Here is a 144,179-nt window from a genome sequence, read left to right as displayed (position 1 = left end):
ATTTTAATATATACCTAATACTAATTATATTTGATTTGACTGATATGAACTACTTTGATACTATATAGGTAATAAGTATTCAAACTTTATTTTTTACGATTATTTTCATTTAATGCATTTATACTTTAAAATCAAATTTTGATTTTATATAGTTAAAATCAATATTGATTGTATGATAAATCTTAATCGCCTGCACGTGTAGCATAAACGGTTTCGACGTATTTAATTGCACGAGATGGTTTTTATGTTGATACATTTGATGATTATTTTAAAAACATATATTATATCTTCGTAAAAATATAAACTTTTAAACAAAGGACAGAATAAAATGTATAAATGCTATGCTCACATTTTATATAATATTATATATTCTAGCAAAAAAAAAAACAGCTATTTAACAATATAAAATACAAAATTGATTATTTATTTTTAAAAAAATGTCGTATTAATTTACAAGTTGTTATAAACTTATAAGCTTATAACTAATAAATGTTTTATTTTAATATCGAACTCGATTTTGTATGGTTAAATTTCGACGTTGCTAAATATTGGTGTATACTGCTTTCCCTCTCCCCTCTCATTCATTAAAAAATTTAATTGTGTTTATGCTTTTAAAATATTCAGAACTATTAATATTCAAATTATTCAAATACTTTTGGAGTAATGAGAATTCGAAAAAGAAGTCCTATTATTACATTATTTAAAGAAAATGATGCCTATTATATTTTTTTAAATTATACACGTTTGAAGTTTTTTAACATTCAATTTTCTCTTTTATTGGCTAACATCACATTACACAGCCCTTCAATGCTATGCATACTAAAATGAACGCATTCAATATTCTAAGAACAATTAATGTCTGTAATATTATTTTTATGAAGAGTTAGACTTTAAGTATTTTAAAAATTATTCGCATTACTATTTGAGATTATATATATTTTAACATATTATTATATATTACTATACCAAATAAACGACTCGATATATTTGGCCCAAAACAGATATAAGGTATAGCAGGTTTACCCGATGGCATACGATTGCTGATTTTGACTACCATAACTTAGAAAATAATGACTCGTTCCATCGCAAGGTTTCACACTTTTAGAATATTTTACAATGCTCGACGATATATATATTAAGTAGGTCAAGAAATGGCATTTTTCATCGACTTGAATACGTGGGCCTTTAAGCCACTCGCGCAATAAAAGAGTAAAACGGAAAACATATTATATTGTACTTATGCGCAGAAATAAAAGCCCGGACAGACATACAGTAATAATTCACAAAACGTATTATAGGCACTAAATGGGTTTCGTGAAACCCACCTTTAATATGTACCTAACTACAATAATTTCTTGGTTAATTAACAGTTTGTTAAATCGATACGAATTGTACTATTGGTTTATTTTCACACGTTCGCGATGAGCTGTATTGCTGACTAACATGCATTTAAAGACTATATAAACTAACTCAAATAAAAAATAATACTATAATTTTATTCATACAGTATTTTTCAGAATATGATACAATACTATCCACAAAGGGAGGGTGATAATACTTGTCATTAAAATTATTCAATGCAAATCAAATTTTTTACTTTATTTTATTATTATAGTTTTTAAGCGGTTTTACTTGAATGACATTTTTATTTTATATTTAAATATTGAGCTAAAAGTGACTAAAAACGATTATAAAATCAACATTCAATGATAATTTTTTTTTTAAATTAAATTCCGTGTGTAGAAAATACCATTAGTATTTACGACGCCATAATATGTTACCATAATAATTGACTATACTCCAATTTAACTGAAGTCAAAGTATTCACTAGAATTAGTATATAAAGCTTATTCCATATTTTACAATAATACTAGATCCATTTTATAAATTACAAAAAAAAAAAAAAAACAAAAACAAAAAAGCGCTGAATTTTAATAAATAACTTAATTTCAAACATTATTTATAAAAACTAAAATAACCAACGTTAGCAGTTTAATTGGCTTGTCACACAGTTTTATTGTTCATAAATATTAATAAAACGATAATTAAGTTGCTAATTAGCTTTCAAAATTACCATATAAAGGTAAAGAACAATCAAAAGTAATACAGAAGAGTTGGATTCTATTGGTTTTGTATAAAATACTATTCCAATAAATTAAAAGGTAATAAGATAAAAACTAAGGAAGATAAAAAGCTCAGTATGAGTTATGATATGTTAGACGCCCAGAGGAAGTTCAAAAGGAATTGAAACTTTAGTCAATTAGAAAAGAAGAGATAAGGGTGTAATTGAAGAAGTTTTAAGAGATAGGATTTATGTGGTAAGGCTGAAAAATGAAATAGCTGTGTGGAAAAGATAAATAGTCTAGTTATTAAAGATAGGTGAAAAAGATGATTTCATAAGTAAATAAAAGCTAATAATTCTAAAAAATAAATGTACTTACATTTTCTGAACAAGAACCGCCCACAACAACAATAACAACATAGAGATATATAGTTATCAGAGAGCTTTTTAAGACAAAGAATAAAATATTTCAAAGAAAACTAGGCTAGATTTGTGAAAATAATAATTTATAGATATTAAATTGTATACATATATATAAATGCAATTATTTATGATTTATACTGAGGGATTATTATGATTATTATAAATCCCTACTCCCTAAGTATTATTAATTATTATGTTTTAACTGTTTTATAATTGTGTTGTTAAGTACCTGTCTAATAAAAATCATTATGTCTTCATTAAAATGATCGTAGTTTTGTATTCTATAGTAGGTACATGATAAATCAAGTTCGTAAGGTTATTACAATAAGAAGAAATAAAGACAAATAAATTATATTCGTACCTACGAAGTATGTTTATAGTTACTATAAATTACTATCAAAAATCAATTGAAAATATTACATGTATTAATTGTATCGCAAAACACTTAGACGTCATAGTAAATTGATAGGGTTAAAAATTGTACAATTAATCCACCACTGATTACTATAATATTTTCAATGGCGTAATTATAAATTGCATTGTTGTGAATGTATGTTTTCCTTGCAGATTTTGGTATATTTAGATAATTTATAATATTAATGTTTGAATAATTATTGATAAATAAAATAAAAAAATTAATATAAGCACCACAATTTGAGTTTCCTAACCTAACTAACAATCACTCTTAAAATTGAATTTTGAAGTACTGCTCTAAAAGGACATGCATAAATAAAAATAAAACCATACACTCTTTGTAAAATGAATAATATAATAATATACTCAACAGAATTTAAAATAATGAAATCTTTTTAAAATCAATAGATATGGAACAATATATGATTTGTATAAAGATAAAACGACATTGAAATACCTAATCTAAACTGTACAATATTCCATACATATTATAATCTATAAACTAGGTATATTATTAAATAATATTTATTTAATATCTATTAATATCTGCCCACTATTATAATTATTATTTGAAAGTTATAATATGTAAATGTATTTTTTAATTTTAAACTGCAGTAATGTACAATGGACCAACGAATTCTAACACTAATACATATTTATTAATTATTATATAATATGTAATAAATAAAAACATTCTTATTTATTTACTTATTATTATTTTTTTTTTTGACGCATTAATTTATCAAACGTATTTTAAACATATGCATTGCTTTCGCTTAGTCAGCATAGATTATAAACACGATACAACGAATAAAATCAAAGTATTTTTTACAAACTAATTCATAATTCATTTCAATAATCAATTAATTTTTCGAACATTCAATTGCATTCCCTCCATGTGTGGGCATCACATAAAGTATCAGTACAATTAATATTACACGTAAAGTTCTCTGACTATCATAATCATTTTTCACGCAATCGAATGAAAAGAAAACGTATTGTCCGACATCAATTTCTCGTATATCATATATTAATATTATACATAATACTATTATAATTGGTCACAATTATATTAATTTTCATTAGTAAATGTGGTTGAAAACGCTAAGCATACCTACCTACATAATAACAACATGATCGTTTTTGTGAACCAATATTTACTTATTTAATAAGTTTGACACCATATACGCATGACGTACAGTATAATACCTGTTTGTATTATACGTACTTTCAAACACACGACGCAAATAACGCATCCGCTTTAAGCTTTTGTCTGTACCAAATATGATTATAATATACTACTCAATGATAATATAATTTAATAGAGCCCATGAGATGCAAACACGTATTTGGGGTGGGAAAAATATTTGAAAATAAATAGTACATCATAAATTCATAACGAATGCTGAACATTTCGAAGGCGTTGAATCCCCCCTCCCATTTAGACAGCCCCGATGAAATGCAATTTATTATAATTGATTACCAGTTTACTGTTTTTATAGCGTTTAATATAATATATATATAATACTTACGAATTTAATGGGTATAAAATCTTCAGTGCAACTCGTTTGTGCACATTTAAAATTTTTCACCCGAAAAATTGCGGCCAATTAAAACACGTATTTATATTTTTAAATGTTTATTTGCTTAAGGTTTATAAATTATTGGTTACAGATTGCAGAGTAAATTATCGAAATTATTATTATATTATATTCGATATTTAAGTTTGACTTATAATAAAAATAATTATTTGTGTATTATTTTATTTAATTATTTATGTTTTATGTACTTGTAACTAAACAAAAATTTGATCGAGTGGGTACCGCTCAACTACATAATAGATGTCATGTGGTTCACTATTATACATAGGAGTATTACATTTGAATCCTATGATAGGTATAATTGTAAACGAAAAATGATTTTGAAGTTTGAACGGAAATGATTTGTCAGCCTAGGACGACTAGTAATTAATACCTATAACAAAAAGAGTTGCACTGAAGATTTTATATTCATTAATTTCGAAAGTATATATTAGGTATATTAAACGCTATAAAAACAGTAAACTGGTAATCAATTATAATAAATTGCATTTCATCGGGGCTGTCTAAAGAGGGAAGGGGAGATTCAATGCCTTCGAAATGTTCAGCGTTCGTTATGAATTTATGATGTACCTACTATTTATTTTCAGCTCTTAGCTACTTTTACAAAAAATTTTATGAATTACACATACAAAATAATTTGCAAATATTCATGATTTTGATAAATTTTTGTCAATACTTTAACTTCAAATGCTAATGAAAAAAATTATGAGTATGTATTCTTGTAAATTTTGAATCACTATAAGAATAACTTATGAGGAACTTTGTATTACATTTTCAAGTATTTTGACTCAGCCAAAAATTTTTTTTGATATTTATAAAAAAATCTAAACAAAAATGAATATTTCAAATACCTATTAATAGCATTAAAATAAACGAAAGATATTGAAAATTAAATCAAGTAAAGAAAATGCCAATCTAAATAACTGGTGAAATTTTTTAGTATCTAACTCTTATACTTTTTGAATAATAACAAATATTTAAAATCGTTTGAGGATAAATCGTTATTGTTACTTACGCAATTTCATAAAAATTTAAAATTCAAATGCTTTTAAAATTTTTCCTATAACGATGCTTCGAGTTTTCTCTATAGCTATTTGAAGGAAAACTTATTGAAAACTTAGTGTTGAATTTTTTAACCTTAAATATAAACACAAACATTTTTATGATTTTTCAACTATAAAATTATTTGTGAATTTTCACGGTTTTGACATATTTCGTTAACATTTGAACTATAAAAGCTTCTAAAAAAAATTGTGAGCAATGATTTAACTACAATAATAACAACTCATAAGGAATCTCACACTATTCAATTATTGTAAAATCAATATTCTCTCTTATAAGAATCTAAATGAAGATATAGTTAATTTTCATAAAAGATTTATAATATTTTAATATGTATGTATAAAGTAAATGTTTCTAAAATGAATAATTTAATTTTGAAAAATGAATACAAATTTAATGATTTTCAAGTTTTTGTAACATAGTTCTTGATGTTGTTATTATAATATATGTATAATATGTATACACGAGCACGACTTGTTTAAAAATAATTATAGAATTTTATTTTCTTGTTTCTAAGTATGAGTGTAAATTATTTATAATATAAAAAAGTTTTACCTGAACAGAAGCATGAAGAACAGGATTTATAAAAGTATTATTAACATTATTAATTTATATAGACATGTCTCGTGACATCAATAACTTGATTAATCAATTTGTATTTTCGTGTTTGTACAGTCAGTAAATTTCCCCCCATATACATTGTTTCCAAATTATCTAAAGTCTCATTTCCTACCGAAACTTTATCTTAAGTCTAAAAACATCATTATATTAATACTAATAAAATATTTTACATCATTAAAACATGAACTAAAGTATTTAACAACTTTTATTTTGATCTTTTTATAAAAATTTAATTGCCTAAGGCAAGATAGGTTAAGACGTTATCCATACCCAGTACCTATCTTATTTTTTTAAATCATTAATTACTGATTTTAAATTATTAATATTAATTATTATATTAAAGGAATATATTATATTATTTATCTCATTTTATACTTATAATGTTATGTCATTTTATTTTTATTTTTCATTATTTATTTATTATGTTATTCTATGTTATCTATACTTACATTTATTTAACTAAAATTATAACCTTTTGACATAAGAGTATAATAAGTATGTTTAACATATTATGTTACTTGTTTCAAAATGTTATACGATAAATAAATAAATATCACTTATCATCAAATATTTGTAACAAAAAATATAAATATAATGTGTTGTTTTAGTGTCACACTAAATATTGATAATTGTTACTCATATTTTGTGTACCTACTTATAAGAGATACATATATTAAATGTAATATATGAAATACATTACCTAAAGTATTCTTTATAATATCTATACTAATATTATTTACGCGTACATTAATTTAATAATTTAATGTGATAGAAATTTAATTTTTAATATCGTATATTTATCTCGAAGTTATTCGTAATGAGAAATCTGTAGCTACAAAACATGGTAAATTATATAAATTCGTAGAAATACAAAAAAGTCAAATCGGGTTCGATAACAAACGTAGGTAAATATGAATCATTTAAAAGGAAATAATTGGATACATAGATAAGTAGAATTCACCAATCCCTTCGTGCACTTTATCGAGGGCTATATTTTAACAAACCGAGTTCTACGACGATGCGGATTTTTGCGTTTGGCCTACTCGGTAAGACGATATTCATTAATTTTCGGGCATTATATAGGTGCGCTCTACTACTATATATTATATTATTATATACAATATGTGGTCTGCAAAATAATAAATTGTTATACTCTTTGTGTATTGTATCAAGTTTTCTGGGTAAACAAAGTTTTTAATTGCCAACTAATGATTTTTCTGCTATTGTATTTTAGTGAATATAAACGTTTCGATGTATCAATATATAATATATATATACAGTAATGCAGTACACTCAACTTTCGTAATGATGAGCGATGACTATACCCGCTGCAGTGCCGTAAATATAATCGATATGCCATTGTGCGACACCAGTAAACAATATTGTGTTTCAGCTTTATCGACTCTTATTAATACATCGAACGACGTTAAAAGCAATTATTTTTGATTAATATTTTAAACAATCCGATGAAACAAAACCGTTGGAAAATGTGCGTGCGTATTTATATATATATATATATACTCGTATATATGTGTGCGAATGCATTGTCGGCAAACTATATATGTATTATCTAAAGTGCAAACTGTAACGTTTTCGCATAATAATATTATAATTGAAAACCGGATTTACATTAATTTATTTGTGGTACAATATGAACACCGGAAGTGAGTACTTACGCAAAGCGATTGATATTAGGTATTATTAATTCGGTCATACTCGCGTTCACGAGCAGTCGGTGATTATATTATTATGTCCCATACTAACGCATATATATTAAAATATATTATTATACGTCAGCGCGCGTGTATAATTTTTAACCGACCCTTGTTTAAAGTGCATTGCCACTATACAGTTAAAATGTTCATCAAACTTCATTCGATTATTTAACACCGTCGTTATAACTACCTATATTTATATATATTATAGTGTCCGGATTTGTATTTTTTTATAAATGTTACGTAATTTTATATTTTTTTATTAAGTGTATGTCGCATTTATTTTATTTTATTTTTTTTTCTTCTAGCTGTTGGACGGCAGTGATCGTAAACCATATTTGTGCAGCACACCGTGTGCACAGAGAAAAAACATTTATTTTTCTCATAAAAGCATGTTGCGTATTCTATAGAGACGTCGACATTCTTACGATTTTGAAGAATTTTGTGTATTTGAGCATGTTTCATAAAAGGAAAGCACGCGATGTGTTGTTTTGAGCTTGCTTTCATCAGAATTCGTTTCATGTCGTTAGTTTTAGTATTAAGAAATTGAGGTAGGTACTCGGATAATCATAGGTAATTAAATAGATAATGTAATAAGAATATCAACTGTATTTTCTCATCAGTTTTTATACATTTCAATTTCAAAAATATCATTATATTTAAGTAGCAGATACGTACAATGGCGCGAATCATTTTTTTTCTTTTGTGCAGGGGTAAACCTAGACGTTTACCATTTACCAGCCGGCACTCACCCACCATCATTAATCATTATGAATTTTATGAGTTAATCATACAATATTAAATTTACAATATAATTACACAAATATAATATATATAACCTCTACAAGTTACATATGGATCCACCATACATACCTATTACCTATCATCAAATAATTATTTATCTTTTTTTTTTTTAAGTTTAAGTCCCTCCCCTTGATCTCGGGTTTTTCCACCTTCTGTATAGGTAATAGTTTTATCTTTAAATTTGATAAAAGGTTGGTTTAATGTAATAGTAAAACTATGTTACAACACAACTAACTTACCTAATGGATTCTGCTGAATATAAATTCTTTCTGTTATCCAATACCATTTGTAACACGGAAACTACACTCATATGGGCATTATATCCTCTAAGTAAGTAATTTTACTTGGTAAAGTAATTTTTTTGTTTTTATTCTGACCGTAGATAATAGACTACATTTTATTGATAGAAAAGTACTAGATGAGCCCACGTGATACGCTGTATCTTATATTCATGACGTTAAGTTTTATGTCTTATTACTTTTTAAACTTGTATCCGTGACTCTTAGTTTTAACTTGAAAAATTACAGCTGATTAAACGAAAGTAGAGTTTGTAGATTTTTAATAATTTTAAAGTTACAAACAATCGCAGCTACAGTGTTTCCAATTTATTAAAAATGATGAAAGAAGAAAGAATGTTTAAACACTTTAAACTTACACAAATATATTTAACTTTGAAAATAACGCACTTTTATATTATTAAATACATTTATGCCTAAGTTAAAATGATAAGGATAACTTACATTTTTTAATTCAAATTGAAAATCAATAACTAGTTTTTAATTTACCAAAGAAATCGTATTCAATGCATGTTATTTTTTTGTTTAATGAATATTAATGTTTTTTTATTGTTAACTAAGTTTAATTTGTTTTTTTTTCATATATATGCATGTTGAATATATTATTTTAAATACTATAGCTACTTATAATTCGTTAGGCTAATAAAGTAATGTCTGTCATAAAAAATTTAATTTATGTTATTGTATTTTTACATAAAATCATTATTCAATTTTTAATTTTCGGCAAAGAAACTGCATGTAATATTTATTTATTTATATATTATTATTTTCTTCTTATACTCTTTAAATCTATAATATACATATATACATACGTATAATTTGATAATACGAATACTGAATAGTTCAAAATCTATATACATAGGTCGATGATTTCAAGAATAGAGCGTTGGCTTTTAAGTATGCTTTTTTTCACATTTTTGAAGTAACATATTAACTCAAGAATTCATCGTTCTGCAGTTGTTTAAAATGATTTGACGGTTAGTACATCGTTATCGAGTAGCCAATTTAAAAATAAAACCATTTGCATGCTGTTTTAAATTCATTGAGTGCATACAAATTGACTGCACCCTAATGTAACACGCTTATAAATTCAGGCACTGCAGATAAGTGTACACTAAATTGCAATTATAGTTTATTGTGGTTATAATATTTGTACAAATAAGGCCAATAGTCTGATGCAACTTCTATAACGTGTATATTGTTTAGTCATAATTTCATTATGTTATTTTAAACTTTTTACCGATTTCTTATCTTTTAAAAATGATAATTTTCGCGTGTATATACATAATATTCGAGAATAATATACAAACATACCATAATACATATTTTATAATTATTTGTTTATCCATTTTCAATATAAATACAATAATAAATATTTATATAAATAAGTTTTTAAATTCAGATGTATTAAAACTTATAAATTATAATGTAACTTTTTATCTAAATTTATACCTACTCCGTAGGCGGGGGACAAGGGCTAAGGTTCTACGCTTCTCGTTCGAAGTATATTCCATATACAATTTAAAATGTTATGTTTCAAATAAAAATAACTAAAAGTTTTCTTGGAAATAAAATAGCAATACATAATAATTTTTAGATTGTGTTATAAGTAAATAATTATTACATTGTGATGAAGCATAATTACCTATTATAACTGGACAAATATATAACCTAACCTAATGGGCTAACGCAAAAGAATACAGCCATACATTCAGAAAACCCTTTAGATTAATATTGACGTTATACAGCAATTACAATGTTTGAAATAATATGAAGGGTTAAACTCGTTTCACTGTAACCAAATTCTAAACATTTCTACCAGGATAATGTGATCAAATAAACAACATAGCTAATTATGAACGACAGTGTGGCACAATATAGACAGTAAACGCTAAACTTTCATACTTTAAACACCTAACCAACAGTAGTGTACTTAATAACCGTTTTACTGCTTTAACCGCACGTCGACAAAGTTAAATATTATTCAACTTAAAGGTGAACTCCTGGTAACATGGAATATTTAAAATATAAACACAGCGTTCAACAAATATTAAAATACTGGGATTTTAATACGACGCGTTAAATTATGAACGACACGATAATATAGTGTAAAGACACCTTAAGTATAATAATTATAGGTTTGATGTTTTGTCAAACAATTCTGCGTAAAAAGTTTTATCATCGTCGAGTAAAAAACGTATACATAGTATACACACATCATAATATTATAATATGTTTATCCCAGTAATGAGACATTATAATAAATAAAAAGGACGTAAAAATGGTTAAAAAGAGAAAATGGATAATTTTTTCCTTTGATATTTTTGGTGGAAATATCTCCCCCCTCGTATTTAATTTTATAAGAAATTGTTATTATTATTTTGTCTAATATACCTAATACATTTTTAATTATAATTCAAAAGTAACGATTATCTAATGTTTAAAATAAACTCGGTGGAAACATAATTTTAAATAAAATTCTTTATAATTTAGTATTAGTAAAGTATTAAGCATAAATACTTTTAAAAAAATAGCATAAATCATCGTCATAACAAAATCAAAAACTTTTGAAAAACCTTAAATTTTCAAAAATAAAAAACAATGTGTCTTAATTTAAATTCAATTTCAAATAATTAAAATAAATTAATACTGTATTTAGTTTTGATAATAGGATAAAAATAGCATATAATATATTATACATTTTATCCAGATATCTTTGGTTTTATTTTAATTTAATCAAAAATATTGATTGATGTATAAATAAACCCAAATTATATTTTTAGACATCTAATTCAAATTGCATAAAGTGTTGGTACATAAGTATTAGAGAAAAAAATGTGTTTTTAGTGACAAAAGTAATATGTCAAACTTAATAATAATTCCTCTCTGTACACTAGGTGCCTGTTAATTTATTCATTTTTATAATGCGATTTACGAAAAAAAAAATTTCAACTTCTATGATTAGCTTATTTCTTTTTGCACACTATATTCGTGGTAATAATATGCGTACCAATTTAAAATTTTTTTTTCAAGTCATTTTACGAAAATTTTAACGTGTTTAAATTAAATATTCATTTAGTACCTATATACTAATAAATGAATAAAGAACCTAAAGTCTACGACAACCTGTAAAAAAATAAATAACATTTGGCTTAAAACAATTTTCCATCTTCCAATTATTATAACGTATATTATATTAATACGGAAGGTATATATGAACAAAAAAAATAATATTATTTTTCGATGTTGGGCAATGGTAAATCACACCACGCAACTGGACGTGAAAACTAAACACAGATACCGATACGAGAAGTGATGTTGAAACGATCCGGGCCAGATTGGCGTGTAGTAAAATATTAAGTGTATCTGTATAAGGTCGGTTGTAATAATATTTACTAAATTGAAACCGTATAGACGCCATCGCCTTGTACGAGAGAAATAATAAAGTGTTCAATATTATATCGACGCACTGAAGTCTTCAGAATAACTCGAACATAAAATGTCCCATTATATTGGATTGGCATGCCATTATAGTCGATCGATCGCGGGAATTCTCAGTTTCGCCTTTCGCTATCTAATGGAAGATTTTCTCGTTTTATGACACAGGCCTAATATACTGCATTATTCTAAAGGATCGTTAAAACATATATACAATAAAACATCCATACAGCGAATTTCCATTTAACGGAGTATTTTTGAAATGCACAAATTAAATTAGATCCAAATTTATGTAATTCTATTTAACGAATTTCTCGATAATACGATTTTTTTTTTTTTGACCATTGAGAATTTGTAATATAGAATTTTCACTGTAGGTACAATAGTCTAGATACAGTCTGTGGATGCCGATAATAAATTTAATTACAACGATAGCGACCTATATAAATTACGTATTATTATTCATTCTGGACCTCATAATATATTTGTTATCCAAAAGTGACAATAATCGGATTTATTATTTTATTTGATTTTTTTATAGGATAAGATAGAATAACATTTTTTTTAATAAGAAAAATACAAGTAGGTACTTACATAAATGCGTGTGTAATTTAAATTAAATTATATTTTTTTCAATAATTATAACACGTTCCATAAGAATTTATTGTAATGACTGTAGGATTAGAATTTTTAGGTTTTTGCACATTATAATTATTAAGCTTAATATGTAGTTTTATAAGAGTAAAAAAATATAGAAGATTCGTTTAACAGAATTTACAGGAATAGATTTTTTCAATACATTTCAGGGGGATTATACTTTAGCATATATTACCTTGGAATTGTGTGTGATGATGTGTTAATTGTGAAAATAAATTATTTATTTATCTACCTTTACAATTTTTTTTTATCTACTATTCACCAATAAATTTAAATAATATTTTTTTATTTTATGCTGCAGTACATTTGTGTTGAACTTTTATAATTTTTATTAGTTTTTAATCTCATGACAATTCATAACTTTTTTAAAAAAAAAGTTATTTAAATAAAAGCGTATCCTTCAGTTTAAATAAAAAAAAATAATAATATATGTAGATTAAAACATAATATTCTGATTTATATTGATTATTTATGCATAATTTTCTCATTTTTAACATAATTTAAAGAAAATATTTTTGTGCTATTTTTCTTAGAATACCTATTATTAGAATCATATTTCAACTTTTTTTAACTTGAAAGTCCATTGTTATGAATTATAAAAGTGTAATGAATAAATTTATAGCTCAACAATTCTGGCGAAAACTTGTATTGAAATTTGTAAAATTATAGGAATCTCCAAATCTATATACAAGTATACTCGCGCTTACCACGAATAATATATGTATATCAAATATGTACGACCAACTCGTCGATTATCAAATAGTTATGTTATTTTTTTGTACACACACTCTAGTCTTAGGAACTTCAACAATAAATTGATAATATAAATATACAGGTGTAGAGTCTAGAATATAATTTAGACTTAGTATTGACTTAACTGGTTAAATTTGTTCTCTGTAATCTAATTGACGGGCTGTTATAGTTTACAGTCTCAGTAAATAAAAGTACTTTTAATCTTCTTTAAAGTGGTTTCTTATGTATTTCAACATGATTCCAACTATAAGTTTGATGTGACGATTCAACTAAGCCGGTTCTCATCGCTAAATTGAACTTTTCACGTTCAGGTCGTGGCATACATCTTGACACCTATTATTTATTAAATTTGTTTCACGTTTTTACTTTTATATATTATATGTATGTAATCAAAATTTAGCATATACATTATATAAATTTATAAAACACTTAAATTGCTGGTTTTAGGATGATAGAAAATATAAAAAACCGTTTTGTGGTTATTCTATTCTGACTTATATATAATTTATTTCTACGTTTTAAGTAGAGCTTAGGACAGGACTAGTACTCGATAGCTAGTATAGCTATATACGAGTTATACAGGTTAAGTGTAACATAATCTTTATACTGCAGTGTTCAAGATTTAAATTAATAAACACAAGCCCATAAGGCATAAATGTACAACGCGCTTGCGGTGATTATGTTGCGTGGGTATTAAAATTTAAAAGAGAAAATTAAGATACAGTAGGGTAGTGTGAGTTACTGTAGCAAGTGTATTTGAACTTTAAAACCTTCACATTATATACGTGAATCTACGAACAACGTGTGTACATATCTTTACCCTGCGAAAAAGTCGAGGTTTTGTTGAAAATTATAACAGTTGTAAAAAATAAGGACTGGAAACTTTATGTCCTAATAAAACTTAGAAAATATTTCATAAAAATACTTTAATGAATTTATATCATAACAATTTGAAATAAAGCACTTAAAAATTGACTTAAAAACTGTAATCAAAACAAAAATATTATAAGTACATTATAAGTTATAATATATAATTTATAACTTATTCATACAATTTTTTTTTTTTTTAATCGAACACACATTTCATATAGAATATATTATTATTTAAATTGCCTATTTATTATGATGATTTGTTGATATATTTATCTATATTTAGTGATAATAATATAAGTAGGTATAGTTAAGTATATAAGTATATTGTTTATTTCCAAGTATCAATTTTATTACTTGTATAGTTGTAATAGATTTTAAATAAAAAATTAGATCAATTTTAATTGTAAACATGGGTATAGCAGAATGTGTATGCAATTTTTTGGAATCTTGAAATACAATTTTTAAATTTAAATCATAATATCAAATTACTTTAAAACCAAAAATAATAAAATATATATAAAACGCAAATTAAAATTAGGTATACTCAAGACTCAACAAGATATAAAATAAATATATACCGAAACGAGGACCAATATATTACTACTAGAAAAAATTAAAAATTACCAAAATGCATTTATTTCCCAACCCATAAATAATTATTGTGTATAATATGTTTCATAATATTTTTTTTGACCAATTTAAGTTTCAATGAAAACTAAAATTCATTTAGAGGTTTTCTTTTTATAAATTTATCTTTAGATGACTATTAAAGTTTGTATTAATAACAAATAATAATAAAAATAATATCAATAAATAATAATTTCTAATATTATATACCTAATTAATAAATATTTCCTTTTAAATACTATATAAAAGAAAAACTAATATTATAATGACTTATAATGATAGGTATATCATTATTAATTGGTTATTACGTCTCACTTATTAACCCTTTACTTACTTTGGCAAGAGACCATAGGAATGGATCAAGGGTATTTATTATGGTGGGTAGGGGAATCTTATATCATTAACATATTATTATATTAAATACGACAGGACAGGACTGACAGGAGTGATGTATAACGATGCACATTATTTTACATTGTAAATAAATAAACATTCAACTTCATATAGTTGTCATCATATTTTTTTGTCACGAAATCTTAGCTTTTTATCTATCATCACAATATTTCATCCAACTATTTTGGTATAATATTATGTTATTTATATTCTCATTAGCAAAAGATGATAATTAATTGATCTAACCCTTGACAGTAGTATAGGATTAATTGACATTACTAAGTCTTAGACTATTATTATTTTAACTTAATGAACTTTTACAAACTTCATTTTTTTTTTTTAAACCATCTATAAAATAAACATTATCAATGTATTTGGGTTCATATATGGTTTATGTTAATGACAATTTTAAACTATATATAAATGCTTAATTAAATCACCCTTCACAAACTTCAAAATATTACAAGTTGATTAGAATATATTGAGATGAAATCGTTGATATGGATTTTTACATTGAATGTGAACAATTTCCACAATATTTAGACAAATTTCAAGTCAACTCTGCGTTCAAAACTCTGAGTTTTGTGTGTAGACTGGAAAATTTTGAAAATGGACTATAGCAAATTATTGCTAATAAAATGCTACCGTTTAACATCGATTTAAATATTTTAGGAAAACGTGTGTGGGCTACGGGAAGTTGGCTGTGAAAGTGGACTCACAACATGTACACTATTCATAATGACACCCATTAATGGTTATTAATGTTATTATCAACTAAATAATGAAAGAGTCATTAATTATATTTTTAAAAAAAAACTAAACTCTTTATAATCAATATACATGATATATTTAAAGATTTAAATTAATAGCATATTACCATCGACTGAGCTATAAATTATGAGCTATATAATAAGCTAAATTCTTATCAAAGGTATATGTTTACATTTTCTGTGATTGCAATAAATAAAATACAAAAAACACGTTTTATCCCATTATTGCTTTAAGTAAATATAGGAATTTAAATATTTGTCGAAAATTTGGACGTTGTTTGGAAAGTAATACAGATGGTCTTCATGTTACATAATGACTGTTCAAATAAATTTAAACTTGCGTCTTTCGAAATTGTACTAAGCAAATAATTATTTAGGTCATTTTTTATTGATTTTCCTTCTACTTTGGTATCCTTATGCACATCAATTACATATTGTGTAAATAAAATATTTCAAGATTAAGTCATTGTATTTTACAACATCATACAAGTGATACCTATCTATGATTTATAAATGTTTAATATATTAAAATAATTATTGCTTATTAGAATCATAATTCTTATCAATTATAAACCAACAAAAATAATTTTCGTGCTACTTTAAATCGGTTAAAGTGAATGCACAAAAATAAATTAATATTTTTTACAAACAAACACATATTAAAGTAAAAATATAATAAGAACACGTCATATTGAAAAAAATCAATTTACTCTAGTTCCGACGTTAAATCGTTATTTTTTGTTTAATAGATAGGTACTGCTTTTAATTTTTCATTAACGAAACTATTATTTACTTTTTTTGTGAGTTATTTTTATAAAATCAAATGTATTGGTTAGAAGATGCAGAGGTTTATAATTTTGTAAAGTGCATTGTAACTTTTAAAATAACCAATATTATTAATATATAAAAATAGAATGGACCAGTTGATGATATTATTGAGTTAAATTAAATCAATAGAAAAACAAATAAGTTAATTGCTCAGAGTTATATAAAAACCAATAATCAACTTACTACCTAACTTTAATTAAACTACTTTTTTTTTAAAAATTAATATTATCTATACGACTATATAGCGAATAAATATAGGTAATTTAAAATAAATGCTAGAATCGTATTCGTGTAGAAATAACAAGACGTTATTTATATTGAACAATTCAGTGTAATACTGTAATGACAAAATAAATTAAATTTATTAACTTGTTTAAACTTGACTTGTATTTGATTGTGAGCATTGTAAGTAACTTGTTATTTTTGAGTCAAATAAATTATAAGTTGAATAAAGAAGTTAAAATTAACTTAAGTAAAATTGTTGAACTCGCTTTATGCTCAGCCTTATTAAAATGTAGAACCATAATAATATTTTGAAATATGCCGATCGAACGTTATACATATTATAATATTTTTGTAATCGATAATTGATATAAAATGTTAATAATGAAATACACACCAATATGACGATATTATGTTAAAACATTTTCATCAGACCTCTATATAGATGTATAATATTATACTGTAATATAATATCAAAATTGTTATTTTGTGAGCTTTTAAAGAAATCGGAAAAAACGAATACATGTGACTTAGTTTAGGGAGCACAAAGGTTACTTTACCCGTGAAATGATTTATTCACATCGATTTTCGTCAATAAATTCTTTTGCGTTTCAACTTTTTCTCTTCGCTATATACGGTTTTGAACAGTTGAAATAGTAACAGTAGAAGTGTATGGTACTTATCGTACCCACTTGATATTGTATTATAATCATCCTGTCATTACTGGCCTAAACATACGAAACTTACAAATAATTATTTGTGTATATACTCAATGGAAATGAATGATTAAACTTTAAACGTATTTGCTGAAATCAACTTTATGAATATATTTATATTTATGAGTAATGAGTGACAATATTTATAAGTTTTTTTTTTTGTTAAAGAACTAAAAATATATTTTAAATGTTAATAATTACGCAGAAACTATAAAGTGTCTATAGTGTAATAATTATTGATAATCATACTTAAAATATACATGATTTTGAATAAAAGATATTGACAAAATAAACTTAAAGAATATTATCTAAATGCTAATTGTAGTACTTGTAGGTACATTACATAATAATGTGTAAACATTTTTGTTTGATAATATTGTAGAGAAAAAGTGCATACACACTGCAGATGCCTACATAATTTATGTACATATGAAAACACGCGATCACACTATAGGTACTTAAGTATTATTATGTCATATTTTTTTAATGCAACTACGCAACGCAATGCAGACAAGAACGAATCTTATAATATGTAAAGCACATTATAAACTAACCACTCGCCCATATTGTATTATTTAATAATATCTATTTAGATTTTTATACCATTTATTTTTTTTATCTACCTGTGGCAATACAATTTTTTTTTCAGATGAATACTTAAAATCTTTTTTTGATTTTTAATTGTTAAGAAAAAGATTTTTTGAAAATATTAATGTATAATTCGAAATTCTAAAGAATTATTTCTGAGTTATTAAACTCTAAGTATACAGTTAACGATATCAGGTTTAAGAGATATAGTATAGCAATTGTGGTATGTAAATTATAGTAAATATAAGGGAATTAGAAATACTCACATTTTTTAATTATTTCTTTTTGGAAAAAGTAAGGTTTTATGGGTGCTTAGTATATGATTATTAGTTTGTGGAGATTATGAGTGTTGATTATGAGTATGACAATGGACAATTTGTCTTGTTCTCGCAATCGCGTGATTTATTTATCTGATGATGACGTATAATAATTCACTGTGTTAATATAATATGTATAAATTAATTTGTACAACAATACATTTTTTTTTACAAATTATAATTCAAATTTTGTCAGTTAAATTACTACTTATTCAAATTTGTTTAAAATTCATATAAACTGTTTAAATAAGACAAAAAAATAAATCCAAACCTTTTTTCAAATTTCATATTACGTAATTTGAACGACCAATGCAATGCAATGAATATAGGTTTAAATAGCATTAAAAACGATCGATTAAATTCCTTTATTATTATAAATTTATTAAAACGTTAAGATTTGTAAACGAAGTTCTTAATGTAATAATTAGTTAACATGTGCCTATATGTAAATTATGTAGTTCAAAATAAATTAGAATTACTGTTAGGTCTCGTTAATCTGAATGAGATTGGAGAAAGAGGTCATTCGGATTACCAACGACTTAAAAAAAATCAATTTTCTTGTAATTTAAATTTTTAAATTTATATTTATTTTTATCTATACATACTATATCAATTCGTGTCAAAACTATAATTATGTATATACAGCCAATTAATATAAGTATTACATATTATCTACTTATTAATTAATTTTTTTTTTTTTGAACAGTAGTATTCTTATATGCTGATAAAATGCTTTGTCCCGCAAACGTCTAAGCGTGTGTGTATTAATATAGCGATGTGACAATTTTCAAGCCCGTTTGGATTACCACCCCTTTCGGATTGGCCTATGTTCGGATCAACGAGACCTTACTGTACCTTTTTTTAAAGTGTAAACTGCATTGAATCGCATAGTATGATTTTATAAATATATATTTTAAATATTAGTCAAAATTGTATGATGAATGATTATTTTCTGATTTATTAAACTATTGTAATATAGAATTATAGAAGATATGGGGTATATTATGATTTCAAAATAATATTAATTAACTTTGGCTTATTAAAATTGTATAATTTTTTAAAAATTATCTGAACATAAAAATAACTAAAACGAAATATGCATACCAACCCAACTATATGTTAACAAAAAATAGCGGTTTTCTTTTAGAAAAAAAAAATTGTTTATTAAATTCTCAGCATACGCGTTAATAATCGCCTGAAAAATACATTAAAACGATTAGGCACTTAAAGATTTAAAAAAAAAATCGAAATTTGATTACATCCATTATTAATGAAAACATTTTGGGGGTGTAGGGGTAAGCATGATCCGTGAATGATCCTCTAACATCACTCGTTAACTTATGCAGCTAGAGTATTAACTATTGTAGCAAGTAAGTAGATTATGACTAGAACTCGCCTCGTATTATATTATGCAAATGTAATAAATCGTGTATTAAATGCGTACCCATATAATATGTATGATGTATACTTATTAAAACAATGGCCCACGGCAAACAGTAATTATCAGAATAGTTTATTAAACAACAACTTGGCTAGTACATGCGATAAAATTATTTATTTTCCATGCCATCTAATCATAAAAAATATGTTTACGCGATAACGTTAATAGAAATATTTTTACTTTGGTAATTTTCTCTTATTTAATTCGTAAATATATATATATTATATATATTGGTGGGCTTATAATATGTACGCATACGCATACGGTGTACCTACATTGCGTTTCGGTTAAGGTTCGAGTCGAAAAAAATTACACACGTAAATTACACCGATCGGTAAAAACGCATTACAAGGTTTTGTTTCTCCTCAACAGTAATTATTATTTTAATCAGAAAAATAAGTGATATTAACTAGGTTAAAATCAGTTGGGTGTATATTTCGAGCGCATACTTACTTGAAGAAATAAATAAACTATTGTGGCCATTACGAGTAGAAATATTATTTTTTCGGCAGTGTTCGGGTTTTAATACCTAACACGGTGGTTAATCCCTTGAATAGAAAAATATATTAAAGAGAAGATAGACTAATAAATTAAAATAATAAATAATTATCTTACCGGTGGACACGTATAGATTGAATACGTATGTAGTTATCTTGTACCAGATGAATATTTAACGTGAATAATTTATATCAATTTATTGTCGATATTCGTTGATTGTCACGCTGTAAGATAAAGCAATGTTGTCGTTAACGCCTTTCATCGAAACTTACCTTAATAATTATTATGCCGAAATTTCGAAACGTACATAATATAATAGTAATAATAATATGGGTAATGGGTAAATACAGTGAAAAACACTTACGGTGACAATTTCGTTTTTAAATTAATGTTGTGTCTCGGTGTCCGTCTGACTCGTAGAACAGGCAATGTATATTATTATAGTTATGAATAATGCAAAAGTGAGAGAAACACTGTGACAATTCTCAATTTATCAACGAAATATGACAAATGATAATAATGGTATAATAATAGTAAACCTATATAATATTCCCCAAATGCGAAAAATAACTTTGCAGAACTGAATATTTAAATAATAAGAATTAAAAATATAAATGTAATATTTTGTGTAATACATTAATTCATACTAGCACTATGATAAAAATTAATAACAACAACTGGGTGTGTTATGTACAATAATTTCGTAATAATTATAGTACAAATTTGAAGCGTAACCATTTAAGTAGATATAGAGTTATTAAATAAATAACCATACAAAAGGTGCTAAATCGATATTTTTAAAAATCCACTTTTTTACACAATATTATAGGTATCTATATAGGTTTGGTTATCTGAAATGATATTCAAACTAATATATAACTACTATGTAGATTTTAGATTCATAATTCAAAAAATTATCCAAAATTAAAACATACTAAATTAATATAATTTATAAATTTGGAATTTAATATGGTGATCACAACTATAGTGTAAAGCAAAAGTGCACAGAAATATATATTCTATACATCTATCAACATAATACAGTACCAATACGTTTAATGTTCAAAAATATAACTATCCAGATTTGTAATTTTAAAAAAAAAAAATTGAAATATAATGCTAATAATAAAAAGACATACAAATATTCTCTTCACATTCTCTTAAAAATGAAAAAAATATGTAAAAATAATCAATAAACGTCAAAATTAAAGCATATTTCAATATAATATAGGTAGTATGCTAATTTTTTGTTTTCATGTTTAACAAAAAGATACACTTGTGTATTTTTAACTTTTTTTTTTTTTTGAAAAAATATGAGTGCCCTTGGTAAATATCCTTACTATTAAATTTTATAATATGTCAATTTACTATAATATTAAAAATAACTTAATAAATGGATTCTTCTGAACATAAAATTGCTATGGTATGCATAATGCATTAATACGACGGAAACAATATACATATGCCCATATGCGGGTACGATGTCCACTCAACATTCAAAATATTCTATACGTAGAAGTTTTTAGTTCTGAATTGAATTTAAAATTGCTCTTCTATAGAAAAATTTAATATTTTGGAAGAGCTGCACATTTTGGTTCTAACCCCAACAAGGTTATACAAAACTTTTTGAATGAAAAAACCCGATTATTTTGCTTATGCTAAAATAATATTATGTCGAAAACTCATCTCGCATCACTCGCATTGTCCCTGAATAGTATTATAGTGTATTGGTGTGTAGTATTATTTTCGAATGCGTGACAATGATAAAATACAATAATATTTAAACAATAAGCATTCTGAACTATAGGCCCATTTCTGCATACTTTATACAGTTTATGTTTCGTTAAGAGAATTAATTTTATGTCGAGGTGATTTTTGAGATGTTTATATAAATACATCCTAGTCAAAACGAGTTGAATTTAACATTAAATTAAAACTTCACGGCTCCTTCAAACGAAATGTTACAAATTTTATCAAAATAAATATAAACAAATGAATGCTAATTAATGCTCAGAATATAGTAAACAAAAATAATGTTCCGAAATTCCTGTGACTTTCGGTAGTTTTTTGTTTTAAAATACTGAAGAGTTTTAATAAATACCATCTTTGTTCGGTTGTACAAAAGTACGAAAATGGCGAAATCACAAAAAAAAAACAAAATAAGATAAGATATTATAAGGATTATACAAATATATAAAATATCAATATAATACATCTCTCATTACGATCAGAATAAAAAAAACTATAAGATTTTTTAATCGAATTAACGGAGATCCATATAATTTCATAAATATTTCTGTCATACAATATTATAACAGTAAAATAGTATTAGTACATAATATATGTATAATTATTATATACCTAATCAGTATAGCGTTATTATAGGTATTTAGTACGTCGCTGAAGAACAATGTTATTTACTAGTGTCATTTGTAGTAGGTATCATATTTTCTTATGATTAATTCATATTCCGAAACAAAATGTAATAAATATTGATTCATAATTTTAAAAAGTATCGTGAGCCTAGTGCACAGATTTTAATGCAACATCGCATATGCCATATTTTATAATAAGTAACAAAAGTCTCAAAACTATGGAAAAAATTGTTTTAACAATAGTCAATAGGTAAGTAGTAGTCAAAATTAAAATGTAAACAATTACATTGATTATTTAAATATTATTATTAACTTATAAGTTAAAAAAAAAATAATAAATCAAAATATATTTGATAACTTAATTAGTTACCTACTATTAATATGCATAATAAAATAGCTACATATTTTAATAAAATTATTTTTTAACAGATTATGGACAAGAAAGTTCAATTACTGTTTAAAGTGATAACATTTATATTCAAAAACATAAAAAAAATAGACAATAATATAATACGATAATATTATCTTATAAAAATCCTCGATGTGTACATGATTAACGTGTGCAGTTCTAAGATCCAATTTGTGAAATATCTATCATACATTAGTATTTAAAAAAATATTATAAATATTACAGAATGATGTATTTTATTATTATTTTTAATGCACTAGTGTGCTCATCTGAAGTTAAAATACTTAAAATAGGTACTGAAAAAAAAACAAACCATTCAGAAATATATTTTATCGTATGAATAAATCATAATTACCTATGTACATAAAAAAAAAAAATTCAACAACTTTTTATATAAATATGTTAAATTTTACAAAGAGGAAATTCTGGAAATCGTTATAATAATATAATATTTGCCAGAATAAAAAATAAAAATATTAACTATCCACATTGGTTTTGATAAAAAAAAATCACGCTATATGTATAATACAAACTTGAATAGGTACTTCGAAAATCTTTAGACACAAATCCACAATAATACTTATAAATCGAATTATTAATGTTCATAAATATTTTAATTTTTAAGTTTGATAATTTATATTTACAGATATTATATTATACTAAGTATATATTTTAATCTATGATATAACCTACAATATTCAATACTACCAAGAGCAGTTAAAATAGAGTAATATATTTATTACGAATTTATTTATTTAAATGATAAATAACGATGTGTTAATTATTTTTTTACAATTTAAAAATATACTTAAACTTAGGTTTTTTAATATTATTATGAATCTAGCTATGCAATAATATATTTGATTTATTTCAAAATATTATTATTTATTTTTATGGGTAATATACATATTATTATATTATTATAATATCATAATAAATGCGATATTTTCATTTTATTAAAATTAAAATAAATTACTGATAGCTATTTAAAAAAGATATTATTACTTGGTGATGTAGGCTGATAGATAGTTTCAGCTCAAAGTCGTTTTTCGTAAATAATGATATATATTATTGAATTTAAATTTGACACACCTATATAGTAGTGACCCACTCGACACCAAGTGTACAGAAGAGTGTGTACCCACTTACCTACCATTTTTTATCCTATTTTATTTTACTGCAGATATAGTAACCATAGAGAGTGCTTTTTTTATACTTGAAACAGTTGAAACTTTGAAGTTTTAAAGGTATTGTATTGCTTAGTAAAATATTGTTCTAAACAAATCCTATTATCTTTTTTTTTTAACATATTAGATTTATCTGTTAAACATTAATAACAATTAACATTAAATAAATTAGATCTATAATATTATTACGAGTATAGTTGTATTGAAATGGGTATATGTGTGCTTGTACATTTTTATTTTAAATATTGTATACGCATCACATGCAGTCTTTTCGATATTTTCTTGAAACTTTATGGGTATATCAAAACATATTAAGTTAATATCCAAATTATCCACGGTCATTAATCATTGCATACAACTTTCAAAGCAGTTTTACTGCTCCAAAAATATTTTTGCCAAAAAAAATAGTATCCCATGCTTATAATCATGTTTATAATAATAATAACAATTATCCCGGTCCTTTCACATCGTTTTATTATTCAGCACGGAGTATTAATAAGTTTATGTATAATATTATTACATCTTTTAATCTTTATCATTATCAAACATTAATTTTATATCTGGTCTCCGAGTGGCTTACGAGCTAAAACGACAACTAACTGTTTATACAAGGGGTTTCACCAAGCTTGCTAATCTCCCTTATCTTATCCTATTTATTATATATTCCAATTATTATAATTTTGAAATGTATACTAAAAGATTTTATTATAAAATAATTTTATTTTTCACTATTGTCTTGTGATGGAACAAATTAATTTTCTTAAATCAGAACCATGGTTTATTTATTTATTTATTTATTTATTTATCTCATGTCAATTCATAGGCTGACAATTTTTTTGAAAATGATAATGATTATTGAATCTATAAATTAAAATTTAAACTAGAAGTTGTTAAGAGTTATTAAGCCGTACGTACCAAATCTTAAATATTTGTTTTATAGGTATCAAATTAGCTAGGCATAATATATAGCAGACATTTGCTGAAACATTAAACATGTTATTTAAAATATAAACACCGACCAATTAGACATTGTCGCTTTACTTCTTGACAGTGATATTTAACAAGCCTTTGGCCATTGAAATTTGATAATTTTGCTACAGTTTCACTTATGGATAGAAGTTTGTCTTTGTGTACTCTGTTAACCTTATAAATATAAATTATTATTTGAAACTACATAGTTAAATTTCTTCTCGGGACACCTGCAATTTTTATTATTCCAACTGATGTACCATTTTGGTAAACTGCGTTCCGAATGTCTAAAATTCCTACAATTCCATTTATATTTTGACTATCGAGAGATCCTTGATTTATTTTTGGAATACATATAATACTATTTGATCAGTGATCAATAACCTCTGAAAGTCTGAAATATTATAATATATTAAATATTATTTATTATATTATAATTCTTTAAATAATCACAACTTTTTGACATTTTTTTCATGTTTTAAATTGTAAGAAGTAAAATTGTAAAAAATACAAATATTAAATAATATACGTTATCGTGAAAATGCTAAATATGATATGCCTGATAATTATTTAAAAAATTTACTTACGATATCCTTAGCAACTTTTCTACTTCAAACCGAAACAAAACTTACAGAAGAACAAAACAAAGTATGTTTAAAAATTATGGAATCTGTAAACATTAAAGTTAGAGGTATTTACTTTATAGATGCCTTTAGTGGAATAAGAAAACATTTGTTCTCAATGTAATAATTGAAAATATAAGAGCAAAAAAAAAAATTGTAATTCCTGTGGCAAGTTCTGGAATATCTGCAACTCTTTTACACAATGCCACAATGGGAAAACAGCACAATCAGCTTTTAAATTACCACTACAGTGATAATTCAGTATGCAATATTAAAAAAGGTACAATGAATTCAAAGTTATTTTTAAAATGCAATGCTATCATCTGGGATGAATGTACATTAGCTCATACAAATATCAATAGAAGTATTAAATCAAATATTAAAAGATATAAGAAACACAACCAAAATTATGTGTGGGATAACTGTAATTTTGTCTGGTATGTTGATTATTTCACTTAAACATTAATTCCAATAAATATATTATTTTTAAAAGTAAATTTTAGATAATAATTTATCCACAAAATATTTAAAAAAAAACATATATTGAGTGTTACATTACTATAATTTTATGTTTTCAGATGATTTCCGTTAAATTTTACCTGAATTCTAAGAGAAACAAGAGCAGATAAAATTAATTCATGTATTAAATCATCCCACTTATGGAAAGATATAAAATGTTGAAACCTTGAAAATACTATGCGAACTCAATTGTACGAAGATATTGCTAATTTTTCAAACTGGCTATTAAAAATGAGAAATGTTACATTTCCTGTGGATAATGATGGATTTATTCAATTGCCAAAAAAAATCTGTCCTATAGACACTATATTGATGAATTTATTTCTATGATATACCCAAATATCATTGATAATGTTACAAAAAATAATCAACAGTGGTGTGCTCGTGCTATTTTAACACGCAAAAATGAAATTGCCAACTATATTAATAGCTACATGAATTAAAAAATTGATTTCTAGAAAAATATGTAGGGGTTATCGGTACACTCTTCGTTTTCACTTCTCTGTTCTGATTGTAAATACTTCTTAGAGAATTTTTTGTGACACGTTTTATTACAATAAACACACTTATAAACTGATTTGAAAAGTTTTATTTTTTTGCAAAACATGTATCTTTTAAATACGAAAAAAAATTAAATTTAAATAAATATATAATATATATATATAATTTAAATAAATACGGAAAAAAAGTATTTGTGCGAACTTTTGTCTTTATGTTATTATAACAATTTTTACAGTTATTTATTATAATGTTGTAAATTCTTGGATTCTTTATTTTGAGAGTGCCTAATTATACTTAGACCAACTATTCTAACTATTCTTTTTCTATACAATATAAAAAACAGTATAATTAATTTATAGGTAACCTAGTTAATACCTTAGATCATAATATGGTTAGTTATATACTATTTTTTACAAGTAACATTTATTATTTTATTTAATATTATTAAGTGTACAAAACACGATGAAAATGTACAATGTCTGTAATAATTTCAAAAAACTTAATATAAAATTTAAATATACAATTAATTAATCAGTTTTCCGAGTCAACTTTTATGATAAACTTAAATAGCTAAATTTCTGAATTGAATATTTACGAGTATACAAAAATATAAAATAGTTAATATCATATATAAATAATGGTAATAATAATAATAATATAAGGAAATAATAGATGATGATTGATCAGATCGGTTAGATATAATTAACTTTCTTTTGTGGAGCTATCAGTTTCATTGCAGTGTAATGTTTTTCTCTCCAGCAAAATTCTATTCACTTCTGTGCACCAGTAGTTAACCAACAAGTGAACAATATTTTGAATAATTTTTATTTCAAAATTATCCCCGTGATTTGAACAAAGTGAAATATTTTTAAAGTCAAAATTATTTTTTATATTATCACAGAGTGACTTTCTAATATTAATGTGATGACAAATAGTTTGTACTTGTTGACCAATGTAAGAGACAATTTTTTGAACTAATGAACGAAAGGAACTTGATGAATACTTTAAAGAGAGTCTCTGAGTATTATAGTCTCTGGCTGAAATAAGGTTGTGCTCATTTGTAACGTTTTTGGCACAGAGTTGTTTAAGACAATGATGACGATTTTTAAAAACAATTTTATTTAATTTTTTTTAAATGTATCCAGCAATATAAGTTTGAACTTGTCCACGTAAATAATGAACATTAATTGGAGGGTCACTAATTTGAACTGGTAGTGAAACAGAAAATTCATAGTTATTAGAATCTTTAACTGAATCATCTTAACTATTCTGGAATAAATTTTTATAAGATGTCAGACTTGTTTCTACAAAATTCTCACAATTTGAATCAGGTGCACATTCGACGATATCAAATTGTTCAATAGCAAAGTCTTATAAGCTGAGCAAAAGTATGGCATGATGAGTAGCTTAAACTTACACTGCGTTCTGCGCCAAAAAACCATTCTAATGAATGAGTCTTGATTCACATGTCACAATAATAGTGAATGAATACCAATTTTTATTAACACTTTAAAAAGTGTTTGGAAACTTAAATAATTGAAAAAAATATTGAATTTTATATACTAAGAAAACAACATTATTATTATTAGGTTCCAACCTTTAATAGTTATCTTCCAATTATTTAGTGTTGGTACAATAATTTTTTTTTCATTTTTATCAAAAAAGTGCATCGTAGACAGAATTTTAAGACTATCAGACCAAAGATTGTGATGAGGTAATTGCCTTTTTATAGCTGTTCGATAGATTTTTCCATCCACCACTCGATCAAAACTTCCATTGAATGAGTCAAATTATAACTTATAAAAAATAAGGCAAATTTTTGCTGTGTCTTAAGCACCGGATTCTATTATATTTTTACCTGCAACCAGAAATTGAAAAGATTATATTATTATATGCCTAGTTAGAATTAATAATATATATTGTAATCAAACGAACTAGACTAAAAATGTATATCCATAGACCTTATACTCTATAAAGGTAATAAGGTAATACTATATAAGGTCTTATACCTTTTACTCTCTTATACTTACTGAATATAAGGTCTATGTTTATATCTATTAAATTCAGAATCATAACAGCAGTTTCTAGCGTTGTCATTTCCATAAATAATAATTCTTTATGATGATTATTATTATTCGCATTGATGATAAAAATCAGTGATATCACAACAAAAACCCTTCGTAAACTACGTGTAAAAATGGCTAAGTAAAAAAAAAATATTAGATCTTTAAGTACTATAAAGATGTGATGTATAATGAATAAATATTAATTATATTGAATTTAAGTAAACTTATTTTGTTTCAATAGTACCTAGGTACGGTACACACTTATACACCCCTAGATTTATTGTAAAATTTAACTATATTTTCTGTATCTTTTTCAGTAATGTCATATACAAGTGTAATCGATTTAATTAATAGGTAAGATTTTAATTTTCCGCAATGTCGAATAAAGATAATAAGTTCTAAGAAATAATTGTCATTACTTAAACCTATGAATGTTATATTTTTATATTGTTGAGTTCTGTATATTTTATTATTTAAGTGACAAATGTTTGTATTAAAAATAAAATTGAAATAAATAATTAATTAGAAAATATTTGTCTGACTTGAAATAGGAATTTAGTAAAATGGCCGATTTAACTATATGGCTACTACATATTATACTATATTACAGTATATATAATACCTAGACACCTACTTATTACACTTGGATAAATGTTAACAAACAACCATATAATTATATAGTTTTAAAATTTTAAAATTGTTTTAAGCCTTACCGTATATTTTAAACTTATAATCGTTGACTTAATTTATCTTTGGTACCTAATTAAAGTTTAATAACTCTAAAATGGCTCATTCAAATTTCGATTTAAGCACACGAACCTTTTGAAAAATATAATCTTTTTAATAATTTAAAATAGTTATAAGTTACGATCTCCTTTAGTAAATATGAAATTTGTATCGCAGTATATGGCACTGCCTCAGGACCGGCTCAAGTATTTAAACACACCTAGGCAAACTTAAGTTTTGCAACCCCTTACATACCATATCAAATATATTTTTTTTATCTATAATATACAAATGTTAAATGCCACCCTAGACGTGGGCGGTGGGCCTATGTCGCCTACCCCTTGAGCCGGACCTACACTACCTAGGTACTTAAAATATATTATATAAAAATGAGTACATATAAACGTTTGAAGATACGGTCCTTCAGTGTTGTTGTGCTTAAAAGCTCCGATAATCAGAAACGTAATAAATTCGTTATTATACAGGGAAAATATAAGGGTGAACATGCTTTTGAATATTATGTACTATATAGGTTAGGTACCTTACACATTATGATAAATTATTCAACTTCGGTAAAATGTCTCGTTTTCAACCCTACATTTTTCCTTAATAATTTTATTCTTTTTAAGAGTGCCATTATTGCCCGACTAAATAGCTGGTACCTATAGACCATTTTTTGTGAACGGATACTAAATATTAATAGTAATATATATTATATAGGTACTTAACATTATTATGTTTTCTCTGTCAATAATGAGATGATACATTATTTAACTACACGTGTATCTACGTATCCGTATATGCCAACATACGTACCTATTTTAATATAACGACAGGCGAGTTGATAAAACTACAAATATGTACATTTGTCAAACAAATAAAGAAACCGATACAAAGCCATAATAGTACAAGAGCATAATATTATATATATATATGTATATATTAAATATTAATATTATATTATTTCATGTATGTATATATAGGGGGACACGAGAGAAGATAAAACAATTTGAAAAACGTATATAGAAATCAAATAGCAACAGAAAAGTAAATAAAAAAAAAAATAAAAATAACCAAAGACGTTTTATTATACTTCATAATATCTGACGAAAGGTGAAAATACCACTTATCACATCAATATAATAGATACCCACCTATATATACATATATACCTACCTACTTTTTTTTCCGTTTAACATTTTAATATTATGTCATAATGATATCATTATTGTTGTATAACGACGACGACGACGACAACAGAAATAATTACACGAACTGCGTTGTACGACTGCGTCCGAAGTAGCGGGCAGTTAGGCGACTTTAACACAATAATATTAATAGGTGCGTACCCAATTATATTATAATATATAAAAGCATGCCGCCGACCGAGGTAAACCGACAACGTATTTTTGAGTTTTTTTTTTCTAAAATTTTTCCTCTTACATTTGGGGATGTTAAAATAAAACGAACAATAACTATAAAACCATTAGAGCTAGGCGCACATACTTATACACGTCATAATATAACTAATAATATATTATGTATATAATACGCTTGACCGTCACGTGTTTGGCAAACAATAAAACATGTAATATTTCATTTGGCAACGTTGCACCCGTTTTTTTTTCGTAGAATCGTGTTCTATTTCATTTAAAAACTGTATTTCCTTTGACGTGCACCGCTCACCAGTATACGAAGAATCATGTTGCCTAAAGGGACAAACCGGCAGAATCAGGTTCTGCCCGAATAAACTAGTTCGATCATCTCGTGCACTGAGCTTGGTGATAACGAAATTAAAAAAAAAAAAATCGCTTATTATATCAACGGATGTTGAGCGTAGGTACCTAGGTACGTAAATTTATTACGGATAGGTTAATAATTATAAACATCGTAAACATAATTTATATTCATATTAATAATTATTATGCCTACCATAAATAATAACGTTTTCTAATATTACAGGTATAGGTACTGCCGGGAAAAAAACTAATTAAACTATATTTCAATACAAATATTATTCCGCGATAACGCGACGAGTGTTTTACAGCCGTTATTAGGTACATGTGTTTTTTATGTGATTGAAATCGGAAAATAATATATTTTGATTGGGTGTTTATTTATTCTGTTATATTCTGTATGAAGGTACGTTTCTGACATGCAACATAATTATTATTAAGGTTGTCGGAGCAGAAAATTTGAAATATTAGCAATTTATTATGTACACATGATGGAATGTCCATGTAAAGGTACGATAATGAACGTTAATATAAGAGAGATAAACTCATCTAAATTCTAAAATATTTCAAATACTCCTAATTAAACTTAGTAATTTACTAGTGGAAATTATTACATGAAGAGATTCTGCTATGTTCTACCAGTGGTCCACAATTAAAATGTTGTCGAAAGAATTAAATTTATTACCCGTTTTTTTGGTTATCTATAGGAATACTATATTTAATGTTTAAAAATGAATGTACTTAGTAAGTATACACAGAATATATTTTTAATATTTTACATTTTTATTCGTATAAAGTGTGGGCGAGTGGATGTTGCACATGACAGTTTTATACCGATAATGATAGATAATGTTTCGTTAATATTAGTATGTGAATTATAAAATAAAGTAGTTATTATTTCCGAAGTAAAAATTTTCCGAAAACTTCAGATTTTTTGTAAGAGTATTATTTTCATTTTTTCCAATTTTTCAATATTATCTGGGGGGCTCTGTGAAAAAAACTGATTTGTCCAAAAGTTTCCAGTATCTCATCGCCTAATTATTATATTGGCATTTTCACGATATTTTATAGTGTTACTACTATACATAAAATTTGAACAATCTTATATAGGTACTTTAAAAACTTGCATAAAAATGAAAGTAACGTAAATAAAAATATCCTAGGTGCAAATGGATGATATATAGGTAATGTACCCATTTATTAAAGTCTGATAACATGTCTATATCACTTAAAACATCAAAGCTAACGACACGAGATTGGTTATATTATAATTTATAATATATGCTAGACGAAAATTTGCTTGTTAGTTGTTACGCTTATGAGATCTGCAGAGAAGAAAAACATTAATTGTGTGCCGACAGATCCTCATAAATATAATATTTTATGTTTGATGTAGTATATCATAGACTCTGCTCTGGAATTTATGTATCTATACATGACGCATATTATTATAAACGTTCAAAGAATTACACTGTATATAATATTATTATACGCACGGTATGGGTATTTACGCTTTTGAATTATATAATAATATGCACGTGTGCAATATGTGCATGTGGCCCTTCGTCGCTGGACGAAACATATTTTTACTGATCCAAAATCAGCATATGCGACGACTTATAAGTACCCTCTACATCATTTCTAAGGTCGGTAATCGGATACCGATGCTATAAGTGACAGGTCCAAATTGCGGATTCTATTAGGTTATCCGAAAAAACTTCACCCGAACAGCTGCTCATTGCTGGCACAGAGAGACATTATGTGTGGCCAATTCATACATCGAACCAATTACTTTTAAGTATACGCACTTATAACGTACACTATATACCAATATACTTATTAGTTGGTGCGTATTTTCGGTTATTTATATTGAATTGATAAATAATAATATTATACAATACACACTCCACTAGATCTCAGAAACATATTAGAAAGGATATATTTTATTGGATGTGGTGCCAATTTTTTTTTTTTTTTTACTCGATAGGTTTCCATAAAAATATAAAAACTGTTTTTATATCTTTCATATTATTGTTTATTCGTTTATACCATAATTTAGGCAAGTATCTTTTAAGTTCATCCCATGAGGTGGTTTTCCGAGCAACCTTGTTTTTTTAAAAATGAATTTATTTTAATCCTGATCCTTGGAATTTTTAAATATACTTAAAAATTATATATTTTTTAATTTGTAATATTCTACTTCATAATGAGTTTCCCGTGGCTATACAAGCTTTTGTTTTTCAAAAAATAATCCCTTTTTACTTTAAATTATTTAGTGGATAATTTTTTGAAAATGTTGATTTACGTAATTTAAAATTTTAACGATGAGTTTTTCAGTTATAAAAATGTTTATGCAACGAATAGTTTATTCCTTAAAAATAGTATTAAATGAAAAATACTACTAAAATCTATTATCTAATATATTCTTATAACAGTTAAAATCAATAAAACCTTTGCAAGGTTATATAACGCAAACACTAGTAAGTAGTAACACTACTATTCGTATTAATTTTAATACATCATGAGAAAAATTGTTCGCTAAATAATTAAAATGTACAGTAATAAGGAAGGGGGTGTTGTCATTTATAATATAAGACATTCTTTAATTAGTACAAGAATTTGAAGAATTTGAAGTATATAATATTTAAAAATAAAAAAACTGCATTACTAAAGAAAAAAGGGGTGAGCGTACTTGGTAAATCACTCAGTACTTATAATACAAATTACGGACTAAGTGCTATTTTTGAGTTAAATATATTGTGCACTATACGTATATAACAAGCACTTCGGGCTTAATATGTATAACGTGCATTATATTATAGCTGTACTTATTAAATTTACTTTATAGTTATAGTCGAAAAACTATGCCGTTTAGACAACTGGTAATAATCACTTGATAGTCAGTCCTGTGTTAATGACATTATTACGTTCCATTGCAGTATAAATGTGAGTTTTAAATGGCGTGGGCCACTTATTAGCTTTGGAAGATATTTTTGTTTACTTTATGAATGGTATTAAACAAATTAATTTATAATTATAAAATGTTTTTATTTTTTTACATGGCGTATTTCATATTGATAAGTGAATATATCGCAGTAATGATGTCACTATTATTAATAAGCAACATAGATATGGAATTTGGAGTCACTATTATACGAATAAAAAAAATCAAAAAAAATCTAAAAGTCATTTTGTTGTGTTGTAAGTGACGAGCAAAGGTCAACGTCGTAACAACATTAAGCTAGGTATAATTTAATAGCTAACAAATCATATATTTAACTATAAAAGTATAAAATTGATACGAAAAAAAATATAAACAACTAATTCAAGAAGAAATGTAACTATTTTGAATTATCATGCGCCTGGGTTACTGGGTCACACATATTAAAGTGATAAACCAATTTGTTTTCTTTATTTTTTAATTAAAAGCTTAATATTTTGTTAAAAATGCATCCTTTACTATTCCTTATTGTTATTGCAAACTAATATAGCTTTAGTGATTTAAGCAATCGCACGTTTATTTTAACTAAATATTATTCAATCATGGAATATTGATTTTTTAATCCGTATTATTTTAAAATCATTAAAAGTAATCAAACATAGAAAAAATTAAAGTTGAATGGCAGCATAACAGGTAAATAAGATTTCAAATTAGTTGTAATAAGGACAAAGTCAAATTTTTACAGAAAATTCTTTAATTAGAAAATCAAATAAGTTACAAAAATACATTTTTAAACTTAGTTTTAACTTAATAACCATAATTAATGTTCACTTTTGGTAACGAGTGTAATTAAATAATTCAAAATATAGGTAAAATACGAGTATCTATACTTGAATAATTTTGAAAGCTATATTAAGTATACTAATATAAATATTTTATGAATATTTGTAGTATATGTATTCTATGGCTATTTTTAATTAAAACAAAAAAAATTCAATATTGCAAACTCTTTATTATGATGTAAATATTTCTACTTTTGGTATCTTTTAAGTGTTTCCGGATAACTTTGAAAAGTATCAATTTGCTACCGGAGTCCCTATAACTCTAAAATTGAAATATTTTTTTTCTCTACCAAGTTGTGTTAGTAGAAACTAAAATAAAGCAAATAAATTGATTGTAAAATCAAATTACATTTATCGCTCTACTAAGAATCTAAAATATTAAATTATATTATTAATTATTGTATATCAAATTTTTTTTAAATATTAAAAATTTGATGTCTATCAGCGTTACTAAAAAATGCTATACCTATGTACCTTTTTATAAATCATTGCAGTAACGGTAGATCACATATTTATATATTGTATTATTTACTATTGATTTATTTACCTATATAAAGTTTCATACAATAATTCGGTATGGGATACAATAGATAAATAGGCACCATGATCATATATTATAAGTATATATATATATAAATCAGCTATCGCATTTCAAAATTTTTAAATGATTATAGTATGGTATAGTATAGTATAAATGTATAATGATCTGTTTGTATAATATGTATGTTATACATTATACATACGCCCTAATCTGTGACAATGTGTATTATCTAATACATTCGGTTTTCGGTAACTGGTATATGTTTGATGAAAAATATTAAATTATATGTAATGTTATATCGTTTGTATGCAATGAAGATTAAATTTATTATTATTATCTTTTTTTTTTTTTTGTCAAAACTATTATTTTTTGTTATTATTTTGAACATGATACAAATAAAATTGAAATTGTTCGATTTTGTTCTCTATTACGTAGTTTCATCCATGTAATAATAATAATGATAAACTATCTGTTAATTATATTCGTACAATTTAAACTACTAGGGAAGTACAGACCCTTATTATAGTAGTCGTGGCCTTTTTCCGCTAAAAACTGATAACTTATAAAAATGTATGCATAGCTCTCTTTTACGAAAAACGATATACGATTTTCGGTTCCACCAAAATACATTTTGTCAAAAAAAAATATGTAACACAAAAGTCAAATAATATAGTTAAATAATAATAATAAAACAACGCATAAATGATCATAGATTTGTCTGATGAATTATTATGATTTCAATTAGATACTATAAAAGTATTTAATAGTTGAATCTCACCTAATATAATTTTCTTAATAATGATTTCTGACAAATATCTTGATGGCTGTGATACAGTTTATTTTAATTTCGACGACCTCTCCAAAAAATGATAATTTTAAAATTTATAGCGAAGCTTAAGCCCCCCCCCCCTTCAATATTATATTGATCGTCCTAAACCTATAAATATAATATATCGGTTACCCATTAGTATTGGTATTTTAATTTGTTAGGTAAATGTTTTTTTATTAATTAGCATTTTATGGATAGTTTTTTTTTAAATAAAGATCACTGAACTGGTGCAACTAAGCTTCTAAGAAATTTAGAGGGTACTTATAACGTTATAATATAGTTACAATAATGATATACCATACAAATAACAAGTGAAAAAAAAATATTATCCATGATAAGTTTATAATGAGATGTAAATGATAATTGAATAACCTAAAGAGGCTAATGACCCTCTAAAGCCTCCACCGCTTTATTATTTATAATATTGCTAATAATTATTTGTTTATAGTACCTACGTACCTAAGTTATAACGAATAATGAATATACGAACAAACATATATAATCATTACTGATTTGTGATAGATTTTACAAACATGCGTACCTATAATATATCTCTCTCTATATATATTATATATATATAGTATATACAGTATACACGCATATATGCCTTTAGCTGATATATATTGATTATAAGTAGGTAATATGTACATAGATAAATACTTAATTATATAATATAGGTTACCAGTGTATAATTATGTATACGTTTATTTTATTATACAGATTGAATTTCATAAACGACGTTAAATATAAGTGACCTCATTAAAAAAATAATTTTTTCGAATTTCTACATGGTTTAATTTAAAAATAAAAAAATAGTATATATCATATCGTAAAAAAAAAAAACCTCGTCGAAAACGTGTCAATCGATATTATTATACACGTACATAATAATTAAGGTTTTTGTTTTGTTATAACAAGCCTCGTTTATATATTACTTGTTTTGGTACCTATATCTATTATATATTATACTTATAGGTAGGTACACACATACATATTATGCGCTCTTGCGTCGTGTTAAATGGAATTGAAGGAGAAAAAAACAAATCAAAAAAAAAAACATAAATAAATAAATAATAATAATAAATACCTATCGTATAGCCGTACATAGGTAATGTGTATAATGTAATAATTATATAGGTACGCAGTACGTCGTTTTCGTATTGTCCGAGGCGATGGAACACGTGTTCACGAGGTGAATCGTCGTGCGTGCTTTTTGTCGAAAATGAGATGAAAAAAAACGCGAGAAATACCGACCGTTTACGAACACAAACACATCAACAGTCGTTTGTGTGCGTATAACGTGTAATTTAAGTAAAACGATTCAGCGGGTTGGGTAAGCATCGCTGTTGATATATTTACCGATCTCTGCAGCGACCGAGAACAAAACGCATTCGAAAATCTTGAACAACAATAATAATACCCAATAATAATAATTGGTATCTACGTCTGTGCAGTGTCTTAGGTACCTGCCTACAAAATATATATATATATATACTTACATGATATTATACTACCGATAAAACAGCCAACAAGAACGTTTGAATTTCGCATTTGAAAATCGGAGGGTCATCGCATGACGCATGACACGATTTTTAATTTAGATTTTTTTTATCCGTATAATTTTTTTTTTTTTTAACGCAACATTTGGATACTCCAACAGATTTAATAAAATGTATTAAATGATGAACTAACTAAACAGTAAGTCGATATCTGTACCGGTACGACTACGTAACTCGTAGTAATTTTTTTCTTATGAGAAAGCAAAGTATAATTTTATATTTGTACCTATTGTACCTAAAAATAAACTTAGGGGAGCCAGGGAGGTAACATTCTTTAAAAAAAAAAAAAAAATACCAATTATAAACCTATACGTGTAAACTGTAAACATTAAAGCATTATAATTTTTTTATCGTGTAATGCATTTTATGAAAAGAGTTTTTTTTTAAAATAATTAAGAGAAATTGTGTGTGAATGATACATTATAATTTAAGGGATCAGAATTATAACGATGGCTTAATTTAAACTTTGATTTTTTTATCATTTACAACAATCGATTTGGAGCAAATTTTTAGAATTCATGATATTTAATAAAGTATACAAGCAATGTAGCGTATAATTTAATGGTATTTATGGACAATGGCTTTTATGCATACTGATCGTATTCAATACAAACTTAATAAAAACGACTAATGACATTGATATAATTAATTAATAAAATGCGTCAAAATAATAATCTAATGCAATAAAATGAATATTATATGCAACTCGAATTAAAGTTGGTATATAAAACTTGATACTTTAAAGAAATTTTTTTATGGAACTTCGTTTTATATAAACTTCAGGTGCATTAACATAATTAAACAGTCCTTAGAGTTTTGAAGAATTGTAAAAATATATGAAATTTGTCATGACAAACAAAATGTTAAGTGTACCCTTTTACACAATATAAATATTTTAACGAGAGATTACTAATTAGGTGTACCTATCTATATAAAACGCACACAAAAAAAAATAATATTTTCAAACATGTAATAATACAATAAATTATAGGACTTAGATCAATGGGTAAACGATATCTTTGCTCCCTTTCCTCAGATCATACCTATGCGTATGCCTGATTTTTTAAATGTATTGTACCTACGTGGAACTACGTACACGGCACCAAACGATATATTTCAATGTATGCATAATAATTTATAAATGAGTACGTACATGTGTAATATAGGTACAAGCACAGCAGTATTTAGATTCTGGAGGGGACAGGAGCGAGGAAACGAACGTGGGTGGCACTGCCTGTTTGTGTGCTGTAGGAGGTAAGATCAGCTTGGTAAGAAGAAAATATATAGGTACCCAATTATTTATTATAATCAAAAGTAAATTACAAAATGTACGAGATATACCAGTGATTGTTCGAATACTGGTTGAACTGTTTACCGCTATATGCCGGAATATATCGAAGTACCGTTGAATAATAATTCAGAAACACCGAAATTCGTACTACGTACTATAATATAATATCATCGAATCAATTAATTTAAAAAATATATTATGTAAATAGAATAATGTTGTATTGCTTTGGTTTCGTCGCAATTAAAAAATATTAAATATTAATTTTTTAATGTATAGTTAAATGGTAGTTTTTAAAAGGTTTGAATATTAATTGATACACATAGTACGCTTTCACATTTTATTATTTTATAGCTTTTAATATTTTCAAGTACTTACACTGACGTGATCAGTATTATTTGCGTGTATTATGGTATACATCGTAATTATTGTTTATTTTGCTTACCGCTAAGTGTGATTGTTGACTCCGCCAAAACAGCGGTTAGATAAAAACGTAATGAGAAGGTCTAATATGAAGTCTCTCGGTTTTGCTTTTTTGTACCTATAATATTTAGCAGTTTTAGGATTTAAATTTAAATTCATACAAAATTTGCATCACATATCGTTAAGTTCGCAGTTGAAAAAAAATATCAATGGACATACAAGACATATAATATACCTACATATTTTATTATTATTGATAGTCTTAAGCAATTAAATGTTTGTATTTATTTTATGTATTGCATAACAATATTAAATTAATTTAAATATTTCATTTGTTCACACGATTTCGTTTTTATTAAACAGACTATGGTTTTATTTATTATTATTTTTTTTTTAATATTAATTAATTTTAAACTAAAATGTTACGTGTATTTATTATATATTTTTAGATATTTGAATAGGTACATTCATAAGGTGTTTAAGTGTATTTTTAAGGGGTTTTTAATGTATTAAATTTACAACCCTAAAAAAATAATATATAATAATTTTAAGTAGTCAACCGATTTTTTTCCTGGTGGAGTTTACACTAAAAATAGCGTGCTTGAGTTTATATGCATCCATGAATGTAGGTAGCACTTTTTATGGTATTCCTGTAGTGCATACAATTATGGTGATAAACTTTCAACTTCGGAACAATATTGGATTTGGCCACTTTTGAATAATTTTTTTTTAATCATGCTATTTGAAGCAAATCGGCAAGATGGCGTTTTAATAACTTATTTATTAAAATATATCACCAAAATGCAGTCTTTTGATTACCTATTTGATTGTAATAAATTATCGAATATCATAGAACAACAGACTACGATAATAGTTACACCCGATGATCCGGATCACCGCACTTCATCGAAATTAGTTTTTATTTTCGGTGTTGTAAGAACGCCTATACGATAATAGTTCACCTGTTCATCCCTTTAAATTAGCTTCAGATCCATCACTGTCCCGCAGCGGTGTTGTGTGTGCACTCTTTTCGCGGACAGACAGACGGAATTTGTCTGTACAATAGTATAATATGTTCCACTGGACCCGCCTAGACGGAAAATTATAATAATATAATAACATATTACACGCAAACACGTTATACAGTATTACATAGTGTTGCCTATATATATTATTATATTATTCATTTTCGGATAATAATAATGGTAATTACGAAAATTATATGGACGCAACGCGCTGGACATCGGCCGCATCTGTATATTATATATTATTATTATTATTATTATATCATATATTGTTGTGTCGTACGTTAAAATAATAATATTATGTAGCCATGTAGGTAGGCTTTACACCTATTCGCGTTCGGTAATAAATTAGTAGCCAAAGTAGTATAATATACGCGGGACGGGCTCTATACTGTTCGAGCAGTACACACGGATCATGTGCTCGACGCGTACTTACAGCCACAGCCGTGTAAGAATAATAATAATAAAAAAAAAAACCCGTAAAAACGAAAGAAGAAAAAAGCTGCACGTGCGTGCGATGTAGGTATATAATAATATAATATTATACTCATAACAGGTACGACTTAACCATCACCCGTCCACCCAATCCACTGCAGGTCGCGCCGGCGTTTATATGATAATACCGAATAATAATAGTAATACGAATGCCGGTTGTCGTTGTGTGGTGATTATGGGGGGGGGGGGGGGGGGCAGAGGTATAAATGTTGAAATCACTTCTGTAATGCATAATTTAAACCAATTCAGGGTTAAACGCGTCATTGTTAGTTCTTTTCTCTTTTTGTTTATTTTTTTTACATTTTCTTCGTGTTGATGTCTATACAGTCGTCGCGCGCGATTCAACGGATCTAATTAAAAAAAAAAAAAAATACTGTAAGGTATCGGACTTAAGGGCTCCCGCGGGCGAGGGTCGTGTTCACATTTACTCTGTCAAATTCACCACCGATTGAGCGATTTTACAATAAACATACCCCTCCAACAACCAACGTATCTATACGATACTATATGTATAGTGCATACCTACCCACCTACGTACGTATTATACAAGTGCGTACACATTGTATACTCGACTAGTCAGCTCGCATTAACTCTGCAGTATCATGTTTATATATATAGTGAGTGCGTACCTACACAGACACCAAATCTGTATAGCCAGTGTAGGGGAACGGAAGTATTTATATCGACTATCGAGTACTATACGCATAAATATTTTATAAAATTCAAATAACATGTAGGTGCCGCCTATAATATTTACACATTATTGTAAACGGATGTAGAGAGCCTGTTTTAATAATTCTAGACATTTATATTTTATGGAAATCCAAAATTTATCACAGGAGGAAGTGCCTTGCGAGATCTATTACCAGTTATTATGCATATAGATTACTCTGAAAGTTCGAAATATCAATTATTCATCGCTTATTTTGAAACTTTTAATTGGATTAATTTTATCAATAATAATCTGAATAATTATCATCCGTATACGACTCTGCGACGGTTTCAATATTGTGAATCCAATACAAAACCAAATACGCGTTCATTACTTGTTTTATTTTTGGCTAGCCCTTACTGAAAATTTCACTACCCCCCCACTCCAGGTTGAGCACCACTGATATAGTGGGTATACATACGTATGGCATGTAATTAATAAGTATATTATACTGCATAGATTTGTAATATTAATATTATTAGGTATGTAGCGAGTGGTTACACAGCGAATACAGATAGGTGCAGGTATAGACTATACTCCGCCACGACACGCCGTAACATAATATCGCATTAATATTTTATAAAATATAAATTATATTAATATTATGTACACATTATAAGGCCGGGGCCGCAGCGGTCGGCCGTGCTGTGCGCGTTGTGTTATTACTTATTATAATGTACATTTACATAATATTATTATAAAAGTGTACGCGCATAGAAAATAACGAGAAAACGAGAAAGAGAGAAAGACGGACGACGTTTGGTGGGAGACGATATAGACCCGGAGCACAATGTTTATAGCTCTGATAATATTATATACCGAACCCGAATTGTTGGCTAATAATAATTCAGCAGTTTAAACTCAAGTAATCGGCCGTCGAGTAATGCTATTTGACATGTCGGGCAGCACCTAACCGGTGTATAATGTGTGTGTGCGCGTCTGCAGAGTGGTATAGAATATTATATTATTATTATTATTACACGCAAACGCACACACGCGCTCGACCGCGCATACCGCGGTAGTGGTCGTCGTATGTACGGAGTGGTCTGCCCCGCGTTTGGGTCATGCACGTGTGTATTACCGTGTCGATGCACAGTGCACACTCTGCAGCTGCTCCTGCTCCTGCGACCATATAGATCGTGTGGTCTTATTATCACGAGACGACCTTACGATATTCTATTATGACGATGAAAATGTTATGGTCCTTCTACTCGCTGTTATTATGTGTTTAAATTATTACACGGCACGAACCCCGAACGACACACAGTCACCGAGACGTAGCCGCCGCGGTCGTTTAGAACGTTTTACAGCAGATAATATTATATTTTAAAATGGTATAATTATCATTATGGCTGCTGTATTACCCGTATTCTGCCGAGTTTTTCCGTTTTGACTCGATTGAAAATCAATTTATGCAAATACATTAAATTATTATACGACGATTGACTATACGATTTTTCATTTTTTAATTCTGGACATATTTTCCTACTATGTAGGTAAATACCAAAAAAACCGGAGAGAGATTCCACGAATGCTTGAAAGTCGACGTAAATTCAATATCGATTTTCGTATTCGTCGTTGTATACCTATATGCTAACATAAAAAATATGTCTAAAATAAGAATTGTACGAAATTGTGCATGCCATATTGCTGATTATTATTGAAGAAATTTTTAATCAGTGACCAATAAAAATCGTTTCGATAAATAAAAACATTTTTCGATTTTTTTCGAATTTCGAAGCTAAACTCGTCATATATGAGCAGTGCGTATAAAAACCTGTAAAATAGTCGAAAAAAAGCTATAAACAATCCCCGGGTCTCGAGAAATCTATTGATATAACTTTTATTGAAAGCGGTCCAGTATTATAGCTGTTGAACTAATAGAAGACAAACAAAGAAACATTCGTTTTTATTTATATAGATCATGGTGTGTGCTGTGTATACTTTTAGTACATTACTACAATAATAAACGCGTATAAAATATGGATAATATAATATTATTTCATATCGATGCTATGCATCGAACATATTTATTTTGATTTATTCAATGAACGATTTAAAATTTAAAAACTTGGGCAGTATTACAATTATTATTATAATTTTATGTGATACATAAACAGTGCTTGGATAGAATAAAATTTAAATACGTGTCTGTTAAATATGGAAAAAAGTTAGCGCGATAGCGTTACTCACGACCGATTGAAATAAAAAATGTTGAACCATAATTATTTTATCGCATACAATATAACTTTAAACAAACCATGTAAATAAAATCATATATATATTTTTTAAATAATATAATATAAATAAATTATAAAGGACGATGTTAAACTCACCCGATTGTATGATAAACTCTCTCGATTTTTCAAATTAGCTCGGTAGTAAACTCTCCTGAATCAACATTGCATTTTCACGAGTAAAAGACGTAAAACCTCCAGAATAAAAATTATGCTTAACTAAAGTACCTACTTATACTAGTTATATACTCAACATTTATCACAGAATTAGAAATTCAAAGTTGTAGTCTATACGGGAAAAGTGCAACTAATAAACTAGACTTTTTATTAATCTATATGTTTATATTATTATAAACATTAAAGTATATGATATACCTACAAAGTTATTACAGATTCGGGAGAATTGACATATTTACCCATCAAATAGTATTGAAGTTACAGTCGACTAAATTATATCCCATGCCGTCTTAATAATAAATTAACACAATAATAATAATTATTATAAATTAATATACATCAGATTGAATATCTTATTGAAATAATATATAGTCAATGCAATTTCGCAAAATAGAAATAAAAAAAATATTTTGTAAAATAACGTAGGTATATATCACTCCCCAGTTAAAACAAAAATAATTACTTAATAGGAATTCTCACAAAATATAAAATATATATAATATTAGAAGAGCTTCGTCCTTCCCCCTTTCTCCTAAATTCAAGCATTGGATATGAAATAATAATAATATGTAATGTGCGTAGGCAGATACACTGTACACACACACACATAGACGCGCACGCATAGAACACTACAGCACTGACGTGTTTACGTAACTCTCTTTAACGATACGTATATTATTATTATCAGGTATGGTAGGTACCTACCTAAGCGGTTACGTCGGAAATGAAATGAAATAAATAACTATATACACATATTATATTCATGCGTAATAACGGGTAAATCAAACCGATTCAAACCGTCAAGCAACTGTTTTTTTTTTATGTCTACACTTTTAAAATATGTACCTAATGGTCCTAATGCGTCTTTTATTATAAAAATATAAAAATTAAATAATGTTATGTAACAAATATAAATTTTTTTTTAAACATATACCTTCTTTATTGTTTATTAATATATAATAAGAAAATAATATGGGTACTTGCCTGGCATGTATTGCACGCGATTGCCACTATGTTATTATGCATTTTCCAAATGAGGGTAAAATAACTGAAAAAATTAACTCGAGTTTGTTAAGTGTAGTCTACGATCTATATTATTATGACCGTAAGTTTAGCTATTGGTTTATAGCAAAATTATAACAAAATAATACGTAATATGCAAGCCTCAAGGTTTAATGTTAATACGGAAAATACACATAAGTATCTGTTATAGCTATACTAGACTCGGTTAAAAAGAAATTCGTTTTTCTAATTATCGCACTGGGTCACACATGGTATTACATTGTAGTTGTGTAACTTTTATTCTTATTTTCAAATAATAATTAAATATATCCTTCGCATTAATCCTTCCTCTTGTGTGCACTTAATGGTCTAGGCAAATTAAAGTTTGAGCGTTTTTAACTTTTTTATTAAATCAAAGAATATTTATCTATTGGTAATTCAACATTCAAATCATAATATATACCAGTATATAGAATACAATACTCAATTAATTAATTTTAACTACAGTTATATACTATATATAATGAGCGTACTCAAATATTAATATTTCAAAGTAACTGGAAAAAACTGTTATTAAAATGGATTCTACTATAATTATTATCGTTATTGAGTAAATCAGAAACCAAATTGGACAATTATTATATTATCAAAATTACATCACACCTGTTCACTCGACGAGTGAGCCTATGTGATTTCTGTGATCCGTTGTTGAATGAATAGTGCTCACCGAGAGAGAGGGTGGTAAGCCGGTAAAGCTTGAACCGAATCTTTATTATTTATTTATTTATTTTTTTTTTTTTTTTGACATACGAATGATTTTCAAGGAGTTTTATATAGGCAAATTTAGTAATTTCTCGAAAATAATAAATATTAATTTATTATACACGCGCGTGCTTTATCACTTTGTTTTACAGATTTCAACCTAGGTGAATGTTTTACATATTATTTTCTAAAATATTGTAAAAGAAAATACATGTATGCTTACACATTTCGTGCTAAAAAAAAATGTTCTTGGTTTTTCTCTTTCGGCAGTGCCACACGTTCTCGTCAATTAATTGAATAAAATGGTAAAAGTTAAGTTTAAGAAACGAAAAAAACTTGTTAATTATAATATAATAGAAGAAAAATAAATAAACAAATAAATAAATTATACAAGTACTCGATGAACCAATTATTGAATTTGAAAATATAATTTAATTGCATCTGATGAATCAACGGGAACTTCCTAAATAAACTCTGTCCATGACAGTACGTCGTGTATATTTTATTGGTTTGAAAATCAATATATTAATATCTAAATAATTTATTCAATATTCTATAGATAATTTAATGATTTTAAATGCAAGTTAACTCGGGTTGACCCATACAATATCGATGTACTTATAATGATAATAATATATTCAAAATTCTTTTACATTTTTTATTTTTATTTATATACAACGTTTATTATTCCTATATTTAAGTTTTTCCAGTAAATGAATTAAATGGTAGACGGATCTTCATATTTATTGGCACATAGCCCGCTGAAATTTAACACTAAGTATATAATATTTAAATAAAACCTCTACCAACATCTCACAGTACCTACACTTGTAATATTTATTCTAAGATTTTATTAGAACACTGGCTTGGAAAAAGAAATAACACAAGACCATACAAACGAATAAAGAAAATCTATTATTTTGATTTAAAACGAGAACACGATTATATTCGTAATCGTCTTCATCAACGCTTCACAACATTATTAAGTGTCGAAAGGAAATAGATAGTAACGACGGTTTATTTTCAGTAATATTTATACTTTATTTAATGGCGGTACCTTAATCTGTAACTGTACAACATGCATTTCATAGTATTTTATAGTTTTCCATTAAATTCGATTTCAAAGTCAAAGTGTTTGTATTATTCATTAATATTATTCAAAATTATTATTTCTAAAATGTTGCAATGCAGAAAAATGTTCATCTTGGGGAAAAAATGAAAATTGTGTAAAATATTGCATGACATTTTGATTATCGGCGGTGAAACCTGCCGCAGTAGTATATTTACGAAAGGTGTGGCTGCAGTATGGAGATTGGCTTTTTCCACTGTATATATCTACCCTTATACCGCACATCATTTTTTAACTATATATTATAACAAAATTATTTCAGCATAATACAATACAATTGATAATAAGGTACAATAAAAAACACTAAAAACGTTTCGTACCATTTTTCTCATTTACCAATTACCACTCAGAAGAATTGTTTATTCCACAACTTAAATTTCCCGAATTTGTATTAATACTTACTTTGTAATATTTTGGAACTTAGCTGATATTCATGATGATCGATGGATTAGTGCCAAATTCCGGTGAAAGGTGAGGTATTAACACTAATTATTTATAAAACAATTATGCTTCTATAAATTAAATATTAGATAATAACACGGGCAAGACTTAAATAGCTCCTAAACTATTTATTTGAGTTACTCGGTCAGCGTATACGACTGTCGAGTAGTTAAGGAAAAACTTAATTTATTGAAAACTATGTAAATAGGTACTTAAATTTTCAATTTATAGAAAGTCATTTGAATGTTATTTCATTTCGTAAAACATTACTGATGGGCAATAGTATGATACTATAACAACGACAAAAACCGTGATTATTATTTCAACATTTAAATTTAGCAATTTTACCATATACGATGAATTATTTAGTTATATGGTTATAAATTAAATTTAAATAATTACATTTAATTATCATTTATTTGACTTTTAACTTAGTCGATGTTTATTGATATTAACTTAATAAATAACGCGTAATTTTTGTTCAATATAAGTTATGTTCATCTATAAATAATTGAATAATTAAATTATAATTGATGCAATGCATAATTGAAAATAAAAAGAATTTACTTTTTTTTAAATGCTATTGGCAAGAATTGTTCAATCAATAAACTTGTTATTGATACCATACAGGTATGATGGGTATAATATTAATAATGTATGCTTATAAAAAAAGTCAAAATATTCTCGAATGAACAAATTTAATTGTACAATATTTTCGTTATATAATGATATAAAATTACATAAGTATAAGTTAAGACATATTATTCTTGTTAAAATAAATTTATAACTTGTACTTTACAGTAATCAATGATATTTGTTATTCTTATACTATTTTAAACTATTCATATTAAATCAATTTCAACTTCGTTTAAAAATAATAATTAAACATTAATTTTAAACATTTTAAAATAATTATTAAATAAAAAATAATACATTTCAAGAAACTTTGTCGAATGAAAAAATGAAGTTACCAATTATCATATTGTTCATAATTATTTTCGCATGGCATGCTTTGGTAATATTTAAAATTAAAAATTGTTGATGCTATGTGCAATAACAATAAGCATACCAGTTTTTCTTGCATTTTATTTTACAATGTCGTTGGATATATTTTTATTGCCTTAAAATACTATTTATAGTAACTATCACCTGAAGTGATAATGACTTTTCTACAGATTCTAAAATAATAGTTAAATCCAATAATTTTGCATTGCAAAAATTAATGTCAAAACTCTTGTATCCATTTTTACCTAACGTACTAATAACGTATAAAATAAATTTAAACGTACTGTAAGAAGAACACAATCCTCGACGGATTAACTGTATTGTCGATGATAACATTTTTAATAAAACTCATAAATATATGTAATGGCTATGCTGAAATTTGTTCTTTACTCGGTCAATAAGGGGTTTTTGTATTTTAAATATAAAATTTTAAATTAAGAGTAAGAAAGCGGTGTATGATAAAATTGACAAGGATAACGATATAATTTCCTAAACTATCAACATTTCTAGCAAAAGTTTATGAAATTCAATTTTTGATTTTTTTTTGTTTAATTTAAATTCAAATATAAATAAAAATTTCTTAAAAAATACAATACAATTAATTTTGAAAAGACTTAGACTTTTTTAAACCATTTACAGGCATATGCATTTTCTGTATAGGTATACCTAAAGTTGATACAATTTTTTCTCAGTCAAAATTTTTGAAAATGTATGTACTTTTTGTCAAATACTTTGATTAATTTTTATAGTAAAATTAAAAACTACTTTCTTTATGAAACACCCTGTATATTATAAAACATGATGTCTTACGACACTCGTTTTCTGAGTGTTTTTTTTAATTATTATTATTATTATTACTATTACGATTACGTATTAATATTGTCACATTCGATTGACTGACTCTATTTCGTAATATCAAAAGTGTTTGCCGAAAAGTAAATATACATATACGAGTACATAATATTATATATATATGTACATGTGCGCGCGAATAATAATCCGTTTTCTAAGAAAACAATTTGTTATTATTTTCATTATTATTTTGTTATTGCTCTCTCGTATATTATGTCGACGTCGGAATATAATATTATTATGTAAGTATATAACACCAGAGGGTCGATACTATTTTTAGTATCCAGGACTTCCGGTGCACGTCTTACGCAATATTACGTTTGCCGATGGCACTGTTCTTCACCCCCTCAGCAACAATCTTTCAGAAAACGTGAGCTTTCTCGCAGTTTTGCACCAACGACAATAATAACAACAACAACAACAACAATAACAACAACAATATTATTATTATCATCATTATTACTCTTCCGAATACAACGAGCCGTCTTCGTTATTATTGCGGGTCGTTGGTCACATATTATTCCACTCCAGTCACTGGTTTTATATTGAAAACTTTGTTTTTATTAGAAAAATACGAAAACACGATATTATTATTATTATTATTATTGTAGGTAGTCGGTCATTTTTTCAAATACAATATAAACGTACGTGTGTACATATTAATGTCGGTACTCGGTTGTTTGCGGATATAGTTCATCTACGCCGCTGTTGCCTTCTCGACATATCAATTATTAGATAATAATTGCTATATAGTAGAGTATATTTTAGACATCTCTCATGCCTTAAGCAAACATTTTATCAGTGTCCTTCCGCGACAACCCCTTGTAAGTCCGGGTTAAACATCCAATTGCGCCCTCAAAATACAAGATTCTAAGAAGACGCTACACGGATAAACAAAACCAAATTTAATGGTCATCAAAGTTCTACGCTCCTCTAAATATGGAATTCGTGTACATTCTAATTGTTTATTTTTGTTTTTTTTTTTTTAACAATAATGGTTTCGCGAAAATAAAAACAAAAGTTTCTTAAAAGTTGAAAGTATTGTAAGATTCCCAATATTTCACCTTCTACAATAGAGAAATTTGTCTGTTTTTACGATAACTCAATCCATTCATTTTTTATGATTTACTGAAAAATACAAAAAGAAAACATTAAATTACCACCCACTTATAAGTATTGACAATATTTTTTTATTCTAATTTCATGATATTATTATTACTACGTCTACACAGTACCTATTCACTTCTGCTAATCCTGTTTTTACACTATTAATGATGACTGGGTAACATCTTCTTAAGGGTGGGCGTTAGTGAGCCCCTCTAAACTTTTGAAATTAAACCTTTTTATCTATACAAAAATAATAATTAAATATTACATTTTTATACTTGTGTATAATTTTATACAATTTATAAATAAGTTTAAAAGTTAAAATAGTTTATGTTTATTATAATAGCTAATATAAACACTGTTTAATTCGACGTCGGTGAATTTATATGAAATTGAACCTATTCGAAACTTATCGTGTAGATATAGAAATTAGAAAGTCTTTAAAATTCTAACCTAACTTTATTCAATATTGACTTAAATGGGCCAAACTTCTTGATATTTTTAAAAATAAAGTTAAAGATTATCATTGTCGTTATTATACTAAAACTACAACCTGCCATATAAATGGGTTGATAATGGCATGATGTATTTATTTTGTAAACAAATGTTTTAATCGTTTTTAGAGTACATCATTAAATATTCAAATGGATAAGTTATGATTAAAACGAATGGTTTATTTACTCAAGTAACAACATATTTTAAATTATACATTATTTTTTACATTTTATTGTGCACCCCCCTATGTATTCGATTTTTTTAAAATACACCACTGAATGAATTGTGTATTATTGTTTATATTCAATCTAATTTGTATTTATTTATTATTATATTTGATTATTGATTAAAATGTTGGCACATTGTCACTTCGTAGTTCGTACCCAATAAATGTGTCATCGAGGAGTAATGGGTACCTGCGAGTACGTGTTATTATTTTTTTTTTTTTTTAGATTTTATCAATGTTTTTATAACATTTACAAGCTCACAACATTCTAGTATAACTCAACGTTCAACGGTTCTATAATTTAACTATTACCAATTATATTTAAATAATTGGATTTGATATAAGTATTAACTATGTTATCGTTTACATATTATAAAACCATGCACGTAGATGTTCGATAAAAAATAATAAATATAGTTGTAAGTATTATTATTATTTTTAATTATTTAGTTGGTATTCGGTAGGTACTGATAGTAATACAGTTATTACTTTCTATCAATCTTAAGTAACTGTTTACAAAAATAATTTACTTGCTTTATAAACTACTAAAATGGAAATACTGATTAGCGAATTCGACACTACATATTCGTTACACTTACTACAAGATTAGTCGATAGCAAACCAAACATAATTTACATAATATTTTTTTAGTATGAAGTCATTAAAAAAAAAATCAACAAACTATAATATGATAAACATCAGAAATATTAAAAGCTTATTTTAATTAACTGCACTAGAAAAGCTTGTGTGTGTGTGTGTGTGTGTGTATTATATATATTAAAAAAATATATAAAGAAAAAATAAACAAAATAATCGACTGCTACATTATTTATGTTTATCTCATCGTCATTGAAATAAAGTAAAATTTGTTTATTTAAACAATACAGAGGTTAGGTATCCATATAGATTAAAAAAAAAATGGTTTTTTATTCCTATAAAATAATTTCGTTAATATAATGTATAAACGTATAACTACTAACAACTGGCTCCTGTTTTAGGTTGAATATCCATATCTGCAGATTCACTCGTTTTACTCTACTCAGCGCAAAACTGTGTTTATTTAATTCATGTTATAAATAATTCAATAAATATAGTTACTAATAATACTAATAAATTAATTTGTTACATGTTTTACACATATTAGAGAAAATAGGAGATGAGAAGGACTAAGATCCTAAATCAAGTACTAAGTAGATGTACTCTTTTTCTACAGTTTTAAAATGAAACAAAGTAAAAATTAGACATTTAAAAATGTATATATTCAAAATTTTGTTTTTGTGAGAAGATTAAATGACTCGATCGTGTATAGTATTTTATTATAAAAATGTGTGGTTGTCAACTATTCGTTTAATAGAAATAATAACATAGATGATGTATTGATGTAAATTATGTAATTGATCTAAATAGTCTTTAGTTGAAGGTTGTAGTAGTGTAGAAACGATGTCTAACACATTTAATTTTATTGACACAAAGAGAGAAACGATTAATGATGTAACAAACGTTTTATTGATACATAATTTAATACATTCAATTTCAATTCAAAATATTTTACCATGATAACAGAATAACAGGATAACGTTTAAAAAATAATATTTAAATCTATAAAGATTTTAAATCATATATTGTATGTTTTTTAAACAACTAAATGAGACAATAGTTTTAAAAATAGTTCAATATAATATGCTAAAAAAAATAAGGACTTTGAGATGTTATGGAATTTTTGGGCTTAATATCGTTCGAACGTATTACAGGTGGCATAATTAGTGGCGTAACTAAGATGGATAAGAGGGTGCAGGCGAACTAAGCCCATTCGCTTAGGGGCTCGAAGTAATATAATGTTTTCTTTTATTAATTTATAATAAACTATTCAACTACTTTTTTTTAATAATTCAAAATTATTACACAATTTTGAATTAATAAAACGTAAAACGATATATTTTTTAAAGAATAAATAAAATGATTTTATTTAGATGAATGCTCCTTAATTCTCCCTTCAGAGATATTAAATAGGGACCTCCCTATATAATGCCTGAACGAGAGAGGATATTGAAATTTAGCTTTTGACCCTAAATTTTCAAGTTGTACATACTGTATTGTTTACTTTAAAAGCGCATATTGATATTTATTAGTTGTCGAGGGCTGTACTAATTCCACATGTTATTGAAAAGAATATATATATTGCCAAGCACAAAAAATGTATGTGTGGAAACCTAAACTAGACGACGCAAATCAAAGGCTATTATATGTGGTTCACATAGCCTTGCGAACCCTCACACGAATAAGTTTATCAAACGCTTTAAACGAGAACCAATATATCCATACAATGGGGGTATTATTTTTATTTGCAGGTCACATCCCAATTCTTAACACCTATAAGAAAATACTTTGAAAAATGAATAGCTCTGATTTCATATTTCCCCTCGTCTTCTTATTGTTGTAAGCAATCAAGACATTTTTATACATTTTACATTGGATACCCCAAGACTATGTTGTGTCTAATAAACTCAATAGTAATATTATATTCTATACGTGTACCTACTCTTCTTATATAAAACTTTATTTTTAATAAGGAATAGTTTTTATACTATTAATAATTCGACAATATTACCTTTAGGATATTTACATTTTAAATTATTATGTCTGAGCGATGAATGTACCTATTTATTTTACAAATTATGTGGTTGATATTTTTTTTTCTGGTAGCGAATTGTAACTACCTAGTTTATTAGTGTTGGTAAGTAAAAAATAGAACATTTTCAGTATTTTTTAAGATTTTAAGTAAAACAAATTCAAAAACTTTGTAATTGTAATACTAAGTATTATTAAAATCATTACTTAATAATTGTAGGTATCAAATAGTTTGACTGTCTTCGCTTTGAGTTGTTCATACTAATTATAATCATGTACAATGATTGTAAACAACTCTACTAGGTACAGTAACACCTGTCAACTATAAATGAATAATATGATAGGTTTACTAAAAACTATACATGATAATTTCGTATAGTATATATATTTAAAAAAATAATAATAAATTAATATTTAATTAATGTGGTATATTTTGTGTTATTATACGATCCTAAAAAGCGCAACCTCTGAGTAGATACCTATGTATTATTTCATTTACATATTGATTTCGTTCGACTAAAATACGAATATAAGGTACATGCAAAAGTGTGAAAGTTGTCGGGAAAAAAGCGAACAAAAACGTACCCATGTGCCGGAAAACTAAATAAAAAATAATTTTAATTCGTGTAACGTTCATACCGGCTTTCCGCCGGCCACGATTCTCCGTCGAGGTCCATATATAGAGGTATAAGCATATAAATATACGAATAAGAGTATATATGTATTGTATATATAGGTATATATATATATATATATCATACTGCAGTCGAGCGTTCCGCATACGAATATCGATATATATATACATGAGGCCTTTGTCCGGCGGCGTGCGTGATGGATCCCCGAGGATTGTGTGCCACCGCGAGTCACGATGACAAACTGCGTTTATACGTATACAGTATAGTATAACAATAATAATAATAATAATATATTATATTATATTGTTACGTTTCAACGATTTTCCGCACGCGCGGCTCGAATTTCCGATAAGTTCGGTAACGTTTTGCCGAGAAATTTCGCATACAAAACCTATACCCGACGTCGATGTATTTTTTTTCTCCCATAAACAATATTCGCAACTATATAGGTAGGTATTATATTATTATTATTCAGAGACCGTATTCAGCGCTCACCTCGCTATTTATTTTTATTTTTTATTCCCACACCCTTTCCTCGTATAATAGGTATTATATATAATGGCAGATGTAAGTTTTTGATTGCAAAAACGAACTCCATACGACGTGTGCCTATAGTCACAATAATGTGTGAAAATCCAATCAGACGAGTAAAAACAAACGCCGATTTGTTATAAACTAATTTTCAACGGGTAATGAACAAACGGGGAGATTCGTGTTTACCTATCATTTTTACATTAGGTATAATAAACACGTTTAAAGTCGGTCGGTACAGCGTATACGACTTTGAATAATTGTATTATAGGTCTCTCGAATATCACGTGTATTCATATTACCGAGGACGCATATCTAAGATTTTAATTAATTTTGAACATATTATTTTTATAATCAAAACTGTCTACTTCTTGTTTACAGTTATGTTTAAAATATGATACGAATCACGAAATAATATGACAAACAGACCATTTTTTTGGATTCAATACACTACCTAAATATTTAAACATTGATGAAAATATTGTTGTTGAATCATTTACAATTTATTATTCTAATGAAAATAAATATGCTACAAAATCCCTAGAAATCTAGAAAAGTATTGTCCTCTCTCAAAACAAGTCACTAATCTTGTTTTAGTCTATTGTGATATTTAGATATTTATATCTATTTTAAACAAATAATGTTCATAAAAATATGTAATAGACTTGACATTTTAAGAAAATGTTTTATGGTTTCATCGCATAATATTTGGTTAATACATTATACTTAATAATAAGTTGTATAATACACATATTCATTATTCACATACTATATTATTTAGGTTTTAGAATCATATTTTTTAATACAATAATTCTTTGAGTATTTCAAAACCCATTTTTCAACATTTAGATTCTGACCGAAGCGAGTTTCGGATATTGCAACCCTCTTAATCGATGAAAAACTGAACACAGATACCGATTGAGCTGCACTTGAAAAATGTCAGTTTTGGAATTTTCAAGTAGTTTTATAGTTTCATAAAACTAGCAAAAGTCAAATAACTGTGTATACAGCCACTACTAAAAAAACTATATGAATAAATTCGTTTTAAATGCAAATTGATTTTGTACATTTATCCGGAAGTCACTATCTCGTCAATTTATAACCAATATGCATGCGTTTGTTTATCGAGTGATTGGGTGTAGGCGCTGCATGTCTTAAAATAGTTTTATAGGTCACTGGCATGAATGCCACGCTGTTGTTGAGTGTTGTGGGTGTAGAGCGAATTTAAATCGTTTAATAAAAAGTCCCAAACTTCACCAAAATTGAAAAAATTCAATAATTATTTTTTTTCCTCTCATACTCTTTCTAAAAATCATAACAGATGGCTATAAATATAGGTTATATAACCTGATATTACTCCAGTCTTGATTAATAAATCTATGATTTTGTAATTTACATAAAAATAAAAATATATAGTTGGTACTACCACAAATGTGGCCAAAAATAAAATTTGCAATTTGTACAAAAATGAGTATCTATGTATTTGATTATTGAGTATAATATAATTGTTATTTTTTTTTTTTTAATTGAATTACTTTGTTATAGAAGAGGACACATAAAAGTAAAAACCCTGAAAACCCTTTAATAATTTATTCTTAGTAACATTTGTCGTGTGCGTCGACACAATCGGCGTACACGAATAAAACGAAACACGCACAAATTAAAATATTAAGTACCTACTTTATTAATACCGCGGAGTCCTTTAATACAGTGACCACATCAAGTGGCCACTAAAGGAGCACCGTTTTCTGTCTTCTCTTATATTTCTTATTTATCATAACTTAACCAAGTTAAACTATTATTTACTGACCAAAAACTTAATTACCTACCTATCTATAAATGTAGTTACATACTACGTAATAGTTTTCCATCAGTGGCCACAACTACACGTCATGATAGGTTTAATAATTTTTGACAGAAATAATGCATTAATTGATATGTATATTATTATTTATTATTATAATATTGTGAAGATATGTTTTTACAATAAATTATTATTATTGGTAAGCTTTATAGTCAATATTGGCGTACCGTAGAATTATTAGCTATAGGTTAGTTATAACTACTCAGCTTCTAAAATTAAATTATAGGTATTCGGTTTTATCAACATTTCAAATTTTAATATTTTATATTATATTATCGAAATGTAAACGAAGGAACATAACCAATTTGAATTTTGATGAAACTTACAGTTCATATTTTTTACTACATATGCAATATGCATAGATTATAGTTTATCTTTTATGTTAGTGAAAATTACAAACGCATAAATATGTTGGTGCAAACCATACTCATGAAACATGCACATTATATTTTTCGTTAATTTTGGTACAATAAGTGACTACAGCCATTAATGTCTAATCTGTTGAGTGTCATTTTTGCAGGATGCATACCACCCATCTTACATTCAGCAACTGTAAACTCTATTTCATCAAATTAATAACTTATTGTACGTATATAGATACTTTTATAGATTGTAATTTCAAATTTGTTTTTAATATAAAAAAATCGCTTTGTTTGTTCATAAGGTTTTTGCGTGTAATATTGCGCGTTATGTTTATACTTAAAATTTAAATTAAATCTGTATATTAATGTGTTTAAATATGTAGTGGGTTTACTCGATATCTAAATCACTTGATTTGTTTTTAACAAATGTTTATATCATTAGAATGCGCTGCGGTTAACGTACTATAATTTTTTGAATGGGTTCAGTTGTGTAATTTACAATGATGAACAGTGTCGTGTTGTGTTTGTATCAAGTACAGTACTTATAGTACATTGCATTGTTTAAAATATACCTACCTACGTAGATTCCGATTTAGTTTACTAATGCATTTTCGTTTTATTATTATTATTTCATACATACTTAGACAAAGTATACACGGTGATTCATTTGAGAGTTTATAAAAATGATTATGAGAAGTGTTAACTCCATTAAAAACATTATTTTTATATATTTTTAACTTCATATTCCGAAACAGAATAGTTTTTGACTATTACAATAGGGACATACAATTGAATTTCAAACGAGTAGTTAATTATTTATAATTTATAGCTTGTAAATATTTAAAGTTTAGACGGTAGCTGTATAAAGTGGTGACATGTTAAATTAGTACGCTTGTTACTATAATTAACTACCTATTCGTAAAAAATTCGATTTTTATTTACCTATTAAAATTCTTTGAAAGATATCCAACTTCAAAATTTAAAATTTAAAACATATGTTCTCATTCAATATAGTACACATATCAACACCTATCTTAAGGTTACCATATCACTTACCCGCTTTTTGCTTTTTTAATAATATATTTATTAAAAAATATAAAGAGGCAGAGTGGTAGACATTAGAATGACTGAAAAGTGTACGCATTAATTAATATTTTACAGATTTATTATTTAAAATAATTAACGATTAAAACGACCAATAAATACAATTTTTATGATTTTATTATCTTCAATTATTTAAATGGTAAATGTTTAAATTTTGCTACAAAATAATATACATTTTTGTGTTTATTTTTAATTTTACACATCTTTAAACACGCTTTGATATGAAGTATTGTCATTTATGTGTATCCTCGCTTTCATCCAATTTTGTTTTAGATGAGCATTTTATAATACATCTACGGGTGCGAGTGTGTGACGTCCTCTTAAAACTAGTAATTTGTTTGCCAAACCACTGCACCAAAATCGATTATCTTTTTTCTTGTTGAATTCATTTAATTTAAAGCAATCTAATGTTGCAAGCTTGTGTTGTTGGATGGGTAATAAAAAAAATAAAAACAATTACTAAGAATTTTCATTTATGTGTATTCCCGCTGGCCGCTTTCATCCGATTTTGTTTTAGTTGAACATTTTATAATATGTCTACAACAGAGACATCACACATGAGAGTGAGACATCCTCTTAAAACTAGTAATTTGTTTGCCAAACCACTGCACCGAAACCGATTATCTTTTTTCTTGTTCAATTCATTTCATTTAAAGCAATCTAATGTTGCAAGCTTGTGTTGTTGGATGGCTATAATAATTATAAAAATCATATTTTTTTTTATTTTTAATATATTAATAATAATAATTGTATACCATACAAAAAATAATTTTTAATATTAAATAAATTGTTTATTTTATAAACAATCTTTTAAACTAGGTAAGCTTTGTTTTTTTTTTTATTCAAACCAGAAAACAAAATAATGATAGCGCTCATAGGTAACATAACTAAATTATATTAAATAAGTTATGATTTTTCGAAATAATTAGTCTATATAAAGTATAGAAACTTATAATACTGCACCTTATATAATATACATTATATTTCCGTTCATAATAATAATAATTATTATTATTAATTTCTATATATATATCCGCTGAACATGTGCATATAGTATTTATAAAATATGCCTACATACTCAACCCACACCTTTACGTATAACCCCATTGTTGGCCAATAGTTCGTTGTACTTAATGAGAAACTAGACAAGTGTTGTAATATATATAACCCTTTCGGGTCACTATTCATTTATATCCATTTATATATATATATAGATTAAATCATATAGGTACTAGCATAATAATATAATATAGTATACTTGAAATATGCAAGCAGATATTAAAAATTAATAAACGGTTTTAATTATACGGTGGGTAGGTAACTCGAGAGCTCATATAAAAAAATATGTATGTCTATATATATATGTACCTATGTGGATATATGAATACACAATTATACGTCATGTGCGAAAGGGGATCGACGGGGGTCGCGGATGTCGTGTGGACATGAAGACCGTCGAAAACGGAATATCTAAATAATAATACCGTGTGTTTATTTGCTAATGATAAACAAGACAAACACGAACGATACTTTATAATATATAGTGCGCTGTTTTAAACTTATACGTAGGTAAAATAATCAATGAACCTCCCCTTCCCCTCGTTACTAGTCTCACGATATATTCTATAGACGAAATACCCGATGAAATATTACTATATAGTATACATATTATGTACCTATTATTTCTCCGACGAAAAGCTCCTTGGATTGCATTTCCACGAACGACACCGTGCGAAATATATTTTAATACTTACCTACCTAAAGAAATCAAGACTGCATAAAATTATATTATCATCATAGTTCGTTGTACATATCGTTATATCGTGTATTTACTGTTTTGTTACATACGAGTAACACCTACAATGTGTTACTACACGGATCTCGCTATATTTATTAGTGTTAAAATATTGTATACTTTTTATGCGTCAATCAGTTGTTTCTTATGCACTCATTATAAAAATATTATTGTTACTAGCCAATGAGTGTATAGTGGAAGTTTCATTATTCTAAAATAGCAAAAAAAAAGAAAACATTCGTTTCATTAAATTTGCATTAGATGAAAACTCGAATTAGTTGTTATTTCGTGCGTAGGTAGGTTAGGTTAGGTCCTACATATACCTAACCTAACCTACCTACGCACGAAATAACAACTAATTCGAGTTTTCATCTAATGCAAATTTAATGAAACGAATGTTTTCTTTTTTTTTGCTATTTTAGAATAATGAAACTTCCACTATACACTCATTGGCTAGTAACAATAATATTTTTATAATGAGTGCATAAGAAACAACTGATTGACGCATAAAAAGTATACAATATTTTAACACTAATAAATATAGCGAGATCCGTGTAGTTAGCTATGAAGTTATGCCACCAAATTTCAAAATATTTATTCAAGTTTTCTTACTAACTAGTTAGTCATTTGTAAGTATTTGACATTTGTAAACATAAATTTAAACTTAAAAAATCATCTATTTTATAATTATTCCAAAATAGAAGTTGGCTGTGCTTCGTAGAGCTTTTTTTCTTTTTGAGTGTGCCAAAACAAGTGTTTATAGATTGTACACTAATCTTTTGCACGTCATTAAAATATATTTTCATGCTATCAATTTTATTGAAAATATATCCATTATAATTTCTCGGGTTTTTTTTTTATCATTTAAGTTGAGTTCATTAAGAATTTATTTAATTTTTTTATATATTCATCATTAAAGGGTTCTAGACTGTAATCGAGTTTTCCTGACACACATAGATGACTACCCCAATGAACAGATTCCAATCTGTTCTGATCTAGAGGTTATCATGGTTTAAATAACACTAAAATAAATTATCACAAACTGAAATAAATACAATCCATACCAAACGATCTTATAACCTCAGACATAGATAAACTCTAGTAACTCACCAAATCCTTTATTCTATTTTGGAAACTTTAACTACTACAGTGGTTGTTGGATATCTAAAATAACAGACATCCGAGAAATATCAATAGAAAAAGTCTCGGATAATGATACAATTGCACTGCTCAACGATAATGACCAAATAGACTAAATTTATCAAATAGTCACTTCTTTAGAATTAAATCTGTTCCTTTCAAGTTCAACTCTAGCGTAAAGATTATCATGGTTGTTTTTAAATGAGATATACGCCAGTGATAAATTACCTATCTTAATGATACTGTTCCCCTTTACCTCATGCAGATAGAGATAACAAAATATCCTGATTGGGAATTTTTCTCTAGTCTAGTAGACACATTTATTTAAGCATGAAAATCCCTAATCTGACATTTCCGATTCCATAATCAGAGAGACTGATATTTCAACTGGAATGACGACGAGTTTGATTGAAAAGAACCTGAGTTCCTCGGCGACATGAACAAAAAAAAAAACATGGCGCTATAACAAATCTCAAAAAGCATCATTGTCCTCATAAAACTTAAACAGACTCGCGCTAAAACTCTAAAACTATAACTTTCTAATTCAACTGGTTGAAATGAATCGGAACTTTATCAAAATGCACCAGCATAGCCTACTCAGGACCCAATAGAATACCATTTACCTTTATCAATAATCTATCTATGTCCTATCAAGATACAATTTTTATAGCATTTAATAAAACCGGACAAATACCACAAAACTGGAACCACTCTATAGTCGTTCCACTACTAAAATCAGGCAAAAAACAAGTTTGAAAATAAATTATATTCATTTGTAAAGTTTTAAATACCTTTTAAATATAGGTTAATAGGTTAAGATATAATTTTTCAATACATTAGAAAAATTATAGACTCAATACTTCGATGGTTTATAGAAAAAAAAAAATAATTTTCTTGATTCCGATGACATAGAAGTGCAAGTCGTACAGTGCGTGATATACATTGGTCATAACAATTATTAATATGTTGGATTTCATTAAGGTAGTTATAATACGAAAGTAGAAACATACCGCCAGCGCCATCTGTACACCTAAATAAAATTTAGATTTTCTTTTTACTTATTAATAATTGTAATATTTACAAATCGTGAGCTTTCATTATTCATATATTATTGCGCGGAACAGTGACAATTAACTAAATAAATTAGTTATTATAATAATATTTTATTAACATTTTCCGGTTACTTATTCATTTTTATTTCATGTCTTTAAATGAAAATTCAAAAAATCTGGCTAACTTAAACCTAACGATAAAAATAAATTCTAATCAAATAAAACAAAATATTTTTATAACCAAGTCGTTTTGTGAAAAACAAACATCATTTTATAGATATTTAAATTAATCAATATAGTTTGGAGTTACTAACTTTTATCTGAGCATATAATATTCTATACAAAAATAAATATATATACAGAGTGATTTTTTTATCAAACAACACTCATTATTTCAAAAAGTATAGATTTTTTCCAATTTTTTACTTGAAGTCTAATTGAGTGCAAGTACTTGGGGTCTTTTTGGATGCAAGTACTTGGGGTTAGGTTACATGGCTAATTATACACGCCGAAACTATCACTGAACATGATGAAAATATCGTCGACAATCAATAAAAGATAGTGAAAAATTCATCACTCTAAAAGTCTAAAAATTAGCAGCAATGAAATTGAAATCGATAATCGTTGGATTGTGATGTATTCACCATGACTCTCAAAGACTATTAAAGCACATATGAATGTTGACGTGTTAAAGCTGCAGGTAAAGTTGATCGAAAATCACCAAAAAAAAAAATTTTTGCTTCACTGGTGAGCTATTTATTTTACATCAAATCTTTCAGTATACAAACAAGGATTTTCAATGTTTTTTACGAGCCATTATGCATTCTCTCATTATAATAAGTTGATATATTTTTATATAGCCGTCTTAGTGGCTTGAAAATTGTATTGATTTTAACAAAACAGTTGGACTTTCATGATCTTAGGAGGATAATGTAGATAGGTTATGTTTTTTAATAGCAGGATACTCTGAACTATTCTAATAATTTATGGTGGTTTCAATTAGGATCACGATAGACGAAAAGTTTTTCGGGACTTGGACATTTTCAAATGAATATTTTTTGAGGGGAAACGATTTTTCCTATTGCGATAACACATTATTTTTGAGATAATATCGCTTTTTTTGTTTAGCGTATGATTAAATTTTTTCATATTATTTGATATGTTGGAATCGGCCATAGTAGTATTTTCGATGACGATGGAGTTGTTAATTGTTATATCGACTTATAGTTCTTGTTTTTGTACTCTATAGTCAGTCCTAATCCTACAGTTTTTCTCAGAGATAAAATCTGTATTCAATCCAAGTGGTTTTCAGGAATTCATATTTTAAAAATGACAAATTAATAAATTATCTTTTTTTATCATATTTTTCATCATAAATTCCAAGCACAACGAATACAAAATATTTTTATTAATATACTTTTGCAAATCATGTCTATGTAAAAATATTAATATTTTTCATCACCTCAACACGAGTTAATTTTTTTAACATATCCGAAAATGATAATTGATCATCCTTTCTTTTTACTGAGTTATTTACCTTCTATCTATTTAATACATAAATTCCATCAAGTTCATAATTTCTATTGATTGTAAATTCTTGAAAACACGTATTCTTTTCCGATAGTGTAAAGTTTTGTATTACAATTTTTATTAGTGCCACCCCGGTACATTTATAACGTTTTTTTTTAGACGATGATATTGTTTAAATTTTAATTTGGTTAATAAAAGTAAAAATTGAATGAATATGAAAATGAAAGAAAGTACGATAACGTCTTGCTATAAACTAAAAGATAAAACGCTGACTGACTATAATTTGGAAAAGCGCTTATAGGATAGTTAAAAATCAAATACGGAAAACAACTTATAATAAAGACGGTAATTTTACCTTCAGTATTAATTATTAATTAATACAGACTGTAATTAATTGTCTAATATGACCGTGAGTCGAACACAACGACCCATAATAGTAACTCACTCAACAGTCAACACCTAATTTACAGCAGAAAAGTATCCACTTACCTACCCCTACCTTTTTTTAACGTTTTGGATGCAAAACAGCAATATTTACGATTAGGTATTGAATTACATCATTTTTTGATATTGTAACTATAATATTGGATCCAATCCTGCCATAGTTCAGTACTTGTCATTCTCAAACACAAGTTTTTGGCAATAGTGCAATACAGTAACATTTTAAAATATAGCAGTCTTACACTTCACTAAAGTATAACAGTGGAAAGCATAAATTTCCGGATTGTAGAAAGTATCTCTCAATATTTTGAGATTATAAATGTCATATTGCAAAACATGCTTTTAACTTAAAGTATTTTTATTCTTAGCTTTAAATACATGAGAGTAAATATCTTAAAATATATTCACTTAAATTTTAAATCGAATTTTCTCTAAACTTCATTATTTAGTTTTTGAAGGTCTTAGATAAAGAGAATGTTCATATTGTATGGACGTATAATTATTTATCTAAGTACCCATATATAAATCTAGGTAAAAATATCTATTGAAATATTTGAAAAATATCCTCTACTAAAATATTTAAATCAAAATACTAAAACTGTTTCCCAAGATAACTAACATTTAAAAATGTTGAGTTATAAAAACCAATAAATAACACAAAAAATCCAATAAAAAAAAAATGCATGTTTAAAAAATAAGGCAATTTATTTAAGTTTCATTGTCATATGTTTATAATAAATATATTGTTTTATATGATTTTAAGAAGATGAATTCTTTTATAACATAATGTACTATTATATACTTTATAATTATTAATTTATTGAGCACTTATTACATGCACTTGTCAATTATCAACAAATAAAATGACTTCTAAATGAGTTTTAACGAATGATTTAATCCACTTTTCATAATAATTATTTGTAAATTATAAATATATAATTTTATTATTATTGTTAACTTATCTTTTTTTTATAGACTGTTTTCAATATTTCTAATTTGGATTTTTATTAGGATATCTTACTACAAATTATTTTTTACCAATGGCCAATACTATTATATATACTCGTACGCCTATACTTAGAAAATATACTAGTATATCAATTTAAACAACTTAAACCAAAAAGACACTAGGTATATAATTTGATAAAGAAATATTATTTTTAAGTTGAAGGACGGAAAATACAGATATTAGTAGTTAAATAATATTATATTAATGCGTTTCTCAAAGGCGCTGAATCGATTTTATTGGGTGAATATAACATTGCAAGTACCTACACAAAAATACTGCGGACCCACCCGTATACGTACACGCACGTGGACAATTAGAAAAATTATTGGGCGTACCAATATTTTAATAATTTTGGGTTTTTGAAGTAGCCAAAAAAAGGAGACCGCCGAAATGGGAGTTTGATATACCTATAATTTGATTGCATGCATGCTTGCATGCTTAGGAAGAACACGCGTGGTGCGCTACATAATTCACGAAAATGATAATACATATTGCGGTGTCATTGTCTAGTTATTTTCGTTAAAACTCTTGAAATATTTAACTATACGTACGGCTCAGATATAATACATTTTATTATATACAACCAAGTTTTGAAATTAAATCGATTTTACGAAAACCGTTTTCGTGATAAATAATGAAGTCAACTTTGTCATTGGTCATCACGCACGAATTAAGCACTCCTTAAATTTTTCTGTATAGTTTTTTTTTTTCTGATTAAAGTCACTGACTGCTGAGTTTACAGATCGGAAATTCTATTGGAAATCCACTAGAAAATCATATTGTACTCGAGAGCTCATACAACATACGAGTAACAAGTTTATTTGATTAGAGCAGTTCATGGTTGGAGTTTTTATTTTATGAAATACAATTTATTAAACTACAAAAAAAAATAGATATAAATATATTATCATACGAATATTTGTTTATAATGATGTGTAACATATATTAAAATTTATAAAAAATTGTATTGGAAATTTTTTTATTGAGCCTACGACAATGTTTAATACAAAAAACAAAATTTAATGTTGTTTTTTTTTATCAAAAACTAATCATTTCAATACATGTTTTCCGTGAATCTGACCAATACAATATAACACGATTAAACTGTGAATTTTACTTAAAGTCTATAAAGGTTCTTATGTATTATTTACTTCCTTTGTATGGTCAACAGATAAGTTAGATTATTTATAGATTACAATTATTTAGTGCAACACAAAGTTTATCAAAAAATGTATTATTTTTGTTTAATAGTACGTAGCGATGGCGAAACATTTATATAGTTGTAGTTTTTTTTATGTATAAATGCATAACTTATGATTTCTCAGTGTATTTAGCATTTATGTTATTTCTATAATAATAAGGATTAATTTATATCCCCACAATCCCACTTTTCACTTTTCAATAAATACAGCTCGAGCTTTAATTGATGACTGAGGTTTCCGGTCAGCTAAAGGCTAAAATATTATAACTGTCACTCGTGGTACTATATTTTTATACCTACATACCGTTCGGTAAATAGCTGGTGTTAAGTTTGTTTTGTTTTAATATATTTATAGCCCACATTAAACAGCCTATACGACTCGACTTACATTTAATTTATAAGTAATAATAAGTTATAAGTTTATAACTATCAATAAACAAATATCCAATAACTAAAAACAGTAAGCAATAATCAACAGTAATAATAATAATTAACAAATAACACGTAAAACCACTGTGAAAATAATTTTCTATGTACATCACATTAAAAGCAAATATTATTACTGTTTTTATTATAAATAAATTTACATATACTTTTTTTCACGCTTGGATACTTCTATGATCAATAGGTATAATAATAGTTCATTACAAAGCGAGACTTGTCAACTCTCTGATTTATATCATACACATATTTTTTTACAAAACTCTATTCCTCTTTCCTATATTAAATTACACTAAATTAAAATAACTATTATTTTCATGTATTTTAATCACGCTATTTAAATAGTATGTATATTTCAACTAAAAAATATTATAAGGCTTTCGTCCCACCTTCAAATTGATTTATATCTACATATATTTTTTGTGACTCATTTTTTCACTCTACTTTAACATAACATAAACAATTTAAACTATAACATATTATTATATTAATTAATTTCTGAATTTGTACATACTGATTAATTAAAAGTAAAGTATCTAGGTAATTTAATTTTAAATGTCGAGGAAAATTTTTATTGTTCGAAAATTATGCAAACTACTTTTACTACTGTTTACTAATCATGAATACATTTTTGTATTAATTGTCCATTTTTCGAAAATAACTATCATCGTAGCACGTGTTTTTACTACGTTCTTGTTTCTATTGTCTATAATGAAAACTACATTGATAAGAATTTTTTGGAAATATTTAATACATTTTTAAAATGTAAACTTTCGTTACAGAAAATGTTTTGGTTTTGAGTGTTATTCATAAGCAACTTTGAAATGTATTTGTCGTTTCGGTTAAGTATAAAACATTTCATCAAAGCGTAATAGATATGTGCTGTAATATATACTTAATAATTAATAATAATTGTTAATATGTTATTATTAAATAATATGTAACTAGACCTACAAAAAAAAATAATCAGTAAAAAATTAGTAAACATGAAAATCCATTAAATTAAATTGATATTGCAGTATATAAGAAAAGTAATGATATTTATAATATAAGTCTTATAACACGAAACTTTGTTTAAAAAAAAACTTATTTATATAAAAGTGAATAACCAAGCATATACCTACCAATAAGTAAAATTGTAAAATTGATAAGCCATTGCTTATCTCTATAAAATTTTTCTTTAATAATGAATTTGTTTATATTCTGATTTTTTTGTTGAATCACCCTGTATAACTTGTATAATGTTTTGAGCGTCATATTATATTCATATGACGACATTACCAAAATTGTACTTCCTCTACTCTACTAAATTTCTTGGTAGGTATGGCACTGATATATTTAAATATTTACTGTATAATTATTAGTATTAGAGTCTAAATAAGTATTTTAACATATTAATATTAGCGTGTTTTCTTTCATACCAATATTTTATTTTGTTTCTTTAAGTAGGTACTTTTAATTGATATGAAGTTTAATATTATATTATTATATGCTGTACGGGAACACTGCCAAGCTGTTATTATATTAATAATAGGACTATTAAAAATAATAAATTTGTTGAGGTGAATTTTAATTAGGGTGGAATCGTATAAAATCCGCAATTAAAAAAATGGGGAGTGCGCCGAAACATAAGGCACATATAATGTAATGAAGGGTTGACAAAAGTCTGGGCACTGATATAATATATAATACATGTATAGATACCTACAAAACACAATGTCATCTATTACACGTGTGACACGCGATGTGCAATGTTTTTCGTCTCTTTCGACTTTTAAGTCGCGTTCTACGCTGTTGTTTCGTGAACTTTTGGCGAATAATAAATTACGTACGGCGTGTCTATATTTCGTATCCCCGCCACTAGTATATAATCACAGTGTAATTATTAATTTGTACACGTTATATATTTTATTAAGACAGACTTCAGAAGTTCATTAAAATACCTATATGAATTGGTTTAAAAGCATACAATCTGACTAAGTTCGTAAACTCGATTATATTTTCTCTAATTTATTTTCATTCGAGTTAATTTAAAAAAAAGTATTTATTTAAGATCTCTGGCCTCGATTTTATAGTTATATTTAATGCCATATTATATGTATAATAATATGATGTATTGATGTATTGATGTATACAATATATAGGTATCCACTTCTTGAACCCTTTTAATTGAGAAGGATGAGTATACCAGAATAAATATATACCTAATAACATATTAACAAAAAATTTAATTTTCTGTTGATTTCCTAAAGGTATCTTCTCTCTTTTCCTCCGCATGCCTATCTATGATCATATCTGTAAAGTCCTATGTTAATGCAGCCTTGCTGCTCGGAGGCACTCTCCGGATGTATAATTTCTTTTTAAACTTTTGTATAAGTCGATATACGTACTATCCTATATAACTTTCACATATTATACATTTTAAAATTCTCCCTCGTCATACAAGATTCTTTTCTCTCGGTTCTTATTCCTTTTTCTTCGTCTAACTTTATCTATTCAATTCCTTTCTCTATCGTATTACTATAATATTTATCTTGCTAATGAAAAACTTCACCTAGTTTTCTAGTTTTCCATAAACTATTCACAAAGTAAATATTTTATTATTATTCATTCTATTTGAGATATTAGTGTAAATATGTACTATCAAAATGTATTGATCACTTTTAAGTTTGTAAGCCCTAGTCTGTATTTTAATAAAATAAAGTAAAAGTTCAATGTCCATAAAATATACTTACATAATATTATTAATATCTAATATAACAAATGTGCATTGTTATTTTTTGTGTTCAACATAAAAAAAATATACTGATTAGGGTCAAAATCTCTAAATATAAATCAATAAATACAATTGAACACATAAAATACATGATGTCATAAGAGATCATTGTATTGAACATGTCTTATAATTTTATTTTTACTAAATAGGTAGGTACCTCTATCTATATTATATAAAAATCAAAATCAACACAATATTAAATTACTCATAAGTCATAATAAAACCAATATAATAAATTCGGTTTTATGAAACTGATTTTTTAAAATAATTATAACAAAATCAAATGTTTGGTTGGAAATTGGTATTCATTTTTTATTCAGCTTCTATAATCAAATATTCCTGTTATAAGGAACATGAGTACCTACCATGCTAACTTTGAATTAAAATCAATTTCTAAAGTAAAATTCATGTCCAAAAAAATATTAATGAAATTAGATTAATTTAGAAAAAAGTTGAATTGAACCAAATATGTAAACTTAATTTACGTATACGTTTTGACTTTGAAGTTTGATCACGTGCTCATTTCGGAGTCTGTATAATATGTTATATTGGTGAATAACATTTGAGTTGATAGTTATATTTTATTAACGACTTTGATTTGAGTTAACTATTTGCATTGACTTGTGTACCTTTATATCGATTTGCTTCATGTTATTGCGGTTTCCGATATAGGTACGATCATCTACGAAAAGCAGTGTTCCTTGTTAATTTTTACGTCTACGCACGTTTATCAACTACACGTGTAAGTACGTATTATACAATTTGTGGGTGCTATACAGTATACATATTTAATACAATACTATAATAATATGTAAACGCACATGGCCCCGGTTAATAATGAGACGTATATGATGACAATATTATATTTGAACATCTCAGGTTGGCGTCGGCGACGACAAGGTCGTATAGTGTTAGTATTTCGGTAATTTATTTATAACATAATATGATGTGACCGAATGTGCGGCAAATAAATGACAATTATAGGTGTGGGCTGTGCGTGTAAGTATAATAATATATATAATATTTAATAATATTCACTACGCGACGTTTTGGATAATGTACGTATACATAAGTATCCGTAACCACTAACCACCTACCTGTCTATGGTATAGTGCCTACCTACCTATAGTACCTGCCTACAATCTACGTGTATAGGACATATCTACGGCCTATACATATAAAATGTATATATATATAAAAAAAAAACAAAAAAGTAAATACATAAAAAGAAAAAATAAGCACCAACGCGAAGAATTGCGGTAAAAGAAAGAGCGAAAAAGAATACAAAGTCACGTGATTTATAATGTACTTACACGAGGGACACAAGATCAATGATGTACCTATTGGCAATATTTTATGCTTGAATAATAAAGCAACAAATTCAGTACAAGATTGAAAGTCACCAATTAATTTAAAACTTATTACTACTATTTTCATTGTAAAATGCAATTCAAATGCATAATTCATGACAAATAAATTATCGATATAATTATTTATTATAATTTAAAAGAATTGGCTTTCAAACCATTTTAAAAACAAGACAAAATTGTTGACAGTGTTTATAATTACTTTTTTTTATTAAGTACCCAAATATGTGTTTTAAATACTTTTCAAAATAAGTAGGTACCTACATATTATGTACGATAATAACATTAAATAATAATAAATATACAATATACTTATGCAATATAATATAAAATAAAATGCTTAAATTACAATTTCACCAAAATATTTGTTTAAAATGTCTGAAAAAAATAACAATAACCAACTTCCAGATTTAAAATAATTTTATTCAGTATAGTCACTTAAATAATTTATTACAGAATAATAATATAATGTAATATAATTAACAATTTCTACAACTACTAACATTTTGTATATTATTTTTACAATACATTGTTGCTTTTGTGTATTTAATATATTATATTAATATATTATTATTATTGTATTATAACTTTATTATGCTGAAATTAAATAAATAAATATTATTTTATTTTACTCAGGCATAGATTATAAAAAATAATAAGTTAAAAAAAATGTAGATTTTTTTTTTTATCTAAATTAAGTTATTTTTTCTGTTTAATTATGTGTAAGTTATACAGCTTAAAAAAATAATTAACTTTCAACTTAAATTTGTCTATATCGACTTAGCTTAATAAGTAAAAAATAAAAAATTATTACAATTATTCTACAATACCATACATATAAATATATAATACAGCATACTAAAATCTCAGTTAATTTAATAATTAAGTATTATTTTCTAAACATTTGAATTAGTTTTACTAAATTTAATATATATATGATAAAAGTATGACATTTTTTTCATAAAATATTGTGTGATTAAAAATTTAAAAATCTTATTAATTTTAATCAAATTCTCCGTACGACATGTTTTAAAGAGTATTCATTTTTTCTTTGTGACGAGCACCTAATCTGGGACATGACTGTATCTCATTTTCATAAGGAAAAGAGTGAAGTATACAATTTTGATGTACACGAGTTATGCCTGAACGTGTACCATTGCAATATGTGTGAGTGTAATGAAAATAAACCGATCATCAGTAAATTTTTTTTATTACTTTTTCGTACGTCGTGACTGGTCGTACAGGTTCAACGGAAGTAGGTACCTACCTATATGTATATTTTAACAATAATAATTATTGATGTGGGTGTCTGGCAGAGTTCTGTAATGTTCGCCGAACAATATATTATATAAAGTGTATCTACATTAAACGCATACCTGTGAAAAAGAAAAAAAATTAAATTCACGTAACAAACAATAGACTATAATGGCGAGAACAACACAAGATGAATATTAAATTTAATAACGTGCAGTGCTTATGCATTACGTACCTTCAGTATTCAGTAATAATAATAAGTATCGAAAATCATTAATCGTCGTTTTAGGTACCTACCTATTTATTATATGAGTTGGCAAAAATTGAAATCATTCGAATGTTACATGAAATTGCATTGTATCATTTGTATCGTAATAAATATTATGATGCACACACTACCTATAATATTGTTTTATATAACCGTATAATAAAATAATTGAGGATGGGCCGATACCGTAAGGTACTAAATCCACCGGCATAATATTACGAAACAATCATAACGCGTGCAATTGTTCTTATATTATTTATTTTATAATCAATTACTATATATACATTTTTATTTTTTTATTTTTCATTTTATTCATTTCAAATGATTTATTTATAATATTTCACATAGTTGGTATATCTATTATTTATTAACTGAATAAATCGTCAATATTTTCTATAGTAATATATTATTATAAATCTTATCGGACATTGATTCATGGTTTCGACAAACATTTTGTTTTAAAATTTATCAGTAGTTATCGATTTTGTTTTGGAAAAAAAACTTAATAACAACAATAGTTTTAACTATTTTTTATTGCCATTTTTTTTCTATTCAGAAATGATAAATAATACATAATAATACTTACATATATTAGCTTAATCATTATTGAATAAAAAGCTCATTAAATAAAGTTGTATTTTCATTTTTTGTTTAAAAAATCTTTTAAGGTATGTTTTTACATTCTTACAAAATATTATAATATAGGTTGTTGATACATTTGCATGACATATGAAAATATCGCAAATTTATTTTTCATAAATTGTGTAATAATAATGCTGTGTTCGTTTTAACAAAGCGTATATATAAATTTTATTATACCAAAATAAAACATAAATATTTTGACCTCGCTATACTAACCGAAACACGAGTTTCAATGTAAAACGACGATTTGAATACTCGTTTTTCAAATTTAAATCAAACTTTATACTTAAATTTCAAACTTCCATCAATTCAGTAGAGTACAAAATTTACATAGGTCCCTTCATTTTATATGCGCACTTTTGATTTAAAATGTTTATGGTCGTTTTCCGAAGTATTTTAAAACATAACCGTATACGTTTTTCTTCGTGTAAAGCGATTTAAAATTGAACTAAATTATGTGAAACTATAGTCTATAAGTACAGCACATTGAAAAACTTTTATTTAGTGCAGTATTACACTCACGATTATGCACTTTTGAAATTGTATTTCAATAAATACAAGGTACCAAACGGCTCATAAAATAAATACATTTGATATAATACAAACTAATATGAATAAAACTAAGTATAATATATTAATATTATTAATGCAATAATTATGTAGTAATTTAATAAAAATCATTTTATATTTTTAACATTATTTTATAAATTGCCTTTTTCAAACGACCAATAATTCAAAATAATTATAGTCTGTATAATATTTCAACCCAGTCAAAATATGAATGAACTTGTATTAAAACGTGTTAACAGTTTCTTTACTAATAATTAAGTTTAGTAAAAAAATGAAAGGTATTTAGTATATGAGGATAAATTATTTTGACGTTAAAAATAGATACTAAATACATAGAGAAAAAATATTAATTAAACACGACATATAAAATAAATTAAAAACACTCAGTAAGTACCATAAATACTATAAAACAAGATATAATTGTTTTTAAGATTTATATTTCATACGTCCATCCCTATCTACACGTTTTATTATAGGTACTTTTTAAAAATAAAATAGTTTTTTGTAAATTATAGTTATGAGTTTTAACGATATCTTTAATCACAAATCTAAGTAACATTCTTTTCAAAGGAACTTGATTCCGTCTGTGTTTTCTACCAAAATAAACTTAACTTATGCCAACTGTACTGACAACTCTAGTTTTTGAATGAAACTTCTTGAAATATATTTGAATTCAAGATTGAATTCATGAAGATTAATGAAAACAACTTTTTCCACATTTTGGAAATTATTGAATCTTAAACCGTTCAATATATTATACTTTTAAATTTTAAATATTTAAAAATGTTTTTTAATTAAACAATTTGCACTTAAGTGGTACAATTAGTTTATTATACAATCATATGAGTGCTAAATGAATAATATCACATGTATACTCGTATTTTGATGAAGGGATCATAGCGATAAAACATTGGTTTAACTATACATTTTAAAATGCTATAAATAAAATGTAGTTCTATAAAACTAAAAAATTAATCAAAAAAATATAAAATAGTTATTTTTGTTCAAACTTTGTGTTGCATTAAAATATGGTTTCAGTCGTTTCAGAAATGTTATCAAACACCAGAAAATTACATGCCGGAAGTAATAATTAATGTTTGTGTAATGTGTTACTGACATAATAATTACAAACACTTATTAGCTATTAATTATTATACACCTATTTACACAACATACAAGTTCAAAGAAAATTGCCTATATTGAACTCCTTAAAAATGATCGGTATCAGCTAATTCCTTCAGGCTTCAATTAAGTGTTTACTTCATATTCCTAAATAGTTTAATTATTACAGCAGTCAACAATAATGTTTACATATTATATACTCTGTAAAAATAAAACTAAGAAACTTATAGTTGAATTTATTAAGTAGAACCGTTTATATAGTTCTTAAAAACAATTTTTTAGTGATAGATAGGGTCAAAAACAAATAAAATAAAAAAGTATATTAAGTGACTTAATTTAAGTCGACTAAAATGGTGTCTGAAAAAATTGAGTCAGTTCTATAAAATTGAATACTATAAAAAATATTTCCTTAAATTTTTTGTTTCTATAAAATATAATAGTGTTATTACAACACCTAGTTCTAAAATAAAAAAAAAAATTCTAAAAGATATTTTTCTATAATATTTTTGTGTTTTATAATACGAATACTTATAAAATTAAGTTTTTTAAAATTTAAAATTCATATATTATAACCTGTTAACGTTTAGTGAATAATACAATACATTAAAATCTAAGTGATAAGAACCATAACTTTGATAAAATAAGGAAATAATAATAATATTTTAAGTTATAATGTAATAAAATAAATAATAGTTATAATTATAACGTAAGACTCATTTTCATAACTGTATTATTGAACTTGATAATTTATACAAAATAATTTTCAAAACAATTTTTGGGTTACTCTGCATCTTTATAAAACTAGGTGTATCACTTATCCAACTCTACCAATTTCACTCATAAACCTCCATAGTTTTTATTGTTAAGAAGTTTTAGTTTACAGTATGTTATAAATAATCAGTTTTATCTAATCAAAAATGTATTTTTCTTCAATATAAAACCTACTCAAAAAAAGTTTTTGCAACCATTGTACTCGTATCCTATAAATATAAATTTATACTTACCTGCTACCAATATATATCTTTTTTTTTTATCAAATCGTATTTATTTATCTAACAAAATGAGCCAACAAATTTTAGATTGCTAAATTAGGTCGAGGATATTAAAATAAAATAAAAAATATTAAAATAAAGCTCTACGCATAAAATAAAAATTAACCAGAAGTAGTTACATGTTGTACATTTCACGTCAAACGTAAATTATTTAAAACGGAAACCTATAACGAAATCTCAATAACGTTAGATTACTTAAAATAAGCTCTCAGACACAACATCTCAGTTTAAAATTTGTTAAATTTTCAAGTTAACGATCTTGGAAAATTTAAAAAAGATTGTGAAAAGCCTTTGGACGGTCAACATCTTATATCTATAAAAAAAAAAACCATAATATTATATTGTTATGTTTACCTATTATAAGTGTGAATTGAAGAGCTAGAGCAAAAGTTTGGCATTCCCAAAATTCTAAGCTATAAAGTATTATAAGACTTCAAAACAATCAATATTAAAAATAAAAGGTATAGTAGGTAGGTACTTGTTTTTACTTTTTGATATCATTTAAAATAATAATATTGTAATGGTATTTATATACGTATTTATAATACTTACAGGAAAACAATTTAGAAATTGAAAAATTGAAAAATTGACTAAAGTTTTTAAAATAAAACGTTGTTTAATCATTTTTACATTTCTCATATAATTCAAACATTATTAAAAGAGTTTTGTACTATTTAACTACTTAAGCGCTGACCGGGATTCAGAACTATGCGTGTATAGTGTATTCTGCCACAAATATGGCCACGCAACGAAACGAGAATTAAACATTTTTTTAACGTTATTACAAACAAATTTCAGATGACAATTTCTTTCAAAAAGTTAACCACATCACAATGTACTAAATCTATTTGATTTTTTTTTTTTTTTAATTGAATTTTGTGCAATGGACGTGTTATAAACAACCGCGAATAACGCACGCAACACTCATCCCTCATCCTATATACCACCCCGTTTGTACCGGGCTTATGATTTATGTATTATGTGTTTTAATTTTAATCTTTACCGTCGTGTATAATATTCCAGGATACCTAAAGCTACGTCTGCATTGTTTCGCTTCTACGATACGGAATCAATAACACAATATTATTACTCAACAATAATGTACATTATTATTATTATTACGCTGCACCGTGGTGATGTAGGGACGCCCGCACAAACAAAATGGTTTCGCATTCTTCATCAATACATAGTTATGATCGTATACATAGTGCGTATTATTGTTAGTATATACGGTATAATAATACGATGACGATGTGAAAAACGAAGCCGAACGCAGTTGTAAACGATCCTATTTCAAGTGGTAAAGGGCGGTGGTTGCTGTTTCTATCGAATAACATTTTCCGGAGCCACTGTGCAGCTACAGGGAAAAGGCTCAAAATAAATATGTTTATAGTATTATTACGGTACACATATATGGTTACTATACGTAGAACTGTAATAGAAGACAGTGTAGAATTATATAGTTATATATAAATAAGGCTGATACAACGAAAAACACGCGATTCGCATGTATAATATATAATACACGAATCATATTTATTTATAAAAGGTGATAAGTCACAATTTTTCGGAAAACGGCCATATTATAAAAATAATATTTACGATATTGTATTTTATGCGGCCATAAAGGATCGTTTACTTTTGAAAGGAGTCGAATTCGTATGATGTAGTGTTATACGTGAAATATGTGTATGAATGTTGAATACTGCTATATGTAATGTAGTATAAGTGCTGATATAGTTTTTTTTCAATTTCTCGAAAGATTTAACATCTCGTCCATGTTCTTAATCGAATCACTTTATTTACTGTCGTATAATATTAATATCTATTCAGCGGACGGAATGAAAACCACAAACATTTAGGAAATCTCTCCCGTTAAAAAATCTAAAAAAAAAATTTAATGAAATTCAAAGAAAAATAAAAGCTTAAAAGTGTTAATACTAATTTTGACTTACTATTTTGTATATAAATCCACGTCAGTAACCATTGATAATTTTTGTGTAAATCCGATATTACAATTTGGTTAATTTTTATAAAATAATCTGTTTTATTTTTTTTCAGAGTAATCAGAACACTTGTTATAAGTTATAACTTAGAAAAACTACTGGAAAACGTTCGTAGTGATAACGGTTTGGGATCATTTTGATTCCTAAGCTTAATACGGAATTTTTTTTTTTATTATTTATCTCGTCGTCAAACAGAACATATTGCATCTTATTGTCGCATATATTCGTATGCTTCTATATAGGTACACTCACCTTTATGATCAATAATAATCGATAGGTACGCATCGCATCTGCAGTGTACGTCGACACTATCATACGCCTCGCGTGATGTGTTCACACACACACAATCGTAAATTTTATATACGCGTGAAACGACGGAGAGAAAAAAACCTCGTCATCTGCACAGGTCATATTATATTATAATACTTCTATTATACCTAGTCCTAGTCGTCTTACCTATCAATTGTACACACACATTCATATACGTAAGTTTACTCGTAAATGTAACCGACGACTACCAATAGCGCGCGAGCTCTGCAGTATTATAATATAATACTTATACATATATATATGATGGGAGGAGGTACGAGTTGGTCGAGAAAGCTGTTTTACATTTTTATTGATACGAGTTAAAAACATAATAATATTATTATACCCAATATACGCAGTGCACGCGCTTATAAAATATAGGTATGCGCGTATGGCCATATATATATATACATATTATACGATATTACATAGTCGCGTGTATGCCTACATATTGCCCATACGGAGCGTTATGTGCGAGTATTAAACATAATGTAATACAAAAGCGTGTTGTACACTCACGATCGTGTGTACCTATGCGTAAGAACGATCGCTTAAATTTATCACCGTTGTTGTTTCTAATGAATTATTTATGAAAACCGTACGAGCTGCAAAAGGTACCTCAACCTAGGTATATGCTATGTATAAGCAACAGTAAGCTTCGATATCAAACCACCGCCTCGACATGTATTAGGTATAACTATAGGTATATTGTATTGTATTTAGGTATATCTATGTACCGATATTTTCATTAATGAAGCAAGTTCCAGCGACCCATCGTGTAGTGCATGTAAACCGTTTACATAGTAGTCGTAGATGAGTATACGTGTAATAATGGATGCTGCAGAGCGACTCTTGCTCACCCACATTTATTTATTATCATAGTAATGCTTTTACTCGAATTTTGATATTTCGAATAAATACGATTAGATTTTTGTTCTAATTAAAGACGAAAAGTCCTGGTGGTAGTTTGGTGGCGATACACATCACTGTTTAGTTTTTAATTATTGAGGACCACCCACCTTTTTCACTGTAAACTGTAAATCCAATGGTTTTTTTGTTGAAAACATTGACATGTCTAAATCGAAGTTCGAATCAGTAGTTCTTAAATTATTAATTTTTGTGTACGTATTAAGGACAATAGCCCCATAATATTATGGTTTTACTTAAAATATAAATTAGATGTAACATTTAATCTACAACATATTATACTTGGAACAGTTTTTAAAAATTGTAAAACTATAATAAGTGTATGATAATTATTCTAATTTTCAATTTTCAATTAAATTTTATGGCTAAAAAGGTTTGGAATTATCGTCATTGAATACTATAGAAATATTGCTGAATACATCCTTGTTTGAAAATAATGGGCATTAACATTTTTTCTATAGTCAATATCGTGTACAATCTATAATTTGATCGAAAAAATCGTTTTTACTCATAGTCATTAACGTTAATTCCTTAATTTAAATCTTTCACTATAACACATTAAACTACACCACTATTATAATATACATCAACAATTTCGTTTTATCTACAATAAAATAAGATGGTTCATAATTAAAAAAAGACGTTTGCGTCGCCAACACATATAAAACTTCTTAAATCACATAAAAAATCGAAGTGTATTAGAAAAAAATGGAACTTGACTGACCTCTGCAAGTAGTTATGCTTAAAATTTCTAAAAATAATAATTTGAATAAATTATTCAATTCATTAATAAATTAATCGCCTGCATACGTAATGTACAATAACGATATGATATATAGACGATTTCGTGGGGGATTTGAAATGTAAACTGAAAAGTGGTCAACAAAATACGTACCTAAAGCTATACGTATATAGGTAATATTACAGGTATAACACATCATACGTATACACATAATATACTGCAGGTACGCACGATATAATGTAACTGTAAATAATTAATAACGTGTGTATTAAAATATATATTCGAATTCATTAAATAGGCTTGAGTGCACGACGTTTTTTTAAAGGTTTTTTTACTCTTAAAACGTGTACCGCGTTCGTCGAATAATTTAGGTAGGTGCCTATAATATATTCCGAAACCGTCGTAGTCGTATTTATGCAGGCACTCAATAATATGGTACGTCATTAAAATTATCTACCTACTTATTTTATTACAGCCGAGTCGCATTGTGCGTAGCATATAACGCGTACACGTCGCCGGTAACCTTATTTTCGTTTTATTTGTATACATAATAATATGTACCTAAAGTGCGTAGCAAGTATATAATAATAATATAATTCTAGGTGCAGTGGTCGGAAAGAACGCGTGTTCGTGTGGCATTCACCTCCATATAGTGCAACGTGCAGGTGAACGAATCGTGAACGTTACTATTGTTATTGTTAAAAAAAATATATACCTACTGCTGCTGCAATGTCAACTTGAACGGAATTCGTGCTTTTAGCGAGTTTTGAACTGCATTTTTCGGCCGTTCAAACTGCGTTTATTTGTTTGTACACCAATTTTTAATTTTATATTTGTAATCTCGTGTTTTTACATAACACGTTTTACTTTTGCGCGAAAATTCAAAAATAATTAAATGTGAACTGTGCTAAAACCGTTCACACCACCGTGCATTATCAATGTACTATGCAGACTGAGGAGCACTGCATACTTTTGCCACACTTTCCCTGCGTATGATTAGTGTACAGTAAGTTCATGTCCACTGACTTAAGTATTATCAAAAGGAATGATATTTTAGACAAATAAAATAATACAAAAGACACTAAATAAGAATATTTCATAAATTGAAAGTAAAACAATTCAAAAATTCAAAAGATATAATCTGGCTTACTAAAAGTTGAAAGTACCTATACCTTTAAATCATTTTATCTAATAACAAATGTAATATTTCTCTTAAGCATTTTGACATTATATTATATATCAAATACTCGTAATATAATATAAAGTATAAATTAAAAATGTTATATTGTATGTAATATTCACACATTATTCATCATTTAGTATCCTCATTTCGTTTGTTGTTTATAATATAAAAGGTACCTATCAATTACGGTTCAATGAATTATATTTTTTCAAAATTAAAATCAAGTTGACGTTTTTAAAATTATTCGGTATAGTGAAAGAAAAATAACAAATAGTAATAAACGAAATTAAGTCGACAATAAGAATTTGAGTTATTTTTTTTTCAGTGGTTATATGCAGGCCGATTATTCCAATAATTGTATATTATACAATTTTTTTGGTTTTTTTTCTTTCTTTCTTTTAATCGCCTGAATATGTTAAGCAACCGGTTGGTCGGTTTTTAATCGATATCGTTGATTTTTTTTCTTAAACCATTTTATAATATACGAAAACTAACAATACAAATATTTTCGTCTGTATACTAATGAACGTCGTGGTATTTCTAGTCGTTGTTTCTATTATGCGCTATTGAATCGGCCTAGTCAATGAGAAACAAACCATTTTGTATAATAGGTAATAGAATATCATATAATTTATAGTGAAGTGGTTTCAATTCGTCTACGGTCCGCATAATATAATAGCCACCGTGGCATGTGTCCGGCTGTTCAATTGTTCCTACGTGTTCAATGCGTTTTAATAATATATAATATATATATTATATAGACTATATAGCTTACTACAGTTTAGTTCTTGTTTCTTACGTTTAATTAATTTCCAATGAAATATCTGCAGATGGGCTGACATAAAATCTTAAATAGAAATATTATAGAATTATAGAACTTTATAACTACGGCTCTAGACTTCTAGTATTTTCATATTATGTGTAGCTGTGCCTAAGTAATACAATAAAATAAAACAGAATCAGCTATAAATCCATTTATAGAAAATATAAAAGTTTAATATAATATATAGTTTATGTATTTCCATCGTTTAAGGTTTAGGGTTTATTTTTCTCCATATTTTGCTATTTATCACTATAATTATTAATTAATGAGGAATACTAGAATTATATATCTACCTATTATAGACTTGTATCTCGTGAATCGTGATTTTTAATTTCATTTAGGGTTTCGCGTTCAAAAAAAAAAAATAATGCAAATTGGTTTTAAAAATCGTAATGAAGTCTGTATTTTTTTATTTTAAATAAAGAATTTAAAAAAAGAGAATTAAAAACATTATAAGAATATATCTATAAAACATTATAAAAGATCAAAAAAAAACTCGGATATTCGGACACATTTACAATACCAATAATATGCAAAACTTAAATTTGATTTCTGTTCCTTGAATTGATTAATAAATAGTTACTTTTACGTAGGGAGATAATTATCTATGTTCTTGGTAATGATGATGAAAAATATAAATGGCTGCAATGTTTACTAAACTATTAGGTATAGTGTTCTATTTTATGCAAATAAGTATGAAATTAAAAAGGTTTTATACGAGCAAAATTCCACCAATATTTATTACGAAAATCTAAAATTTAAATTTTGAAAAAAATTACATATTATTCATTGTATAAAATAACTATTTTCTTATTAATTTTTTTATATATATATATATACCATAAAAATAATTTCACTTTGTCAAAAAGTTAAAACATGTAATAGAAGGTTCTGAATAAATTTATTTTATATATATTAAAAAATATTAAAGATATGTGGTAAAGATTTTTTTATAAGTATCTATTTAAAGTTGAAGTATTGACAAAATAGAGAAAATTTGTTAATTATTTGGTAATTCCCACTGTGCTTATATCTAAAAATTGAAAATATTAAATAAAATTTCTCATATTTTGCTCATACAGTACTCACTAAAATCTATATATTTTGTACACACAATATTTTCAAAACATTCATATTTATTTTAAGCATTTAAGCTATTACCATTAGTATGAACCTATTATCATGATATTCTATAATAAGGTGGTATTGATTCTAAAGTTGATAACGATAATTAAATATTAATAGGTACCTATATACATGTTTCTATTAAAGTAATTAAATACTTATAATATAATAAATGCGATATTTTTTGTAAAAATTAAATCAATCTACTATCAAACTAATAGTAAAAGAAATCAGATAATTTAATATCAAAATATCAAAAGCAATATCATGAATTAATAAGCTTAGTAATATGGGTCGACAGACTGTCTTCACTCAAAATCGAAAAAAAAAAGTATTCTTATTAGATACTGTATAATATATACTAATTAAGTACCTACTGTTCTACTAAAATCCCAGTATTATTCAAATTTACGATATTGATGTTTAAAAACTTAAAACCATAAACAAGATATTTACTTTATTACCAAAACGGTTTTATTTTTCCAGTGAACACTATTTCACGGATAAAATAAACGCTTTAAAAGTTACACTTATGCATACATTATTGCGTCTTGTTGATACTTTAAAAAGGTTATTTATCAAATTATCATAATTGTTTCGCTATGTAAGCACAGGAAAACACTACAAAGAAGTTTTGAAGGAATAATAAGAAGTTTAATCCAATATGATTTTAATGAAGCTCCACTAAGAATATTAATATACTTAAATATATTAATTTTATAGATTACAACTATATACGTGAATGGTCCAACAAACTTCCAAACAGTTCTTCTTTGTTCCTCCATTTTAAGTCAACCACAGTCATGTTACAAACCTATGTTTTCTAACAGTATAATATTAATAAATATATAATTTAATAGCTTACATTATAAACTATAAAGTGTAACATAAACTGTGGTAAAAAAAAAAATATAATTACACTGAAGGTAATAAAACCAGCATATTACTATATTAGTAAAATATATTGATTATGTACCTATAGTATCAAATATTAAACATAAAAAAGGTAATAAGACTCATAGACAACCGTTTTCATATAAACAATGATAATAAATAATTCAAGAGTCAATAGTTCTATTTTAGTATCATTAGTTATATTTACTTAGTGTGCTATAAAAAAAAATACGCCATTGAACCAAACTTTACAGATATATAATTTTTAAACTGTAAGAAATACGCATTTTTAACACATTTTTATGATGTTTGTTTTAATATTATTTATTTATTTAATATACATTATAACTTAAAACTAAGCTAAGAATATTTAAATATTTTAAATCGAATGAATCATTTTGAATTACACTGTTTATTTATAATGCGTAAATGATTCCATTGGAATCACAAATTAATTTTTATACTAAAAACGTACTCGATATCATTTATTTTGCTTCGTAACTATATTATAATGGAATGGGATGTAGCTGAAACCTTCGAATTAATTTCTAATCTTTTGTTAGGTAACTTACTTTTTTTGAAATTGTGGATAAGTTTCAAAGTCTCCTAGTTTGATTAATTTTGAAAGTTGATTTAGACTAAAATTTATTTTCTGCAGCTCGGCTTAATTCCTGTTTCTAAAATAAAATATGTTTTGAAATACGGTGAAATATATAATTTTAGATTCTGAACGATGCGATGAATTTATTGATTTTACAATGATGTGTGTGTTATTTTTTTTTTGTATACACATCTACAGCATAACTCATCGGAATAATGCTTCAATTCAAACAATTCAAATTCAAACTTCAGGGATGGTTTCGGATGGCAAAGTGAATATAATAAATTTAATACAAAGTTGCTTATAAGTTAGTCTTATAGTGGTTCAAAAATTATATTAATACATACATACATTTTTTTTTTTATTAGCGTTTAAAGAGACTTTCGGCAAACTGCCGACGGTACAAATAATAAATTATATAGCACGATAAGTTATCATTGATAACATTTTTATATATAGCTAGACCTCGACGTGCAGACGTCTTTACCATTGCACGATTACCGATAAGTTAAGACAAAACTTATTAATTATAATGAAAACACTTGTTTAAAAAATGAAGTATATACAAAATACTTTCTAATAACTAATACTAAGTAATTTATAATTTTATATGCTAAATTAATTTTAGGGATAGTAAGCATTGCCTATTCAAAAGTCAGTTTTATAACGGCCGATAATTGCAACCGTTTATGTTAAAATCTTTTTATACGAATTTATTTAATAATATAATCCAAATTTTAAACAAACAATAACATTTTATTTCAATAAAATTTTATTTTATCCAATTTTAAATAGTAATAAGAATGGATATAGTGAAAACTGAAAACTGATGTATTTTATGGATAATACATACCTATTATAGGTTGTATGCAAGATTAATGAGACCAGCCGTGTTAAGATTGATAAGACAACGAAACTCTATTGTTGTGTTATTTATGACAACGTAAAGTATTTTGTAATATCTTATTCTACAATTTTTTTGTTTCCGAAATAAATGCAAAACCATTATTGGAAATATATGAAGCTAGTCGTCGGAGTGGTTAATTGATTAAATTATATTACATTTTCTATTTGGGGAAACATCTTCGACTGTATTAAATACTATGGCTGCGAGTATCTTTTTTAGTAAATAATACATTTTCTGTAATCTTTGCAAAATTTTTTTTTGCGTATTGGGTTGCAAAACAACAGTAGATGTCGTATGAAGAGGGTTTTATAACAACATAATTTCTTGATAGCAAAGCGTTTCCACTGCTATCGGAAGCTGAAAATGCAATAAACGGTGACAGATAATAAAATTGTTACACGCATACTGCTGTTCTATTTAATTTATAATAAATTATATGAACTATAATAAATTTGCAACACATATTTTCACGCTGGTGTTTTTTCGTGTTTTATAGTTTTGAACGTATTATTCATTTATAAATACCTCTCACCTATATAATCCACCGAGAACAATAATCTGTTTTGTTTATTTAATGTACGCGTAAAAACCGTCATAAATCCAATATACATAGTACCTACACGCCGATTATAATTCAGTTTTAAAGCAGGACGGCATGGTTATCACGTCGTTTATTATTATACCGATCGAGCAGGACATTGAATTTTGTCCTTCGTAAATGGGCGGAGGTTATATAGAACACGTAAACAGTTAACGTAATACTCTGCAGTAAGTGCCGAAAAGCGTCGGACGGTATATTGCGGTATTTTATATTACGATAATTAAGTTTTGTTTTTTCTGCATAGTACGCTCTTATAATATTGACGACGAGCTCAGCTGCACCTGTAGTGTTGATTGTCGGCGGTGACGCTGAACGCGGGCACCGTGTCCGGTATCTTGGCGCCGAACGTGAACCTGGTGCAACACTTCGGCCGTTTGCCGTCGTACGTGGCCGGCCCGGGCGTTTCGGGCTTGCAGCCGGTCGCGAACCGTCGGCCGATCGTCTTGCCGGCGGAGAACCGGCCGGGCAGATAGAGGTCGGCGGCCGGTAACTCGTAGTCGCCGGGGCCGGGCGTGGGGAAAACCTTGAACGGGTTGAGCCGCTGCCCGAGCGTGGGCCTCAGCCGGCAGTTGCCGCACGCCGGCGAGTACGCGTTCGGCGCCGGTCCGGTGTCCCGCGCGATTTTCAGAGGATTGGGACGCGGCCCGATCCGGTGGCCGGCCGTCGACAGCGACGACTTGACGCAGTACTCGGCGGGGCTCGGGCCTTTGGCCAGCCCGACGTTCAGCGGCCGCAACCCGAACGGGCCGCCGGGCACTCGGTCGCGGCCCACTCGCAACAGCCCCGTCGTGTTGTACATGGGCCCCGGCCCGAAAGCGTAAATCTGCGGCGAGAAGAAAGCGCACTCGTCACAAAAACGAAAACCGGACGGACGTTATAATATACCTATTATACCTATCGTATATTTCGCCCGACCCGGACCTAACCGCGGCTGACGTGGTTCGATCAGATCAAACGTGATTTTCGTTTTTTTTTTTTTCAGGGTTTTTAGAGTTTAGGTTTTTTTCGTTTTTCAATAAGTCGTTGTTGTAAAAAATTAGCGAGTTAAGTGACTTAAACGAAAAATAAACAACCTTAGCGGTGCAGATAATTTATACTCTGTTCTATCTATACAATATATAAACGTTAATATTTTAGTGAATCGACGACGACATAATAATTGCCCGAACCGCTTTGGTCATACCGGACAGGTCGGGGTCATATCGCACCGCGAGGAGGATTAATATTTATCACTTACGTTTTTGGACTTCTTTCCCCTTATCGAATATGCGGGATTTTTTTCGATCGACGGGTCGGTCGCTCGTGGTCCAATCGTCGTCTTCACGCAATATTTCGCCGGTCCCGGACTCCTGGATCCCGAGTTGGTGTAATCGAGAATCTTCTTGTCCATGATGTGCCCGTCGATCGTCCGGGGTTCCAAATAGCAGCCCATCATCCGGACGCTCTCGAGGGGTTTCGCCCCGTCCGCGCAATCCATGACCGTCCGGTCCACGGCGTATTCCGTGATCTCGCAGCACTCGGCGCCGATCGGGTCATTACTCCCGGGTATCGAGAATTGAACGACGGGGTCGCAACCCATTATCTTTCGGCCCATGATGATCGCGTGTTATAGGTTTAGATTCGTTAGCGTGATCTGTATATAAGTTATTAGAATGTGTATATTGTTTTGGACGTGTGTTGTCGGATTCGTTTGCGTTCTAGTTCTGACTGGTGTGTGAATAAATCGTGTTCGGTGTAGTTATAAAAGGTCTGTTTGTAATGTGTATTAAACTAAGAAACAAATGATTGTGTTGTACAAATGAGTATGTGTTGTGAACACGGCCGTAGCTAGGTGATGATTAGCGTACCTATATATTGTAATTATTGTAGGGCCGGGATTAAAAGAAAATTGTATTTATTTCATTTTAATTTTTCGTAATGTCCTAAAGATTATGCTTTCCAAGTAAAACATCAGAGAAGTTAAAAAATAAGTATTTTATTTTGAATAATTGAAACGTTTGAATAATTCTTATTTTTCGGGAATAATTTTCGTATAGGCATAGGTATAGAGGTTTTCATAAACCATACAAGAAAAAAAATTAAATAGTTTTATTTATTTTGCTCCAGCAAAAACTAACACTTTTGACTCACCAAAGTGCAAACTAGACATAATAATTTACGCTTTAAGTCTTTAAATCATCTTTAATTTGAAAATTGCAATGGATAAAATATATGACAGCAAATATGAGTATATTAATATTTTAAAATATTAAAATGAGAAAATAAAATAAAACGTTCCCCACAATAACCATATTATTGCTAACCTAATAATAAAGCAAAGTTGTTAGACGCGCATTTACCTATACCTACAAATCAATGTTTATATAAATGGTAAAAAAACATAAAAAAAAAACTACATAATTTATACGAATACCTATAAGATTTGTCAACATTATAGTACCTACACGAATTCGATGAAAAATATATTAAACATAGATAATAAGTAGTTATTTTATGTTATATAGTTTATAAAGCTCTGCAAAACTTCTAGTTTCTCATTATCGCTACCGTGGTAAATACAATCTCGATAGATCACATTATATATTGAACAGTTTAAGAAGACGTTACCCAGACAAACGGAACCATGGAAACGTCAACAGAACGCACCACTCTAAAAGTTTTTTAACAAAAAAGTTTTGGACATGTTAAAACCAAAGTGACTTGGAATTGTTTTAAAATAACTAAAAGTTTATACTTTATAGTAGAGAAGAAGAACATTGTCTGTGATAAACCGTTTCTAAAAGTTCGATAATTTAATCAACTAGTTTTTAATGATGTGTTGAAAAATACAAAATAAAGTTTAATTTAAAAAATGCATAGAAAAGAGTTATTTCATCTCGCAAAAATTGGTGATCAATTTTGTTAAAGTATTATAACTTCAATAGTATCTATATTATGTTCTCACAAACTCTAAAGATTCTCTTCGATGTAGTTTTTTAAAAAAAAAAAACACGATTTTAATTAGTACGAACACAGAGTATTTTTACGTTTAAACGAAACAATAGTTAATTTATAAATAACATTTTTATGTATGAAAAATCGTGCAGTTTTTCGCGTGAGACGTTTTCCCGACCGAAAATATAAGATGGGAGTGGTCGGCCAAAATTATGATATTATATAGATAATAAACGTACCTACATATACGTATCGTGCGGTATACGTCATATAATATTATAACTGTGTAAATTTTTAAATTCGGTACTTCGTGCCTGCATGAAATAACATATAGTCGGGCACATGTACATCTGTAATCGCCGTACTGCCGGGTGACCTAAATAGTGTCACCGCGTAATAATGATAGTTCGGCCATACCGCCCATCATCGTATATAGTACCTATATAAACCGATATTATATGGTCGGTAGCCGATCGTTAATATTTAAAAACCGTCGAATGTCGTGTACAGCTGCTGGTGCAGCTCCTCCTCTGTCGTCGTGCGTTTACGCAAAGAGCTGCCGTACGTACAGGTATAGGTATACAACCTAATATTATGCACGACTTTTGTGCTGCACGACAACCGATGGTACCTATATACTTAATAACACGGGTAAGCGCATGTTATTATAATGTGTGTAAAATGCGCCTACGCGTATGTTTGCCGTCGTATTGGAGAAATATGTATAAATAAATGTAGAGAATAGGTATAGGTAAGTGAGGGGGTGCGTGTACTGCACGACTGCACGAGCGCCCAAAAGCAAAGACGGTAAGTATGATAGATATCATTATTATTATTATTATTATTTTTATTATGTACGAGTGACACGAAACGTTTGCGCCTCCGCCGACGTGCCATTGACGCGAGAACAGGGGCGGCTCGTCAGGGGAGACTTTGAGACTGAGTCTCCCCCTTAAAAAAACCCAGTTACTTGTAAATAATAATGCATAAAAATATTTTTATTCGAATTGAAAATATAATATTATATAATTTATATCGTTTTCTTTGTTTATTATTATAAATTGAAAGCAACCAAATCTAAAACCTTTAAATAGTTATTTTAATAGAAATGCTATTTTAGTTTTATCGATGACGGTGACGGTCGCCGTTACAGTGAAACTGCAGCCCGACAGTCTCAATCATAACATGTAAAATGGTACGGCCGGTTCGACGGAGGGCCGGAGGGGGCAGGGAGAATAAGCTGCGTATTATAGACTCTATTGAGACTGGGTTCACGACAATAATTGCCTTACCGCGCGCCGTTCTTAGTCGCTGACCGCTGTCATAATTTAATGCATTTTTATGATTTAATAACTATAACACGTTTACTACAGGGTTTTATACTATCTTCTCTTTGATATTTGTTATATTTCTAATTATTTTAAAAATGCAAAAATACAATATAATAGACATATTATTAATTAGTGGTTTTAATACTTTAACTTACGAACAAAAAAATCAAATTAAACTTAAAAATATTAACTAAATATGTAATACTATAATATTATTAGATTTTCAATAACAGGGTTTTTCTTGTTCGTTGTTGTACGTAGTTTATGTTATATAATTTCAAGTCTTCCCAGAATATTAACTCACGAGCCGCTACTGCGCGAGAAAGCTCGGCATTCGGGTTGATATTTTTTGGAACGATTATAAACCCTCCTCCATACTTTTATGGTGCAAAAAGTTACTATAGGGAGTTAAAGTGACGTCATCATAACGAGTTGTTATTACTTATAAATTTGTTCAAAAATGTCGATCGAGTACTGTACGGTGTTAATTATATTGTTCGTAGCGTAAATAAATCTAAACGGGCTTCGTCACCACTCACCACCGTCGGTTTTAGTTCAAAAGACCTAAAGTTTTGAAAAAATTCAAGTGACGTTATTTGATTATAATTCTACCAAAAAAAAAAAAAAACATTTGAATTCAGTTGAAAAATGTCTTAAGATCATACGAAATAATACTATGAAAAAAATTAACCTTTTAACTATGATTAAAAACGTGAAAAAATGTATTTTATACAGTTATTATTTGATAAAATAAATTTTTTTTAAATTTGTTATTCTTGAAATTAAAAATTAAAAGTGTTCTAAATTGTCTATATTTTTTCAAGACAATAAGTAAGTTACTATTCATATAGTCGTACATTTTTTATTGTTATCGAGTTTTTGACATATACATTGAACATTATACACACAGAAATGAAATTCGTTGGTACCCGCAACATAGGTGGAGATTTGATTGAATTTTAGGGGGGCTTAAATCATTCTTTGAAAAATAATCCATGGGGCTTTGACCCCACACCTCCTCACTAATAACATTATTACCTTCAATAGATATTTACTACTTAATTACCCACTAAAAAATAAAACTACTAAACACACATTATTAACTACATACTCACTTTGAAAAAATAAATTTATAATACTATTTATACATTGTAATAATAAATTAATATAATGACAACATCCGGGAAAAACCAATGTTTTGTGAGGTTCCAAGATTTTGACAATTTTTGTAAAATAAGTCGACGTCCGACCAGCCACGTGACTTTGAAAAATGTTCAATAATTTTGGGGTGGCTCCCAATAATAAGCCCCCCAAGCATCCCCCAATCTTCGCCTATAACTCGCAATAAACCCACCAACATTAATAATCTTTTATGAAGTTATTAACTCAGATCCCGGGGAAGTGACTAACAAATTAAAAATTGCCTAAATTTTATCCCTTAAATAAAATTCATAGCGAATCACCGGAGAGCTGAATCGTAATCTATTTTAAGGAGTAAAAACTAGGCATTTTATGTTTCATGTATACAGATCGTGACCGAATATATTGGTATAATATTAGATTTTACGGCACTGTACTACGGACAAAATTCATTAATTCCTTAATTTTTATTATAAATCCTTGCCATTTTCGCATAATTTTTACCTAGGTAGGTATCATGCTAGGTAGCATGGTCTACATTAATACGGTTACTTTGATCCATAAAATAACAAGGCTTGCATCAAAAAATCATTACTATGATAAATTATTGAAGGTAGTTATAAATTAAAAAACCCAGCAAACCGTAAACCTGATGTATAGGTTTTTCTGATGGAAGGATTCAAGGATCGAATAAAATATTATAAATAAAATATTTTAGAGACGTTATTGCCTACATAAAGTAGGTACATATCCAATTGTTCGTTTTTACTTATACTCTTATAATATTATGTGTACTATTTTTCTGAAAATATCTTTCTTATTATTCCTTGTAATTTTATAGTTATCCTGTCATTACATATTTAATTCCCGTAAATTCGTGTTTCTCAATTCCTGGCTCTTTTCCCTGATTTTTAAGTCTTCTAATTAAGTTTTTATTAGCTTTAGAGCTTTCTATTCTATATTTTGTAACAAATAAGAATATTACAATAGGTAATATAATATATTTAACATTAATACCTAATAGAATTATTATACCTATATTACATTTACATACTAATATAAAATTATTAAAGTTGTTAAGTTTTTGAGAATTGATAATTGATATACAAATATTATTTCAAGTATTTATCAACAAGTATTTGAGAAGATACATTCCAAATCCTATTTGACTGTATTGTATTCAAAACTAGAATATTCAACACATTCCTACAAGAACTTTTTTTTGCACTTTAATTTAAAATATTTGGTAGGTATTGTAAAAATTATAATAATACTTAACAATTTTAATGTATAGCAAAAAATAAACCTTTAATCAACAAAATGTGTTATATTTTAATAATTTATCTTGCATTTGAATATACCTATTATTCTATTAATAGTTGATTCATACATATTATATCTAATAAATAAAATAGGTATAATAACAACAAAGTTTCTATAATTCTATAAAACATTACAATTTATAAATATTATAATTAACTACCATTTTGCAAATAATTTAAATTTTATTATCAATATCCTTAAACAAAACTTAATGTCTTAATAGCTACTAAAAAATTTCAGGAATAATATAATTGAATTATTAGATTAGCCATTTCAGAAATAAAACTAATTGATATAGTTTGTGACCTTAGTCCTTGTATCTTAATTCCCAAGTATTACTTATAATATAGTTGGGTAGGTACATCATTTTTAATTTTAACACCCTTAACTCCAATTAATCATAAAATGAGATAGATAATCTTAAATTCGAACAACATTATATTATATACTAATGTATATTAGTAAATTGTAGGTATACGGTGTCATATTTAACTTACAAAATAATCATGTATTTTCAATAAAAAAAAATAAGAACATTGATAAATGTAGAAAAAATAAATATTGGTAACTATAAAAAGAAACAATAGGATAAATTATTAATTAATAAATATAGAAAATATCAAGGTTTAATGATAGGTAGTCTGATAAACACGGTATTAGGTAATTTATTAAAATTATCAAATCTATTTCATTATTTCATTTTTTTTTTATCAGAAATAAAAAATTGCTTTTCAGTTTATCAACTTATTTTGTCAAGTATACTACTAAAAAAAAAAAAAAAAAATACTGACATTTTGCTTGTACATAAAAATTTAAATATTTATAAATAATTAAATCTTCTAGGTACTTGATTTATTTTTATTTTATATCTATTAATTTTAAAAAAAAAAAATAGTATAACAAAATTTCTTAGTCATTTGAGTAGATTCTTAAAAAAACTTCCAATGATGGTGAATGAATCACCTATCTGGACATCAATTCAGTATCAATTCGTGCTTTAATGTATACTATAATACACCAAAATATTTTAATTGAATATAATATTTAATAATATATAAGTTCACATTATGACCTAATATGAATTTTAAACACTTACCACTTGAAAATTTTGTTTCAGTAACTAATCTGTAATGAATAGTACTCAGGAACATAATGACATTAATAGTATATAAAATAAATAAATTACAATTTAAATAAATAATTTTATTTACCGTTAAAATTAACTAAATTTTAACAATACTAATATTATTATCCTTTGCTGTATAACATATTATTATAAACATTTTGATTTTTTATTCACAAACAGAAATTCAACCAAGTGCAACCATTAAAATTCACCAAAATATTTAAAACAAAACTAATTTTAATTATATAAGCTTCTTTTAATAGAATAAAATAGTCATATTGTATTCAATTTACAATTAGAAAAAATCAACAAATGAAAAAAACAGTTGTTTGCTTATACAGAAAAATTACATTAAAATAATAAAATAAAGTAATACACAAAATGCAATATTAAATACAATTTGTTTATCAGTTGAGTTTAATGATACATCAATTAATTATATACTAAATTTACCACCGAGGCCTTTCTTGTGGTAGCTTACATATATATTTTTTTATGAAAATCTGCTTTAAAGTTTACTTAACATTTGTAAAACTTGTTTCTATTGTATTAACTTCCTTTGATAAATACAATATACATGTTTAATTTAAAATTACAATGTATAACAAATCATAATTCATAATACTTATAGAATAACTGTTGTTCATTAAAAATGTAAAATTGCATGTATTAGTAAAATATAAATAATTAAATGTCATAGATAATTTTTTTTTATCAGTTTTAGGATATATTAAATAATTATTTTCTGAGTTCACAAACAATACCTTTTTCTTTGTAGTGAATTTTTTTGAAAAAAACTATTATAATTTACTTAATATTTATTAAACTGATTTATATTTTATTTACTTCCCTTAGTAAGATAAAACAAATGTTATAATTTTATTTACTTTCCTTAGTAAGATATAATAAATTTTATAATTTTATTTACTTTCCTTAGTAAGATATAATAAATTTTATAATTTTATTTACTTCCCTTAGTAAGATAAAATAAATGTTATATGAAGTCCAAAATTAAAACCTGGACCAAATCATGATTATTTAAAAAATATTTCTTGTTAACTAATAATGAAAAATTACGTATAATAGTATAATACACAAAATTAAATACCATAAACAATTTCTAATTTAGTTTTATGATACTTGATACAATTATCTTCTGAGTTTATCGCCAAGGCTCTTTTCTTTATAGTTGATTTTTTTTTTTGCAGATCTACTAGGTCTTGATGAAGAAGTTGAATCATCAATATCTGAAGCACTGTTTGAATCAGTTGATTGTTTAGGACGTTTTCGAGATGTAACATTTCTTAGCATACTTGAATTAACAGGAGATAATAACTCATTGCGGCGTTCTTCATTTCCATCAAATGTATTATCTGTATTACTACTTGAAGTAGAAGCAATTGCAGTCACATCAGCTTGAACTTCATTAAGTGTCGTTGACTGAGGAGAACTTTGAACATTTTGTATTGCATTAGTATTATTGTTCGAATTATGTGTTTGATTTTCTGTATCATATAACCAACTTGGACCTTCACCTAAATCTTCATTTGATTGACGTTGAGGAGCTTCTTCATTAGGAACAGCTTTAGAGTTCTTCAGCATAGCTGCAACATCTTTTAATCTTACATATGGTTCCATATTAAGTTTGCATTGTGGTGAATTTCTATAACTTAGTTTTTTTGGTCTTTTTGGTGTTTTTTCAGCACTAGAATTAGGACTTTCACGGAGAGTGGGCAAATCAAATCGATCTAATCTAAGTTGTGGTTGCATAATCATATGACCTTTGACCATAGGATTTACAGTTTTTGTCAGTCTTACTTTCGTTTCCTTGTTGAAGTCTTTAATCTCAAATTTACTCATTTCGTGTACAGTTTCTAACATAGATGGAATGCATTGTGACATATTTACCAATGCAGGTATACAGCTTTGCATAGTTTGTTCTAGGGCAATAAGTTTTTTATTCATTATATTATGCATTGCAGTTAGTTGAATATTTGAATTTCTGAGAGAGTTGTTTTCCTTTTGCAATGACAATTTCTCCATTGATAAATTATTCCTGGTGGTTGATAATTCTTTATTTTGATCTGATAATTCTTCATTAAGTTTACGTAAATTACTGTTAATTGCCAATGTGTGATTGAGTTTTTTCATATAGATGTTATTCTTAGTCCTGTTTCGATTTTTAACTGATACCGTCTTGTGTTCCATTGTAAAGCAATATTTAATACTCTTATTTTGGTTCTAAAAAATAAACAATAATACATATCAAACTGAGTTAATAAATGTTTAAGAATAAGAATATTGTTTAAAAAAATTTAAGGAATTTTAAGACAGCTAAGTTTTAATTACATAAGATATGTAACTTATTAATAAATTATTAACAATTTATAGGTTAAAATCTATGTTTGGAAAAAACACTTTCATTGAATTCATTTTCTAAAAACCAAATTATGAATGTTGCAAATTTTTATCAATTAGAAATTGAAAAAAGTAATTTTTTATCAATTTCAAATGTTCAAATATCTTTTAATTTGTATACATCAATCTTTACTCTATTTACAAAACTTTTGTATAATTCTATTATGATAAGTGCTAAAATAATCAAACTTAGAATAAGTCTAGCTTAAAACAAATTTAATCTGTTTTGCATAGATATAGATTACTAAGTATAAAATATTTGTTTTAAAAAATAAATATAAGAAAAAAATTATAAAACAGTTTATTAACAGGTAATAATGATAAAATAATTCATGAAAACCTTTTTAATGCATTAATTTTCAAAAAATTAAAACATGATTATAATCATTTGAAAAAATAAAATTGTGAGTAGGTATTAACTTATTAACATGGAAAACACTAATAACAATTCTTAAATAGAAAGCTCAATATTTTCTTTCATTATTTAAATCACAGTTATGTCAAATTTAACCTAATTTAAACACCTAATACCTAATATTAACAGGAAATAAATTAAAACATTTGAAGATAAAAAAATTATTTGAATTAGCTAGATACCTAATATATTTGTTTCATTAGACATATTTTTAAATGTATGAAATTATTCTTCACATGAAAGGTGAAAAAGGTAAGGAAAAACTATTAAAATATACTACCAAAATGTTTTGTATTTAATTTTTGCAGTAAACAAGTTTTAGTATTTTAAGTGGTATCATTTTGCAACTAGGTAACTTATAAATTTACATAATATATAAGAACATATTAACAATTAATTTAATATTAGAACATTGAAAAGGATATCAAATAAAGTCTACTTACATTATCACTTTTTTAAAGTTTAAATAAAAAGGTACCAACAAAAACAATTATTTAAAAATTATCTAAAACTTTGTATTTGGTCCATTTTTTTTTCATATTACTATTGTAAAGAAATCTAAATTTCGAAAAGTTGTACACACAATACCCCCTTTGTTTTAAATGAAACATTTAACTAAGTAATATTTAACTGTTAATTAATACATACTTATAAAAAACACAAATTATCCTGTCATTCATTGTATGGACAAGATTATCATGGAAATTTCTTTTTGGTCTTTTTGACTATGATACAATATTAATTTAAAGTACAAATTCTATTATTTTATTCATCAAAATAAATTGAATTGTTACAATAAATTAATATTTATAATTACATTTACAAAACTTAATTTAAAAAACTGATCAAATGATAATTTTAAACAATCTAAGTCGAGTTATACGCGTAACGGTCGATATAACCGCAATGTTATAGACTATGGTTATCAAACTTTGAGATTTAGCCTTTCCTGTGAATGATTTTATAACTAAATTTCTACAAGTATTTAATTAATTATATTAATCTGATTAAAAGGAATGTTAAGTCGTTAATACTGAGGTGTACAAAAACATATTAAATAAAAGATACCTAGTCATTAAATGTGGTTGTTTCGACCAAAGCGCGTCTATAATGACAAGTTTAAAATAAAGTCACTCACCTTCAAGTGAACAATGGGTCGCAATCGAGGGAGAAGAAGACTGTACAGCAACTGAACGATCAAATCATAAAAATTGTAATTATTACAATTATTAAACTACGCTTGAACGGATCATAGGAAATAGTTATCTCTACGGGTGATTACCGGACTGTCAAGTTAAACGTCAAATTCTTGTAGTTGTGTTCGTGTTTAATAAACCGGCGAATACAATGACTGTAACAGATTTAAGATAGATAAAGAAATATTGGATATTTTTTTTACTTAGAGTAAGGACTAGAAATACTTACGTAAACCATCAGGTGCTGTATAAAAATGAAAACGTGATAGTTGACGTTCGGCGTTCAACTGCGCCCGTCGCCCGGTCAGTGTCGTAGATAATAAAGAGTTTATCATCTATGCTAGTGTTGTATATAATAATCAATAACCATGTTCAACGAGGTAAAATGTGAATTACAAAAACGACACGAGATCACCACGCAAGTTTGTCTACAAGCGACGAAACCGTATCACATATTCACACGATAACTCAGTCGATAACATCGTCGGCTCTAAACAGTAAAATTAACATTTTAATTTGCTACAGCCGTAAGATCACCGTCTGTGTTCTCACTTTTTTTGCAAAGGATTGCGTATAGTATTTATATAGCCTTTTATATTCGAATATTTGTGTTGATTTTAAAATTATAAGTTAAATCATCGAGAAAAATAATTATGTATATACAATATACATTATAAATAATAACCTGTTATTCGCCATTTAAAAACGAAAACTTGTACTTATTTCCACATTAACCTACGGAGAAAATAAAACGAAAAAAAATTTGTGTTTCGGGCGTAGGCATAATACGTTATAATAATAATTTAATAATAATACCTACATAAAATATTGTATAAATATATTGCGGTACTTTTCGATCATCGTATCCACGGAGGCACGGACTAAGATATTTATATATAAATATATTTTAGTCAATACTCAATATCGTACCAAACGGCCGGCGATGACGACAGGGAAATACCGATTCCGTTATCGATGTGCTGTATGATATAAATATCGTTGAATATTATATTGCTTATAATATTATGTGTCCGTGTTTTCGGGTTATTTCAAGTGAATAACTAGAAAAACACAAATAGAAAAACTTAGAAATAAGTATGACTGTATGAGCATTGATCATATACGTATATCAAATAAATATTATTACAATTAGTTATAAATATTATTATTATTATTTAATCAATGGTATATAGTATATACAGAAAGAGCGGTTTGTAAATTGTAAATAATTACTAATAAGTAATAATAATTATTAAATGGTAAATATAAATGTATAATCAATGGTACGATGTAAGTACCTATTTAGTATAAATAGTCTTCTACTTACCTACTAGTCTGTACAAATACGAAGAAATACAATACCTACAGATTGTGATAGTTGTTTCAAAATCGTATTTTGGTTATTTTTATGCTTATTCGACTACGCTACTACGGGTTATAAATATGATTGCAATATATTAAATTGTTTCAAATTTTCGTCGGTCTATACCTATCGTAGCTATATTGTCGTCAGTCGAACTTATTATAAATTGTTTCACTAGGTTCCGTTGAATATGTAAATTTAATGATAAATTAATTGTAGAGAAGGGAAATATTCTATATTCCTATGTACAAAAAAAAAATGAAAAATAATGTGAAGCATACTGAGACTTGTAGTTGTAACTTTTTAAATAGCAAATTAAGGAGAATACAACTTAAATCAACATTAATTATTTAATATACCTACTTTGTTTCAATAAAAAAAAAAAATACCCTGCATATAACTTTCATCTGAAAAGTAACCCTAAACTAGTTACTAGGCGTATATAATACATTCAAACTTGTAAAGTAGATATTTGAGTAAAAGTATTTAAAGTACCTACGTCCTATGTAGGTACTTAAAATGCTTTTAAACGTAAGGTATTTTCAAAATGGGTAATTAAAATATTATTTCATAATATTTTAAATTTTTAAATTCAAAAAATGTACAGTCCAGATTCGGTTATTTCGCCTCCGTTTATTTCACCGAGAGTCCGCGATCGTTTCGCCTCCGATCGTTTCGCACTTGTCCAGTTGTCCGAAAAATATGAGTGGCAAGTTAGGTATACAGTGGTTACCCGGGGGCCAGTGACCAATTTGAGGTGGTGATGCATAGCAAATCGAGGGCTATCCTTGTTTTTTTTTTTTTGTCCAGGTTTCACTGTAATAACGTTTTTTTCACATTGGCGTCACAGCTAAAAAAAAAGGGTGTCAGGTAAAATATAAAATATATACCTAATTAATACTATGTTGATACGAATTTCAAATGAGCCAATGTACGGCACTGGGACTATACACGTTTGTTAATACGCGTCCGGCGGCAACGGATTTACGAAAAAATGAAAATAAGTTTAGGAATTTTATACAATATAAAAAAAAGTATATTATATAATACTATATAATTGAAATTACTTTTTAAAATAACTTTTAGCTTCACTAGATTAAACATTGTTATTAATTATTCCTATAAATAATTATAACTTGGGTAGTTATTTACGATTTTTTTTTAATTTAGAACTGTGTACGTTATTTCATTTATTTTTTGATGAAAATTGCGTATTTTTATGCGAATACCTATTAACAAAACGGGTAACAGACTCAAATTATGAGATACCCATTTTACGTATGGTAATTCTATTAATGTTTGGTACTAAACAGTAAATTTCCAACTCCAACTAATAATACTATTTTTATTTTATTTTTTCTTATAAGTGTTTATACAGTTCACAAACACATAACATAGGTACTATATATATAAATATATGATATAATATACTATACCGCCAAGACGCACTACGCAGTAGTGTTATAAATATGATATCGCTCAAAGATACAGCTAAAATTATGCATTTTTCCGTAGATATTTTCTATCTAATAATAGTGAAAATGTATAAAACACCCGATTAGATTCGGTCAGACTATGGTCTTATTTTTCTTATATTTAAAAATTAAAATGTGATATTTGAACTTATCATGAAATGAAAGTGATTTTTTCATTTATTTGAAATGTAACTCTTTAAAATTTGCTAATTAAAATTTCTAAAAGTTAACAATATTAAACTGAAAAAACTAATTTAAAAATGTACATAAGAAAGTAGATATCAAATAAAATTCATAACGAAATATTATTAGATAAATAGTTAATAGAATATTGGCCAAAGATTGATAATTTTAAATATAAAAATATATATATTATAAATGAATATTCATGTAGCATATTTTTGACATGTGTGTGAGTGTGTGTGAACGCTGTATAATCTATATTATACTGCAGTCATACGCTCTCAGAATCACTACGTACGCATTTACACGATAATAAAAAAAATTGCCTATGTTGAACTCCATAAAAATGTTCTAAATCGACTAAATAAACGTTACAAAACTGCTGTGAAGACGTTACATCCGCAACTATAAAGGCACTTTTAATGAAATTATAAGAAGAATTAATATTTTAAATTTTAAAAATCTTAGTACTCTTAGTAGTATTTTAGTAGAACTAGAATCTGTAGTTCAAAGTCTTTTAATTGTGGTCACATATCAGCCAACAATGTGAACAATGGTTGTTACGTAATAACCAGATTTATGAAAAATGAAAATTTATGATTATTTTATAGTTAAGTATCCAATGTTATAAAAATGTGTACATCTTATACTTCAAATACTCAAAAAATTAATTTCCTTCCGACCAATAGTAGAATTTTTTTATATAGATTGATAACAACTAATAAGTTACATAGTAGATTATTTAGATAACTCTTTACTTTTCGATTTTACATTGTTTTTTCTGATATTTTTAAACATAATTAGCAGTCAATAAAATGCTTATTATGTTTAAGAATATCAGAAAAAACATTGTAAAATCGAAAAGTAAAAAGTTATTTAAATAATCTACAATGTAACTTATTAGTTATTATTTTCCTAGATATGAATAACTTAAACTTATGTATAATATTTAAAGTATTTAAATAATAGTTATTTTAGATCACCATAATATTTCTCATTACCTAAAAATTAGTGTTTTATTGTACGAAAAAAATGTATGATATACCTAACTATCTTTAAAAAAAATTGTCAATTTAAAAACTGAAATTAATATTACAATAAATGTTTATATTTTTCTGTCATCTGTTGATGCTGTAAGTTTACATATAATATAATGCCACATTATGATACATTAACCATTATTTATTCATTATTTATCATAATGTATTAGATATTTATGATAATATAGATATTCATAAAAATTAAGTAGATATTCTATTTAGTTTGTATGAATGCTTTAAATTTATTTTTATTTGTTATTAATAATACAAATATTGAAATATACATCTTTGGCAAATAACATTGATAATCTAGGACTAATGTATTTTATTTTTTTTTTTTGAAAGTATACAATGCAATATAAACAATATTGTTTACAATTTTAAAAATCTTATGGTAAACAAAAAAAATTCACTTTACCCTCCATAGTTTAGAGGATGTAAATTATAAAAAGTACTTAAAAGGTAGATGACAAATATTTTACTTCATTATATACTAACATAAATACTAAACATTTAACTTCATGATAAAAAATTTAAATTCCCAGTCAATAAAAATTGTTCCTGACTACAAAAACCTCATCAAATATAAAATAAACATTTTCTGGAACAATTTATAATTTGCTTTAATTAATGTTATTTAATTGTTTAAATACCATGTGTGTTAAGTCCTCTTAAGGTGATAAATGTAAACTTTAATTATGTGACACAAACCAAAACATCTAATCGTAAGAAAATACAATGTTCAAAACATATATATTATAAAAAAAAGTGTAATTTTAAACAACAGTTCTTAAATGACATTAATGTCAAAACATATTTTTGCTATCTCATTAGTCTTATAATATAATTTATAGTCTAAGTACAAAAATTATACAAAATTATGGTTTTGATGAGTGATGGAAATATTTCATTAATATCCATAAATGTTTAACACTAATGCACATTTTACTGCTATAAATTTTAGGTACATGACTTTATGATAACTTTGAGAATAAGCATAAGACAAAATAAAAAATTACTTATGTACAAATTAAAATAAAAACATTATATATACAACTAGGCCTAGTACATATTATTAACAAGCACCTACAAATTGTGTATCAAACATCTAATATCAGATAATAATATCATAAATATGCCTTTTGAAATTGTTAATATTCTATTAACGACATTATCGTTTTACGTTATCAATTGGTAGTATACAATTTCAAGTAAATAATTTGTACTTATTTTGTAACATAATAGTCATATTAATATCAATCAAAGTATCACCATTAGTTTAATATAATATTACATAATGTAAAAACTAACAATATGTTGTAGGCATGAATATTTTGAATTAAAATATTATTTTCTGATAAAAGTTGCCTGATTGAACATTATACCTCACATGAACTCTCAGTACTATATCCTTTAATTATATTCAAATGATAAATCAAATTTTACCCAACAATACAAAAGAATATATTCTATTCATTAAATTTAGGCACCCAAATTAACAGCTAGACAAATGACTATTATTCCACAATTTATATGACAAATTTAATTGGCATATAGGGAAATTTAATTACACACATATTATATTTATCGATGAACTTATATATTATAAACAAAACATTTAAGACTAGTAAAAGCTTAACAAAAAGTAGTATTTTTTTCAAAAGAAATTTAGTAAATAGATATGGGCAGAGATTTATTTGACTTAAAAAAATTATTTGTTCATATAATCATTGACTTTTAAAAATTAAAATTACATACAACATTTTTGTTTTAAATACTTAAATAAGCTGTAAATTTAACGAAAAAAAAAATATATATATACATAAAATAATTCTCAAAACAATAACTTATAATAATTTAACATTGTACAAAAAAAAGAACAATGTTGGTATTTAAAAAAACTGTATAACAAACAATAATGATATAAAATTAAAAAAGAAGTATGCTCAATTTTAGTTGGTCTCATTGATCAACGACTAAAATGTACTTAAAACAGGCACCCCTCGAAAAAAATTTTAAAAAGAAATCAGCGTTGATTTTTTTTCCTGTTGGTAACAGTTGACAGTAAAATGGTTTTCGTTTATTCTATTAGTTCAAAATCATTATATAATTAGACTTATACCTAATAGTATAAATAAAATCATTTATTGATACGTTAGTTTCTATTGTAGTAAGCATACACAATCGGCATATTACAAATTATTTTAAAAGCAATTCAAACGTATACCTGAACATTTTTAGACGTCTATTAAAAAAAGAGCATTTTCAACTTTTTATGAATTTGAGACCCATTTACAAAATAATTTCTACGCACTACTACTATTGTGAAGTAGCTCCAAATACATTACATTACATTAAAACCTACTACATAGACATTTATTTTATAAGTAAAAAAATAATAGATATTTTGTACATACATCTATACTTAAAAACTTATAAGCTGTAAAAGTGCATGAAAAAAATTGCAAATCGTTAAGATCAGTTGTATAAAAACAGTCGCTTAGTAGTAATATAATATAACAAGACTATAGTGACAATTACGATGTGTATATACATGATGAATTTGATACATCAAAACTTATTATATGTAAATAAAATTTTCGTATTCGTTTGTTGAAGATTCTTTTTCTTCGGTCCAAATCGTCTGCACCTAAAAATAAGACAAAAAAACCATTTGTTTAATTATAGAAAAATTGAAATCGTTAAGTTTTTTTACTGTAACAACAGTCGTGGGCAAGCACGCAGCTAGGGTTTTATTTTTACGAGTATAAATAATTTTAAATATCATTTTCTTACATTGTTGATATTGAAAACTTTATATTTTTAATTTTAAAAATTTCGAGGAGATAGAGTCCCATGAAGCCCTAATATCTCATTACATTAAATCATTTTTTTTCTATACATTCATTAAAAGTTTAGGTAGTAGTTTAGATTTTTTATTGTATTATTTATTATTATTTAATATTAGTGGATTAAGTTATACAATTTATAAAAACTCTTTAGCATGAATAGTATTTTTCTCAATAAACTGAACATTTTATGATTTTATAACAATTCCAAAATATATTGGTTTAGATTCGTACGCCATATATTCAAATAGCCGTGCATTATATTGACAATATGGTTTCGTTTGCTTAAGTATAGCTTTCCTTTTTTTATTCTTTAGTAGAAATAATAGAAATTAATATTAAACTCAGCACTGATCAGTTATTTGTAGTGTGAAAAAATAGTACGATTATATACCGATTAGTTATTCATTATGCCTAATATAATATTTAATGCCAGCATAATACACAACAACAAAATGTATAATATCTAAGAGCTCACTTGTTTCGACTTATAATTTGGATTCCTTTTGATGATGAAAATATAGTCACTATTGAGAGGCCAACAACATTGCACGTTCAATGGTATGTCGTCGTGGTGGAGTTTGCGTTGGTATTCTTCGGATTTCGATAACTAATTAAAAATAATTAAGTTTAATATTTGTCGTCAATTTCAATATTTTAATTGAATATTTACCTCATACAAAGAAAACTGTTCGACTTGCTCTTTGCTATTATAACAGTTGAGTAGTATTTTTATCAATTCATCGACGGTCGTACGTTCAGAAATCAATAAACTTTTATACTTTGACTAATAGAAATATAAATATATTAATGATGTGAATGAAGTATAACTTCGATGTAAAAAAATAACTGTCAAACTTACCCCTGGCATCAACTCGCCATCATAAACTTTCACAAGGCCACCTTTTTTGGATTGCAAGCAAAACCTTAAAAAAAATAACAAAACATACATGTTAAATTTTGTTAATGATAAACACAATAACGTGAGGAATTATTAAATCAATATTGATAAAGTTTGAAATTTTAAGATGCAAATATGCAAAGAATATGCAACACATATTTAAACGAAAATATTGAATAAAAATCTATGTAGATTTCATACGAAAGAAAAACAGTTTTATAATGAACCGTAACTGTTATCAAGGCATTTGAATAAGATAAAATATAAAATATAATACTAAAATTTGAAAATATCAATTAAGAATAATTATAATATGTGAATTAATAATAATATTATGAGTTATAACACACCTCGATTCTCCTCTGGGGTGACATGACTGCAACACGGCAGGACATGATTCGTTGTCCAGGACGAATACAGTTCTGAGTCCTGAATAAAAAGATCAAAATAAAATCATTGCAATGATACTGTTCGTAAATCATTTAAATATTTAATAATATAAACGTGAATAATAATTGCCTATCACAATTAACGTACCGATTTTCCTGAGATTTATTTCCATGGTCATGTAAAACAAATTTGGGTCTCTGTGACGCATTCGGTATTTGTTGAGTAGAATAGATATCACTTCACTGCAAGTCGTTGTATAAGCCAGTCCAAGAGTTTTGTACTCGAGATCGGAACGCAAACACTTTGTGTACACTTTAATTGTATCCTATAAGTATTAAATTGTATTATTATCATATTAATATAACTCCGTAAAAAATCGCTTTAAAAAAACCTCAACCGAGTAAATATATTATTAATTAGTTATCTAACTAAATTATTTATTTTGTATCTGTTCATGACGGGTTAATCATTTTTATATTTAAAAAAATGTATTGTATAAAAATACAAGACAGACATTGTGTAAATACGCATAAAACACGACTATTATAGATTTTAAAATTGTCTTCATAAATTAGTGCAGTTGAGGATTTATAATAAAACATAAATAAATAATAATATGTACAGTGATTAACCAATCATGTTCATCTCAATTTCTGATTCGATAATGAATTAATTCAAATTCTAGTTTTTAGAATTTTTTTAAGTTCACTTAAGAACCATAATATTTTAAAATATATTTTATTGAAAATTGTTAAAATGATTTTTTTGAAAACGTGTATAAATTAAAATTCGAACAAGTAGTTTCTGAATAATTAAACTTTAATCTTATAATAATTTTAACTTTGAATTTCAATTTTAAAAAATAGCAATCAAAAGTATATTTTTTAAAATTAAAAAAAAAGTAAAAACTTACAACTGGATTTGAAATGTTTAACGAAGTTACACTTGAACATCTACTAGACATTGGCTCATGGTTGAAAGAACTTGCTGTAGACACAATGCTAAGTGTGTCGGCACATTTCGCTCGGTGCACGTGTTTCAACATGGCTGCTTTTTTTGGATCCTTTTATCTTTTTTCACCGTCCGACATAAACCAACTCAAATGACAAATCGTTTAAAACCTGAAAAAACACAGTGTTCTCAATTGATGACCGACAATTTAATAACTAAAATTAATTTTCATAAAGATATATTTAACAAAATATAAAAACTATATTTAAATCAACCGGTAAACACACATGACATCCGCAGTTATAAATTATAATTAATTTATGAAAAAATAAGTCGTTATAAATTATAATTAAAACTAAAAATACACACCGATGATAGTGTAATAAATAATGATAATTGATAGTAGTAGATTTTTTTCAACAAATTTCCTTATAGTTTATTATATAAATTATTTGGTTTAGAATATTCAAAATAATGCAGAGGCTATTTTTGTGTGTATTACGACACATTTTATGCACTACAAAAAATAAAAATGTGCACCACCTTTATAGTACTATATTACATTCTGCAACCATACCTTGGACGAATTGATAGGAACTATAAGCTCAAATTTAAATATGTGCACTATGGAAAAAAAAAAAAATAGCCACTGAAATAATGTCATGTCAACTTCTTAACTTCGGTATGGAAAACACGATATATATACATTGAGGAAACAGGATGTATCTAACCTTAATTTGTTGAATAAAAACATGGTTTGCGAGAATGAATACTGTAGAAGCTGTAATAATGCTAAAATCACTAAATTTTCATTGACAAATACCTAGATGAGAACATCGTATAATTAATATATCTAAGTTTATGTTTTTGCAATAAATTATAATACAATTAGAGGATTAAGTTATCGAATTTTCTAAAACGCTTTAGCAGATCAAGTTCTCCTCTATACAAACTGGGAAAATTTGATGATTTTATAAAAATTTCAAAACACATTGATTTTAGTTCGTGCAAAATTATTTTTGTTAAAAAAAAAAACGCTTAGAATTGACGCGAAAGCAGCATTGAGAGCAGCGCATTCAGTTGACTATGTCATTGTTATGCTTGTCTGGATCGTTTAAGGAGTTTTATGCATGCAATAAATACTATACGTTTAGTTGCCTATACCGTATAAATGCGTGTTTTCAAGCACACCTTCACATAACAGATAACAATTTTCATAAAAAAAAAAAAATATTAAATACAAAATAATGACAATATTCATTAACGAAGAACCACAACATTTAATTTTATAGTATAACCGTTATCTCGTGACGTTACCGCTTTTGATTGATGCGTTATCGCCGGATAATGCGTGGGTGCGATATGCAGTCGTAAATATTTTAGTTACGAAACAAAATATTTAAACGAGATGGATGAGAACTTTTTTTGGGTGATCAGCGTGCTACTTTTTTTTTGTCACCAAAAAATACATCCAACGCATTGCACAATAACACTAATTTAAACGATTCGATGACATTATGTGGTAAATGCATAAAAAAATATTTCTATTGTAGATAATCACAGTCAAAAAATTTCGTTACTCCACCACCAACAAACATTTAACTTATTTTTACAGTGAAATTAACTCTCACTTAAAGTTAATTTTCTATCTGTTTTCGCGCACGATAATTATTAGAATCTAGGACAAAAATTCCGGATTCAGTTTTTATTTTCGGACTTTTTTCCAAAAATACAAAATATTCTATTACATTTTCATTTATAATTATATAATTTATTATACTGGTATATGTAAACTATATGTATGTAGTAAAATATAATTAATAATAATTTAATATTTTAATAAAATTTAAAAGTTGTTGTACGTATTATTATATTTTTATAATTTCTTATTTGTAGGTTGGTAGATACAGTTTAAAATTAAAATTAATATTAATTAGGTAGGTATACATATACGTTATAAGTATATACCTATATTATAATAAATTATATAATTTTAAATAAAAATAAAGTAGAATATTTTGTATTTTCGGAATTTTTGGCCGATTACTTCTTGTTATTAGGGTTCAAGACTTTTGCATTTGCACACTTTTTTATAATGGCTATAAATAATTATTCTAGATAAAATATAAATTTTTATGCGAAATTCTAAAATTAACAACATATTTTTATTTTTAACATAATTCGTTATATTTTGTGAAAATTAAAAAGTGAATAATATAAAATTTGTATAATATAATGCATTTATATGTTGTAATACATAAATATATACATACCTATATTTATGTAATATAATATTAACGGCCATTATCATGTTTGGATAACGTTTTGGAAAAAATAATTCCTAAAATAAATTATCTTTACTTAAGAAATCTCTAAGGTTAGGTTAATAAATCACAGTGCTATCGACAAACATACAATTATAAACTTAATGATGTCTAGATTCTAATACGAACGAAGAATTTAAAAAATCAGTACGTGGTCGGCATCATATAATTAGGAACAATGAACTACCAGCTATTTATCAACATATTTTTTTTACTTCGTTTTTATTTTATTTTGACTAAAATATCAAATAATAGTCGTATTCATTCATACGAATCTGAGTTAGGCCATTTTAAACAATCATTACTTTAATTTATAAATTACTAATTATAAAACATTTTAATTTATCCTCGTGTTAAAACATTTTCTTGTTATGTATTACGGCTCATTTTTTTTTAATAAATACAATTTTATTTGCATTTTTAAAGATTTTTAGTACAATAAGTTCTGAACTTTAATTATTAAATACCAATTAACTATGATGTAATACTAACGTAAAACAAAGAACTCGTTTGCATACATATAGTCTTTTAGTCACTCGTCAAACCCTTTTTGTTCATAATTCTAAAAATACCGTGAGTCAGTCACCAGCCTTCAAAAATTGAAATTTACTGCATTTAATATTTATTGTTCTAATTCAAATGCCATGGTTTATTTCAGCGCGTTTCCAACGTTGAAATATACCTAAAAGGTTATTAAACTGAATATTACACTATTGTTAATGATATCTTAAAAACAAATTGAATTGATTAATCTACAGGACCAGTCTAGGATTGAAAATTTAAGATATGAACACAATTGACGCTTGCTCGTTTATTTGTTGTGTGACCAACACACACAATATGATACGCATTTCTGGATAGTATGATATACATTTTACAGATAATGATGTATAACGATGAACAACGACAATCAACAACGACCTATGTACCACATAAGTACTTTATTGGCAACGTCTGGTTCTGGAAATTAGTATTTTGCGCAAACGAATAATAAAAACGAAGAGTAAGTCTTTTTATTAATAATATTTTTGATATATAAGCAAAAGATTTGTGAGGTAAAAAAATGTAAAATGTGCGTGAACGAAAAACCTATTAATTTACTATCATTTACTAGTATTTTTGACAGGTTATTTACTATTTAGGTACGCAGAAAATACAATATTATTGAATTATTCGTTTACGCTAGCAAAATTATAGATAATGATGTGAAATAAAAAACTAAAATTATTTCATGAGTAATCAATACTAATTGAAAAAAAACAGCACATCATTATTTATACTTAAGTATGATGATGTAAGAATAATAATATATTTATTTTATTTGTTTTTATTTTCAATGCAGACTTTATACTGTAAAAAAATAATGTAATATAATATAAATTCTGTATTGAAAATCAAAACATAAAATTTATTTGATGCACCCGAAGTGAGATTTATAGTGATTTTATAAATTTTATAATTTATCATAAATTGTAGTCATACCTTATACTATATTAAAATGAGAAAGACAAACGTATAACCATGTCAATTGTTTCGGAAATAGTGATCATCAAAACACTGAAACTTTCTCGGACCATAATACTATTATACTAACATATTATCTAAACAATCGACAAGGTCACAACTCACAAGTATATTAAAATATAAATATGAGAGTATGCGGCTACGCGAGTACTAACTATTCAACGATGTTTTATAAAGAAACAATTATGACAAAATTTTAAGAATGATTCAAATAGAAAAATAAAAATATATTTAATTCCAATTCTAAGTAGTTAACTAATGGTCTCACGTCCCTACTGTTCTGCGTAAACATATAATTACCCATGAAGTTTATAGAAAATGCATACAATATATTGTTACAGATTGGCTATAACTGCATCTAAGTGAGGTTTTAAAGCTTAATCTGTAATAAGCTTTAATACTTATTAGACTAATATTATAATACAATATTTTAATTTTTAGATATAATTAATATTTTACAAATTCATAACTCGCTATGTGTTATAATATACGGAGACCAATATGCGTATGGGTATAGTCGTCCTATTCCAACTTAGATTTCTTCGAAAGCAATTATTTGTAGTTGTTTTCGATTTTAGTCATATGTCAACGATTTTAAATACCGAAAATAGACGCCGAGACGCCCTTGTCCTAACATTCTGAGAATCGTTATTATAATATAGTACCTCGCCTGGAATAATATGGGGAAAACATAAATAATAGCATAATGATCGTACTGATTTTTAATTTATTGAAATGTTTTCAGAAATAAGAATACGCGGAGAATGGCGATCGATGGAGCGTAATAACTTGCAGGTGTGTGGGGGTAGGGAGGCACGTCGTATTACCATAATATCGCACACACCGGCTGCAGCTGCTCCCTTTCGTGAACCACCAAAATGGCAATATGCATTGCAGATGAATGCGACGTGTTGTTTTGGAGAAAAAAGAAATCCGTGTGCGCGACCATATTATAACCATACCGCGGTGCAAGGATCAGCGCAGGACCCTCTAAACAGTCTTAAACGCGCTGCAGGTGTGTGAGCGGTGTTTGTAAGCCGTCCAAGTCTATATTTATACACGTTCGCGTGTCGTACATGATGAATGGTATATACTTCCGATACAAATGCATAGGTTTAGCCGTTTCACATATTTTTATATTTACGTCCACCGCCGGAAAAAAAATAAACGAACTAAATAATAATAATAGCTTGAAAACGAAAACAATTAATGCAGAATACTCGGGTAACATCATTATACCTACACTATTATTAAACAGGTATGTAAAAAACACATGCACGCGTGGCAATCGTGAATAATACGAATTGCAATAAAGTGCTATAATAATATTTTTATATCTCATTTTTGTTGTAATGTGATTTTTTTTATTAGTTTTTAAAACGCCGAACCATCTATAAACATATTACCTATTATTATTAAAACACACACAGGCAAACGTATAATATATAAAATAATATAAATAAACACACTTTACACATAAATAGATATTTCCGGTGTTTAAAAGAAAAGTCCAAACATATTAGTAATTACGCGTATCATTATAATATTGTTATTACTTATTAATTATTATTATTACCATGATTTATTAAAACCATACGTGTGCGTGTAACGCATTTATGAATAAAAAAAATATATATAATTGCAGTATTTTATATTGTAAGGAAAATGTAATATTTTTATACAAAGATTACATATTATTTTAATATCTCAGTTCGATAAACTAATTCTTTTTATTTTATATAATTACATAAAGATGATTAAGGGTTATTCAAGGTAGGAAAAAAAGAATTAAAAATAAATTCCGACGCTCGCTACTAATGCGTTCCTCTTCTTTCTATACACCGTCACGAGATAAATACAAAAAATAACTCTCACGCGTAATAATAATAATAATAATAATAATGTCAGTATAATGGTCGAGAAATAACTCATTACCTACGAGCGGTAGTCGAACGAAAAGGGTCGGATGAAAAGGTGACGCGCGGACGAGAAGATCGTGATTTACCGACCAGGAGTAGCGTCGGAGGCTGATGGGAATAAAGCAGATTTCGACAGTTTAGTAGGTACACATAATAAAACACACACGATGTTACAAAATATATTATTCTCCTATCGAGTGTATAATTTATTATAGTCTTTGTGTGACACACAAGAAGGGTTGTACACCGGGCTCGAGGATCTATAGGGTATACAGAGTGATTTAATAAGTACTTCACTTACATTTATTCTCTTTAAAATAAATTTATTAATGATCTGACTTTTAGAATTTTGAAACATAGTAAAGGTTTACATTTTTCAGTTTTGGAGATTTTTTTTACTACTTTAAGGACGTACAGAGGAAAATTTTAAAATGTTAATGTGTTAAAATAAAAATTTAAACTAGCAGTTTTTGAGTTATTTAATGTTGCATGATAATGGATTGGAAAGATATAAATGATTTGAACATTTTAATAATTCATATTAATATAATTTGTAAAAATGATTATAATAAATATTAAATCCGATATAATTATATTACATCAGCTATATTTGATATTTATGTAAAACCGTTTTTAAGGATTATTATCCTTAAATAGTATAAATATTGTATAATAACTGAATTTTCGTTTAAATTAGGTACATCATTATTTTTAAAACAATTATCCACTAAATAATTTAAAATAAAGAGGGGGATAGGGTTATATAAAAAACAAAAGTTTGTTTCACTATCTACATGACATTCCTCAAGTATTATAAGAAATCTCAGGCATTTGAAAATATGGCCTTTAAGTAATAATTCAAAAATCATAATTTGATTAAATTCATTATTTTTAGAGAAAAACTTAAGGTGAGAATGTTAGGTGAATCATTCTGTATATTAGTGTACAATGACTACCTCTACGGCTCTACCCTTTGGTTGACTATACATATAAATAATATATGAAGTGGCGTTTAAGGTATTACTATATAGAAGTCGATGTAAAGATACTTAATACGCCCCCGACTACTAAATACCTACTAACACTTTATTATTTTTCATATTATTAAATTAAACGTCGACAAAAGACAAACAAACTCAAGCGGCAATCAGTTTATCATACAATATATACATAGTATTCCGGGACAGTATGTTTTTTCGACTCGTCCCGAAAACTGTTTACGACGTTTTTTTTAAAACATTTTTTAGACACACACATACACACGCGTTCGTGCGCCCGTACAACGACGATAATAATATTATAATATGTTATGTACGGCGTATAAAAAAAAAACAGTAGACGTCGAAGAAATGCGATTTTGTCGTAGAGGCGCATTTTTTTTCAACAATAAGATGACCACCATTGTCCTGTCCTAGCTATATTAAAATAACGCATATTTATTTCGCTGGCATTTCAATATTCATAAATTCGATGATCGGATTCTAACAATATTCTGTTAACGGTCAAATACAAACAACACAATTCGATTGTACAACTAGGAATTTTGAAACCACAATCCAATACGCAATATTATACGAAATAAAATACGTACAAAAATGTAATATATATACTATAATACAATAAGTTTATTGTGTGCAGGATGCATTCTCAAATTATATTATGGCCATTGATCGATTCGATGTCTAACTGTTCGCTTTGAAACGTGTGCATACAATTAAAAGTAAAATCACGTTATACCAGAATCTATTTGATAATTCTATATACGCCGTTGATCGTAGCTGATTGTACAGTGTGCACAGTATTGTATTGTTCGTGTATTTTGGTTGTTAAACACAAAATTATAAGATATTTGGCCGACTAGAAATGACATAAACATAACGCACATGATATAATTAATAAGACTAATGGAAGTACGGCCAATACAGATTTTTATGTTTCAAATTTTCAAGTTATTTAAGCATTTTTTTTTTAATAAAAATGTCTAAATTAACTATAGAGTTTACATTTTAATCGTTTTTGTATGTTTATTTATTACACGTATTTACGCACGAAAATCGATAAATTACTTCACTAAAATTTTCACGGTCATAGTTCGAATTCAATGTATTTGTAGTACATCTTATTTATAGTATTCACTGTACTTCACTTTTTAAATATTTATAAATGCCTATACATATAAGATTCGTACATAACACTAGAAAATATTGTACAGTTTATTGTCATTTGTCACTCAGTATACATTAACATTTCTCTAATGGACGAATTTTTATCTACATAAATCCATACGTACTTTGGGCTTAGATTAGAAATTCGTTCTCTTGTTTACAAAGACGATTACATTATCAGAGCGTGACACATCATCGTTATGTCGTATAGCAATGAAGTGGGCTTATGTTATTCATCCGTTGCGATAAAATAATATTCTTGAAAATGATTTCAAGCTACAAATCGGAAATATATTATAATGTAAGACGTGCAACATTTTAATGTGGCTGATATTATAATATACTATATAAGAGTATAAGACGTATGGAATGCTTTTAAGTTGTAAGTACGTTATCGACAATCGACAAACCATTTACGGAAACATGTATCTATATTTTATTTAGTTATACATTACATACCGATACAAATATATAGACTATAGCGAACGTTAATCTGTTTGCTTTCAACGTTTTAATTATGTTTTGTCGTTTCGAAATCTTTTTTGTCACATGCCATCGACGTTTGTGTTATATTTTTCATCGCATGTTTATAATTATAAGTATATATAGTACCGTTTGAGTTTTTTCTTCGTATTTAAGAAAATATTAAGCATGTCCAAGTGTATACGTTACAAGGTATAGGTCCTATATTTATTTATTTACGGACATGCCGCCAAAATGTGTTAAATTTTATGGAAAATCTAACGTCTAAAAAATAATCATGACTTTTAAGTTTTAGAGCAAAGATGATCGTTCTTAGATAAACGTATGCTCAGATAATAAGAATTACTCGCAATGTGTGCTACCAGGAATAATTGAAGTACATCAATTGAATTTAATTAGTAGCATAGTATTAGAAAAATCTAAAAATTGTTTATTTCAAAGATTAAAAAAATTAAAATTAAATGCGCTTCAATCAACCTCTTATCCGTTTTCTAACTGAAAGACGTTTATTATCCAACCCATAAATCTCATACTGAAGACAGAACAATAATCCCTGTAGTCACTTATAATAGTATTACGTTACCTATTCACAAGAACTGCTATATTCAAATACATATTATAATAGAAAATAGAAAGAAACAATTAGGAAAAGAAATGAAGTGTGCGTTATAGGGAGGTGGCGAATATCAGAAATAAAAAAAAGACAAAAAAGCGATAAATGAGATTTTTCTACAGTTGTACACTTGTATCGGTATATACGTGAAAGTGTTTCACAATTCCATCCCTATATAATAAATGTACATAGCGCCACTGCGGGATGATAGAGTTGATTGGTCATACCTTGTGCATACGGGGTGTTTTAAGAATGTTTGAAACTGATACGCTCATACATCATCGGATGGCTCTTGATTTTTTGAAAATCTCGGTGATGTGTATACACATTGCGGTCTACCACGCCGTCGACGGCCGACCTTCACATACTCTTCCGAAAGATTCCTGCAGCCCCGGCTGAACAACGGTATCACACACACACGCACATGTTATTATTATTATTAGAGAAAATATTTCACTACAATAATAACGCATATTATACGTCATAATACAACCCAAACCTTGAGATACTTTATATAGTTTATAAACATATATCTCGTCGCGACTGTCCGGCACACCACGATATAATTTTATGTTATAATATAGGTATCTGGTATACGCAGCACCTCGAAGCTGCTGCGGTTTTGGGCGGGTATATAATATTATCCGTATAATATACATATTATGCGGTGTACACATGTTATTCCTATTACGCCGACGCCATCCCAGTGGCCAACATTATATATATATTTATACACATATACGAACCATATAATATATTAATATATGTATATAATAATACTAATTATTATTACTACGATCACACGATCATATCCATGCATCGTCGCGACGACTCGTACAAAATTCTACACCCGACCGCAAAATAATATGTCTTTGCGTGTAACGCAGTACCCGTGTAAGTCGTATAACAATAATAATAACGCGTCGATGAATGGAAATACACTAGCCGTAGCCCATATTGGTAAAAAAAAAAATCAGATAAAGGATAAAGGAACTTGTTACGTATTGAAAAACGATGCTCCTGAGATTTTTCGTCACACTCACCGAATTCTTTTTCCGTCTATTTATTAATATATAATATAGGCACAAATATAATAATAGCGACAATACAAAGCGCAACATAATATAATAATAATAATATCACATCCTTTCGTTTTTCTCGGTCGACACGGCCGCGCCTAATAATAGTACGTATATAGGTACAGCGTGTATACTTATATCGTACTTTACGTCAAATTGCCGCCAGCGGACGGAAAGCCGACGCGCTTTATCACACGACAACGACGCCCGCGACGCCGACGATAATGTAATATTATCATTTTACTTTCCCACCGATGACGGAGGAGTCGTTTAGTTATTTCTATTGTTTTACTAAAAAAAAACGTAACCCCGCTCACGCGCGTATACAATATGCTATTATTATACGCATATTATATTGCACGTAGTATTTCAGACTTTTTACAAACTTTTAGAATAATACCTAATCGTAAAACACCAATATAAATAGGGATAATTGAGAGAAGACTTGTATGACTTAAACCGATATCATTTTAGTTTTAAATTCATTGTAAATCGTAAAATAATACAAACAACACAAATACGAAAAACCCTCAGTAATAACATTTTATGTATTAAACAACCAAATACTACACCACGAAATTTATCATCACCCGAAAATCCTATCACTGTTTTTGTGGTGTTTCGTAAGTAATACTAAGTATCACCACCCCAGCGCGACGTCTGGAATTTTAAAATTTGCGTGAAAATCCATTTCATGACTGAATTGTGGAAAATTATGAAAAAAAAATTAAATTAAAATAAACAGTTATTTGATTATAAGTATATAAGTACTGCAAACAGAGAGTATACTTAAGTCTTATTTTCCACTATCACCGACATAAGATCGCATTTTGTACGAAAGTTTGCATAATTGTATGGAAAGCATCAAAACTACCTATTTAAACACACTACCAATCAAAATATTATTATTTAAAAGTTTCGACTTCTTACTTGGACGACGTGAATGTCCTTCGCGAGTAGTAAAACGCATATTTACACGACATATTATTATGATATTGATACTTGTTTCGATTTTCGTTTTAAACTGGTTTTGCCGCTGCAGTCGACAATGTTGATATAATATAAATTATAATATATTAATACATACATGCTTATGTAGGTATATACTCGTACATAAGTACCTATTTATGCCAACAAAACGGGGTTATTATTTTATAACTATTCTCAGTATAACAACGTTTATATTTGATCGAGTTAAGGCGAATATTTTTACGTCACATGGCCATGTGCTGACAAATAATCATATTTTCTTTCCGCGAACTCGATCATTACCAATATACATATTATATTCCTTCATCATCGGAATACCTGCTGCATTACGCACGGTCATCATTTCTCAGCTAAATGGCGCTTAATTGCCGTGTTGTTGATGAAATAATAAGTATGTACATTACGCTCAATTATTAATGCAAATATTCCACCCGATAGATCTTACAAGTGCGAGTTGAACCGAAGAAAAAGTTTGATAAAACAATTGATTTATAGATAAATACTTAGTTTTTTTTTATGGTGGCAAGCTTTAGAAAGGTAATGGCCCTCCCCAAAGCCCATTTTCACATCGGGGAAATCGTAAGCTCAGGTCCAGCCGGTCCAGGAAAAAACAATATTTAATAGTTTTATTGTATACTCGGCTTTGATTTTTTTCAGATTTATATAAAACTCTCCTTGAATAAAATAAACCTAACCTAACCTAACCTAACCTTATGTTATAACATAATATCATCATTACCTATACAGATAGAATGTCAAATTGTCAAATACTATTTTATATTAAAAAAAATAAGGGTTGAAACAATTGGGGAAAGGTAATAGAATTTCAAAGAGCTAAGGACTCGCAAATATCCACCAATCACACTTCATATTATACATATTATACCTACGTAATATTGTTATTGTATACTATTATATATACATATATATATATATATATTATAGCTGGTATAGTATTCTAGTTACTAAATCTGAGCCAAGTTTAAAATTATCCCACGTGATATTCAAATTTAATTGGTTTATAATATTATTCACATATGTAGGTGTGTATCACACTCAATGTAATACTACTATAATAGGTAAAAACGCCGAAAACGTTTAAACTTGTTGTTTAGAAACGCATAATATGTACATTTATATTTTAATCCGACCACTAAAGCTTTGCAAGGAAAAGTGTATCACATATTATTACTGTAAATATTCTTCTACTACGCGGCTAATGTTTTGTTTCGTGTGAAATGCGAATAGCACACAGATTTCATTTTTAAGACGTTTTTAAATTAAATATTTAGACCGTACGTTTTTTCTTTTGGGAGAGAGACGACCCGGATATTGCACTTATATTTGCATGTACTTTGCACGAGTATATACGAGTACCTACTATAGTATTTAATACCCATGTCAAGTCGGCAAACATATATTATTTATAAGTGTAAAGTGTTATTGAACACCAAATTGTCATTGCGTACATTTTTTCCTTATAATACTCACGCCTTAAATGCAAATTATGCTATTATGTGGTTTCAAAATAGTACAATATATAAGTAAAACATTTTTGCGTATTCTTAAAAACTATACAGATATCCAATAATCGAACGTAAAGAGAACTTTATGCGGTTGCGTAATTATTGCATTGTACGGCTTTTTTTGTGCCTGACTAACGTCTAGCTTAAACAAAGAAATTAATAATGAAATTGCTCAATTATTTATAGGTATATTAAGTATAAAAATACACACACACACACATAAATTACATAATATGTATACATACTATTTAACACAAGTCGATTTAAAGGTACAAAAATCTTGTACGAAATAAACAAAAAACTAGCTTTTTTCCTAGATTGAATTTCTAATTTATATATACGCATTAATTACGCATATCTGTATTATACTCGGTATTATAGGTATTATATGATTTATGTAAATGTAGTTTATTAGGTACCTATATATGTCCCAATAGTAGAATAGAAATACAAGTGAGTAAAACCTAACAAAATACAAAATATGTCAAATATTAATATTTACTTTCTTTTGTTTTATCTAACAATTAAATATTAACATTTTGTTCAATAAATATTCACACTTAATCATCACATTTGTTATTTAACTATTAAGAACATTAAATAAAAAAAAAATGGATTTGATTATAGTACTATCGCGATGGCATTATTATTGTGGCCTGTAGGTTGCAAATGGAATGTATTTGAAATGGTACCAGAGTTTCCCCAACTTTTTATCTGCCGGACCCCTTAGAGATAGGAAAAATTATTGCGGACTCCCTTAATAAAAATAAAATTGTCATTTTTATATAGGTATATTATATACTATATAGTATTTTCAATTTACGTTCGAGGACCCCCTCTGGTACACGTACGGACCGCAGTTTGGGAAACGCTGTGATGTACCATTAATTTTAACACAATATACATGTTTTTGGGCTAGATACAACATTATTTTTTCTGGCCCATTTCGCATTTTTAATATTAAATAGTTATTAATATTAATATTATTGAAATATGTCATTGTGCTGTCTAATTAGTCGAAACAAAAATAAATAAATAAATAAGAAAAATACGTATAATAGCTAAGTAGCCAAGTTTACAAATCAGATAAACTCAGGTGTTAAAATAATTTCTATTTATAATATGAATATTTAATTAATAAATGTTACAATACAAATTACGAATACATAAGGCATATAGTTATAACATTATTGATATATTATGTATATCGTGTCCACTGTCCATAAAGCATATCAATATCTGTATAGTTTTTTATAAATAACAATATTATACTAACATTATACGATGAATACAATAATTTATATCCATTGGACATAGGAAGCAAAATATAAACAAATATTAATAAGATATAATATTTATAAAAAAATAAAACGTTTCAATATTTTAACAAACGACGACAATTTCGAGTAATATTTTATATTTATATTATACATAATTTACCAATAAAAAATGAAGTAGCTGTAGACGAATAGTTTATGTGCCAAAAATCAAAAATTAAAAGTGCTGCTCGTGAATAAATAAAATAACAATTCTTCAATTAAGTACTTATGCCATTATGCCAAGAAAAAACAAATTGTAATTTGTAATTTCCTGCAGTAGGGTGATTTAATTGATAGTTAATCTTAATAGTATTACTATTCATTATATATATAAATCAAAAATGATATAGTTATTATAGACAGTTATAGTTAGTTTAAATCTTCTCATATTTTTTATTTTGTTATTTCTCTAAAAAGTATTAATGGTCGATACTCAATTTATAATTTTATAATAGCAACCGTCAAATACAAATATTATCGTTATACCTGCAAGGTCGTTATACAACTATACTAAAGATGAATATTACATTATAATTTACAATATTATTTGTATAAATTATACTTGAAATTTTTCAGTGATTCAGAGGAAATTTTAATATTTAAAATTTTAAAAGTTAATAATATGCATAACGTAATATTAATTCTTCTTAAGGTCGAAATAATTTACTAAAACTTAACAAACTTGTACTACCTAATAGTAAAGTCATTTCAAACTGATAAGGATTTCAAATTTAAAAACTTGTTTGATTGAATATTGGTCATACGGTAATAAAATTATAAATAAATTAAGTAGTTCGTTACACTAACCAATAAACAAATATGGTAATATATACAATATACCTATTATTATACGTGTGGTAGCAGGTAGCTGTCATAAGATAAAACATGGCATAATGAGTAACAAAAAAAAATATTTTAATATTGTAATAACCTAATTGTAATTCTTAAACATTAAGCTAATGATATCATATAATATATTAGGTTAAATGTACTGCATAATACAAGTAAATTCTTCTAATAAAAAAATAGAGTTATGTCATAAAATTATAAAAAAAAAATTATACACACGCTAAATATTATATAACAACACTCAGATATATGAAAATAATAATTGATATAACATTTTATTATAATAATATGAAATTTTAATACAAACAAATGTCAAATGACGTCAAACAATTTAGTAAAAAATTCATGAACACTAACTAATTATGAGTAGACAACAGAAAGTTTGAGTACCTATTTATATTATCGTAGTCAAACCTAACCCATATTTTTCTCAAACTGCACAAGCGGAACTTCATTACATTATCTAATAAGTATCTATCTCATAGTTATTTCGTTTACCTACAATCGTCAATTGTACATTATTTAGATTGCCATTTTATCAATTTATATTTTATAATATATTCTAAAATGAAACACTTTTTATAATGTTTAAAATAAAACATAGAACAGTTTCAGCCCTAATTATGATGTACCTCAAGCAGTGGCACAACTAAAGGGTGCAAAAGGGTATTTAGCACCCTTTAGTTGAAATTTAGCACTTCTTTTTTTTGTTATACCCAACTATTATTGTTTTAGTGAAATACCTTGAATAATATATTACATATTTTAATATGATTATAAAATTAAAAAATTACTCGATTTTTCTGAGGGATAACAGTTTTAGCGCCCTATGTTTTAGAGGTCTAGTTGAACTCATGACCTCAAGTTTGGTATGTCTAATCCTCGTAGTAACCCTGTCCATTGGAACAATAGAACCATCTTCTTGAGGATACAACATATTATGATACCAATGATACAATTTTCTATTTATTATATAAGTATACTGCAGCGGCGTATTTACAGGGGAAGATTAGAGAGATATATCATATATTTTCGTAATTCTCCTTTTTAATTTGATTATATTTATATGGTTTTATTGTAATTTTTCTATTTATTACTTTGTAAGTAGGTATAGGTAATAAAATGCTGAGACGTTTGGCATCGACAATTTTAGTCATATCTCCCCCCTTAAAGAAATTCTAAATATGTCACAACAATATATTGTATAGTGTATAATATTTAATTACAGTAAATAGTAAATATTGAACATTTGAATGATACAATCAAATTTATGAGAATGAAATCCGTATAAACGTATAAATAACATTCATAAAGTGTAGGATATATTATTTATTACAGCAATAACACTATAATATATTGATTATCGAGTATTATTAATACTTATCTAAAGAATAATACAATATCATTTTGTAAACAGTAACTTATTAGTTTTACCTGTATGACGATGGAGTCTCGATCATCACGATTTTACGATAGTAACCATAGGAAAACTTAGACTAGGCGCAAGTGTATGTGTGTATTGTTCTGGAGTTCAGCAATCCAAATTCATGTGCTATGACCTCAACCTCACAATATAAATGGAGATTATTGCACGCACCAGTGTACACAGCGATACCAAAATACACTACAAAAACAAAAAATATATAAATTTTTTTTTTAAATAGTACCTATTTGTCAACAAATTGTGTGCATAACACAATGGGCATTATAATAAATAAGTACTTAAATGGCTAAATGTTACTTTTAAAATACCTACAATGCAACTTTCGTATTATATTTTCGCAACAATGACTCTAGCGTGAAAAAACGCCGGCTAGGCTATACGCCTATAACTATAGGAGTGCTGAACGTGAGTACTATTTTTTGCCAAAGTATACATAAAATAATTTATATTATAATATTTGTCGAATACTCGAATGATTTTTTTCGGAGACGAATTTTAGACACATGTAACAAACAAGCCTTCAAACAGTTATTTTATTCACCCGGACGTTATTTATTACCCCAGTATTGTGTGCAAATGTTTATAAATCAATAATATTGTTCTTTGTTGAATACTAATATGCACGGTGCATATATAATTATCAAGTTGTTATCAAAAACTATAAAATCGCGTCGACAACAATATGTGATAATATCACGTACCCAATATACTTACAGTTTTATTACAAGTGAAAACATTTGTACGTTTATACCTATACATAATATATTATTATGCTAAACGCAATAAATCTAGTAGTACCTACTTGACAGTTTCGATCCGTGTTGAACAATTATAATATATGCAGTACTAGCTATATCATTACTCGTACAAGGTGAAATAAAACGAGAGTTCAAAGACACGGTTTTTACCAGCCAATATTAAAAAATATGTTTATTTTACTTTCTATTAAGAATAAAACTGGGAATACGCTGAAATATAATGTCGCGAACTCACGAAAAGAAGAAGGAAACGATATTGTTATATCATATACCTAATATGAAATCCTTAAGTGTTATCCGAGTATAATGTAATTTAACGGGCGCATATAAAAAACGTTTAAGCTGTCACCATACATTTCCAAGTCTCCAGAACATATGATCGACATTTTTTCATCGCTGTTGACAATTAATATGAATAGTTCAATAGTTGTATCTTGATACCTTTCTAGGTATGTACCACTGGTAACACATACTATACATTATAGTGTATACGATATTAATGATATTATATATTATACATTATAATTTATAAGTATCTGTATATATATTAGGTATATAGGAATAATAGATAAAATAATAATAATACTGTAATATATGCCACCAGCGATACACCAAGGACAGCCTCTGTACTGAACCGGATCACGCAATCATTTTAAAGCATTGCTCTTGTCCTTTTGTGTGTTTATAAATATAAAATAAAAACAAGGGATACATATATATAGGTGCACGCGCACTGCAACATTATATATACGTACGCCCATTACGATATCCGGTATTTTATAATTTTAGTTTCGAGTTGCGCACACATTTTTTACACACTAATGGGTGCACTTCCCCTTTACGGACACGCACCACTGATTAAACCGAATCGGAAGTAATGTAGGGGTTTCAAAACACAAACGCTCTTAATTGGTCATATTATACCCGTGTTAAATGACGTGCGGACATTAGATACGGATTTATACTATAATATACGGATAACTATCAATAGTAAATCCAACCACAGCTGGTGGTGGTTTCACGGTCATGTGCGAAAAAATTAAACGTATCCTGCGCGCATTATATAATATTATATCGATATGTCTGTAGACGATTTATTGAACATTTCAATAAAAAATAATTGATATTGTTAAAACAAATAACTATAAATCAAAATTATGGTAAACGTGAATTATTATTATTATTTAGCTGCTAAATGCAATATCAGAGAATTAAGTTATATAGGTACCTATTTTTGATAAATAAATGTTTATTAAAATTTACAATGTAGTTATTACTACATTTTTTTTTGTATAATTTTTGATATAGAAGCGGTAAAATTAAAAAAAAAAAAAAAAACATCAAAACACACGTAATTCGTATATCATAAATAACGACATTAAAGAGGTCATTTAATATAGACCACCGAAAAAAGTACATAATTTTATTTAATCATATATGATATAGGTACATATAGTAGATAACTTTTATTATTATGCCAATAATATACTTAACAACCTTAAGTTCACTTAAATCTTGACTTAAATTTTGTAAATATTATAAGTACTTATGTATTTTAGTGATTGATAATATTAAAAACAGATATTATTCAAATCGGTCAATAATGAATAAAATAAATAACCACATTTATCTCTATAAAGTAATAGATTTGTTATTACTACTTACCTACCTATTATTTCATGATTGTAATTTTACCATTAAATATTTTTTTTTATGATGAACTCTAGTAAATAAAAAATAAGGTCCATATATAACACTTCTGCAAACAGAACACGTCTTTAATATTTTTTATCTAAATATTTTTTTATGTTACAAAGTGCAGCGTGTAAACATTCATTAGTATGTAAATCTTAAAAGATATTATGTACGTGTAAACTAGATGCATAAAATGTCTAAAATGTTGTTAATACTAGCCAGTATTGATATAATCATTGTAACAGAATAAAACTATATTATTATTGTACATATTTTTAAAAGATCAAAGAAAAATCCGAGGAAAATCCATTAAAACTAAAACATACAAACTATATTACGATATTATTATTTAATGGTTTAAAGGTTTGATTATCAAATTTATCTGAGTAATAATTCACATAATTCTTAGGTTAGGTTATAGGCTCCCAATTGCACGTAGAACATACAGAAACAATTAAAATATAAATACAGTAGTCAAATATAGTCGTAATCGTTGACCCTTGTCACGATAAAATATATTTTTTACTATTATTATTACAACGTGATTAACCAAATACTGTCTTTAATGGATACTTTAATATTAAAAAATTAACAAGCAATTGTGCATCAAAAATACCAGACAAGTTATTTTCGTTATTTTCTTCTAAATTTTAATGACGATAAAACATGTGAATATAAAAAAATCTCGTACTTAAACCTTAAACACACTTTACACTCGTCAGTTGAGATGTATAATAAGCGATTTACTGAAAACCACAAACAAATATGTATTAAGTATACCTAACAAAATACGTCTCTCTTCCAGAAACACTAAAAACATAAGTTATTTGTAAACAAACAACAATCGTGCACCTAGTTTAAATAAATGACAACCAGTGGGGAGTAATAAGGATTTTCCGGTTACACAGACCAGCAGCCGGAACACAACGCCCTTGTGTTTCAGCTTCAATAAAGATCCCGGGACCAAAACACCAGCTGCTACAGGCTTCAATTAATACAACCAGTGATCTAACAACGTACTCGTATACAGGGTATCCCAAAAATATTTAGAAATTAATAACAGCAACAGGATGATGAAACTGTAATATACCATTGTGCCTTATACCAGATCCTATAGCGAATCACTGTGGGACATCCTGTACATACACCTTATGTTAAATTTAATGCTTTGAAGCTATAAAAATATTATAGATAATAACGATAATAATAACTCCCGACGTTTAATGTGTAGGTATATTATGAAAAAAGTTTAAAAAAAGTTCTCTACATCATGCATTATACAAAAAGAAAAACTGCTTGGTTACCTAACATTTAATTAATATAGTTAAGTTAATAATTGTTATTATCGTTTATTATTTTTTTTTCTATTTTATAGCATAATACTATTAAATTATTTAATATAACATATATTATAATTTATGTATTACATATATATATATATATACATATTTTATTTTTATTTTAAAAGTCACTAGTATAACTATGATAGCTTGACAATTACACAGTAAAAATATATATATATATATAAGATTATTATTTATATATTTTAAATGATATGTAGTAATATAAAATATAATATATACATTTCCGAGTACATTTCCAAGCGTAACGTCTGTTAATATTTAAATATGTATATATATATCACAAGCACATTCGACTATACTATACTATAGTAATTCCTCGAGTAATTCGGAACATAATATAATGTGTGAACATCATATATGCGATTGTATACATTTTAAACTCGACGACTTTAACGAGATCAGCTCTATAATAAGATATTCCAATTTAATATAATTAAAAAAAAACTTCTTAATCAACGTGTATACTATACATGAGAAATAGGTTAAAACAAATAACAATTATAATAGCTAACTTTCATACTTATTTAAATGTTGTTTTCGCAAACTAATTGATTATAGAGCCATTTTTAAACTAATACTAAATAATTGTTTTTATAAAATAATTTTTAAGCAACTATACTACGAAATTTTAATATAAACGCTGATATAATATAATTCCAGATTGTTATATAATCCTACGACAAAACATTTTTGAAATAGGTACATAATTTATTAAAATACCTAATTATTGTAAACAGCGTTATTAGAATTATCACATTAGTATTTTGACAGAAAAATATATATCAATACAGGAGAAAAGAGCATGGGTGTATTAATCGGGATTGGTAAATTGGGTCCCAAATGACCTTATCTCGGTAAATTGGGTCCCGGAAAAAAAAAGGTATTAGGTAAGTTGAGTCCCGGAAAAAAATAGGTATTAGGTAAGTTGAGTCCCGGAAAAAAATACATAAATTAAAACATATGTGGTTTTTATAATATTATGTTCTAAATAAATAATATATGATATAAAAAAAATTTCAATAATAATGCTAATGGTAATTGATTAATTTAAAAAATGTTAATAATAATATTAATGGTATAAAATATTATGCTTTAGGTAAAAACTTAAATGATAAACATTTCACAAATTCTAATCGAGTTATTATATTATTAGTATATTTCATCATTTGTTCTCTTAAGTATTTTTCTTTACCAAGCGTGATTTTCTTTTTTTGTACTGTACTTCGCAGTTTAATATGTGTCTCAGACTGTATTTGTAATAGTTCGTCCACAAAATTAAAAATATTAGGATGGGGACTATAAAATCTTCTGTTAAGTACAGCATGATAGGATTCACAACTATTTATTGTACGCACAGTGGTGGCTGCAAATTCACACCAAATATCTCATTTTTGGAGAAAAGTGGCTACGGCCAGTGTAATAAAATCCGCGATAAGAATACCTGTCTATACTCACAGTAACATTATGCGTAGAATTAATTGGTGTCCAGGCGGTGTACCGCTGTATGCAATATGACATATTATTGTAACAGAATTATTCAAAAGTAAATTATATAAATATGAAATATTAAAGTTTTAAGTTTTTAATATTTTAGACATAATTGCGATTATGATTTATAGCCGGGACCCAACTTACCTATTACCTTTTTATACCCGGGACTCAACTTACCGCTTTCAAAACGAACCCAAATTATCGCGGACCCAATTCACCTAGCTCCGTATTAATAATCACTTATTACATCCCACGGACTAGAAGCCAATAGGTAAACGTGGGCAGCAAATATCTATGAAACTTATGTATATTGGCAATTTGGCCCCAATAAACAAATATTTTTAATGCCTTAATGGCACAGATAATAATAATTATGATGGAAAAAATGTTAGGTATATTAAATAATATTTTATAATATACTTAAAAAAATGTATGAACTAACAATAACGTTATGATTTTGATATTACAAAATTAGATCGTCAAGAAATATAATATACTAATATTATTAATATATATTTAGAAATAACAATACAAAATAAATATTATTTTAACTATGAATATTTCTTAGTTCTTATAACGTATTATATAATATATAACAATTAACTTTGTAAGAATGATAAATAAAATATATTTTCTCGTACCTATTTTCTTATTTAAATTATAGAAATATTATTCTTTTTAAAAATTGGTACATAGAACTAACCGAAGAATACTTAAAAAAAATTGTTATGCCCGGATTTTTCAAATTGTAAGTAGGTACCAACTAAATACTCGAATTTCAGAAAAAAAATAACTCATAATAATCGCACAGTATTTTTACGTATAATAATTATAATATATTGATAGAGTAATAATACTTATAATGCAATAGTTATATTGTTAATTGAACATGTGTAAGTAAATGCATTTTTTGAAAATTGTAAAAAAAAAAAAAAGTGATAATAAAATAAAATAAAATGAACACAATTTTGACTGATATTATGACGTAATGGGTATTTAAAATAATTTTTAATGAATAAAAAAGATATCTTGGTTTGAAAGCAACAGATGTTTCGTTAATTTCTAGTTAATTAAAACCACGAGCACAGTGAAGTACATAATAATATGACGTACTACCCACACAACAATCAAACGTGCGTAGTTATTCATCGAACCAATTCGTAAAAGCAATGAAGCATAATATTATATTTTTATATTACGGCATAATTTTCAGCGACTATCGGCTGGTATTGGTGATAATAGTAATACTTAAAATGAATGTCTATAAATAAATATTTATATTATCATATTATAAACTTTCATCACAATAATAAAATAATATAATATAATATAATAATTATTATTAAACACTGCGCATGTGTATAATATTGTACATAATACTACGATGTGTACCCGTGATAGACAGAATGAAAATACTCCAAACACAATTGCTCACATTCTTCACAAGGCCGTAGGTATACACCACTAATACGAAAAAAATTACCCAGGAATCCGGCATAAAAAACTAACTGACCATATGGGGGGTTTTCACGGCCCGGTGATCCCGAAAAGAATTTTCACTGTTATTTAGTGTAACAACGTTTATTTATTTTTTTTTACGTATCATACACTCGACATGGAATGTGGGAAAACAGATTTTTGATTTTTTTTTTTTCATCACGCCCGAATATAATATGTACTGATTTATTTTTCTAACTTTTTTAAACGGAAACAAACATTTTTACATACCAAACCAGAATGTTTTCTGTAGTACTTCAGAGTATAAGAATTTTGAACGAGTAGTTTATGAGATAATACTAAGTATTTTAAATTACAGCCGACAGGTTCCTTACTAATTTATAATTTTCTATAATCTACAATTAACTACTCAACAGAAATTTGATTTTTATACATCGAAATACTACGAATAATATTGTGTTTTAGACAAGTGAAAAATAATAGCAATATATTATATTATATTAGGAACAAAAAAAAAAAAAAAAAATGTTTTTAAAATAACGTGTGTCGGATCAAAGTATGGGCCTTTTAAACTATTAAATAATATTATGTACAGTATGGATGATGGCTGCAGTATAGACGTTCGAAAAAAAATGCATTTACGTCTCATTGTGCGAGAATGTCGTCTCGAGGGGGGGGGGATGGTGAAAAATGAATTCCACAACAAAATAACAATATCCAGGTAGATTATTACCTGCAGGGCTGGTGACGGATTTGTTGCTGCGGCCGAAACGTGTAAGTGTACTCGAAGCGCCGGGGGCGGCGGTGACGGCGGAGACAGCGGCGACGGAGACGAGACCGCAACGGCGACGACGATCGCGGACGGACGACGGACGGGTAATGAATCACTGAAATATCCACGCGCACGCACACCATCCGGTTCGAGCGAAACGCACATGTCGGCCGGAGAGGAGCCGCCGCTGCCACCTCCATCCCAGTGCGGCCAGGCCGAATGCCCGAAACACGACAATATGTTTACGCGTATCGTAAATTCGTAACGATACCGTGTCGGTATTTTGTTTTTCGTCAACTCGTGTTTGCGTTTTGTCGCTTTATTTTATAAGTAATAATAAATCGCAAGGGCGGATTCAGGGGAAGGGTACGTCCCTGTCAATTTTCTATCGGCAATTTGTTTCATGTAACTATGAGTTACCAACACATAAATGAAAAATACAGTAAATATAAGAATATTTACTTTATTATATTTATGATATTTTCGTGTGTGATATTATGCTATCGACATTATATTGAATATTACCAATGTTGTTTAAAAATAATACCTAGAATGTATTAATTTATAATCATGATTCAATTATACAATTTATATGTGCCACCCTATCCAAGATCCCTCCTGAATATATAGGTAGTCCAGAAAAACATATAAAGCAATTTTTCGACTACCAATTCTCAATTTTCCATGTTTCCTATATAAGCACTGTAACGTGTTTTCGTTAGCAAAAACCAAGTTTCAATTTGATTTGTGTTTCAATTAAAAGCGAAACATGTTTCCACCGAACAATATAAAATTGGTAAAAGACCTAGTGATTATAGTTTATCAGTGCTGACAGTTTGTTCGGATCTGCGTGTTATAGCAACAAATAATATATATGTATATTTAATATTATTGTTTCGAACACTATGGTGTATGATGTGGGCACTGGAAAGGTAAAAGGTATGTAAAAAAACAACTGGCAATGTCTGCCAACGTTAGAGTAAATTCTTTTTACTTATAGGTATGCGATCTTGAAATTTCAATTAAAAAGGCACAAAAAAAATCTGTTTCGACATTCGAGCACGACACGCCGAATATCAGCCATCAGGCACAGGGACAACAGGCATTTGTTATTATTTGTCGTTTTTGGCGCTCTAATAAAAATAGCAAACGAAATGTGTGACGTTATACAGTAATTGCTGTAGACAAAACACTACAACGATCCGATCAGTGAAAAATAATCGTTGTCGTAGCTCAAATAACCAAATAAACCCGTATGTTATTCGATCTTATCGGTTAGATATTAATAAATATTAGTATGGCAAAAATAAAGAAAGAACGACGTTTACACGAAAATATTGTAAAATAATAGTAATATACTAATATCCGTGTTTTGACTTAGTAAATAATAATTATAACTTATAATAGAAAGTAGAAACAATAATAATTATTAAATATTATTGTACTAAAGGTGCCAGGTACATAAAAGGAGTAATACAATTACAAAATTCAATAGTTTCAATTCAAAAATGATTAGATACAAACTCTAAGTAAAATTATAAAATATGCACTTAAAAACCTTAAACCACAAGAATACGTAAAATATAATGTTCAATGTTGTACTCATACGCACGGACATTCATTATTATTCTACCAATTGAAAATTGAAATTTGTTTCTATAGTATAACCAATAAAAATATGTGCTTAATTATTTTTTTATAATATTGAAATTTAGACCCACCGTACTAAACTCTAGTTTATTAGAGTGTACCTATACATAATATAATTGTACGCTTACAGTGTTATTTATAGTCAAATTGGACCTGGTTTAATAGTAGTTTAACAATAGTTTATCTTTTTTGTTATTCATAGACGATAGACGATAAACTTTACTTAAACCATAGACTAAGTTTAACGATAAACCTCTGATTTATAAACTAGGTAAATACTATAACTATGAATAACACTGTTATAATTTTTGATTTATCTAGTTGCGATAAGGCCCCCCGTTGAGCGTCTAATGTCTGCTGACTGCTGCAAAGGCGACGATTTAAATTCGTTTCACTCTGACCCTATTGTACCTATACATTGTACATTAAACGTGTTACACTTAGTACACTTTGTACTGCAGTCTGCAGAATACACAGCTGCTGTATATATAATATCATAGTTCCGCCCACTGTAATTGGTTCGATTATGATACCGTAAAATCTTTGAAACGATCGACATAATTTATTGTAAGTAATTTTCAGCCCGTAATCGAATAGCGAACTTAATACACATAACACTCATGTAACGCATATTGCATATGGCATATAGTCCAATAATCTGTTGGACGTTAAACCGTAGTAGTCAGACTTTCATATTTTGATTCCTTACAAACGGAAATACAACGCAGAGATCGTTTTCGGTTTAGAGGAGATGAAATTTATTGGACGTTAATATTAACTGAAATAAATAAAACATATATTATACCTAATGTGAACAACTTTATATTATTAAATCATTACCTATATTTTATAAATTAAAATAATAATAATTATATACAACTTACTAGTAATAAATATTATAGTAGAGTGATAGCCGATAGGTTAAGAAAATGAAACCTACAATAAAATCACAACATCATTCAAATTCTGTAGTTAATACATTATACAATCAATTTATTATACAGTCTTATTCGCAACAGACATTACCTTGAATATAATATTATATTATAATCTTAAAATGTTGTATATAAATGTTTAAATACTTAATAATGCTAATAAAAAACACTAACATTGAACTATATGTCATAATTTTGATATTATGCCATATTATATAGACAAATACAGGTGCACATTCTCATCACGCTTGATTCAAAAAGCAAACGAATTTATACAAATTTTTATATGTATACTGTGTACAGTGTATAGTATATAGTATATATACTCTTAAATATTAAATGAAGATTAGTTATAGGTAGTGTAGAATACTTGTTGTATCTTTACCTACACGTTACAATGAATTTATTATTATATTTATAATAATATAATTCGAAATGAAATATTCAAGTTGGGAAATGTGTTCGTTGCACATAACGTATACATTTAAAATTAAAATTAGGATTGACCATGCTATTCTATTTTCTGTGATATACCTCATTTATGTGAGGTGTCTAGCCATGTCATCAACTGTTATTTGTATGATATAAAAGGTAAAAATAAATGACAATTTATTAAAAAAATATTTAAAACAAATGTAGGCATCGGTATATTCACTTAAATTATTATTAACAATAATTGCATACTCGCGTTGTCACAGCTAATAATAATACAATATAATTTATTAACACTTAAATTGACAATGTATCATGTATTTCTACTGAATTAATAATAATACGGTTACTAATTACTAATAATCTTGCCCCAGACTATTCACATACATTATGAAATATTATAATAATATATTATTTTTTTTCCCATACTTATCAATTTATCCTTATATCAACTATAAAATATTAAGACATTATACATTGAAATCATTATTAATATATTAAAAAAATAAACTTCTAATATGATAAGTAATTAACTAATGTCTAACAATATTATTGTAAATTATCTAGTCTTAAACTCATCAGATGTTGTGGCTGCTTAGTTCTTAGAAATGGTTTGTTAAAACTTATAGTAGAAACGTAAAAACTAAAAATTATATAACATGGTAATATAATAAATATCATCTACCACAAAACATATTGCGTTGTGGACTTAGCACATATGGATATTAGGTCGAGGTTTTACAACATCCATGTGTTTGGTTTTATTAAGACGTCAAAGAAGAACGGTGTGATTTTTCGGGTGTTTTTGTTGGAAATGTTGTATAAGCGGGTTTGTCGTTAACATTACCAATTTGAATTTATAATATTTACCATTTTGTTCACATCACACGTGGCTACACACAATAAACGGCGGCGTTTTCAATATATTTGTCGTCATTATTCGGGATATAATTTATAGCTCAAATTCTACCAAAAAACATGTGGTCCAATTCAATATAATAATATATAATAATCATATGTACAACATTTAGGGTAGTGCGTAGGCGTATGTCTAATTCCTAGTAAAAATATTCATTTACTTATAAGTTTTAACCAATAAGCGAAATGACATGCAGTTTAATATAATATGATACTTTATTATATATATATTTATCATTACTATTTACTGTGTTGAAGTATTTTCTGCAACTTCTAAAATGTTTAACTCATACACGAAGAAACAAATAGATAATTTTTACATAGATAAATATTCTATATAAACACAATTAAATGTTCCTCAATAAAAAGAAATGAATAAAAATACGTTTAAAATGTTATTAATTAACGGAAGAAAAGTTTAATTCATAATTATTTTAATAATTGTATGACTTATGAGAACTATTATATTATTATAAGTATGTGAAAAATAAAATAAATATAACTAATCGATCGCAGAGGGCGATGTAATGGTCGAATAGTGGAATTGGAAACATTTTATAAATACGAATAAAAGTTTTATGCATATTTCTTATTACTATACATATATCAATAAACTAAATTAACTTTTGTATACATAAAATATAATTTAACATAAGTCTATTTTTCTTTTTGCATAATATGACATTATCGGATTGTAAAAATAAGGTACCTATAATTACAATAAAACTGATAAAGAAATTAATAAACTATAAGATTACAAACAAACTAATATTATGACTATGCAGGATTATAGCTAGAAATATTTATTTATCTATTCATTTATAATATTTATTTTTCTAATTTATAATATCAAATGTTGGTTACCTTTTTAATATTTCTATCAAAAAATAATGCTCAAAGAAAAAAATATAATATTATACAATTTAATTAAACATATTGTATAATGTACATGTTATAAAAAAGTTATAGACAAATTCGTGATGTCGTTTGTTCGTTAACGTGTAACGTACAAAGCAGAAGGCCGATTAACAGCAATCGTTTATATTTTGTTATTACCTATTTCTTATTTTCTTTGTAAAATGAAAGTCAGAAAAAAGTCATGATGATTTTAAATTGTATACAAAATAAAATGCTGACATATATTTGGCCGTTAGATAGAACTTGATAAAAATATTAAGTAATGTTAATAAGAGAAATTGTTTCGAAGTTTTACTTATTATATTTATATGCGAGTTGATGTAATATTTTGAGTACCATGTAAAATACGTCTTAATTTGTTTGGAACTGTATCGATTGCGAATATAGTAATAGATATATTATATAGATATATAGATATATATAAATTCTAATACTTACCTAGCTATTTAACAAAATATAAAAATACATGATATATAATTTAATATTCATAATCAAACATTCAATTTTAATTTGTTTAACTCAAAGGGTAATTATAAATTAATTTTCTTCCATACTTATAAAATTAAAAAAAATAAATAATGTTATGGCCTTAATGTAAATTTTACAAACTAATTTCTTATTGTATAATTTAGTTATTTTTTACAAACTACAATTGGAATTATACTTATCAAAATGTTATAACATTTTAAAGGTACATACCTACCTATAGTTTTTAAATATATATATATAAAAATAATAATAATTACAATAATATATTATTAATAATTGTTACTCTTTCGTTCACCATTCTATACGTTCAGATATATATCAAGATTATTCTAGAAACTAGTCCATCGCGTGTTAGTAAATTTCTGTTAATTTTCATCTTTCAACTGAATTTTAAATAGCTTTTTTTAACTCTATAAATAAAATATAATTTATATATATTGTACATTGTACATAATGGTGTATTATCTTTCCAGTGCTATCTTAACAGCGTTGTCTTGCTGGTGGATATGGTCGAGATCCTAGCTTTATTTTTTTTACTGCTATATACGATAGTAGAATAGTATAGGATAATAGTAAGTTTAGTGTATAGAATATAATATACACTATAATAATTAATAGGTATATTATAATTGTAGTGTACCTACACAAAGGTTGTCCGTGTAGAATTGACATAATAATATATATTATTGCTTACTATATAGTCGACTCGGTACTAATGAACTAGAACTCAGATGGGAAGGGTCTGCACAATTGGGCTTTAATGTACAGAAACACTGATGACTGATGAGTGATGAGCAATCACCGTATCAAATTAAAATCAACAAACTCAACAATTTATTATTGTTCAGTTGTTTGATGCTATTTTGAATTTATTCGGCAAAATATCTTCGTAATCTTGTGACTTATTGTGATATAATATGGCTTAAAAACAATTAAGGTACAGAGATATACTGAGCACTGTGCCACAGTAACACTTGCCATTGGTTGACCAAATGTCATGTATTATAATAAATGTTGAACAAATACCCAATATTAACTATCGATCTGTTTCTGTGTGCAATACACATATTTTTGATATATTTCGATACTTTTATAAAAATTTAAAATCGATGTTCTAAATTGTATACCTCTGTTTGGGAAACAATATTCTAAAAGAAATAGGTAAAGCAAAGATAGACTTCATTAGCATGTATATAAATTATAATTTATATATACAAAAAAATCACTCTTTAATTGAAAAAAAATCATAAAATTACATAAATTTATTAAAATGCAATTTTTTTTTAAACTTGACAAAAATAATTTAAAAATATTGATCTATGTTTTAAACTTAAACGTATACGTATTCATTCAATTTCTAAAGTAAAATTAAAAATTCGTAAAAAATTATTGAAGCACCAGAATAAAATTATACTCTATAGCAAATGCCAGGCGAATCGGGGTTAAAACTATATCGTAGAATAAATCAAATTTACTAAGACTAAATTTGTCTGGAGAAAGTTTTGTCATGTATAGGTACAACGGCATAGGTACCGTATACGTAAACGAGTAAAAGTTTTTAATTTAAATAATTTGTTATAACAATAATGGCAAATTAACAAATATTAAATGTATCTGTTCATTACTATATTTATATTACATACTTAATTCCATTAAGCTTACTTAAATTCTACAATATATTTATTTAGATTTTTACAATATTAGGAAACTAATGATATATAAGTACATATAATATCATGTTAAATAAATAATAGGTAGTAATGCTTTAATAGAGATAAATTAATACAAGTACTCAAGTAAGTTGTAACTAATATGTAATAGCATAACAATTAGACTCGTTTATTACAAACTACACGGATTGCACTAACAATTACCACATTCTAAATTACCTATTCCAAGTAGACAAATAATAATTTTTCACAACAGAACAAGTTAAGTACAATTTAATGTTTTTCTTCAGCTATACATAGGTAGGTAATTTAAAAGTTAAATGTTGATTGTACCTATAACTATGGGATTAGCATGGGAGTATAGTAAAATATATAGGTAAGCACACTTACATATATATATGTATATAATATTATAATTATACAATATACATATTTGATATTAATCATAATATAGGTACATCGTATGTATAAGTTTTATACATGTTTTGATTGTTGTAACATAGTCGGTTAAACCAAAAAATGATTTACTTCTATGTAACCATCAGGTAAACATTAGGCATAATGAATAATGATCAGGTTATGTAATAATGAAAAACTATAATTATGCCAACCAGATAATACAATAATTTAATAATTTATAATTGGAATAGTTGAATCACTTTACGATATAACACTATATTACTATAACAATGTCGTATTAGCATGCCGAACTAACTGAATACCTATATGGTTACATATTATAATAAGTAAATGTTATCATAATATTTAACTTAAGTTAGAAAAATTCTAGAAAAGTTCTAGTACCTATCAAATTGATTTATGGCTAATTTCAAGAGAATATAATATATTATACAATGTGTTTTAATGTTTGTGTAAAAAATTTAAAATATTTAAAATTGAATCAATTTTTGATCGAATAATTTCAATGAAAAAAATAATTAGTTAGGTTAATAAAAACATACTTATTTCCCATAGTTAACAGAATGATGTGAAACGATTGATTTATATCATTTATTTTTATACAATAGGTACTGGATGTTGAATGTATTAGACTTATGTGAAAATTACTTACTTATTTGTCTATACATTAGTTTAAATTTTAGAAAATTTATGGGTGCTTTTTTGAATAGGTAAACAAAAATGTGAATGTGTGGACTTCTTTGTTTAGAAATTAGAATCGTTTTTATCGTTTAAAATAATTAGTGATTTATTATAAAATTTAAATTAATTCATTGATACTCAATACCGATAGGTAAACTCAACTTAAATATACTTGATAGCAGGAGACTGGTAAACGTTCTCTCATTTTCATTATTATTATTATTTTTTTTCTTTTGCTAGGGTTTTATTTAAGATGACCTATTGGACAATTAACTATTACATATCAGTATATTATTGTGATTATATAGTAATATACATATACTACTATATACGACTAATCACTAATCAGCGGTTATATATATTATGTAGGTAGACATAATCAGCTCTAGAATATAGGTCTATAAAATGTTTAGTTTGTGTTCTCTGTAGAGCCTAACTATTTAAAACAATGATGTACAAATACCTACTTCTATATAACATAACTAATAAAAAATAATAATACTTCATATGTCTATATTTTATACTTTCAGATCTTTCATCGCGGATATCCGCCAACGCTGCTTGAATCAAATACACATTGTAGGTGGTCGTTAAATACAATTGCAGTGTAATCGCGAGCCCTGCATGGCTGCATGATTTGGTAGATAGGGTGTCACGGCCGGATATGCGGGCCAAAATATTATGGCGCCAATTTTAATAAAACGTCGAGACATGTTATCACTATAGTATCGAAATTTGAAATAGTGCAGACAGGCACGTGCACGAAAAATGAGTTGAGATGAGATCTATGCCCATATTACGAGTTATGACTATGACTCAGATTCATACAATCATAAGCACTTAAAAATCGTGACATATACTATTAAAAATACGCATTTATGTATCAAAATTTACCCAAATTCTTTGCGATATAGGATACCTTCTACTCATGCCACATATTATAATATAGTCGTGTTGCATTATAGTCTCGTGGCTAACACAAATTTCATCGATTTTTTCTATGTCTGACAACTCACCTTCGTAGCACACCAAAATACGCTAGTAAAAGTCATGTTTTTAAAAAAAATCGAAATATCACTCTGCTTGCAGCATCAGTACGTATTATACCTCATTATTGAGTAGGCCACTGTAATAGTAAAATTAATATGAAACTTTGTGATTAAATTATAAATCAGTGGACACAAAAAAGATTCTGAGCGGAGACAATCAGTCAGCCAATATTTATTTCAAAAATATTTTATTGCATATTTATCTTTTTGTTATTGGTTATACGCCGTATGGTAGATTTAATTAAGTTTTACATGCAACAGACAAAATACAATATAAAATACCTAATCATTATAATATTATTTCATATTATGTTGTTGTTAACATTTAAGTCAATACAGACGTATCGCGTATGATGGTATGAATAATTTAAAATTTAACCGTATAAATAGCTTAAAATGATCTAAACATATTCAAAATTGTATCGAGTTAAAGAAAATAATAATATACGTAGTTTCAAATAATAGTTTTTAAATCTGTATGAATAATATTTATTGAGTTACAACAAAGTAACAAAATAATCGTTATTTTTTGTATAAATGTTCATAATATTTATATGCTATATTGCGTCTGAGTGCTATCGCTGGGTAACTTCACTTTTCAAACTTTTATGACTTGTATGCATATTTTTTTCTCATCACACTTGTTGTAACTATAATTAAAAATTGTATATTTAAAATAAAAGTTATAAAAATAAAAAACTTATTATATTTTGTCAAAATTTCATATTAAAAATGTCTATGAAAAAGAAGGGATGCACAATTTATTCGTATATATTTTTGAGATCTTTATTTCCGTTAGAAAAATTTATGAGAAACACGTATTAAATAGTCAAGCCTCAGTAAGTTATTAAAATTGAAAATCTCATACATATACATTTTTTTCAATTCGAAATTTAAAATTGTACCAAATTGTCAAGCTTTTTTTCTAACTAACAAAAATGTTATAGTAATATTTAATACAAATACAAACTAAAAAAGTCAAAAATTTCAAATGTTTATAAATATAGCTCAAAAAGGTCCAACATTTTTTTTTTAAATGCTATCATGTCTATTCTTCAATAAATGCTAATATAAATAATAGTTATAAATATTTTGGGAAAAATACAAGTCTCTACTCAGTTATTAATTTTCGAATTACAACAAAAACATAATATCGATATAATCGATTTGGTTTTTAAGTTTTCCATATATTATTACTGAACAAACATTTTTTAGTAAATATTCATAAGAAAATATTTAAATCTGTATTGTTAAATGACTAAACGCCAATATGACCTTAAAATTGTAAAGTGTGCTCTCTAATAATTCGTAATTTTAATCACACCTCCATGAAAAATGTTTTGTGCTTGCTTAATATATAATAAGACCAACCAGTAAAAATATGCAAATGCATACAAATATGAGCCTTAGTTATGACCTTTTATGATGTACTATAGTATAGACGGTATAGTATGTTAATAATAATACTTATTATGTATTATTGACCAATGGTCTACGAAAAAAATAGTGCACCTATACAAACTTAACTGAATTGATTTTTTATTTAATACATCATTTAATTATTAGTTTTCTTTTCGTTCATTGTTTTTCAATCTTTAAAATATTGTTATCTCAAGAATAGAAAGAACTTAAAACATTTTAAAGTGTTTGTACAGAGACGCGTCCTAAAAATCCAGATTAATCTAGTGTTATAACTACTGTATTATAAATAGTTTATGTCACAGAGGTCAAAGACTTAACATTTTTAAACAATGACAATATGTATTATGGTAGGCAACATCTATTATTATAATCGCATAACATTAAAATAAACTCTTATTCGCTAATACATGCTTATTTATTTATGAATATATTATATATACTTCCAATATTATCTTATAACTTTTAATAATTCGTGAATAAAAATAGTTGTTAAAATATTATTATTATTGCTGTTAATAAATCAAACTGTGTTTTTAATTTATTTTCATAATTATAATAGATATTACATCATTTTATATACGTCTAATCATTATCAATATGATTTGTTTCTTCGCGTGCGTTCATTTAATAGTAGGTAATAAAAATGTCATATTACAAACGTAAGACTTTACATAGGTACCGTATGGTTTTTTCATACCTACACTTTATATTTTATATATTTTTTAAACGTATTTATAAATATATTTATTATTGAATAGATGTAAGTACTTAAATAGTATATAATTGAGGCTTGAAGAAAAAAACTGGTTAGTTTCAATAAAATAAATAAACGAACAACTTACTGCTGATATGATGTATTTTAATAATATAAAAAAATATGTCACTGATAACGGTGTAATTCAAAAACATCATATAAATATGTACCTATTTAGGTCTTAATTTTCATTTATCTCAGATTTTCTTATTCATATATATATATTTAATATATAATTAAACTTATACAATACATGTATAGGTAATATTTATTATTGACAAATGTGTCAACAATACAATTTATGAAATTGAAAATGAAAATGTAATTAATTTATGTAATTATATAACAAAAAATAATTACAGAAATAGTTTAATTAATTAAAATATTTAATGCATAATCAAATATAAATCGATTTTAGAATAAATTAAGTGCTTCTTTTCCAAATCTGCAGTGTAAAAAGTGATTATTTTTTTATTATCGTGGTATATAATTGCTTTATTAAGTATTTGTTCTAGCCATAATAAACTTTTGAACTATATGCCAGGTAACTATTGTAGAGTAGTGGTGGCTGGTGAACATTGATTGCGTGTTTAATCAGTAATACATAATACTTAGTAGTATTATGGTATCTATAATGTATACTGGTGACATTAATATTTATCACATACCAGTTGACAGTTAGTAATATAAATTATATTCTCAGAAATCATTTAATATTATTTAAATTATATTTAAATTTAAATGTATGAATGTAATTTTAAAAAAAATATGAAAATTAAAAATGACATTATTACCATTTTATCAGTACATGGC

The 144,179-nt window shown here is 26.8% G+C and overlaps 3 protein-coding genes and 1 pseudogene across 3 annotated transcripts; all 4 read right to left on the bottom strand.

Annotated features, from left to right (window-relative positions):
* Positions 1–28,399: 28,399 nt before the first annotated feature.
* LOC114121113 (uncharacterized) lies at positions 28,400–29,799 on the bottom strand (annotated as a pseudogene).
* A 57,579-nt stretch (positions 29,800–87,378) lies between these two features.
* LOC114121120 (outer dense fiber protein 3-like) lies at positions 87,379–89,052 on the bottom strand. The gene is made up of 2 exons (XM_027983291.2): positions 88,458–89,052; positions 87,379–88,043 (listed from the first exon to the last, which is right to left on the bottom strand). The coding sequence occupies exons 1-2, from the start codon at positions 88,812–88,814 to the stop codon at positions 87,492–87,494; spliced, it is 909 nt and encodes a 302-aa protein (XP_027839092.1). The 5' UTR covers positions 88,815–89,052; the 3' UTR covers positions 87,379–87,491.
* Positions 89,053–95,130: 6,078 nt separating this feature from the next.
* LOC114121126 (uncharacterized) lies at positions 95,131–99,557 on the bottom strand. Its single transcript, XM_027983298.2, has 3 exons — positions 99,333–99,557; positions 99,046–99,258; positions 95,131–97,315 (listed from the first exon to the last, which is right to left on the bottom strand). Exon 3 carries the CDS (start codon positions 97,280–97,282, stop codon positions 96,224–96,226), a length of 1,059 nt encoding a protein of 352 aa, XP_027839099.2. The 5' UTR covers positions 97,283–97,315; positions 99,046–99,258; positions 99,333–99,557; the 3' UTR covers positions 95,131–96,223.
* Positions 99,558–105,535: 5,978 nt separating this feature from the next.
* Positions 105,536–132,151, bottom strand: LOC114121125 (uncharacterized). Its single transcript, XM_027983295.2, has 9 exons — positions 131,990–132,151; positions 124,481–124,670; positions 108,218–108,425; positions 107,452–107,629; positions 107,265–107,343; positions 106,876–106,939; positions 106,687–106,800; positions 106,492–106,623; positions 105,536–105,814 (listed from the first exon to the last, which is right to left on the bottom strand). Exons 3-9 carry the CDS (start codon positions 108,347–108,349, stop codon positions 105,746–105,748), a joined length of 768 nt encoding a protein of 255 aa, XP_027839096.1. The 5' UTR covers positions 108,350–108,425; positions 124,481–124,670; positions 131,990–132,151; the 3' UTR covers positions 105,536–105,745.
* Between the last annotated feature and the right edge of the window lie 12,028 nt (positions 132,152–144,179).

Source organism: Aphis gossypii, chromosome X (genome assembly GCF_020184175.1).
Source record: "Aphis gossypii isolate Hap1 chromosome X, ASM2018417v2, whole genome shotgun sequence".
Lineage (NCBI taxonomy): Eukaryota > Metazoa > Arthropoda > Insecta > Hemiptera > Aphididae > Aphis > Aphis gossypii.
Note: the sequence above shows the minus strand (reverse complement) of the source record. Positions and strands in the feature narration are given on the sequence as shown.

Coding starts and splice junctions, on each gene's coding strand:
- LOC114121120 (XM_027983291.2), bottom strand. CDS start 88,814: ATGGGCCGAAAGATAATGGGTTGCGACCCCGTCGTTCAATTCTCGATA. Junction 88,044..88,457: donor GGGGAAAGAAGTCCAAAAAC/GTAAGTGATAAA, acceptor TTCTCGCCGCAG/ATTTACGCTTTCGGGCCGGG.
- LOC114121126 (XM_027983298.2), bottom strand. CDS start 97,282: ATGGAACACAAGACGGTATCAGTTAAAAATCGAAACAGGACTAAGAAT.
- LOC114121125 (XM_027983295.2), bottom strand. CDS start 108,349: ATGTTGAAACACGTGCACCGAGCGAAATGTGCCGACACACTTAGCATT. Junction 107,630..108,217: donor TAAACATTTCAAATCCAGTT/GTAAGTTTTTAC, acceptor TAATACTTATAG/GATACAATTAAAGTGTACAC. Junction 106,624..106,686: donor AACAGTTTTCTTTGTATGAG/GTAAATATTCAA, acceptor ATTTTTAATTAG/TTATCGAAATCCGAAGAATA.